We start from the raw sequence: 144,179 nt of genomic DNA, 5'->3' as shown, positions 1-144,179 counted from the left end.
TTTGCTAAAAAACATCTAAAAAAGCCAGCACAGTTCTGGAAGAATATTCTTTGGACAGATGAAACCAAGATCAATCTCAGCCAGAATGATGGAAAGAGAAAAGTATGGCGAAGGCGTGGTACAGCTCATGATCCAAAGCATACCACATCATCTGTAAAACACGGCGGAGGCAGTGTGATGGCTTGGGCATGTATGGCTGCCAATGGCACTGGGTCACTAGTGTTTATTGATGACGTGACACAGGACAGAAGCAGACGAATGAATTCTGATGTCTTCAGAGCCATACTGTGTGCTCAGATCCAGCCAAATGCAGCCAAACTGATTGGTCGTCGTTTCATACTACAGATGGACAATGACCCAAAACATAAAGCCAAAGCAACCCAGGAGTTTATTAAAGCAAAGAAGTGGAATATTCTTGAATGGCCAAGTCAGTCACCTGATCTCAACCCAATTGAGCATGCATTTCACTTGTTAAAGACTAAAGTTCAGACAGAAAGGCCCACAAACAAACAGCAACTGAAAACCACCGCAGTGAAGGCCGGGCAGAGCATCAAAAAGGAGGAATGTCCATGAGTTCAAGACTTCAGGCAGTCATTGCCAACAAAGGGTTTTCAACCAAGTACTAGAAATGAACATTTTATTTACAATTATTTAATCTGTCCAATTACTTTTTGTCCCTTTAAAAGCAGGGTGGCACATGTTAAGGCGCTGAAACTCCTAAACCCTTCATCCAATTTTAATGTGGATACCTTCAAATGAAAGCTGAAAGTCTGAACTTCAACTGCATCTGAATTGTTTTGTTTAAAATTCATTGTGGTAATGTCTAGAACCAAAATTAGAAAAATGTTGTCTCTGTCCAAATATATATGGACCTAACTGTATAAGAGGTGTGTGTGCCATCATACTATAAGGGGCTATGGGAGTCATCATGCTATATATAAGGGGCAGTGGGGCCATCATATTATATAAAATGGGGAGTGGGTGCCAGAATACAGTTTATAAGGGGCTGTGGGGCCATCATACAGTATAAAGGGAGCTGTAGGGGCCATAATATAGTGTACAAGTAGGTGTGGGGGCCATCATACAGTATATATTGGGCTGCGGGGGCCATCATACAGTACTGTATATATGGGGCTGTGAGGGCCATTATACAGGATATAGGGAGTTGTAAGGACCATCATGCCAGTTATAATGAGTTGTAGAGACCATCATACAGTGCATAGGGAGCTGTGGGGACCATCAGACAATGCATAGGGAGCTGTGGAGACCATCATACAGTGCATAGGGGGCTGTGGGGACCATTATGCAGTGCATAGGGAGCTGTGGGGACCATTATGCAGTGCATAGGGAGATGTGGGGTCCATCATACAGGGCATAGGGAGCTGTGGGGACCATTATGCAGTGCATAGGGAGCTGTGGGGACCATTATGCAGTGCATAGGGAGCTGTGGGGACATTATGCCGTGCATAGGGAGCTGTGGGGACCATTATGCAGTGCGTAGAGAGCTGTGGGGACCATTATGCAGTGCGTAGGGAGCTGTGGGGACATTATGCCGTGCATAGGGAGCTGTGGGGACCATTATGTAGTGCGTAGGGAGCTGTGGGGACAATCATACAGTGCATAGGGAGCTGTGGGGACCATTATGCAGTGCATAGGGAGTTGTGGGGACCATCATATAGAGCGTAGGGAGCTGTGGGGACTATCATACAGTACATAAGGAGCCATGGGGACCATCATACAGTGTATAAGGAGCCGTGGGGACCATCGTACAGTGCATAAGGAGCTGCGGGGACCATCATACAGTGCGTAGAGCGCTGTGGGGACCATCAGACAATGCATAGGGAGCTGTGGAGACCATCATACCGAGAATAGGGAGCTGCGGGGACCATCATACAGTACATAAGGAGCCATGGGGACCATCATACAGTGTATAAGGAGCCGTGGGGACCATCATTCAGTGCATAAGGAGCTGCGGGGACTATCATACAGTGCGTAGAGAGCTATGAGGACCATCATACAATGCATAGGGAGCTGTGGAGACTATCATACAATGCATAGGGAGCTGTGAAGACCATCATACAGTGCATAGGGCACTGTGGGGACCATCATACAGAGCGTAGGGAGCTGTGGGGACCATCATACAGTGTCTAGGGAGCTGTGGGGACCCTCATAAAGTATCTAAGGAGCTGTGGGGACCATCATACAGTGTGTAGGGAGCTGTGGGGACCATCATACAGTGTACAGAGAAGTATGAAGACCATCATACAGTATCTAAGGAGCTGTGGGGACCATCATACAGTGCATAGTGAGCTGTGGGGACCATCATACAGAGCGTAGATAGCTGTGGGGACCATCATACAGTGCATAGGGAGCTGTGGGTTCCATCATACAGAGCGTAGATAGCTGTGGGGACCATCATACAGTGCATAGGGAGCTGTGGGTTCCATCATACAGGGCATAGGGAGCTGTGGGGACCATCATACAGAGCATAGAGAGCTGTGGGGACAATCATACAGTGTGTAGGAAGCTGTGGGGACCATCATACAGTGTCTAGGAAGCTGTGGGGACCATCATACAGTGTCTAGGGAGCTGTGGAGACCATAGTACAGTATCTAAGGAGCTGTGGGGACCATCATACAGTGTGTAGGGAGCTATGGGGACCATCATACAGTGTATAGGGAGCTGTGGGGACCATCATACAGAGCGTAGGGAGCTGTGGGGACCATGATACCAGTGCATATGGAGCTGTGGGTACCATCATACAGTGCATAGGGAGCTGTGGGGACCATCATACAGTGCATAGGGAGCTGTGGGGACCATCATACAGAGCGTAGGGAGCTGTGGGGACCATGATACAGTGCATATGGAACTGTGGGTACCATCATACAGGGCATAGGGAGCTGTGGGGACCATCATACAGTGTGTAGTGAGCTGTGGGACTATCATACAGTGTCTAGGGAGCTGTGGGGACCATCATACAGAGCGTAGGGAGCTGTGGGGACCATGATACAGTGCATATGGAACTGTGGGTACCATCATACAGGGCATAGGGAGCTGTGGGGACCATCATACAGGGTGTAGTGAGCTGTGGGACTATCATACAATATACAGGGTGCTATGGGGGCACTCAGGACATTATTTCTTTTAAATGGGTGCATCATCAGAATTTTCTTCTTTCACCACCCCGAAATCATCGTCCATAGACTTGAAGAAGAACTTTGTAGTTGGGTGTAGTTTGATTGTGGCTTTAAGGGGGCATTATTACTTAAAGGGGATACTCAACGGTATTTGTTGCTTGGAGGGAACACTTCAGATATTGAAACTTTCATAAGAGCATATCTGGCATTATTACTTGCTAGGTAGCACAGTGGGGTCTTTACTACTTTCTATGGGACGCTATTATTTTTATAGGTCCCCTCTATCTGGCACACAGTCTTTGTAGCATTAATTGGTGGAAGGTAATCATAGTAATGACATAATTTTTGAAGTATTGAGGTTCCTATTCCACGTCGGAAGAGCAGGCAGCATGGGGAGGTTGTGCAGGGTGGGAATAGATGGGGACGGTGCTGGAAATGTGAGAAGTCAGATGGTCTTTGTACAGGGTGTTTTTTATGTAGAGGCAATGGTCATATCATAATACTATGTACTCACTGTGTAGTGTTGATGGTAGAGGGCATTGTGTAGCGGGATTATTATTGCCTTGTATAGAAGTAATTTTGGGAATATTGGTCTTTCAGTTGTGTATTTTAGGTTAGCAACAATGGTGTACTGTAATTATATATGTATAGGTCCTCTTTTAAGTGGCGGGGAGGTTGTATGGGGAAACACCTACTTTGGGGCTTTGGCCCCTGATCTTTTAGGACCCTAGCAACGTCCCGGCATACAAGGGATATCGGGGGGCACAAAGTGTTCTGGAGGTTTCCTTTACAGTATGAAGCATTTTCCACACAGTATCCTTCCTCTGTAATATACTCCAGGACTGGTGAGGCGCACTGTCGCTCCTATTTCGCCATAACTCGGCCTCGGCACTGCAGTGCTGATCAGCAGGTCTGCTTACTTGTTCTTCGGTTTCGCGCACTATGTCTTCCACTACTGGCGCCCTTGAACCCTTGCACTCGTGACTCCCACTAGTACAGGGGTCTCAAACTCGATAGAGTAAATAACTTTCAAATTTAATACAGTACAAAATTATAGTTAAACAATTATTTATTTGAACTACTATAACAATTCTACATTACTGTACTATAATACTGCTAGGTTTAAGCTTAATGGAAATTTGCCGGCTTACTCCACATGCTTATTTTAACAATCCAGTTTTCCACTTCAAGTGTCGCAGAATTCAGTCTGGCTGCTCAGTTGTCAGCGTTTGCGAGATACGAGAATGTCAAGATTGGGCTTGAAATCATGAGCGTCGGCCAATCGCAATGTTGCATGAAGATGTTCATCTGTAAGTCTTGACCGTGATGCTGATTTGTTCAGCTTCATTGAAGAGAAAAACTGTTCGCATACGTATGTACTTCCGAACATGACCATGATCCTGGCAGCGGCTTTAAGAAGATTTGGAAATTTTTCTCGTGCGACAAACCTATAGAGATCTGGAACAGCAATGTCCATATACTTCTGTTTAAGAACAGCGTCGCATTGCAAGTCCACAATCTCCATCTGCAGATCTTCTGAAACACAAGCAATGTCTACCGCAAACGGAGTGGCGAAAAGTGTAAATTCAGCTTCAAGATCCTGAAACTCATGAAAACGTCTATCAAACTCTTGTAGTAACTGAGAAATTATATTGGAAGAGTAGTTCAAGCGTTCTGGTTCAGCTCGTACCGGCGACTGCACAGCTGAGAAATGAGCCAAATTGCCTGACTGCAGCTGCTGGGCCACAAAGACAGCTACATCTGATTGCTTTTATACCAGCAATCATCATTGTAATCATGTGCTTTGGGCCCCGGAGCTTCAAGTTGAGTGCGTTGAGGTGTTCTGTGACATCTGTTAGAAACGCTAAGTCAGATAGAAAAGCTGGGAAGGAAAGTTGGAAAGCATCTTTATCTTTCAGTGCAATAAAAATCTATCTCCTGTCTCAAAGCAAAAAATCTTTTCAACCCTCTTCCCCGACTCAACCATCTGACCTCGGTATGATACAGCAAGTCTCCATATTCACTGTCCATATCAGACAGGAATGAAGTGAACGGCCTATGGTTAAGACCTCTTGCCCGTATAAAGTTACCAGTCTTAAGCACAAAGTCCATAACTTCTTTCATTTGTACACTTTTTCCGCACAGCGCCTCCTGGTGCAGAATGCAGTGTATAGCACTGAAAGGACCTGACAATGAACGCTGGCTTCGTTTTGCTTTCAATAATCCCACAACACCAATGTTTTCAGGACACATTGCTGGTGCCCCATCCGCTACCACAGACACCAGTTTATCCCATGGCGGTCCTGCTGGGTTAATACAACCTTCAAGCTCTTTAAAAATGTCCCGACCGGTCGTTGTGCCTTTCATTGGTAATAAATCCAATAATTCCTCGGTTATGTTTAGGTTTTCATCAACCCCACGAATGAACACAGCACAGTATGGAGTATCTGTTACCCTCAGTAAATGGTCGTGAATGATTTGCTATCATGTTACTGAGTAACTCGCTTTTCCAGAAGCTTCACTTGACCCGTTAATACTTGAGAAGAAGTTTCGCTGTTTTTGAAGAGGCGCTTTCAGCTGCTGAAGCTTTTCCTCTCTGTTTGCCAGACATTGCTCCATACTGTCCTCCATGCTGCGTCATGTAATGTCCACGCACATTGTAGTGCTTAAGCTGCGACAAATGAAGACAAATCAGACTCTGGGCTCTCTCTCCGACCTCTGTGACAAAATATAAGTTTTCCCACTTTTCCTGAAATATTCGTTTTTCATCAGCAATCTTGCGCTTTTTTGATGACGATGCCATTTATGATGTTAAACAGGTGCTCTGTGTATTGAAAAATATGTCTGTTAGCAACTCCGTCCTGCTCCCATAGAAATGCATCATAGTCTGCGGGCGTATGCAGAGTATGGACTATAATGGTGCTGGCCGAGTGAACATCCGCTCTGTCGTGCATCGCCTACTTGAAGCAGACACTCGGACATAGTAGACTGCGTCCAGTAGGTGTATACACCCGAAAATGATGCAGGACAGAGCACACGTTGACTCTGCCAGCACCATTATATATTCTATGGCCCTCGTCGGCACATACGTCCAAATCCCATTTTTTATTGGTTCGGACATAAGCCCCGACGGGACCAACGAACATGGGGAAGAATACAATGTGAAAGGGGCCTCAGCAATATATGAGGCTGCTGTGTTCTGCCCATACATTGCTTAGTTCACTGCCAGAGCAGTTTTCAACTGATAAAGGGATGTGCCGGGCGCCCGCACCCCACTGATCTCATATCACTGGTTTATTCAATGAAGTGGCCATTTAATCATTAAAGGGGTTGTCAGACAATTTTATTTTGATGGCCTATCATTAGGACAGGTGATGGATATCTGATCGGTGGGATGCAACATCCAGCTCCCCCCACTGATCAGCAGTTCCCGGTGCCCGTGGTATGTGCTCACTTGCGGAGCTGAACTTCACAGCTCTATCAACTGCATAGTGGGCACGGCTGGGCCCTTCATATCCACTCTTATTGAATAGGCGTAGTTTGCATTACCCAGTTGTAGCCATTATAAAGGATAGCCCATCAATATAAAAGCAATGGACAATCCCTTTAAGTCCTGCAGAATCTCTTTATGTAGTTTCTCACCATAGCAATGCCTTACATGTCAATATTAAAGAGAACCTGTAATGTCAGAAAACGCTATTTACCTGGTGATATAGAGTCAATCTGCAGGTAAATATCTTCACAATGCTACATGGCCGTCTTACTGTAAGTGCAGCTACCAGGATAGAATTAACTTATTTCCTCCCGGGAGCTATGGGCTTTCAGTCATAGAAGCTACATTCATCGCTCACAGCACTGCTCACTATACTGTAAGCACGCCCCAGAACTTCTGATTTTCTCCGCACAGATGCGCTGCTCACTGAGCTGGCAACCCAAGTGCTGGAGCGTGCTTACAGCAACTACTCATAGTGTAGTAAGCCGGCTTAAGCAACTCCTTGCATGACTGAAAGCAAATGGCTCTTGAAAGAAATATAGTTCAGTTTCCCAGTAGCTGAACTTTTAGTAAAGCTGCCAGGAAACGTTGTAACACTATTTACCTGCAGATTATTCCTTTATCTGACGTTTTCAGCTATACCATTTTTGGTATATGGCTTTTTGATAATTTTTTATTCTACTTTCTGTCAGTATGATGGAAAAGCTACATTTTTCACATGTCAGTATCTCCAGTGCTGGAGACATTGATACATGTAGACCCATTCAAATGAATTGGTCTGTGCACATCTCAGTGTGTTTCCACAGACCGTGTGTCCATGTGCTCCACATACTGATATGGTAGTTTTTTTGCAGATGCACGGTCCGCAAAATGTACCACACGGATGACATCCGTGTGACACGTACCGATGCCTGGGAATCAGCGCTACAGTTAGCGCTGTTCCCAAACGCTGGGTGCTGAATGCTGCCCTCATCATGGTTCCCTGCTGGCGCTGCGATCAGCACTAGCAGGGACAATGATGACGGTAGTAGTGTCTGATCTCGCAGTGTCCACCTATAAAAATAATAAAATCCATATACTCACCTCTCCTAGGTGTCCCCCGCTGTAATCCTCTGACCGATGCTGCCAAGGAGCAGGAGAGAATGAGCTGCGCTCAGTGAGTGACAGGACACGGCTTCGGAGCTCAGCTCTGGAGCCACACATTCTCCCTGGCTCCTCGGTATCAGAGGATTACAGCGGGGGACACCTAGGAGAGGTGAGTATATGGATTTTATTGTTTTATTCTTAGTTTTACACAGGGACACAGCGGGAGCAGACACTACCACTACCCTCATCCTTGTCCCTGCTGGTGCTGATTGCAGCGCAGGCAAGGAATCATGATGAGGGCAGCATTCAGCACCCGGCGCTTGGGAACAGCACTAGCTGTACGCTGATTCCCTGGTGCCGGTATGCGTGATCCTGATGCAGCACATGGGCCGCACACGGATGCAACATGTAAAACGGATATCTCCGGTAACGGAAATATATTCGAAACCGGCCTAAAAAACAGGTTTTGTGGCGTTTTTTGGTGGAGATTATAGGAATCTACAGTACGTTTACTAAAGTCAGTTTTATTCACCAAAAAAACTGCAAAATCAGTGTTTTCCCACTTTCATATTGCTATGGGTGAAAAACGCTGCAAAAACGCTTTTGTTCAATGTCCCCGTTGGGGCATACGTTCAAACCCTACAAGAAAACGGGATACGGATATTTGTGCCTACAGGGCCATAGACTGTAATGATGCCGGCAGAGCAAACGTGTGCTCTGCATAATTTTTTAGGGAGTGCACGCCTACAGGAGGCGGACACTCAGACATAATAGACACTTCCGAAAATGATGCCAGCAGAACGCACGTTCGCTCTGTCGGCACCATTACAGTATATGGCCCCATAGGCACATATGTCTGAATCCCGTTTTGTGGGGGGGTCCGGACGTATGCCCCGACGGGGACATTGAGTATAATGTGAAAGCACAGTAAGCCAGGGATATGGTACAGATTTATACCACAAATGTGTACTTTTTTTTTTCACTTTCAAGTTTAGTAGCAGAATATTTTTATTTCATATTTTATTTAGATTTTTTTTATGTAGCTTTTAACTTTTACTTTATAGTCACTGATCTAATATCCTGCAATACTTCTGTACTGCAGAACATTAGGTCTGTCTGTCTTATATTGACAGTTCGCATGTAGGACCCTGCATATTCCTGGCCCCAAAGATGGCTGACCTAAAGCCATTACTTGGCCTCAGGTTACCATAGGATTAAGAGTAAGCCCCTCCCCTGAAATAGCCATCTAAATTCCGCTGTCACAATTGGTAGCGGTATCTAAAGGGTTAAACGGCCGCGATCGGTGTTAATACCAATCGTGGCCGTTAAAGTAGGTTGTCAGCTGTGATGTACAGCTTACCTCAGCGGATGATAGTGTCGGCTCTGCATGTGAGCCGGCGCTATCATCTTGCTGTACACGCACAGCCACAGCGTATGTCACCTGCAACATCCAGCAATGGGGGGGAAAGTCACGCCTCCCCTCTCTGTCCACTGGCGTGATGTCATCACGCAGCGCCAGAGGAATTTCATAATGCAGGGCCGCAGCCACTACGGAGCGGCGCACTCCTCCTCTCTGCTAGGGTCAGACATGTCGTGCACCGCGGGCCGCAGATGCCTGCCTCAGGGGCCGCATGCGGTCCGCGGGCCGCGTGTTTGAGACCATTGAGTTAGCCAGATGTAACGCACAGACAAACACATACCCTCTAATCGTATGTTACTTTATCTACTGACAAGGGTAACGGACACATATAGGCCATTATGCTCTGCGGTGTGGAACACATAACTACGGGAATGCGCAGTCACGGGTACGAGTGGCGCGGCGGCAATCAGTTTATCTGGCGTTTCAGTGTAAAGCACGTCACTTCCAGACCTGCACACTAGGGGATGGACATTATCGGACCTCTAGCTCATGAGAAGTAGCACAGACGCTGTACATTATTGTAGACAGACTCAATTCTATATGTCCTATGACAATTCACCTTTAGGAATGGGAATGAGTCTCCTAGTCTGGGGAGGGGTTTTTTGCATGAAGTGGGATATTTAAACATGGACACCTGGCTATTAGACGCACTATGCTGAACATCATGAATTAACATCCCTGAATCAAGCCTCCTAAATGAACCTGTTGAGGAAACACGTTGAGGTGGATTATTGAAACATTCCTTGATGAGTACCATACCCTTTCCTTTATATATACCCTGAGATATATCTGGTTTTATTTAATGTATCAGTGTATTTTTTGATATACACTACTGTTCAAAAGTTTGGGATCATTTAGAAAGTTCATTATTTTTGAAAGAAAAGCACATTTTTTTTCAATGAAGCTAACATTAAATGAATCAGAAATACACTCTATACATTGTTAATGTGGTAAATGACTATTCTAGCTGCAAACGTCTTGTTTTTATTGCAATATCTACATAGGTGTATAGAGGCCCATTTCCAACAACCACCACTCCAGTGTTTTAATGGTACATTGTGTTTGCTGTGTAAGAAGGCTAATGGATGTTTAGAAAACCCTAGAAAACCCTTGCACAAGTATGTTAGCCCAGCTAAAAATGGTTTGGCTGATTTTAGAAGCTATAAAATTGACCTTCCTTTGAGCTAGTTGAGAATCTGGAGCATTACATTTGTTTTTTCTATGAAACTGTCAAAATGGCCAGAAAAAGAGAACTTTCGTGTGAAACTCGACAGTCTATTCTTGTTCTTACAAATAAAGGCTATGCGAGAAATTGCCAAGAAATTGAAGATTTCCTACAAAGGTGTGCACTACTCCCTTCAGAGGAGAACACAAACAGGCTCTAACCAGAGTAGAAAGAAGTGTGAGGCCCCACTGCACAACCGAGCAACAAGACAAGTACATTAGAGTCTCTAGTTTGAGAAATCGACGCCTCACAGCTCCTCAACTGGCGGCTTCATTAAATAGTACACGCAAAACGTCAGTGTCAATGACGCGCCCCTGGGCCTGTGTCGCGCTGCGTTGCGCACGCGGGAGCTTACCCGGAGCCGGATCTCTTGAGGGTTGTAGTCTCGTGGCGGCGACCCGGTCCGTGCCCAGGGAGTCAAACTGAGCGGCGATGTAACAGCGGTAGATGCAGGACGACTACGCCACCCGTTGAATGCAGCTATGGAGCTGCCGCTGCAGGACAGTCCGCTGAGGCCGGTGGATGGATGGTGCAGCGTAGATGGTATAACCCCCAACGGGAGGGGTATGGCCTCAGGGCAGCAGATGTGGATGATGGGGGTAGCAGGAACCACTCAGAGACGGTGCGGTGTAATTCAGGGTCTTTACTGGTAACAACGATAGACCCTCCCGGAGTACTTGCTAGTGAACGGGGCCTGGTCAGTCCTTGAGCAGATGGGATCTCCCCTGGCCAGGCGGAGTTGTAGGCCTCCCAAACTGACTGTACTCTTCTGGCTACCTTGCTAGTAGCGGATATAAGTAGCCCACGTCCCTGAGTGTACCGTGTGGTGCTCACCCGTATGGCCGGTGACTCGGGGCCTTCTAATGGCTTCCGCTCCACGATGGCGGTGCTGGTCCCACGCGTGTGACCGTGCCTTCGGGTTTCTGGGCCTGAGGACCTGAAATCCCCTGCCGGTCGGCTTCTGCTGCTGGGTAAGAGTTAGTCCCCACAGCCTCGGACGCCGGGTCCGGTAAGAAAGCTTCTCAGTCAGGGCGAGCTCTGCAGCTGCCAGCCCCTGACTCGTAGTAGTATTGCTTCTGCTGTTTCTTGTCTCTACTCTCCTTGACTCCAGGCTCAGGCACCAGGACAGGGCCTGCCTGTGGAGCAGAGCCCATAGAGCAGCTCTGCTCCCTGTCTTCTCCTCTCAGAACTCTCTACCCTGCCTCAGCCCCAGGTTTATATAGGGGAAGTTCTTCCCCTCCCAAGACTGGGCAGGAGGTGTGGCATGCACAGGATCCCTGACCAAAGGACCTCCCACCTGCTCTCAGACGTAATATCTCTATCACTGTGGCAACCAGACCCCTGGGGTGTCACATTCCCCCCTAGTGAAATTTAGTACTCCGGGACTAAACATATTTTTTAGAAAAACATAACAAGGTATAACAATAACAATACAATAAGAAAAACACATAAGATGGTTGCGGCGTGTCCGCAACCGGGTGCAGTCTTTGAAGAAAGCAAGGTGTCCATTTCACCAAAACAGGGAGACGTAACCAGGTAGGGGTCTGTCCTACCCCGAGTCCTTAACAGTCTTTTAGTCCATCCTGGGTTACGCTCCACTAACTGTACAAAGGATTCCCGGTAAATCCACCAAGGACTCCTATAAATAACTGGAAACACATAATATTTACAAGATATGGCCGCTCTCAGTCCTCGGCCAGTGGGGATAAGGATTGGCTGCTCACAGTCCTCAGCCTGTGGGGAGATGGGATGGCTGCTCACAGTCCTCAGCCTGGTTAAGGATAGGGGACACACGGGAACAGTTCATACTTGTCCCAACGGGGACCATATTTTAATTAGCAACACAAGTACCCCTACGGGTAACTATGTACAGTTCCACTTTACCGTACTTCAGTAACGGCATCCTCCTGCTCCTTCTTGTGTGTAGGCTTCAGACCCGTCCGGGTCCTCTTGGCCTTCCTCGTATTGGTAGTACTGCAGCTCCTCCTCAGTCAGACGGTGTACATGGAGGGCGTACAGTCCTTTGGCACCCTTATGCCGGGTGAAGGTAACCACATCACCCGGATAGAGATCACGTCCGCGGTGCCCGTCCGGGCTGGCATGTTGTGCGAAAAGATCTGCGCCCAGGGGTGGCACTGTGGAGGTTGAGGGCGCCGTAGGGGCGGCAGCGCCCGGGGGTACTCGGCCTTGCGACCAGGCAGGGGGTGCTTTGGAAGTAGAGGGCACTGTTGGAACAGCGGCGCCCTGGTTCACTAGGCCTTGCGACCGGGCCTGGAGAGGGTCGCCGTTGATGACGCCCGGGGTCAGAGAGTGCGACTTTGGGCCTGGGCGCGGGCTGGTGGTGGCGGTGCCCAGGGCTGGAGGGCTCGGCCGCAGGGCTTGTTGCGGGGGCTGGAGCAGGTCGGTGTTCGCAGCGCCCGGGGTCAGCGGCTCCACCAGGGGACCCGGGAGCAGGCTGACGCTGGCAGCGTCCGGGACAGGGAGACTCCTCTTACCTGCTCCCGCGACCGCTCCTGCGTCACGCGTCTTCTCCTGGTGCTGGTCGGGGCCCGCGACGGCTGGGGCGCTGCCGATGCTGGGCAGCTTAGTCTGCTGCCAGTTCGCCATCTTGCTGTCCGTTCCTGATGTCCTCCTCCCCCCTAGTGGACCGTGGCCTACCTTGCGATGATCCTCTTCCGTAGGCCGCGGCTCCGCAGTCAATCGTCGGGGTAGAGGACCTGGCGTCGCGCTCCTGTGACGTCGGCGTCTGCTGGGCTCCTTCCAGGACCTTACGCAACGTCCGGACGTGAGGCGGGGCTTCAGTTCTCGCGCGCTTTCGGAGTCCACGCCCCTCTTCTTCCCGCGCGGCGTCCTCAAGATGGCGTCCAACGGCGGGAAAACTCCACGGATGGCGGGAAGAAGGCTGAAGATGGCGCCGGATGGCGGGAATCTTCACCGATGGCGGGAAAACTTCACGGATGGTAAGTTTTAAAAGTCTCTTTTTCAGGCACGCAGTACCCGGTGGTTGCGGGCACGAAATCCTGCCGACTACGCCAAAGTTGACGCGCCCCTGGGCCTGTGTCGCGCTGCGTTGCGCACGTGGGAGCTTACCCGGAGCCGGATCTCTTGAGGGTTGTAGTCTCGTGGCGGCGACCCGGTCCGTGCCCAGGGAGTCAAACTGAGCGGCGATGTAACAGCGGTAGATGCAGGACGACTACGCCACCCGTTGAATGCAGCTATGGAGCTGCCGCTGCAGGACAGTCCGCTGAGGCCGGTGGATGGATGGTGCAGCGTAGATGGTATAACCCCCAACGGGAGGGGTATGGCCTCAGGGCAGCAGATGTGGATGATGGGGGTAGCAGGAACCACTCAGAGACGGTGCGGTGTAATTCAGGGTCTTTACTGGTAACAACGATAGACCCTCCCGGAGTACTTGCTAGTGAATGGGGCCTGGTCAGTCCTTGAGCAGATGGGATCTCCCCTGGCCAGGCGGAGTTGTAGGCCTCCCAAACTGACTGTACTCTTCTGGCTACCTTGCTAGTAGCGGATATAAGTAGCCCACGTCCCTGAGTGTACCGTGTGGTGCTCACCCGTATGGCCGGTGACTCGGGGCCTTCTAATGGCTTCCGCTCCACGATGGCGGTGCTGGTCCCACGCGTGTGACCGTGCCTTCGGGTTTCTGGGCCTGAGGACCTGAAATCCCCTGCCGGTCGGCTTCTGCTGCTGGGTAAGAGTTAGTCCCCACAGCCTCGGACGCCGGGTCCGGTAAGAAAGCTTCTCAGTCAGGGCGAGCTCTGCAGCTGCCAGCCCCTGACTCGTAGTAGTATTGCTTCTGCTGTTTCTTGTCTCTACTCTCCTTGACTCCAGGCTCAGGCCCCAGGACAGGGCCTGCCTGTGGAGCAGAGCCCATAGAGCAGCTCTGCTCCCTGTCTTCTCCTCTCAGAACTCTCTACCCTGCCTCAGCCCCAGGTTTATATAGGGGAAGTTCTTCCCCTCCCAAGACTGGGCAGGAGGTGTGGCATGCACAGGATCCCTGACCAAAGGACCTCCCACCTGCTCTCAGACGTAATATCTCTATCACTGTGGCAACCAGACCCCTGGGGTGTCACATCAACGTCTACAGTGAAGAGGCGACTCTGGGATGCTGGCCTTCAGGGCAAATTCGCAAGGAAAAAGCCATAGCTGAGAGTGGCTAATAAAAGGAAAAGATTAATATGGGCAAAAGAACACAGACATTGGACAGAGGAAGATTGGAAAAAAGTTTTATGGACAGACAAATCAACATTTAAGGTGTTTGGATCACACAGAAGCACATTTGTGAGACGCAGAACAACTGAAAAGATGCTGGAAGAGTGCCTGACGCCATCTGTCAAGCATGGTGGAGGTAATGTGATGGTTCTGGAGTTGCTTTGGTGCTGGTAAAGTGGGAGATTTGTTCAAGGTAAATTGGATTTTGAATAAGGAAGGCTATCACTCCATTTTGCAATGCCATGCTATACCTTGTGGACAGCGCTTGATTGGAGCCAATTTCATCCGACAACAGGACAATGACCCAAAGCATACCTCCAAATTATGCATGAACTATTTAGGGAAGAAGCAGGCAGCTGGTATTCTATCTGTAATGGAGTGGCCAGCGCAGTCACCAGATCTCATCCCCATTGAGCTGTTGTGGGAGCAGCTTGACCATATGGTACGCAAAAAGTGCCCATCAAGCCAATCCAACTTGTGAAAGGGGCTTCAGGAAGCATGGGGGGAAATTTCTCAAGATGACCTCAGCAAATTAACAGCTAGAACGCCAAAGGTCTGCAATGCTGTAATTGCTGCAAAGGGAGCATTCTGTGACGAAAGCAAAGTTTGAAGGAGAAAATTATTCTTTTTAATAAAAATCATTATTTCTAACCTTGTCAATGTCTGGACTATATTTTCTAATAATTTTGCAACTCATTTGATAAATAAAAGTATGAGATTTCATGGAAAACACAAAATTGTCTGGTTGACCCCAAACTTTTGAACGGTAGTGTATATCACAGTTAACTAGGGCTTCTGAGGTACAGCCACCAGTGAGCGGGGGCGCCATTATCGTCCCTTAGGGTGCCAACCTCCGCAGCTAGGCAGTATCTGCTTTGTTTAGGTATGGAGTAGGGTAAGGTAGTGACTGTATCAATTATTCAGCAGCATCATTGTTTACATCTATTTATATACATCCACAGAAAGCCATTGAGCTTGTAATTTTGCTTGTATATATATTTATATAATAATGTTGTTAGTCCAGTTTTCAATGCATATATGTAAAAAAGGTTTAAGATTTCATTTTAGAGGGGTTTTCCCACAGTATTGTCCCCTACACACACAATATGGTACCATCCACCCCACCGACTACCCCACAGCTAATGAATAAATACTCACTGAGCCCCATTCCTGGTGCAGATACTAATGAACCTGGGCTCTATTAGATATTTGCCACACAATAGGTAGCAGGGCCGTATCATCCATAGTGGCAGCCCATGCGGCCTGTATGGTGCCCATGAATTGAGAAGGCTCAGCACCGAGCATGCTCTCCCTACCCATCATCACAATTTCAGTGATATCCACTTTCCCATGATAGGGATACCAGTGAATAGAATAGTAAATCAGGGAGTTGAAAGCTCGCCGATCCACCATTCATCCTTCACCTGTGAGTCTGAGACTCCGTGCACTGCAGGCGCAATGGCGTCACTACATCACACCTGTAGTATGGAGCCTCAGTACTCACACTGCACACACCGGAGCAGCGCATCTCCGGAAAGGGGTTGGTTGAGTAATGTGTGTGCGGTTTTGTTTTGTTTTTTTAAATATCAGTAATTGGGGGGGGCAATCATACTTTGTAGTGTCTGTGGGGGCAATCATACTGTCTGGGAGCCCTCATTCTGGGCTAGATGGTGACACATGAGAACAATTTCCTGGTGATGAGTCAGATAGGGATAAGTAAGTGAGTTCAGTCAGTTCATTCAGTCCATCTGGTTGCAGACTTGAATTGATATGGTGTTGTGTGCCAGGAGGGAGACATCAGATAGTATGTTCTGAAGGAAAGCAAAGATATAATGGCAGTGTGAATCTGGATTCCAGGCAGGGAGCATAGCGGAGATAAAGAGCAGGATAAGGTCCTTAACTCAGGCCAGGAGGCCTACTTAGATGGTACAGAACTTTGCCCTGAGTGGACAGTAGGCCTATTTAAAGAAGATTAAGTTAAGGAAGGATTCCATATCTTAAGCAATCAATTGACTATACTAGAGAGGAAGCCACAGTATCTCCAAACTGGGACACAAGTTCTCCAATGGAGAACTGAAGATGCAGTGACATAGAAAGGAGTGTGTTGCCCTCATTGAATGGACTTTCACATTACTAGTGAGGAGTCGTACCGATGCACCTCAGCCAGTGAGGTCCTCACAAATCAACTGGGAGCTGAGAGTAGGTCTGAGGGCCCATAGCGACACATCTCAACCTGTATGGTCCCCACAAGGGATGATGGGCCTTCCCATAATAGTTTACTGGACTGTTGTGGCTTGTAACAAAATTATGTACCGCTCCATGTAACCGTAAAGTTCCTGACTCTGCATAATGCAGAAGAAGCATTCATAAAGTGTTGAAAAATTTAGTTTTGAACTTTGGTCTCCCTCATTCATCTCCATACTGTCTGGTCAGGGCCTGCCAAATACAAAAGCAGCGTGCGGCCTGCAGAGTTGGAGATATGACAAATATATATGTGTGTGTGTCTGTGTATATATATACTGCTCAAAAAAATAACACTCAACACTCAAATAACACATCCTAGATCTGAATGAATTAAATATTCTCATTGAATACTTTGTTCTGTATAAAGTTGAATGTGCTGACAACAAAATCACACAAAAATCATCAATGGAAATCAAATTTATTAACCAATGGAGGCCTGGATTTGGAGTCACCCCCAAAATTAATGTGGAAAAACACACTACAGGCTGATCCAACTTTGATGTAATATCCTTAAAACAAGTCAAAATGAGGCCCAGTATTGTTTGTGGCCTCCACGTGCCTGTATGACCTCCCTACAATGCCTGGGCATACGCCTGATGAGGTTGCGGATGGTCTCCTGTGGGATCTCCTCCCAGAGCTGGACTAAAGCATCCGCCAACTCCTGGACAGTCTGTGGTGCAATGTGACGTTGGTGGATGGAGCGAGACATGACGTCCCAGATGTGCTAAATCGGATTCAGGTCTGGGGAACAGGTGGGCCAGTCCATAGCTTCAATGCCTTCATCTTGCAGGAACTGCTGACACACTCCATCTACATGAGGTCTGGCATTGTCCTGCATTAGGAGGAACCAAAGGTTAACCGCACCAGCATATGGTCTCACAAGGGGTCTGAGGATCTCATCTCGGTACCTAATGGCAGTCAGGCTACCTCTGGCGAGCATATGGAGGGCTGTGCGGCCCTCCAAAGAAATGCCACCCCACATCATTACTGACCCACTGCCAAACCGGTCATGCTGAAGGATGCTGCAGGCAGCAGATCGCTCTCCATGGCGTCTCCAGACTCTGTCACGTCTGGCACATGTGCTCAGTGTGAACCTGCTTTCATCTGTGAAGAGCACAGGGCGCCAGTGGCGACTTTGCCAATCCTGATGTTCTGTGGCAAATGCCAAGTGTCCTGCACGGTTTTGGGCTGTGAGCACAATCCCCATCTGTGGACGTTGGGCCCTCATATCACCCTCATGGAGTCAGTTTCTAACCGTTTGTGCAGACACATGCACATTTGTGGCCTGCTGGAGGTCATTTTGCAGGGCTCTGGCAGTGCTCCTCCTGTTCCTCCTTGCACAAAGGTGGAGGTAGTGGTCCTGCTGCTGGGTTGTTGCCCTCCTACGGCCCCCTCCATGTCTCCTGGTGTACTGGCCGGTCTCCTTTATTGAGGGTGTCTTGATAGAACATTTTTCAAGATGATAATGCATCCTGCCATAGAGCAAAAACTGTGAAAACATTCCTTGAAAGAAGACACATAAGGTCAATGTCATATCCTGCAAATTGAAAATCTTTGGTGGAAGTTGAAGAAAATGGTCCATGACAAGGCTCCAACCTGCAAAGCTGATCTGGTAACAGCAATGTTAGATGAAGAGTACTGTTTGTCACTCATTAAGTCCATGCCTCAGAGACTGCAAGCTGTTATTAAAGCCAGAGGTGGTGCAAAAATACTAGTGATGTATTGGAGTGTTCTTTTGTGCGTTTGTTTTTCATGATTCCATAATTTTTTCCTCAGAATTGAGTGATTCCATAATTTTTTCCCTCTGCTTGGTCTGAACAAAATTACCCTTACTGAGTACCACAATCTTGATTTATTTTAGTGTTTCTTAACACCTTTAATGCCCATGACATATTAATACGCGTCAGTGCCCTGGGCTTTAAGAGCCTGACCCGTATTAGTACGTCATGGCGATCGCGCACGCACACAGGCTGTGCGGGTGCGATCGCCGCCGGTTGTCAGCTGATTGTCACAGCTGACACCCGGTACTATGTGCAGGGAGCGGTCCTGCACCGCTCCCGGCACATTAACCTCCGCAATGCTGCGATCGAAGTCGATCGCAGCATTGCGGTGGCTAAGGGGAAGTGATCGGTATACTCACCTCCTCTTCCGGCCTCCAGCGCTGTCTGCCGCGGCTTCCCGGATGTTGCCAAGACGACCCGATGTCGTCATGACAACATCCGGGTCACCAGACAGCAGGAAGATTTTTTGGTCATGCGCAGTACATGACCAAACTATCTTCTCACTGTGCAGCGCTGACAGCCTGCATAGCACAGGGATGGTGCTCCATCCCTATGCTATGCCGGCGATCAGAATAAAAAAAGTGAAAGTCCCATAGTGGGACAAAGTAAACAAATAAAAAAACTGTCAGAAAGTAAAAAATAAAAATAAAAAAAAATTGTAAAAATATTAAAAAATAAAAAAATAATCCACCAAAAATAAAAATATAATGTAACCATCAATAAATATTATTATGAAAATAAAAAAAAACAATAAAAGTACACATGTTTGGTATCGCCGTGTCTGGAACGACCTGACCTATAAAATGGTCCCACTAGTTAACCCCTTCAGTGAACTCGGTAAAAAAAAAAAAATAAAGCATTATTTTTTGCTTCATTTTTTATCATCATACCGCCAAACAAAAAATGGAATAACACGCGATCAAAAAGACAAATATAACTAAAAATGGTACTGCTACAAACGTCATCTTGTCCTGCAAAAAACAAGCCGCCATACAGCTCCATCATCCGAAAAATCAAAAAGTTATAGCTCTCAGAATAAAGCGATGCAAAATAATAATTTTTTTCTATAAAATAGCTTTTTATTGTGTAAAAGCGCCAAAACATAGAAAAACAATATAAATGTGGTACAGCTGTAAACGTACTGACCCAAAGAATAAAGCTACGTTATCAATTTTTACACACGCGGAGTAGAATAAAAAATTTTTTAAAAAAACAATTCCTGAATTGTTGGTTTTTGTTTATTCTGCCTCCCAAAAGCTGGAATAGAAAGCGATCAAAAAATGTCACGTGTCTTAAAATGGCACAAATAAAAACGTCAACTCATCCCGCAAAAAACAAGCCATCACATGACTCTGTCGGCCAAAATATGGAAAAATTATAGCTCTCAAAATATAACGATGCAAAAACTAGATTTTACAAAATATGTGTATTTTAGTGTGTGCCAGCTGTCAATCATAAAAACCCGATATGATTCTGGTATCTCTGTAATCGCGCCGACCCGAAGAATAAGGTCGTCTAATCACTTATACCGCACGAGGAACAGCGTAAAAAATAAACGCTAGGGCTGGGGTTGGGGTTAGGGTTGTGCTAATGTTGGGGTTAGGGCTGTTTTTTTTTTAAAAAAAAAAGATGACGATATGGTTACTAGTGTTGAACGCAAGTGCTCGCTACTTGAGTTTGCATCGGGTGCTCGGGTATGCACTGAGTATCGCGGGTGCTTGAGTCTCCACCCCATATGCTTCGCGGCCAAAAAAAACTTGCGGGGATTGCCTGCCATGCACGAGCGATCCCCGCATGTTTTTTTGGAGTGTCTAATAACTGTGAAACATGCAGGCGGGGACTCGAGCATTTCACTTTAGCATCCGTGATACATGGTGCATACCTGAGTACCCGATGCAAACTCAAGTAGTGAGCACTTGCGCTCAAGACTAATGACAACTTATTCAATATGATGACCTAATGTCATCAAATTCTGTGTCGTACCTCTGGGTTCAAAATGTTCACTACACCCCTTGATAAAATCCTTGAGGGGTGTAGTTTCCAAAATGGGGTCACTTGGGGGGGGGTTTTCCACTATATAGGCACATCAGGGGCTCTCCAAACGCGACATGGCGTCCGCTCTCTATTCCAGCCGATTTTGCGTTCAAAAAGTCACACAGTGCTCCTTCCCTTCTGAACTCTGCCATGCGCCCAAACACTGTATTTTCCCCGCATATGGGGTATTGGCATACTCAGGTGAAATTGCACAATAGTTTTTGGGGTCCATTTTCTCCTGTTACCCTTGTGAAAATAAAAAAATTGGGGCTAAAACATCATTTTTGCGGAAAAAGTTAGATTTTTTTATTTTCACGGCTCCATGTTATAAACTTCTGTAAAGGACTTGGGGGTTCAAGGTGCTCACCACACATCTAGATAAGTTCCCTGAGGGGTCTAGTTTCCAAAATGGTGTCACTTGTGGGGGGTTTCCACTGTTTAGGCACATCAGGGGCACATCCGCTAATTATTCAAGCAAATTTTACAATCAAAAAGTCAAATGGTGCTCCTTCCCTTCCGAACCCTGCCGCGCGCCCAAACAGTGGTTTTCCCCCACATATGGGGTATATGCTAACTCAGGAGAAATTGCACAACAAACTGAATAGTGCAATTTCTCCTGTTACCCTTATGAAAATGCAAAAGTGGGGGCTGAAAAACATTTTTGTGGGAAAAATGTGAAAATGTTATTTTTACGGCTCAATGTTATAAACTTCTGTGAAGCACCTGGGGGTTCAAGGTGCTCACCACACATCTAGATAAGTTCCCTGAGGGGTCTAGTTTCCAAAATGGTGTCACTTGTGGGGGGTTTCCACTGTAGAGGCGCATCAGGGGTTCCCCAAATGCAACATGGCGTCCGCTAATTATTCAAGCAAATTTTACTTTCAAAAAGTCAAATGGCGCTCCTTCACTTCCGAACCCTGTCGTGCGCCCAAATAGTGGTTCTTCCCCACATATGGGGTATCTGCATGCCCAGGGGAAATTGCACAACACATTTTGGGGTCCATTTATTCCTGTTACCCCTGCGAAAATAAAAAAATTTGGGTCTAAAGTAACATTTTTGTGAAAAAAGTTAAATATTAATTTTTTTCTTCCACATTCCAAAAATTCCTGTGAAGCACTTGAAGGGTTAATAAAGTTTTTGAATGTGGTTTTGAGCACCTTGAGGGGTGCAGTTTTTATAATGGTGTCACTTTTGGGTATTTTCTGTCATAAAGACCCCTCAAAGTGACTTTAAATATGATGTGGTCCCTAAAAAAATGGTTTTGTAAATTTTGTTGGAAAAATCAGAAATCGCTGGTCAACTTTTAACCCTTATAGCTCCCCAATAAAAAAAAAAATTTGGTTCCAAAATTGTGCTGATGTAAAGTAGACATGTGGGAAATGTTATTTATTAACTCTTTTGTGTGACATATCTCTCTGATTTAAGGGCATAAAAATTCAAATTTTGAAAATTGCAAAATTTTCAACATTTTCGCCAAATTTCCATTTTTTTTCACAAATAAACGCAAGTGATATCGAAGAAATTTTACCACAATCATGAAGTACAATATGTCACGAAAAAACAGTCTCAGAATCAGGGGGATCTGTTGAAGCGTTCCAGAGTAATTATTTCATAAAGTGACAGTGGTCAGTATTGTAAAAATTGGCCTGGTCATTAACGTTCAAACCACCTTGGGTTGTAAAGGGGTTAAAAATGATGGTAATCCTAATTGACCTAAAACGGGAAAGGTTTATTCTGATTTCATGTCAGATATTGAGTAAAACATGCAGATGTGTCTTTTTATATAGTGTATGTAAACTTTTGGTTTCAAATGTATATATCCAGGGGTGGGTTAAGGATAGCCAGGCCCCGGGCACTTCAGACTGTGTGGACCCCCGGGGGGTCACGTGATGGGTCATCATATACCTGAAACAGATTATTTCTGAAAAAATAGCTGCTGAGTGAAACTATAACAAAAAAAAAAACATCAATTAATATAAAATTTACCTACAGTTAAAGGATTGTTTAAGCCATAGTATTGAACAGAGCAATTGTAATATGTAACAAGTCTCTTTCCAATTGTCACAAGCTTTTCATATCAATAGTGCAACACAAACACAGAATACTGTAGAAAACATTTACAGCATCACATTTCCATTACAATAGAAACATCAGTCATTATATCAATAATAAAGTGTCAAATGTATAATGTAAAATAAATCTATATATATTTCATAAAGCTGCCAGGACCATAAACTGTACAAAGTGTCCTCTCACTAAGCCTAAGCTCAAGCACAGCAGATAGTTTGGGGTTTATTACTTGTTACATTTTATCGGTTAATTTGACCTTCAACCAAGGGGACTTAGTAGAGATTTGTCTCTGGAAGCGTTACCCTTTTCCCCTGTAGGATGCTGACCAATCATAAACTGGAGGCAACATGGAGGGAAAAAAAGAAAACACCCCCAGATTAGGTAAGACCTGACCTTTTCTGTGTAATAGAAGACTCGTGTTTGAAGCACTACTCCAGGAACTTCGTTTAGTTGCACCATTCCAGCACTGAAATAATAAAAAAACAAAACATTAGACCGTAGCTTTAACCAGGTCACAAAACTCTCACTAGCGGTGATTACTGTGCAGGGGAGGAGAGCGGAGGTGTGTGATTCCATGTACTGCTCTGCATCTATCCCAGGCTGTGTGGAGTAATGTCCTGGGACCTGGGGTAAACGCTGAGCGCTGTATGTGACACGTGCTGATCGGACACTGCAGCTCTCATCTCAGTCCTGTCCTGCTGCTGTGAGACTAGAGCTGTAGTGTGCGATCAGCATTTATCCCAGGTACCGGGAAGTTATTCCCCAAAGCCTGGGACGGATGCAGAGCAGTATATGGAATCTCACATCTCTGCATAGTAATCGCTGGAAGTGAGATTTTTTTTAACTAGTTAGACGTGTATTATATCAGATACAGAGAAATCCAGTTCTGATATTCTCTGGGGGTGTGCTCTTTATCCTCTGCCTGACACCTCCTGCATATTATTGGACAACGTCATACAGGGGAAAAGTAAATGCCCCCTTAGTTGAAGGGGAAATTGGAGTAAAGTTTACAAGTAAATATCTCTGCAATGGAGATGAGAAATAAAAGAAACCATGTTGTATTCATATCTTCAGTCACTTGAATGTAAAGTAACTAGTTCCTCTTTAAAGGGAATCGTTTAATAATATGAACCTGGCCCAAACCACATATATAGACATGCAGGTCCTTGAAACCTAAATTCAATGACACCTTTATATATTTTATCTATTGATGCATACTCAAGAAATCAGTTTTGTAATTGGACTAGAAATATGATAACTAATGGGTGACTGGTCTGGTGGGCGTTGTTTTTCTTAGACTAATTGTTGCACAGTCCCACTAATCATGTTACCATGCCCTGTGGGTTTGAGTGACATTATTTGCAAGAGCGGTGCCACTAACAGCTCTTTGTAAATGTCAGCATCCCTGATAATGCACAATAAGCCAGGTGTCTACCTTGGCTTCATCGGAACACTGAGCATGCCGGGTATGCAGCACGGACGCAGGACACAGCCAGCTGCGGAATTTGCAGAGAACCATCTGTGAAGGCTGGCTGTGTCCTGTCATCATTGCCTGCAGTTAATACACTGTGCCCCGATAAAGTTGGGGTGCATACGCCTGGCTGACTGCGCAATGTCAAAGAGCCAGTGGTAACAATGCTCTTGTAAATAATGTGACTCATGCTCACAGGGGCATAACACGATTAGTGGGACAATTAGTCTGAGAAAACAACACCCCCACAACTAGTCCCCCACTACTTATCAAATTGCAAGCCCTGTTATAAAACTGATTTTATGCATAGGCAGCAATTAATAAGCCCAAAAAAAGCCTTGTAAGAAGGGTATAAAGGGATCAATAAATACGTGGTTACAGATTGGAGATCCTGACCGGATCCCTTTAAAGTTAAAATTTCTTGGAAATTAATAGACATGAATATTAGTGATGAGCGAGCACTAAAATGCTCGGGTGCTCGTTGCTCGGGTCGAGCACATTGGAATGCTCGGGTGCTCGACCTGAGCAACGAGCCCAATGTAAGTCTATGGGAAACTTGAGCATTTTTTAGGCGGCTCCCCCCAGTGGTCTGCAGAGGGCCTAAAAATTGCCCAAATCGATGGGAACAGTGCTCAAATAACAAGGGAACAGCATGGAGAAGACCCCTGGAAGCATTTCTAACTCCCAGGTCACTGCTGTCAACAATGTTGTCAAAGGTATTACGCCACTTTTACAGACTCACAATAAAACATACAAAAACGAAACCAAAATGGATTTTCCTGGGAAATATGTTAAGGAACATCCTTTCCAGGGTAATGACTTGTATATAAGGATAAAAAATAAATAACCATAAACAAAAATACTACTCCACACCATAGGCTATGTTCACAAGTAGCGTTTTTGATGCGTTTTTGCACTTTTGTATTGCTTTCAACCTTGACATATGTATTCACCAGTAAATGTCATTTTAACATTTTACAACATTATCTGGCCATGTGGTGTGTGAGACATGATCAGACACATCCTGTTTCATTTATGAAGGAGGGACTCTGAAAGTCACAAAGCCTATTTTTATAGGGCCATCAGGTGGCGTTTACTATTCTTAAAGGGCCAGCAGTCGGCCCTCACTATTCTTAGAGAGCCATCAGCCGGCTATGCTTTGTTGTTCCCATTACTAAAGAGTGGGTCTCCTATAGTGTTATTGCATATGCAGTGAGTGGCAGGGCTGCCCAAAATTTGGACGCACCCCAATACCCCTTTGAAAATTTGGACGCACCCCAATACACCTTTGAAGCAACTTAGAGGAGGGCCTCCTGAAAACAATGTTCCCATTATTAGGAAGTGTGTCTCCCATACTGTTTACCTATGCAGTGAATGCAAGGGTTGTCAAAAATTTGGAGGCTCTCCAATGCCTCTTGGAAGAGACGCAGAGGTCAGAGGGCCTCCTCAAAACAATGTTCCCATTGTTAGGAAGTGGGTTTCCCATTGTGTTTGCCTATGCAGTGAATGCAAGGGCTGCTAAAAATTGGGAGGCACTCCAATGCCTCTTGGAAAAGACGCAGAGGAGGGCCTCATAAAAAAAAATGTTCCCATTAGAATGGAGTGGTCTCCTATACTTGTAATGCCCATGCACTAAGTGTATGAGTGTATGGGCTGACAAACATTTACCCCTTGGGAGTATACATGAATATACTGTATAAAAAAAAATTTTTTACAGGCATCATAAACACCCTTTAAAAAAATTGGGTGGGTGTGTATCATCACGGACCACAGTCACCCAGGTTATATGTGGTGGAGAAGGAAGAGAACAAGAGCAAATAGCCAAAATCAGGAAGTGGGTGTGAAAAAGTGCATGGGAATACACCTCCAAAAAAAGACACTGGATTTGAGTTTATGTTACGCTGCTATCATTCGGTGGTGTTGAGAAGTCTGGCCCAATCCAGCCCTTGTTCATTTTTATAAGTGTCAGCCTGTCAGCATTTTCAGTTGACAGGCGGATGCGCTTATCAGTTATAATTCCACCAGAGGCACTAAAAACCCGCTCTGATAAAGCGCTAGCTGCAGGCAGGCCAGGACCTCCAAGGCGTAGAGAGCCAGTTCATTCCACGTGTCCAGCTTGGATACCCAATAATTATAAGGCACAGAGGAATTATGGAGGACGTTGGTACGGTTGGCAAGGTACTTCCTCAGCATCTTCCCAAACTTTGCACTCCTTCTGAGAGTAACCAGCGCCTCAGGGCCTGTGCGATGGGAGGGGCTGAGAAAACTCTCCCAGAACTTTGACAGTGTTCCCCTCCCTCTGTTGGAGTTGTGTCTCTCTCGACTGTACTCCTTGGTTGTCCAACGAACTGTGACCTCTGCCGCCAGCGTTTTCAGATGGGAATTTTTTTTAATAGTTCCGCAACTAGGGCCTTCTGGTACTGTCCCATTTTTGTAGATCTGTCCGCCTCAGGAATAAGAGATATACAGTTATATGAAAAAGTTTGGGCACCCCTATTAATCTTAAGCTTAATGTTTTATAAAAATTGGTGTTTTTGCAACAGCTTTTTCAGTTTGATATATGTAATAACTGTTGGACACAGTAATGTTTCTGCCTTGAAATGAGGTTTATTGTACTAACAGAAAATGTGCAATCTGCATTCAAACAAAATTTGACAGGTGCATAAGTATGGGCACCCTTATCATTTTCTTGTTTTAAATACTCCTACCTACTTTTTACTGACTTACTAAAGCCCTTTTTTGGGTTTTGTAACCTCATTGAGCTTTGAACTTCATAGCCAGGTGTATGCAATCATGAGAAAAACTACTTAAAGTGGCCACTTGCAAGTTGTTCTCCTGTTTGAATCTCCTCTGAAGAGTGGCATCATGGGCTCCTCAAAACAACTGTCAAATGATCTGAAAACAAAGATTATTCAACATAGTTGTTCAGGGGAAGGATACAAAAAGTTGTCTCAGAGATTTAACCTGTCAGTTTCCACTGTGAGGAACATAGTAAGGAAATGGAAGAACACAGGGACAGTTCTTGTTAAGGCCAGAAGTGTCAGGCCAAGAAAAACATCAGAAAGGCAGAGAAGAAGAATGGTGAGATCAGTCAAGGACAATCCTCAGACCACCTCCAGAGAGCTGCAGTATCAACTTGCTGCAGATGGTGTCACTGTGCATCGGTCAACTATACAACACACTTTGCACAAGGAGAAGCTGTATGGGAGAGTGATGCGAAAGAAGCCGTTTCTGCAAGCACGCCACAAACAGAGTCGGCTGAGGTATGCAAAAGCACATTTGGAGAAGCCAATTTCTATTTGGAAGAAGGTCCTGTGGACTGATGAAACCAAGATTGAGTTGTTTGGTCATACAAAAAGGCATTATGCATGGCGGCAAAAAAAAACACAACATTCCAAGAAAAACACTTGCTACCCACAGTAAAATTTGGTGGAGGTTCTATCATGCTTTTGGGCTGTGTGGCCAATGCCGGCACCGGGAATCTTGTTAAAGTTGAGGGATGCATGGTTTCCACTCATTATCAGCAGATTCTTGACAATAATGTTCAAGAATCAGTGACAAAGTTGAAGTTACGCAGGGGATGGATCTTTCAGCAAGACAATGATCCAAAACACCGCTCCAAATCTACTAAGGCATTCATGCAGAGGAACAATTACAATGTTCTGGAATGGCCATCCCAGTCCCCAGACCTGAAAATCATTGAACATCTGTGGGATCATTTGAAGAGGGCTGTCCATGCTCAGCGACCAGCAAACTTAACTGAACTGGAATTGTTTTGTAAAGAGGAATGGTCAAAAATACCTTCATCTAGGAACTCATTAAAAGTTACAGGAAGCGACTAGAGGCTGTTATTTTTGCAAAAGGAGGATCTACTAAATATTAATGTCACTTTTCTGGTGAGGTGCCCATACTTATGCACCTGTCAAATTTTGTTTGAATGCAGATTGCACATTTTCTGTTAGTACAATAAACCTCATTTCAAGGCAGAAACATTACTGTGTCCAACAGTTATTACATATATCAAACTGAAATAGCTGCTGCAAAAACACCAATTTTTATAAAACATTAAGCTTAAGATTAATAGGGGTGCCCAAACTTTTTCATATGACTGTAAAGTTCTCCTTGTAGCGTGGGTCTAGAAGTGTCACCAACCAGTAATGACTGTCACCCAAAATTTTGAGAATGCGAGGGTCACGGGAAAGGCAGCATAACATAAACTCAGCCATGCGTGCCAGATTGCTAACAGGCAAGACTTCCATGTCCTCACCAAGAGGACGACTGACCATGCTCTCCTCCTCCTCCTCCCTGTCCTCAGGCCATCCACGCTGAACAGACGGTATGACAGTTGTACAGGTAGTACCGTCTATAGCGCATGAAACTAGCTCCTGCTCTTCCTCCTCCTCTTCCTCATTGTCACCCAATCGACATTGGGACGAGATGAGGCTGGGCTGTGTGTAATCACCCTGTATAGTTCCTTGCTCCATTTTATCATGTTTCGCCTGCAATGCATCCTCTTTGATTGTGAGCAGAGAGCGTTTCAGAAGACAGAGAAGTGGGATGGTGAAGCTAATTATGGCGTCATTGTGCTCACCATCTTGGTGGAATCCTCAAAGTTTTGGAGGATGGTACAGATGTCTGACATCCATGTCCACTCCTGAGGTCTTATGTGTGGAGTCTGAACTGAATACCGACGGCCTTGTTGATGCAGGTAGTCAACAACTGCCCTCTTTTCCTCACAAATCCTTCCCAACATCTGCAGTGTAGAGTTCCAACGCGTTGGGACATCACACACCAATCAGTGAACCGGAAGCTGCAAACGCTGCTGAAGCACGGCAAGGGCGGCGGAAGCTGTAGCCGACTTTCTAAAATGGGCACACAGGCGGCGTACTTTGACAAGCAGATCTGGCAGATCCGGGTAGCTTTTGAGAAACTGCTGAAACACGAGGTTAAGCACATGGGCCAGGGATGGTACATGTGTGAGCACGCCTCGCCTCAGAGCCGCCACCAGGTTCCGGCCATTGTCACACACGACCATGCCTGGCTGTAGGTTCAGCGGTGTCAGCCACAGATCTGCTTGCTCTTTCAGAGCTGTCCACAACTCTTCAGCATTGTGCGGTTTGTCACCTAAGCATATTATCTTCAGCACAGCCTGTTGCCGCTTGGCCGAGGCAGTGCTTCCAGCTTGTGACTGATGTGGTCATTTCGGAGATGGAGGCTGAAGAGTAGGAGGAGGCTGAGGTACAGGAGCTGTAGACTGTGGGGGCAACCCTGATTGACCTAGGGCCCACAATCCGCGGTGTCGGGAGGATGTGTTCCGTCCCAAGGTCTGGCTGGGTCCTGGCTTCCACTATGTTAACCCAGTGTGCCGTCAGCGACATGTACTGTCACTGCCCACAAGCATTTTTCCACGTGTCCGTGGTTAGGTGGATTTTCCCTGTATCTGCATTGTTGAGGGCTCTGCTAATGTTGTGGGACACGTGCTTGTGGTGACGGCACACCGGGAAAAATAGAGGCGGCTGGGGACCGAGTACCGAGGGACGGCCACTGCAATCAGGTTGCGGAAAGCTTCCGTCTCCATGAGCCTAAAATGCAACATTTCGAGCGCAAGCAATCGTGAAATGTGGGAATTTAGTAGTGTGGCCTGTGGGGCTTCGGCTGCGTATTTGCGCTTACATTCCAAGGACTGGGGTATGGACAACTGAACGCTGCTCTGGGACAAGGACATGCTTGCTGATGGTGCTAGTTGAGAGTGTGCAACGACAGGTGCAGGGCAGGAGGCATCTTCGCATGGCATGCGCCATGGGCAGGGGATTGGCTTGCACGCACAACAGCAGAAGAAGCAGTGGTGTCACCCGCAGACACTGTTCCTGGACCCTGGGATTCGGTCCACAATGTCGGGTGCTTTGCTGCCATGTGCCTGATCATGCTGGTGGTGCTCAGGCTGGTAGTTTTGCTACCCCTGCTGATGCTGGCCAGGCAGGTGGTGCAAATGGCCTTTTTGGGGAGTATTTAAAAAACAACCAGTCTCGGGAAGACTTAACAGTTGTACTGGCAACTTCAGTCGTGTTGGTGTTACGGGGAACGGTTGCTCGTCTTCTGTCTGTGGTCACCACACTGCTTCTTCCTGCCTGTTGGAGTGCTCTGCCTCCCTCCTCCTGTGTGCTGCTGTCCTTGCTCTGCATGTCCTCCTGCCAGGTTAGGTCAGTTACTATATCATTCACCACCTTGTCTTCCACTTCCGCACCCTGGTCTTCCTTCTGACTTTCTGGCAATTGTGCCTCATCATCGTCCACCTCTTGTGACACTTTCCCACCGTCACCTTCGTATGACCGTGGCTGCTCAAATATTTGGGCATTGCTACATGCGATCTCCTCTTGCCCTGCTTAAAGTGGACCAGGCGAGACGTCAAAATCTATAAATGGAAAAGTGAACAACTCTTCGGCGTGTCCAAGTGTGGGATCAGTTGTCTCTGGGCACTCGGCATGGTGGGAGGAAGGAGGTTCAGGGTGAGGACTATGCGGTCTAGACTCACAGCTACTGAGACTTGACCGTGTGGAAGACAGGGTGGTGGTGGTGGCTAAGTGATGGAAGCATTATCTGCTATCCAACCAATAGCCTTTTCACACTGCTCTGTGTTCAATAGTGGTGTATTGCGGTCCCCTATTAATTGGGACAGGAAGGTCGAGCGAGAAGATGTGGGTGTTTGTTGTGGCACAATTTCACATTGCCCACGGCCTCGGCATGCAACATCACGTCCAGTTCCCCATCCCTTCTCACGTGCCTTGCCCATTTTAAATGGAGGACAATATCTTCCACGCTCACTACAAATGGCTGAATTTGGAGCAAACTTATATGTGATCCGTGTGACGGACAAACCACAGTTTTAAATTGCTGGCCTGTAGGTAACTATTTTTAACAGCGTCGACCTCGTGTCAATAAGTTCACTGACACACTGCAACAAAATTTCAATGGAGGCCAGAAATGGCAGTATTTTCAGCGCAATTATATGTGATCCGTGTGATGGACAAACCACAGTTTTAAATAGCTGGATTTTTAGCGCTTTAATATGGAAAGGACCTGGCTGTATTCTGCAGTGCCAACAAGCAAATGGTGCAGATAAACGGTGTTCTCTGGATTGCTTTTTAAGCAAATAATCAAGATTAAGATAAAAAATAAATTATTCCTGGCCCCTGATACCTGGGCCTATTTCTACAAATATCTGTAAACGTACCAGCAGACAGAACTGGAATGGACCCTCTTGCTATGTGCACTGCAGTCTGCTATATACCCTGCCTGCCTGCTTAGCATGGCGGCGCCAGGTCTGATATAGACCTGATGACGCTGTGCGGCCAGCCAATCACTGTAATGCCACAACCAACATGGCTGCGGCATTACAATGTGTGGCAGAAAATCCCTGCATGTTGATTGGTGATCTAAAGACATCTTGGTGCACAACAGATTTCAAGAGGATTCTGTTAACTGGTTAGAAAGTGGTACTCCAAAGGGGAATTTTAAGTGTGGGCAATGCTCCTTTTGTAAATTTCATAGAATCGATAAGTCCTTTAGAATAGGACCTTTAACACACACAGTCAAGGACTTTATTTCTTGTAGAACTAATTATGTAGTTTACATAATTACATGTCCCTGCCAGTTTTATTATATTGGCAAAACTATCAGACCTTTATTTATTCGGTTCAGGGAACACTATAATTCTATAGTATCAAAGAACGGTTCCCCTAGATTAATTCAACATATCTCTGAATGTCATAATGCCGACCCGACCGTGTTACGTTTTACAGGGTTAGAACATGTTAGACTGCCAAGGGAAGGAGGAGACCGCAAAAAAATACTATTGCAACATGAAGCTAGATGGATATTAAATTCTGAAGCCCAGGGTCCATTAGGGTTGAATGAGAAGGTAGATCTGTCAGTTTTCTTATGATACCGCTATTTACTTGTTTGCTTCATCTTATAATGTTTTTTTCAGCTTAATGATGGAAAATGTTTTTATGCATATCATTATGTTTTAATTTATTCACACATGTGTTTGTACTGGTTTAAAAGGAAGTGAACAGGTGTGTCACTTACTTTGGACCCGTTCAAGCGCCGGAAGGCAGCGAAACGGCCGTTGTCCCTTTTTTCCTCTCCCCCACATACCCTTCGGGGTCTCAGTCCAATGCTGCACGCTGAAATGCTCCGCACACAAAAATAAAGGAACGTTTTAAAGAAGACTGGGTGAATGCTGCCTTTCCTTCTATTCTTGCTTGTGATTGAAATATTTCTTGGATGTGCACCACCGTTTAAGTCTTGAAGCACACAGTCTGAATTATGCCCTGGTGATTGATCCTTTGAAAAAACAGCATGGTGCCAGAATGTTTCTCTTGCATTTGAATTGTTTTACTATTAACTGTCTCTGTGATTCATATCTTTTTCCTGTATAAATTATAATTAATAAAATTTTGTAATTTTTTCACTGTTATATGGGACTCTGACTTGAAGTTTTTTCCTCTTGTTTCTTATGTATGGAGGACTATGTGGGGCCCATTATACTGTATGGAGGACTATGTGGGGCAATTATTCTGTATGGAGGACTATGTGGCGCCCATTATACTATATACTGGTCGGCCCACGACTTTGTCAAAGTTTTTCATTTTGGCCCTCTACATGTTTTGAGCTTTACATCCCTGATGTAAAATCAGTTTGGGTAATGTACATGGAAATGGCAATAATGGAAAGCTGCTAATTGGACTTTGCTAAAAGCTTCCTAATATAGTTGAACACGTAGAGGATGATATGCTGCAACATATTAAAAAGGCAACAAAAACAAGTCATGTTCAAAAGTGTTGGATCCCTTGAAATTGTTCCAGAAAATGAAGTCATTCTCCCAGAAAATTATTGAAATTACAAGTTTTGTTATACACGTTTGTTTCCTTTGTGTGTATTGGAAAAACACAAGAAAACATAGAAAAAAAGGCAAATTGAACATACAGTACAGACCAAAAGTTTGGACACACCTCATTTAAAGATTTTTCTGTATTTTCATGGCTATGAAAATTGTACATTCACACTGAAGGCATCAAAACTATGAATTAACACATGTGGAATTATATACTTAACAAAAAAGTGTGAAACAACTGAAAATGTCTTATATTCTAGGTTCTTCAAAATAGCCACCTTTTGCTTTGATGACTGCTTTGAACACTCTTGGCATTCTCTTGATGAGATTCAAGAGGTAGTCAGCGGAAATGGTCTTCCAACAATCTTGAAGGAGTTCCTTGAGATGCTTAGCACTTGTTGGCCCTTTTGCCTTCACTCTGCGGTCCAGCTCACCCCAAACCATCTCGATTGGGTTCAGGTCTGGTGACTGTGGAGGCCAGGTCATCTGGCGTAGCACCCCATCACTCTCCTTCTTGGTCAAATAGCCCTTACACAGCCTGGAGGTGTGTATGGGGTCATTGTCCTGTTGAAAAATAAATGATGGTCCAACTAAACGCAAACCGGATGGAATAGCATGCCGCTGCAAGATGCTGTGGTAGCCATGCTGGTTCAGTATGCCTTCAATTTTGAATAAATTCCCAACAGTGTCACCAGCAAAGCACCCCCACACCATCACACCTCCTCCTCCATGCTTCACGGTGGGAACCAGGCATGTAGAGTCCATCCGTTCACCTTTTCTGCGTCGCACAAAGACACGGTGGTTGGAACCAAAGATCTCAAATTTGGACTCATCAGACCAAAGCATAGATTTCCACTGGTCTAATGTCCATTCCTTGTGTTCCTTAGCCCAAACAAGTCTCTTCTGCTTGTTGCCTGTCCTTAGCAGTGGTTTCCTAGCAGCTATTTTACCATGAAGGCCTGCTGCACAAAGTCTCTTCTTAACAGTTGTTGAAGAGATGTGTCTGCTGCTAGAACTCTGTGTGGCATTGACCTGGTCTCTAATCTGAGCTGCTGTTAACCTGCGATTTCTGAGGCTGGTGACTCGGATAAACTTATCCTCAGAAGCAGAGGTGAGTCTTGGTCTTCCTTTCCTGGGGCGGTCCTCATGTGAGCCAGTTTCTTTGTAGCGCTTGATGGTTTTTGCAACTGCACTTGGGGACACTTTCAAAGTTTGCCCAATTTTTCGGACTGACTGACCTTCATTTCTTAAAGTAATGATGGCCACTCGTTTTTCTTTACTTAGCTGCTTTTTTCTTGCCATAATACAAATTCTAACAGTCTATTCAGTAGGACTATCAGCTGTGTATCCACCAGACTTCTGCACAACACAACTGATGGTCCTAACCCCATTTATAAGGCAAGAAATCCCACTTATTAAACCTGACAGGGCACATCTGTGAAGTGAAAACCATTTCCGGTGACTACCTCTTGAAGCTCATCAAGAGAATGCCAAGAGTGTGCAAAGCAGTCATCAAAGCAAAAGGTGGCTACTTTGAAGAACCTAGAATATAAGACATATTTTCAGTTGTTTCACACTTTTTTGCTAAGTATATAAGTCCACATGTGTTAATTCATAGTTTTGATGCCTTCAGTGTGAATGCACAATTTTCATAGTCATGAAAATACAGAAAAATCTTTAAATGAGAAGGTGTGTCCAAACTTTTGGTCTGTACTGTAATTTCACACAAAATAGGCCGAAAAAAATTGTTGACACCTTGCGAAAATTGTGTGTAAACAACTTTGTTTCAAGCATGTGAAGCTTGTTCAAATGCAATTGTGGCAAGTAACAGGTATGGGCAATATGAAAATCACAACTAAAACCAGATAAAAAAGGGAGAAGTTGATTCAATCTTTGCATTGTGTGCATATGTGTGCTACACTAAGCATGGAGAAAGCAGAAAAAGGAGAACTGTCTGAGGACTTGAGAACCAAAATTGTTGAAAAATATCAACAATTTCAAGGTTATAAGTCCATCTTTAGAGATCCGCATGTTCCTTTGTCCAAGGTGCACAGCATAATCAATAAATTTACAAGCCATACAGTCAAATATGGTGGAGGTTCAAAGGTGTTTTGGGGTTGCTTTGCTGCCTCTGACTGTGTGCAAGGCATCATGAAATCTGAATATTAGCAAAGGATTTTGGTTCACAATCTAGTGCCTAGTGTCAGAAAGCTGGGTTTGCGTCCTAGGTAGTGTTGAACAAGTATGTTCCATTAACCCTTTCGCCGAGTATGCTCGGGCCGAGCTCCGAGAATTTACAGCTGCTCAGTGATATGTTTGAATCACTCCCATGTGCATGATTTGCAACTGTTTGACAGCTTTATTACATGTGAGGAATGTCTATTTCTTACACATTCCTCACATGTAATAAAGCTGTCAAACAGTCGCAAATCATGCACACGGGAGTGATTCAAACATATCACTGAGCAGCTGTAAATACTCGGAGCTCGCCCGCGCATATTTGGAACAGAACATACTCGCTCAACACTAGTCCTAGGTCATGGGTCTTCCAGCATGACAGTGAGCCCAAACAGACTTCAAGAAGCACCTAGAAATTAGATAGAAACAAAGTGCTGGAGCGTTCTGACCAGCAATGAGTCTGGATCTAAATCCCATTGAACACCTGTGGAGAGATCTTAAAATTGCTTTATGGAGAAAAATATTAAAATTTGAGAGTCCTCAGTAGTTGATACCATCTTTTCAGTTAGCCATTAGTCAGTAAGCTTTCGAGACTACTCAGGTCTCTTCATGAGACATAGTATAACACAAAATCTGAAGAGTCACATATTTATACATAACGGCACAGGAATAATGCAATAGATAAGACAAGTGATGTGAAGCAGAACTATCAGTTTCGGAAAAGGATAAGCAGTTGTGGCCGTAAAAATGTGTGGCCACAAGTAGATCTATTCTTTTTTTCTTTTTTTTGGGTGGCGATGAGAATTCATCCTTGTTTTAAGTTTTTGCCTTGTCTCCCCTACATACAGACCCCCAGTTGGACAATTGGTACATATAATTAAGTTCATTGTGATGCAGCTGAAAGTCCCTGGGATCTTGTAATCCTGATGTGAGTTGGGAATCTTTATCTTGTCCGTGGTCATTATAAATGGACAGGTTTACATTTACAGTTGGTGAGGATGAATTGTATAAGTTTCACCACAAAGGTGAAACTATCCTCCCGGTCAGTTTGCTTACCCTCCCAGTACCTTCTAATTCTAACAATGTTAGGTTTCTGGGAGATTATACTTGTTCGTTTTATTTTTGGTTCTCCTTAGCTTGCCTTCTTTGCCCTCTATCAATGTGTTTTTGTTTCTCATTCAGGGTTTTCGTATTTTACTTCATACTTTCCATTCCCCTTGTTGACAGTGTGTTGTGGCCTCCCCTCTGGTTCCTCAGGAGGTATGAGAAACTCCTCAACGACTTATTAGGGAGTTAGGTCTGTGGTGGCGTTTTTAGTTGTACAGCTAGGGCCTTTCTTGTCTGTACAGAGACTAGTTGGGTGTAGTTGCGGCATTCTCCCCTGTGTGGGTTCTCTGGTGGTTATCAAGATGCGCTTTCTGTTTAAAACATTTCCCACATTTTCAACATGAAAAAGGCTTCTTCCCTGTGTGAATTCTCTGATGTTTATTAAGATGTGATTTCTGTCCAAAACATTTCCCACAATCTGCACATGAAAAAGGCTTTGCCCCTGTGTGGGTTCTCTGATGGATGATAAGAGTTGATTTCTCTGTAAAATATTTCCCACATTCTGAACATGAAAATGGCTTCTCTCCTGTGTGAGTTCTCTGATGGATGATAAGAGTTGATTTCTCTGTAAAACATTTCCCACATTCTGAACATGGGAAAGGCTTCTCCCCTGTGTGAGTTCTCTGATGTTTGAAAAGATTTGATTTCTTTGCAAAACATTTCCCACATTCTGAACATGAAAATGGCTTCTCCCCTGTGTGAGTTCTCTGATGTATATTAAGACATGCTTTTTGTACAAAACATTTCCCACAATCTGAACATGAAAATGGCTTCTCCACTGTGTGGGTTCTCTGGTGCTTAAGAAAACTAGATTTATGGTTATAACATTTTCCACATTCTGAACATGGAAAAGGCTTCTCCCCTGTGTGAGTTGTCTGATGTTTAATAAGAGTAGATTTCTCTGTAAAACATTTCCCACATTCTGAACATGAAAATGGCTTCTCCCCTGTGTGGGTTCTCTGATGGTTGATAAGATTTGATTTCTCTGTAAAAAAATTCCCACATTCTGAACAGGAAAATGGCTTCTCTCCTGTGTGAGTTATCTGGTGCCTAACAAGACTTGATTTCTGATTAAAACATCTCCCACACTTGGAGCAAGAAAATCTATTCTTCGCTGTGTGAATTTTTTGATGTTTAAGAAAAGACTTTTGGAGGGAAAAACTATTTCCATATTCTGAATGTGAAAATGGCTTCTTTGCTTCAGGAGCAGTTTGTTTTTTAATACTTATTTTGTGACTTTGATTTTCCTTATTAGTCAGTAATGAATCAGAAGACAGGACCTGTTTCAAAGGATCAGATGACGGATCTTTTCTGTGAAGGGATGATGGTAAGTCTGGAGAAATGGCATTCACTTCAATTGTATCCTGTGGAATCTGAAAATTATCTGATTTGAAAATTGAAGATGTCAGCTGTCCCTCTGATCTCCTGGTACAGACATCTGCCAAGAATAAAAACAATTATTATTTTTTAATAAAGAATCCTTGAATTTTATATTTTTGAACATTTCTACTTAAAATGTCTGTAAAAAAGGCAAGTTATATACAGTTATATGAAAAAGTTTGGGCACCCCTATTAATCTTAAGCTTAATGTTTTATAAAAATTGGTGTTTTAGCAACAGCTATTTCAGTTTGATCTATGTAATAACTGTTTGACACAGTAATGTTTCTGCCTTGAAATGAGGTTTATTGTACTAACAGAAAATGTGCATTCTGCATTCAAACAAAATTTGACAGGTGCATAAGTATGGGCACCTCACCAGAAAAGTGACATTAATATTTAGTAGATCCTCCTTTTGCAAAAATAACAGCCTCTAGTCGCTTCCTGTAGCTTTTAATGAGTTCCTGGATCCTGGATGAAGGTATTTTTGACCATTCCTCTTTACAAAACAATTCCAGTTCAGTTAAGTTTGATGGTCGCCGAGCATGGACAGCCCTCTTCAAATGATCCCACAGATGTTCAATGATATTCAGGTCTGGGGACTGGGATGGCCATTCCAGAACATTGTAATTGTTCCTCTGCATGAATGCCTGAGTAGATTTGGAGCGGTGTTTTGGATCATTGTCTTGCAGAAAGATCCATCCCCTGCGTAACTTCAACTTTATTGACAAGAATCTGCTGATACTGAGTGGAATCCATGCGTCCCTCAACTTTAACAAGATTCCCGGTGCCCGCATGGGCCACACAGCCCCAAAGCATGATGGAACCTCCACCAAATTTTACTGTGGGTAGCAAGTGTTTTTCTTGGAATGCTGTGTTTCTTTGCCGTCATGCATAACTCCTTTTTGTATGACCAAACAACTCAATCTTGGTTTCATCAGTCCACAGGAACTTCTTCCAAAAAAAAAATTGGCTTCTCCAAATGTACTTTTGCTTACCTCAGCCGACTCTGTTTGTGGCGTGCTTGCAGAAACGGCTTCTTTCGCATCACTCTCCCATACAGCTTCTCCTTGTGCAAAGAGCGTTGTATAGTTGACCGATGCACAGTGACACCATCTGCAGCAGGTTGATGCTGCAGCTCTCTGGAGGTGGTCTGAGGATTGTCCTTGACTGATCTCACCATTCTTCTTCTCTGCCTTTCTGATGTTTTTCTTGGCCTGACACTTCTGGCCTTAACAAGAACTGTCCCTGTTCTTCCATTTCTTTACTATGTTCGTCACAGTGGAAACGGACAGGTTAAATCTCCGAGACAGCTTTTTGTATCCTTCCCCTGAACAACTATGTTGAATAATCTTTGTTTTCAGATCATTTGACAGTTGTTTTGAGGAGCCCATGATGCCACTCTTCAGAGGAGATTCAAACAGGAGAACAACTTGCAAGTGGCCACTTTAAGTAGCTTTTCTCATGATTGCATACACCTGGCTATTAAGTTCAAAACTCAATGAGGTTACAAAACCAAAAAAAGTGCTTTAGTAAGTCAGTAAAAAGTAGGTAGGAGTATTTAAAACAAGAAAATGATAAGGGTGCCCATACTTATGCGCCTGTCAAATTTTGTTTGAATTCAGATTGCACATTTTCTGTTAGTACAATAAACCTCATTTCCAAGCAGAAACATTACTGTGTCCAACAGTTATTACATATATCAAACTGAAATAGCTCTTGCAAAAACACCAATTTTTATAAAACATTAAGCTTAAGATTCAAAGACAGATGGAGAAGTCACATCTATGATCAGCTCTAATCCTGCCATCTCCACCGTTCTCATTACACAAGTATAAAACATATAATACTGGGGGATAAAACAAGACTGAGCACAAGACCTTCACAGCCGTCTACACATCATAGGGGAGATCTCATGACACCTTCTCTCTATCTACCTGAGGAACATTTGGATTTTCTTGTTTACAGTCCTGTAGAAGAAGAGGACGGGGACATCTCTCTGGTGTTGTCCTCTTACTGGATAGATCTGGAGGAAACACATACAGGGACTGAATTCATTCTTTACATACAGATAATTATGGGCCGTGTGTATTTAGTCCTGTCTATTACCTGGTGATGTGAGAGGCTGGGGAACCTCCATCATGATGTCCTTGTACAGATCTTTGTGTCCTTCTAAATACTCCCACTCCTCCATGCAGAAATAGACAGCGACATCCTGACATCTTATAGGAACCTGACACATACTGTAGCGCCGGCGTCCCTGCCCTCTGCCAGGCAGGGACGCTGTTCCCCTCACCTCCCTGCTCCGTGCCCGGCGTCCTCCTCCCGCTCTGCTGGCAGCGCGCGCTCCTTCCCGGCCACTGTGCTTAGGGCGCGCGCGCTCTCCCTCCCTCTTAAAGGGGCCGCGCGCGCCGTCCTAAGGAGTCCCCGGCCAATGGCCGGAGGACTTCACCATATATAAGGCACCTCCTCCAAAATGGAGGTGCCCGAGCAATGTTGTTCCACTGTTCTACTCTGCTTCAGCCCTCAGGTCCCATTGCCAGTTACCTGCCAGTTACCTGCCAGATTCCTGCCTGATTATCTGCTACCTGCCTGCTAGTCTGAGGTCCGACGGTCTGCCTTACTACTCCTGTCAGTCTGTCTAAGGACCAGCCTGCCCGCTCACCTGGGAGCGCACATCAGCCACCTGCCTGCTTGCCTGAGGTCCGACGGTCTGCCTTCCAACTCCTGTCAGTCTGTCTATGGACCAGCTTGCCCGCTCAACTGGGAGCACACACCAGCTACCTGCCTGCTAGTCTACCTGGAGGCTCCGCCGTCACGTGCTGTGACCACCTGCCTGTCCAGTGACTCCTGCTCGCTCACCTGGGAGCGCTCATCTGCTGCCTGTCTGCTAGCCTACCTGGAGGCTCTGCCGTCATGTGCTGTGACCACCCGCCTGTCCAGAGACTTCTGCCCGCTCACCTGGGAGCGCTCCTCTGCCGCCTGTCTGTTGGTCTTCCTGGAGGCTCCGTCGTCACATGCTGTGACCACCCGTTCATCCAGAGACTCTCGCCTGCTCGCCTGGGAGCTCACGTCTATCATCAGCCGCCACAGGTCGTACCAACCCTTTACCTAGAGACTGCCCCGGTCACTTGCCGTGACCATCTGCCCATTCATCCAGAGACTGCCCCGGTCACTTGCCGTGACCATCTGCCCGTTCATCCAGAGACTGCCCCGGTCACTTGCCGCGACCATCTGCCCGTTCATCCAGAGACTGCCCCGGTCACTTGCCGTGACCATCTGCCCGTTCATCCAGAGACTGCCCCGGTCACTTGCCGTGACCATCAGCCCGTTCATCCAGAGACTGCCCCGGTCACTTGCCGTGACCATCAGCCCGTTCATCCAGAGACTGCCCCGGTCACTTGCCGTGACCATCAGCCCGTTCATCCAGAGACTGCCCCGGTCACTTGCCGTGACCATCAGCCCGTTCATCCAGAGACTGCCCCGGTCACTTGCCGTGACCTCCAGCCCGTTCATCCAGAGACTGTCCCGGTCACCTGCTGTGACCTCCTGCCCGTCTTCCCTGGTCGCCACCCGCTCCCTTACAAGGACTGCCCCCTTGTATAGTAGCTCAGAGGTTCCGCCTCCCAGACCCGTTACAGTTTGCTCGGGCCATGGAACCCGGTGGCACCCAAGCTCCCTCGCTCTCGGACCTGTGTCATGAACTGTCCCGTCAAAGGTCCCAACAGGAGTCCATCCTGGGTCACCTGCGGAATGTCAATACTCGCCTGGACACTCTGACTGCTCCACCAGCAACCTCCGCCAGTGCCATGTCTCGCAATCCGGCAGCTCCACTGCCCACTAATACCATGGTATCCTACCCCGGACCCCGGCTTTCTGCACCTCCTCGCTTCGGAGGTGACTCCGCCCAGGCTCGGGGCTTCATAAATCAGTGCACCCTGCACTTTGAACTATTGTCCCACCAGTTTAACTCCGACCGAGCCAAAATTGCATTCATCATGTCCCATCTCACCGGGGAGGCCCTGGCCTGGCTAAATCCTCTATGGGAGAGAGGAGACCCCCTGGTGTCCAACTTGCCTGCTTTTCTCACGGCTTTCCGGAAAGTCTTCGACGAACCCGGACGGAAGAACTCATCCGCATCATCACTGCTACGCCTCCGTCAGGGAAGTCTCACCGTGGGCCAATATGCCATACGGTTCCGTACCCTTGCCTCGGAGCTGGCCTGGGATAACGACGCTCTGGTATCCGTCTTCTGGGAGGGTCTGTCCGGCCGTATTAAAGATGAACTTGCCGGTCGGGACATTCCTACCACTCTCGATGACCTAATAACTCTTGCCACCCGGATTGACCTACGGTTCCAGGAGCGTGCCAAAGAGGTCACCCGTGAGAGGAGGTTACCATGTCTAGCTCCTACTTTTCAGAAACCCGTCACTCCCTCCGTCTCTACCCAGGTACACTCTCCTGAGTCTATGCAGGTCGACCAGACCAAGATGGTCAAAACCCGTCAGAACTTACGCCGTGCCGAGGGGAGCTGCTTCTACTGTGGCAGTAAGGAGCACCGGATCCGTGCCTGCCCGGAGAGGTCGGGAAACGCCTGTGTCTAGGTTCGCTCAGAGAGGTCAACCTAGACAAGAATAAATCCTCTCAGTCTCAATCGTCTGCGGGGAGAACTGTTATTTCGAACTAGCCCAACTTGACTCTGGAGCAGCCGGGAATCTTATTTCACAGTCCCTGGTAGAGAAATACCGCATCCCCACCAAACCTCTGGCTGTACCCTTGTCTGTTGCTGCCGTGGATGGGGGCCTCTTACCACGCCCCATCCAACTCATCACCGAATCCATTACTCTGCAGGTGGGAATGCTGCATTCTGAGAGTATCTCCTTTCATGTTCTGCCTGGACTCTCTCACGCATTCTTGCTAGGCCTACCTTGGCTCCAGAGACATGCACCCGTGCTTGACTGGCAGACCGGAGAAGTCCTTCGCTGGGGACAGGACTGCCATAAGACCTGTCTGGTTCCCGTCCATCCCGTCCGTCCTTCTCCTACCCCAGCTAATCTACCTGGACTTCCGATTCCTTATTGGTCTTATGCTGATGTCTTTAATAAAAAGGAAGCAGAGACACTACCTCCTCATAGACCATACGACTGCCCTATCGACCTGTTACCTGGTACTACTCCTCCCCGTGGGCGTATTTATCCTTTATCCGCTGCTGAGACCCGGTCGATGTCCGAATATATTGAGGAGAATCTGGCCAGGGGATTCATCCGGAAATCTACCTCCCCGGCGGGAGCAGGCTTCTTTTTCGTCAAAAAGAAGGACGGCTCTCTCCGTCCCTGTATAGACTATAGAGGCCTTAACCAGATCACGGTGAAGAATAAGTACCCCCTTCCGCTCATTCCGGAGTTATTTGATCGTCTGAGGGGGGCTAGAATCTTCACCAAACTGGACCTCCGTGGGGCGTACAACCTGGTTCGTATCCGTCAGGGGGGATGAATGGAAGACGGCATTCAACACCCGAGACGGCCACTATGAATATCTGGTAATGCCCTTTGGTCTCTGTAACGCTCCTGCCGTCTTTCAAGAGTTGGTCAATGACATCTTCCGGGACCTTCTCTACTCCTGCGTAGTGGTGTACCTGGACGACATCTTGGTCTTCTCTCCGGATCTCCAGACTCACCGGAGGGACGTTCGTCAGGTCCTGCTCAGGCTCAGGCAGAATCATCTCTTCGCTAAATACGAGAAGTGCCTCTTTGAGCAGACCTCGCTTCCGTTTTTGGGCTACATTATTTCTCAGACCGGCCTACGAATGGATCCAGAGAAACTGTCTGCCATCGAGAAATGGCCTCGACCGGAGGGGTTGAAGGCCATCCAGCGATTCCTGGGCTTCGCCAACTACTACCGCCTCTTCATACCACACTTCTCTTCCCGGACTGCCCCAATTTCCGCGCTCACCCGTAAGGGTACTAATCCCAAAGAGTGGCCGCCCGAAGCAGAGGAGGCCTTTCTTTCCCTAAAACAGGCCTTCTCTTCCGCCCCGGTGCTGCATCGCCCGGACGGCAACAAGCAGTTCTTCCTGGAAGTTGACGCCTCCTCCTCTGGAGCCGGAGCGGTACTTACTCAAAAATCATCTTCCGGGAGAATGGTAACTTGTGGCTTCTTCTCCAAACTCTTCTCCTCTTCTGAGCGCAACTATTCCATAGGAGACCGAGAGTTATTGGCCATCAAACTGGCATTGGAGGAGTGGCGTTACCTACTCGAGGGGGCTCTTCACCCGGTAATAATTTACACTGACCACAAGAACTTGGCTTACCTCCAGCATGCCCAGAGACTTAACCCGCGCCAAGCCCGGTGGTCCTTATTTTTTGCTCGCTTTGATTTTGTTCTTCATTTTCGCCCGGCTGACAAAAACGTCAAAGCAGATGCCTTGTCCCGATCCTTTCTGGTGTCCGATCTCGAGGAGGAACCTAAACATATCATCGATCCCGCCAGAGTAATGCAGGTGGCTCCCGTGAGCCTAAATCGTCTCCCTCCCGGTAAGACGTTCGTATCAGTACCTGATCGGGAGAAGATCCTACACTGGGGTCACTCGTCTAAACTAGCTGGCCACGCCGGTCAGAAAAAGACCCTCCAGCTTATTGCCCGGCACTACTGGTGGCCTACCCTGCACAAGGACGTAATAGACTTTGTTTCTGCCTGTGTGTCCTGCGCCCGCAACAAAATCCCGAGACACCTGCCAGCCGGTCGCCTTCTTCCGCTTCCTGTGCCTGCTGCCCCCTGGCAGCATATTGCTATGGACTTCATAACTGATCTCCCCGTCTCTGCCGGTTGTACGGTCATTTGGGTGGTCGCTGACCGCTTTTCCAAGATGGCTCACTTTATTCCCCTGCCTGGTCTCCCGTCTGCACCCGAGCTGGCTAAAGACTTTATCCGCCACATCTTCCGTCTTCATGGCCTGCCCCTCCACATCGTGTCGGATCGTGGGGTACAGTTCACCTCACGTTTCTGGAGAGCCACTTGTAAACTGCTAGACGTCACCCTGGACTTCTCTTCCGCTTACCACCCACAGTCCAATGGTCAAGTGGAGCGGATCAATCAGAACCTGACCAGTTACCTCCGGCAGTTCGTTAATGCCCATCATTCTGACTGGGTGGATCTCCTACCATGGGCCGAGTTCTCCTATAACAATCACGAGAGCGAATCCTCCTCCAAATCCCCGTTTTTTGTAGTCTTCGGTCAGCATCCTCGGATTCCTTTCCCTGTCTCCACCTCTGTGGACAACCCGGCTGCGGAATCTCTCGTTAGCAAATTTTCCTCCATTTGGGAGAGTACCCGATCCGCACTCCTTCAGTCGTCCGAACGGATGAAAAGACACGCTGACAAAAAAAGCCTGGATCCTCCACAATTTCGTCCTGGAGATAAAGTCTGGCTCTCATCTAAATATGTCCGACTCAAGATACCTTCTTACAAGTTAGGGCCTCTGTTCATCGGTCCTCTGGAGGTCATCAGTCAGATCAACCCGGTGGCCTATAAATTAAAACTCCTGGCCAACTTACGGATCCCTAACTCCTTCCATGTATCTCTCCTCAAACCTGTGGTACTTAACTCTTTTTCCAAGTCTACAGGTACGCCTCCTGCTCCGGTTTCTGCTGAGGACGAGTTTGAGGTAGAGAACATTCTTGCCACCAAAAGGGTAAGAGGAAAGATCTTTTTTCTAGTAGATTGGAGGGGGTTTGGTCCTGAGGAGAGAACGTGGGAGCCCCGGGAGAACATCCATGCCCCTCTTATCCTAGCTAAATTTCTGTCTGGCCTAAAAAAGGGGGGGTCTAAAGGGGGGGGTACTGTAGCGCCGGCGTCCCTGCCCTCTGCCAGGCAGGGACGCTGTTCCCCTCACCTCCCTGCTCCGTGCCCGGCGTCCTCCTCCCGCTCTGCTGGCAGCGCGCGCTCCTTCCCGGCCACTGTGCTTAGGGCGCGCGCGCGCGCTCTCCCTCCCTCTTAAAGGGGCCGCGCGCGCAGTCCTAAGGAGTACCCGGCCAATGGCCAGAGGACTTCACCATATATAAGGCACCTCCTCCAAAATGGAAGTGCCCGAGCAATGTTGTTGCACTGTTCTACTCTGCTTCAGCCCTCAGGTCCCGTTGCCAGTTACCTGCCAGTTACCTGCCAGATTCCTGCCTGATTATCTGCTACCTGCCTGCTTGCCTGAGGTCCGACGGTCTGCCTTCCAACTCCTGTCAGTCTGTCTATGGACCAGCTTGCCCGCTCACCTGGGAGCACACACCAGCTACCTGCCTGCTAGTCTACCTGGAGGCTCCGCCGTCACGTGCTGTGACCACCTGCCTGTCCAGTGACTCCTGCTCGCTCACCTGGGAGCGCTCATCTGCTGCCTGTCTGCTAGCCTACCTGGAGGCTCTGCCGTCACGTGCTGTGACCACCCGCCTGTCCAGAGACTTCTGCCCGCTCACCTGGGAGCGCTCCTCTGCCGCCTGTCTGTTGGTCTTCCTGGAGGCTCCGTCGTCACATGCTGTGACCACCCGTTCATCCAGAGACTCTCGCCTGCTCGCCTGGGAGCTCACGTCTATCATCAGCCGCCACAGGTCGTACCAATCCTTTACCTAGAGACTGCCCCGGTCACTTGCCGTGACCATCTGCCCGTTCATCCAGAGACTGCCCCGGTCACTTGCCGTGACCATCTGCCCGTTCATCCAGAGACTGCCCCGGTCACTTGCCGTGACCATCTGCCCGTTCATCCAGAGACTGCCCCGGTCACTTGCCGTGACCATCTGCCCGTTCATCCAGAGACTGCCCCGGTCACTTGCCGTGACCATCTGCCCGTTCATCCAGAGACTGCCCCGGTCACTTGCCGTGACCATCTGCCCGTTCATCCAGAGACTGCCCCGGTCACTTGCCGTGACCATCTGCCCGTTCATCCAGAGACTGCCCCGGTCACTTGCCGTGACCATCAGCCCGTTCATCCAGAGACTGCCCCGGTCACTTGCCGTGACCTCCAGCCCGTTCACTCAGAGACTGTCCCGGTCACCTGCTGTGACCTCCTGCTCGTCTTCCCTGGTCGCCACCCGCTCCCTTACAAGGACTGCCCCCTTGTATAGTAGCTCAGAGGTTCCGCCTCCCAGACCCGTTACACATACAATGATACCGTCATCCCCCAATCCCTTCACAGCGTTACTGTATAATGTCCCAGCATTCCCAGCAGTGTCACCTCTCCAGTCAGCAGCTCAATTATGTTGTAGGCGAGTTCTAGAATCTTCTGGTCATTGATATCCTCATGTATTACGGGGTGAGGTGGAGGCCCCGTGATTAATCTCTGGTTATGGAGAGAAAGATTAATAAATCTCACTACAGACATTTCCAGAGTCCTCACCTCTCTAGTTCTGTCCATCTGTTATTTCCAAGAATGATGTAATGTGACGTCATCAGAATCTCTCACCTCTCCAGTAAGCCGGAAGAGGATCTCTAGGGTGAGGTGTAATATCCCCTCCACCATCTTGTCCATCATTTTCCTGGATAAATCAGGAAAATTTTCTTATATAGACGATCTTTACTGAGAGGATCCGGTATTTTAGAGATCTGAATGAGGAAAAGATAAGCTGATGGATAAGACCATTTTTCTGCAAACGATGCGGAATCCAAAATGTACCACGAGTACCCTTCATTCCTTAATCTGGTGTTCAGATCTATTGCCTGTATATTAAAATCTGTGACATTTGAGCAGTATCTTCTCAACCATAAAAATTGGCCCTTGGATTTTCCTCTTTTTATGGGGATGGGGTGGTGGTTATCCCATTTCAATAGTTTATTAGTGCTTGAAGGTTTATGGTAGATGAGTGTCCCTAGGGTCCCATTACAATCCTTCTTGATCAGTACATACAGGAAAGGCAACTGGTAATAATTGGTGTTGGTCTGCTCCTTTAAACAAAATGTACTTTTCAGGTTATATCCTCAATACCCTCATTTTTCAACCCTTCTTTTGAGGCCCACACAGTCAGACTCTACCGGCCCTTCTCCCTGCGAGTGGCGGTTGTGTATCGCCCTCCGGGCCCCTCCCGTCAGTTTGTGGATCACTTTGCCACTTGGCTTCCAAACTTTCTATCTTATGACATCCCCACCCTCATCATGGGAGATTTTAACATCCCAATAGGCGATTCCCTCTTCCCATCTGGCGCTCATCTTTTATCGCTAACTTCCTCCTTCGGCCTTTCACAGCTTACTAATTCTCCTACACATGAAGATGGAAATACTCTTTGACCTGATCTTCGCCCGGCTCTGTTCAATACATGACTTTACTAACTCTCCTCTTCCACTCTCTGATCACAACCTTCTTTCATTCTCTGTCAAGAACTGTCACCCTGCTCAAGACACCCCCACTTTCCACACTTATAGAAATATACATGGCATTAACACCCAGAAATTTATGAAAACGTTGCAATCATCATTGGCCCCAATCTCCTCCCTCTCATGCCCTGCCTCTGCACTGAAGCATTATAACGAAACATTGCAATGCGCCCTGGATGAAGGCGCACCTCCTACACAGAGAACAACTCGGCACAGACGGCGACAACCCTGGAACACACTGCAAATACACTTTCTCCAGTGGTGCTCCAGGTGTGCCGAACGGCTGTGGACAAAATCTAATCTGGCCGAAGATTTCCTCCATTATAAATTTATGCTTAAAACCTATAACTCCGCCCTTCACCTCTCCAAACAAACCTACTTTGAGGCTATGTGCCCACGATGCAGAAATGAAGCAGAAAATTTCTGCAGCATTTATGCATCTCCCTGGCAGAAAAACGCATGCAGATTGTGCATGCGTTTTTCCTGCAGAATACATGCGGATTCACATGCGTTTCCACATGAGTTAACGCATGTGTTTCCGCATGCGGACTGACAAGCACTTTCCAGGCGATAGCATCACTTGGAAAGTGTTTGACAACTAGGTCACACTGTATAAATCCATGCAAACGGCATGGATTTATACAGTGTGTCTGTAAAAATAAAAAAATAAAGCTATACTTACCTCCGATGCCGCCGTGTGTGCTGTCGCGCTCGTCCTGGCTTCTTCCTGGCTTGCCGGCATCTCGCGAGACAGCCTGCGGTCACATGACCGCGACGTCATCTCAGGTCCTGGAAGGAGAAGCGCTGCGGGGGCCGCCGGACAGATGAATATAAACTTTATTTTTTATTTTATTCTTTTTTTTACAGGTACAATGGTACCCAGGTCTGGATGAGAGTCTTCTCTCCTCCAGACCTGGGTACCATCCGCACATTGAAACGCATATAATCCGCATGTACTAATGTACAGACACGGATTATATGCGTCTCAATGCAAGTCAATGGCGTGGCTTCCGCTGCGCTTCCGCAAAATTAATGTTCATGCTGCGGATTTAGGAGCGCTGCAGAAAAGCTGCGGAAAAATCCGCAGCATGTGCATTGACATTGCGGAATGCCATTGGGGACCATGGGGTGCGGATTACCATGCGTTTTTGATGCGTTTCCGCTGCGGAAATTCCGCAGCGGAAATGCAAGAAAAACGCATCGTGTGCACGCAGCCTAACAACCTCATCATCTCATGGCCCAATAATCCTAAACACCTGTTTGACAATTTTTATTCTCTCCTTAATCAAACAGCACAGGCCCCAACCACCAACCTCAGCAGTGACGATCTGGCCAATTATTTCAAAGAAAAAATTTACCATATCCGACAGGAAATTTTCTCTCAATCCCCAAATGTTATGCATGCTCCTCCCTCCCACATTGTATCTTGATCATTTTCTGACTTCGAACCAGTCACGGAAGAAGAAGTGACAAGGCTCCTTGCTTCCTCTCGCTCTACCACCTGCACCAGTGACCCTATTCCTTCACATCTCCTTCAGTCCCTTTCTCCAGCTGTCACCACTCACCTAACCAAAATATTCAACCTCTACCTCTCATCTTATATTTTTCCCTCCTTTTTTAAACACTCCAGCATACATCCATTACTTAAAAAAAGATCCCTCGACCAGAACTGTGCTGCTAACTACAGACCTGTTTCCAATCTTCCCTTTATATCTAAACTCCTGGAACGACTGGTCCACTCCTGTATAATACGCTATCTCTCAGATAACTCCCTTCTTGACCCTTTACAATCTGGTTTCCGCTCTTTACATTCTACTGAAACTGAACTCAGTAAAGTTTCTAATGATCTACTAACAGCCAAATCTAGTGGTCACTACTCCCTGCTGATTCTCCTGGATCTCTCCGCAGCATTCGACACTGTGGATCTACCTCTCTGACCGCTCCTTCACTGTGTCTTTTGCTGGCTCCTCTTCTTCTCCCCTCCCCCTTATTGTCGGGGTTCCTCAAGGATCAGTCCTAGGCCCCCTTCTTTTCTACTTATATATCGCTCCTATTGGACAAACAATCAGCAGATTCGGTTTTTAGTACCATCTCTATGCTGATGACACCCAATTATACACCTCTTCTCCGGACATCACCCCTGCATTATTACAAAATACCAGTGATTGTCTTTCCGCTGTCTCTAACACTATGTCTTCCCTCTATCTAAAATTGAATCTGTCAAAAACTAAACTACTCCTATTTCCTCCCTCCACTAACCTATCTGTGCCTGATATTGCCATTTCTGTTTGTGACTCCATCATTACTCGCCAGCAACATGCCGGCTGTCTTGGGGTCATGCTTGAGTCAGATCTTTCCTTCACTCCTCACATCAAATCACTCGCTCTCTCGTGTCATCTACACCTCAAAAACATCTCTAGAATCAGAACTTTTCTTACCTTTGACTCTGTAAAAACTCTTATGTAGCTCTTATTCATTCTCGTCTGGACTACTGCAACTCTTTACTTATCGATCTCCCTCTTTCTAAACTTTCCCCTCTCCAATCCGTCCTGAACGCAGCTGTCAGGGTCATATTCCTTGCCAACCGACACAACGATGCCTCTTCCCTGTGCCTGTCATTGCACTGATTGCTCATCCAATACAGAGTTCAATATAAACTTATCGCTCTTACCCACAAAGCTCTCGACGATTCAGCACCACTCTACATCTCCTCCCTCATCTCAGTCTACCACCCTACCCGTGCCCTCCGTTCTGCTAATGACTTAAAACTAAAATCCTCCGTAATCCGAACCTCCCACTCCAGTCTCCAAGATTTCTTGCATGCTGCTCCAATTCTTTGGAATGCACTACCCAGAACAATTTGATTAATTCCCAATCTCAACATACTTATCTAACTGTCCCAGTTTGGCCCATATTAAAATTTTCTTCAAAATCATGCTCATACCATCCATGGACTGCATAGCCTCTGTCTGTACTGTACACATACTGGCTGGAGACCAGTTCATGTAGTGTTATATACTTACCCTATTTAGTATATTAAGGCTGTATTATACAATATATGTACATTTTACCTTTTGTGTCTCCCCTATTTCCTTACAGACTGTAAGCTTGTGAGCAGGGCCCTCACTCCATTTAATATCTGAGTTATGCTTATTCTGTAAAGTCTGTATTGTCTGTATAAGTCCCCCCTAAAATTGTAAAGTGCTGTGGAATATGTTGGAACTATAAAAATATAAATTATTATTATAATTAAATTCAGATGTAAATCTCAGGCCCACTCTATTGATGTTGAGTTCCCTGACAAATTCAAAAGATTGTTCACTCGTCCCTGACCAGATGATAAAAATGTCATCAATATATTTGTACCACACCCCAATATATGGATGCCACCACTTATGATCATCCCTGAATATTGTGGATTCCTCCCACCAGTCCAGGGATAAGTTAGCATATGAGGGGGCACAGGGGCTCCCCATCGCAGTACCACTGAGCTGGTGGAAGTATTTCCTGTCAAAAAGAAAGAAGTTATGAGTAAGAGTGAGTTTTAGAAGATCCTCCATGAAGTCATTATGTCTGCTACACTCTATTGACCTCGATTTCAAGAAATGTCTTACTCCTCTGATACCATCCTCATGCGGTATATTACTGTACAAAGCCTCGATATCTAGTAAGGTTTGCTCCCCTACATGCATGTATACATGCTCGAGGGTCTACATGTAGGGGAGCAGCCAAAGGGAAAACCAATCCCAGAGGGATTATTCCAACTGCAGGACCTCAGGCGGTACTGGGGGAACATTATACTGTGTAGAGGCATCATACATCCTGCATAAGGGGCATAATGGGGGCATTACACTGTGGGGGCATCATACATACTGCAGAAGGGGCATAATGGGGGCATTACACTGTGTGGGGCATCATACATAATGCATAAGGGGCATAATGGGGGCATTACACTGTGGGGGCATCATACATACTGCAGAAGGGGCATAATGGGGGCATTACACTGTGTGGGGCATCATACATAATGCATAAGGGGCATAATGGGGGCATTACACTGTGGGGGGCATCATACATAATGCATAAGGGGCATAATGGGGGCATTACACTGTGTGGGGACATCATACATACTGTATAAGGGGCATAATGGGGGCATCACACTGTGTGGGGGCATCATACATACTGCATAAGGGGCATAATGGGGATATTACACTGTGTGGGGGCATCATACATCCTGCACAAGGGCATAATGAGGGCATTACACAGTGTGGGGGCATCATACATCCTGTATAAGGGGCATAATGGGGGCATTACACTGTGTGGGGGCATCATACATCCTGCATAAGGGGCATTACACTGTGTGGGGGCATCATGCATACTGTATAAGGAGCATAATGGGGACATTACACTGTGAGGGGGTCATCATACATCCTGCATAAGGGGCATCATACATCCTGCATAAGGGGCATAATGGGGGCATTACACTGTGTGGGGGCATCATACATCCTGCATAAGGGGCATAATGGGGGGCATTACACTGTGTGGGGGCATCATACATACTGCATAAGGGGCATAATGGGGGCATTACACTGAGTGGGGGCATCATACATACTGCATAAGGGGCATAATGGGGGCATTACACTGTGTGGGGACATCATACATCCTGCATAAGGGGCATAAAGAGGGCATCACACTGTGTGGGGCATCATACATACTGCATAAGGGGCATAATGGGGGCATTACACTGTGGGGGCATCATACATCCTGCATAAGGGGCATAATGAGGGCATTACACACTGTGGGGGCATCATACATCCTGTATAAGGGGCATAATGGGGGCATTACACTGTGTGGGGGCATCATACATACTGCATAAGGGGCATAATGGGGGCATTACACTGTGTGGGGACATCATACATACTGTATAAGGGGCATAATGGGGGCATCACACTGTGTGGGGCATCATACATACTGCATAAGGGGCATAATGGGGGCATTACACTGTGGGGGCATCATAACTACTGCATAAGGGGCATTACACTGTGTGGGGGCATCATACATACTGTATAAGGGGCATAATGGGGGCATCACACTGTGTGGGGCATCATACATACTGCATAAGGGGCATAATGGGGGCATTACACTGTGGGGGCATCATAACTACTGCATAAGGGGCATTACACTGTGTGGGGGCATCATACATCCTGCATAAGGGGCATAATGGGGGCATTACACTGTGTGGGGGCATCATACATCCTGCATAAGGGGCATTACACTGTGTGGGGGCATCATACATACTGTATAAGGAGCATAATGGGGGCATTACACTGTGAGGGGGTCATCATACATCCTGCATAAGGGGCATAATGGGGGCATTACACTGTGTGGGGGAATCATACATACTGCATAAGGGGCATAATGGGGGCATTACACTGTGTGGGGGAATCATACATCCTGCATAAAGGGCATAATGGGGGAATTACACTGTGTGGGTGGCATCATACATACTGCCTAAGGGGCATAATGGGGGCATTACACTGTGTGGGGGGCATCATACATACTGCCTAAGGGGCATAATGGGGGCATTACACTGTGTGGGGGGCATCATACATACTGTATAAGGGGCATAATGGGGGCATTACACTGTGTGGGGGGCATCATACATACTGCATAAGGGGCACAATGGGGGCATTACACTGTGTGGGGGGCATCATACATACTGTATAAGGGGCATAATGGGGGCATTACACTGTGTGGGGGCATCATACATACTGTATAAGGGGCATTACACTGTGTGGGGGCATCACACATCTTGCATAAGGGGCATTACACTGTGTGGGGCATCATACATACTGCATAAGGGGCATAATGGGGGCATTACACTGTGTGGGGGCATCATACATCCTGCATAAGGGGCATAATGGGGGCATTACACTGTGTGGGGGCATCATACATCCTGCATAAGGGGCATAATGGGGGCATTACACTGTGTGGGGGAATCATACATACTGCATAAGGGGCATAATGGGGGCATTACACTGTGTGGGGGCATCATACATCCTGCATAAGGGGCATAATGGGGGCATTACACTGTGTGGGGGAATCATACATCCTGCATAAAGGGTATAATGGGGGAATTACACTGTGTGGGGGGCATCATACATACTGCATAAGGGGCATAATGGGGGCATTACACTGTGTGGGGGGCATCATACATACTGTATAAGGGGCATAATGGGGGCATTACACTGTGTGGGGGCATCATACATACTGCATAAGGGGTATAATGGGGGCATTACACTGTGTGGGTGTATCATACATCCTGCATAAGGGGCATAATGGGGGCATTACACTGTGTGGGGGCATCATACATCCTGCATAAGGGGCATAATGGGGGCATTACACTGTGTGGGGGCATCATACATCCTGCATAAGGGGCATAATGAGGCATTACACTGTGTGGGGCATCATACATACTGCATAAGGGGCACAATGGGGGCATTTCACTGTGTGGGGGCATCATACATCCTGCATAAGGGGCATAATGGGGGCATTACGCTGTGGGGCCAGTAAAGGGGCCCTGTACTATGAGAACAATACGTTTCCTCCCTTCCTGCCTCCATAGTTGGGTCGTATGTATCTATTACAGGAAACAGAACAAAAACCTTATGATTCTTATAAAGGGGCAACACAAGACCCCAAAAGCGTCTCTGTGCTGAAGGGGTTAATGCCCCCTGCGCCCAGTAATGGGGGTCTCCACATACCTCCACCTGCAGAGCCGCCACCACATATATGGCTGCTCTGTGCGCACAGGAGCTGTGATGAGGTCACAGGAGGGGAGGAGTCAGGGGTCACATGATCAGGGGCCTCAGTGGATGCAAGACTCTGCTGTGCTGGTTGTCATGGTGCTGGATGAGCTGAAGTTTATGTGTGTACTAGGTGTACGGAGCGGAGCCGCGTGTGTACGAGGTGTACGGAGCAGAGCCGCGTGTACGAGGTGTACGGAGCAGAGCCGCGTGTTTATGAGATGTACAGAGCAGAGCCGTGTGTCTACGAGGCGTACGGAGCTGAGCCGTGTATGAGGTGTACGGAGTGGAGCCGCAGGTATACAAGGTATACGGAGCGGAGCCGTGTATGAGGTGTACGGAGTGGAGCCGCAGGTATACAAGGTATACGGAGCGGAGCCGTGTATGAGGTGTACGGAGCAGAGCTGTGTGTGTACGAGGTGTACAGAGTGGAGCCGCGTGTGTACGAGGTGTACGGAGCGGAGCCGCGTGTGTACGAGGTGTACGGAGCAGAGCCGTTTGTGTACGAGGTGTACGGAGCAGAGCCGTGTATGAGGTGTACGGAGCGGAGCCGTTTGTGTACGAGGTGTACGGAGCAGAGCCGTGTATGAGGTGTACGGAGCGGAGCCACGTGTGTACGAGGTGTACGGAGCAGAGCCGTGTATGAGGTGTACGGAGCGGAGCCGCGTGTGTACGAGGTTTATGGACCGGTGCTGTCTACGAGGTGTTTGGAGTGGAGTCGTGTATGAGGTGTACGGAGCAGAGCCGCGTGTGTACGAGGTACGGACCGGAGCTGTCTACGAGGTGTACGGAGCGGAGCCGTGTGTGTTTATATTCTGTCTGTCAAAAACATGGATAGAACATGAACGTGAAAAGCAGAGGTGTGAATGAGGCCTAGGACTGACACTGCGCCTCCTCTATTTCATCCATGCTGAGCTCTTCATTGAGGCTGTGGAGACGATGGGGCAGATTTATCGCAGGTTCATGCTGTTTGATCTATGTGCACGTGTTTAGGCTAAGTTTACACAAACTACTAGGTGGCGCTTCCTTTGTGCCAGGAATCTGTGCTTCCGTTTTGCAGCATTTTTCAGTGTGCGGTGCCTTGCTCTAGACCACGCCCCTTTCCAGTAAGACGACGCCCAGTTGTTGCAGAATGTCCTGAATAAGGTATAAATGATGAAACAAGTTGACCACATAGGCGGCTTCTGTTGAATAAAATGAGAGAGTCGTAGCTGTGGAATATTGTACAATGGATAATACAAAAAAAATAGGACTCGCACACCTTTAGTATTTAATTAATCCTCTATATGGCCAATATACTAACATACTAATACTCGATGTGTCAGCGCACTGCGACTACTGATTACATGAACTCCAATATTGCTGTAAACATTAGGTGCTTTGTTAGCGTTTTTTGATCAACAAGCACAAAGCCTCCAACCACGTCAAGGTGACCTTTTAATGTGAATGGTCCCTAACAACTATATGTCCTACCTCTCTATGTGCCAAACCTTGTGTTGGAAAGATGGGTGGATAAGGGTGTTGAGCCCTGGAGGGGGCCATAGTGTGCTGACTAGTGATGAGTATGTTCGGTTAACCCTTTCGGCGAGTATGCTCGGGCGAGTACCGAGTATTTTCAGCGTACTCGGTGATATGTTTGAATCACTCCCGTGTGCATGATTTGCGACTGTTTGACAGCTTTAATAAATGTAAGGAATGCTTGTTTCTTAAGCATTAGTGCGCTTCTGGTCGGGTCTTCTGTTTACTTGCCCCTGTATCATCAAATGATGCACAACACACTTACGGTAGTCTATAGTCGCCCCAATCATTTTGATGATGGCTCCTTCGCAATTTAGTGCAACCTCTTGAAGTGAGCTGGGTGTAAGTTAACTTTAGGAGCACGGTCTGGTCATTTTACACATTTTCATGGATTAAACACTTTTGACTGTGCCAGGAAAGTTCTGATGTTACTTATCAATTACTTTTGTAAAGCCGCCTCTTCAGAGAGGAAGAGGACTAGAGCTCTAGCTCCACAATTTCCCAGAGGAGCATGCATGGCTTATAAGTCTCCTCACTCTGACATGCCAGGCTTGGCTTGTCACTCTCCACAAGCAGAAATGTTACCCCGTAGACCTGTTTTGTAAATCTGAAAAGCCCAACCACATCTGACATTGTTGCATGAGCTTGTATCGTACCATCCATACTCCGTGAATATTATATGCCTTACAGCATACATGTCAAACTCTGGCTTGAGGGCCAAATCTGGCCTGCAGGGTTGTTATATTTGGCCCGCAACACCAGAACCGCCACCCCCATGTGTGGCCATTATTTGTATGGAGGACTAGGTGGGGCCCATCATACTGTATACTGGTTGACCCGTGACTTTGTCCAAGTTTTTCATTTTGACCCTCTGTGTGTTGGAGCTTGACATCCCTGCCTTATGTTCTCAGGATTATATACACTGCTCAAAAAAATAAAGAGAACACTCAAATAACACATCCTAGATCTGAATGAGTGAAATATTCTCATTGAATACTTTGTTCTGTACAAAGTTGAATGTTCAGACAACAAAATCACACAAAAATCATCAATGGAAATCACATTTATTAACCAATGGAGGCCTGGATTTGGAGTCACCCCTAAAATTAAAGTGGAAAAACACACTACAGGCTGATCCAAGTTTGATATAATGTCCTTAAAACAAGTCAAAATGAGGCTGAGTATTGTGTGTGGCCTCCACGTGCCTGTATGACCTCCCTACAATGCCTGGGCATGCTCCTGATGAGGCTCAGTATTGTATGTGGCCTCCACTTGTCTGTATGATCTCCCTACCACACCTGGGCATGCTCCTGATGAGGTTGCGGATGGTCTCCTGTGGGATCTCCTCCCAGACCTGGACTAAAGCATCCGCCAACTCCTGGACAGTCTGTGGTGCAACGCGACATTGGTGGAGGGAGTAAGACATGATGTCCCAGATGTCCTCAATCGGATTCAGGTCTGGGGAACAGGCGGGCCAGTCCATAGCTTCAATGACTTCATCTTGCAGGAACTGCTGACACACTCCAGCCACATGAGGTCTGGCATTGTCCTGCATTAAGAGGAACCCAGGGCCAATCGTACCAGCATATGGTCTCACAAGGGGTCTGAGGATCTCATCTCGGTACCTAATGGCAGTCAGGCTACCTCTGGCGAGCACATGGAGGGCTGTGCGGCCCTCCAAAGAAATGCCACCCCACACCATTTCTGACCCAATGCCAAATCGGTCATGCTGAAGGATGTTGCAGGGAGCAGATCGGTCTCCACGGCGTCTCCAGACTCTGTCACGTCTGTCACATGTGCTCAATGTGAACCTGCTTTCATCTGAGAAGAGCAAAGGGTGCCAGTGGCAACTTTGCCAATCCTGGTGTTCTGTGGCAAATGCCAATCATCCTGCACGGTGTTGGGCTGTGAGCACAACCCCCATCTGTGGACGTCGGGCCCTCATACCACCCTCATGGAGTCGGTTTTCAACTGTTTGTGCAGACACATGCACATTTGTGGCCTGCTGGAGGTCATTTTGCAGGGCTCTGGCAGTGCTCCTCCTGTTCCTCCTTGCACAAAGGAGGAGGTAACGGTCCTGCTGCTGGGTTGTTGCCCTCCTATGGCTCCCTCCACATCTCTTGGCATCTGCTCCATGCTCTGGACACTGTGCTGACAGACACAGCTACCCTTCTTGCCACAGCTCGCACTGATGTGCCATCCTGGATGAGCTGCACTATCTGAGCAACTTCTGTGGGTTGTGCTGTAGACACCGCCTCATGCTACTGTACCTCTAGGGGTGAGAGCAATGGCAAAATGAAAAAGTGACCAAAACAACAGCCAAAAATGATGAGAACAGAGAGATGGTCTGTGGTCACCACCTGCAGAAGCACTCCTTTATAGGGGGTATCTTGCTAATTGCCGATCATTTCTACCAGTTGTCTGTTCCATTTGCACAACTGCAGGAGAAATTGATTCAGTGTTGCTTCATAACTGGACAGGTTGATTTCAGTGTTATTGACTTGGAGTTACATTGTGTTGTTTAAGTGTTCCCTTTATTTTTTTGAACAGTGTACTTTGCCAAACTATCTTTATTTGGTAATACACATCACAAGAAGGGGTTAAAACAATAAGAGTCCCAGTTTGTTTTCTTGTACCATATACCTTCCATAATAAAACCTTCAGATAAGCTTTAGTGGTTCTCCTGAAATGACCCCGATAGAGGACTCAAACCTGCACTATGTCTACAAGACTGAAGAATGTTCAAGTTACCTCTGTGTCAAAAGAACTGGGGTCAATATGGAGAGTTGTATCCAGTGGCGGAAAACTGAGGCTTCAGATGATCGGCAAGCTCAGATGATGTTCATCACCATTATAAACAAGCTTGTGAATCAACTTGTGAAGACTCAGCATGCTGGGGAGTACAGATGATTAAAGTGGTTGTTTGGTCACGGAATACTGATTAATTGGATCGGTCATCCATAGGAGATCGGTAGGGTCCAACATCTAACAACCCCGCAATCAACTGTTATTTGTTCTGGTGTATGCAGGTTAGAAACACTAAGAACAAAGCTGCAAAGTATAGCTGCATTTAATCTGTAGTAGTCACTACAAATTACTTGTGAGGCCACATCTAGAATGCGGGATCCAGTTTTGGGCTTCACATTTTAAAACATATTCGGAAGTTAGAGTCAGTTCAAAGGCGGCAGCTAGATTATTACAAGGGACGGAGGCCTCATATGATGAGAGGTTGGAAAAGTTGGGCTTTTTTAGCTTAGAAAAACGAAGCCTCAGAGGAGATCTCGCGTATATGTATAAATACATGTGAGATCAATACAAAGGACTTGTGTAACGAGATGGGTGGTGGAACCACTGTGCCGTGGTGCAAGGAGAGACTCGGGAAAATAACTAGGAACCTCAAGAAATTCGACTTCAGATGTACAGGGGCTTTACTACTCCATGACCCAAGGAGGGGTGAGGAAGGTGGACCAGGTGCTAATCCGGGTCTGAATTCGGGAAGATAGCAACTGACCCCCAAGGGACAGGAGGCAGGAACAGGCGGGCACGGCGGGTAGACAGGTTGATGGACAGGCAGGTAAATGGAGATACATGCACTGGGACCTGAGAACTAACAAGAGTGTTTAGCAAACAAATTTACAACGTTGCACAGGCACCTCCATGTTGGAGGAGGTGCCTTAAGTAGTTTATTTTATTTATTTATTTTACTCACTTACATAGCGCCATTAATTCCACAGCGTTTTACAGACATTATGGGCACTGTCCCCATTGGGGCTCACAATCTACATTCCCTATAATTATGTCTTTTGGAGTATGGGAGGAAACCGGAGAACCAGGAGGAAACCCACACAAACCCCTTGCAGATGTTGTCCTTTTAGTGTAATCCAACCATTGGCCAGGGACATTCAGAATGGCATGCGGCCCCTTAAGAGGCAGGAAGTGCGCGTGCCCCCCCAAGCACAGTACTCGGGGATCTGTTAGTTGTGCGTGTACCCCGGGCAGTGTCAGTGTGTAAAGAGGACGGAGGAGTGGGACACTCTAGCCGGGGGCCGTGGCGGTAAGGGGGTCGGCGTCTCTGCCGCGGGAGAGGAGCAGGAGGAAGAGACGCAGGCGCTACAACTTGCACATGACTTATTCCTTTCAAGAACCAGGGGCGCTCATTACGTTTGGAGGAAAGGAGATTTTGGCAGCTAAATAGGAAAGGGTTCTTTACAGTTAGAGCACTCAGACTGTGGAATGCCGACCACAAGAGGTAGTAATGGCAGACACTAGAACAGTTTTTAAAAAATGGCTGGATATTTTTATCACAACAAATGGCATTGTGGGTTTTAAATAATCTAGCGATAGAGAATGTATAACTGGTGGAGGAAGGTTGAACTTGATGGACCGGAGTCTTTTTTCTAACAATCTATATAACACCAGCTACTTAAGTTCGGCTACTATTCTTTGCGGCCCCTGCAGCTCAGCTCCATTGCAGTGACTGACAGAGGGCAGAAATGTAGAGGGAGAAATTGTGCGAATGCCTGTACAGGTCGAATAAACTTGTTCATAAAATCTGTTATGGCAATCTGCCAACAGCAGGGGGTGCCATTGCGCCCAGGCGTCGCGATGGGAGGGAATAAAGGAGACCACAACCCGGTGATGCTCAGCAAGAGTCCCTCACTGTGGGAGGGTCAAGAGTATATTTTTATAGGTTTTCCAAGGGGGTTTACAGAATTGGGGCCCCTCTACAAAGACACTCAATTGTCTAATTAATCCAGTAGTCTTACTTAATTGGTTACACCCAGTTATGCAACATTACATCTATTACTTATCTACTTTAACATAATACTCTTGGCAGGCGGCCATCGTCATCTCAAGTTCACTTTAGGAAAAGTCATTCTTGTTCTTAAAGTTATATGAAACTCTTAATCACCATCTTGGATATCTGTATGTTGCAGCCGAAATTCTTCTTAGCACAAAGTCTTATAGAATTCAAACACATCACACAATTAATATAAGAATGGAATCTGTTCCTTCACAAAATCCTTGCGAAAAGCGCGATATCCATTGAAGATGTTGATTAGGGTTAAGTGAATCAGCTGCTCAGTGGAACTCTCTCTCATAGTAATGGTTATCTCATTCACTTGAGTAGGATGGTACGTCAAGAGGAGGCAAGAACATATACAAGAGAGCAGAAAGTAGTCATAGCTAAGATTGTAACTTTCATTTCTGATGCTTCGCAGAGGTGAAATCTAGTACTATGGGATGAGAGGAAACCTGAATCAAATTAATTTGGAATGGTAAATCTGTGAATCTGAGAAGGGAGTTGGCAAAATCCTGCTTTGACTCCCACAAAGACAGCTATTTATGAAGTAAAACCAAAAGAGTCATTCCACATACAGTTCCTCATGGTTTAATGGGAATGACTCCACAACAGTTACTAGGTGTCCATCATTTTTGAAGGTTGGTACTGTAAAATCTTTGGAAGTGCCCCCCAGCCACCACTATGCTTCACCGTAGGCAGGGTGTTCTTTTTAGCATTTGCTTCATTCATCCTCTTTCAATAATACTTTTATCCATAGGACTGAAAATGTTCAGTTTTGTTTCATCGCTCGACAGGAGAGAATCCCAAAATTCCTGTGACTTATTGACATGATTTTGACACTGTTAGAGCTGACAACTCTGGTCAGTGAAGGTGTACTTCTTGGAGATGGGTCATGTTTCCTTCAAGTCCAGGTAGTGTAGCCAGTGTTCCTGGGACTTTGAATGTTCTTAGAGTTACAGCTGGAAGTAGTCTTTACAAGTTCAATGTCTTTGCAATCCCTTTGTATTCTTTTCCTTGTTTCCAATCAGCAATGGTCTCTTCACAACTTTTTCAACCACTCTCGAGAACACAAGAATATTAATGAACCAAAGGGAGATAACCATAAAGACTGGGCTAAGATTCCTCAGGAATGAGGCAAAACCGATGTCTGGGTATGTAGCAATGTTTACAGCTGGTGATAGCGGCCATAATAATAATTTTTATTTTTATAGCTCCAACATGTTCCGCAGCACTTTACAATTTTAGGGGGGACCTATACAGACAATACAGAAGTTACAGAATAAGCATAACTCATATCAAAAGGAGTGAGGGCCCTGCTCACAAGCTTACAGTCTATGAGGAAATAGGGGGGACACAAAAGGTATCATGTACGTATGTTATATAATGTAGCCATAATATACTAAATAGGGTATGTACATAACACTACATGAACTGTTCACCAGTCAGTACGTGTACATTCCAGACTATTATGTGCATGGATGGTATGAACATGAATTTGAAGAAAATTTTAATATGGGCTAAACTAGGACAGTTAGATAAGTATATTGAGGCGATAGGCCAGTCTAAAGAAATGGGTTTTTAGTGCACGCTTAAAACTGTGGGTATTGGGAATTAATCGAATTGTCCTCGGTAGTGCATTCCAAAGAATTGGCGCAGCACATGAGAAATCTTGGAGACGAGAGTGGAAAGTTCGTATTATGGAGGATTTTAGTTTAAAGTCATTGGCAGAACGGAGGGCACGGGTAGGGTGGTAGACTGTGACGAGGGAGGAGATGTAGGGCGGTGCTGAAGCATGGAGCGCTTTGTGAGTAAGCGTGATAAGTTTATTTTGAACTCTGTATTAGATGGGCATAAGGAAGAGGCATCGGTGTAGCGGTTTGTAACATACCTGGCGGCGTCCTTGCATAGTGGTCCATCTCCCACTGTGCAGGGGCGCGCACTTGTTCTCCAGTCCAGAATGTCTCTCTGGCTTCCCTCCATGCTGTCTGTTTGTGTCTGTTTCTGCTGCTTAAGGGCGGCGCCCGATCACTTCCTGCTTTTTGTACCTGCTGTGGGTCACATCCCTTGTGCGTCCTCAGCCTATTGCTGTCTGTCACCTGGTATATAACTCAGCTGCTCCAATCAATCCCTGCCTGAGCATTGTGTTTCATTCAGTGTGTGCTTGCACTCTGAAGGTGCCAGGTCCCGTTCTGTGTTCTCTTGTCTGCCTATCCTGGAGGCTGTATTTCCAGGCCTGTCTGAACACGCTCCTAGCCTGTTCCTCCCGCCTTCTAGGGGCCGATTACCTAGACCAGCTCCTGTATCTTGTCTGTCCTGTCTGAACACGCTCCTAGCCTGTTCCTCCCGCCTTCTAGGGGCCGATTACCTAGACCCGCTCCTGTATCTTGTCTGTCCTGTCTGAACATGCTCCTAGCCTGTTCCTCCCGCCTTCTAGGGGCCGATTACCTAGACCCGCTCCTGTATCTTGTCTGTCCTGTCTGAACACGCTCCTAGCCTGTTCCTCCCGCCTTCTAGGGGCCGATTACCTAGACCCGCTCCTGTATCTTGTCTGTCCTGTCTGAACACGCTCCTTGCCTGTTCGTCCCGCCTCTCTGGGGGCCGTATTCCCAGACCCGCTCCTGTATTCCGCTGCAGTGTCGGTCTCCTCCATACACTCAGTTCCAGTCTGAACTCTCTCCTATCCTTTACCTGTTTTGCCTCTATGTCCGTTCCCTTCCTTTTTCTGCAGAGTCTGAACTCGTACCTAACTCCTGCTTGTTGTCTCTGTACTCCCGTTTGTGAGTTTGTGGTCCACTCGCTACTTCACTGCAAGTACCCTGTGGGTATCTGGCTCTGCCTTTCCCTTCCTGTCTGTTCTGTGTGAAAAGAGCCCTGTCCCCCCTGCTCAGCCTTGCCTGCTCTGACTCCTTTGCTCACTGCTCCGGCAGTTCTAGCCTGCTCTGACTCCTTTGCTCACCGCTCCGGCGGTTCTAGCCTGCTCTGACTCCTTTGCTCACCGCTCCGGCAGTTCTAGCCTGCTCTGACTCCTTTGCTCACTGCTCCGGCGGTTCTAGCCTGCTCTGACTCCTTCGCTCACCGCTCCGGCGGTTCTAGCCTGCTCTGACTCCTTCGCTCACCGCTCCGGCGGTTCTAGCCTGCTCTGACTCCTTTGCTCACCGCTCCGGCGGTTCTAGCCTGCTCTGACTCCTTTGCTCACCGCTCCGGCAGTTCTAGCCTGCTCTGACTCCTTTGCTCACTGCTCCGGCGGTTCTAGCCTGCTCTGACTCCTTCGCTCACCGCTCCGGCGGTTCTAGCCTGCTCTGACTCCTTCGCTCACTGCTCCGGCAGTTCTAGCCTGCTCTGACTCCTTTGCTCACCGCTCCGGCGGTTCTAGCCTGCTCTGACTCCTTTGCTCACCGCTCCGGCAGTTCTAGCCTGCTCTGACTCCTTTGCTCACCGCTCCGGCGGTTCTAGCCTGCTCTGACTCCTTTGCTCACCGCTCCGGCGGTTCTAGCCTGCTCTGACTCCTTTGCTCACCGCTCCGGCGGTTCTAGCCTGCTCTGACTCCTTTGCTCACCGCTCTGGCGGTTCTAGCCCGCTCTGACTCCTTTGCTCACTGCTCCAGGCGGCCTCGTCCTGCTCTTACTCCTTGCTCACTGCTCCGGCAGTCTCGCTCAGCTCTGACCCTTTGCTCACCCCTCCAGGCGGCCTTGTCCTGCCCTGCTCTCGCTCACCTCTCTGGGCGGCCTCACTCTGCTGTGTTTGTCCGCCACATCTGTGGTTCTGTTCCTGAGTCCCAGTGTGTACTGGGTCCTATTCCCCCTGTGTTCCTACCTGCTAGTGCCTCCCTGTCTGCACTCTAGCCGTGCTTGCCTGTACCCCCCTGCCTGCATACCCGCCTGCCTGCATACCAGTCGTGCCTGCCTATTCCTACCAGTCTGTTCCTGTATTCCCCTGTGTGGGTCAACAGCCGTGTCCGCGGTCTGTCCTGGAGTAGCACCTGGTCCCTCTGCTCGGTTCCTCCTTGGTGCACTGGCGTCGTATGCCGTCGTGCGACCCTGGTCGGATCGGGTGAATACCTAGTTACGCCCCTCCAGGCATTCACTCTCCGGCACGGTCCAGTGGAATCACACGCACACGCCGCTCAGCCCGGGCGTGTGCATTACACGGTTGGAGAGGAATATGATCCTTGCTGCTACGTTAAGGACGGATTGGAGACGGGAAAGTTTAGAAAGAGGGAGACCGGTTAGTAAAGAGTTGCAGTAGTCCAGGCGAGAATGAAAAAGAGCTACAGTAACAGTTTTTGCCGAGTCAAAGGTAAGAAAAGTTCTGAGTCTAGAGATGTTTTTGAGGTGTAGATTACATGAATGAACGAGTGATTTGATGTGAGGAGCGAAGGAAAAATCTGAATCAAATATGACCCCAAGACCGCGGGCATGTTGCTGGGGAGTAATGGTCGAGCCACAAACGGAAATAGCAATATCGGGCATAGGTAGGTTAGTGGAGGGAGGAAATATAAGTAGTTCAGTTTTTGACAGATTCAGTTTTAGATAGAGGGAGGGCATACTGTTAGAGACAGAGGAAAGACAATCACTGGTATTTTGTAATAATGCAGGGGTGATGTCTTGAGCAGAGGTTTATAAATGTGTGTTATCAGCATAGAGATGGTACTGAAAACCGAATCTGCTGATTGTTTGTCCAATAGGAGCAGTGTATAAGGAGAAAAGAAGGGGGCCTAGCACTGATCCTTGAGGACCACCAATAGTAAGGGGAGGGAGAGAGGAGGAGGAGCCAGCAAAAGATACAGTGAAGGAGCAGTCAGAGAGGTAGGAGAACCAGGAGACAACAGTGTCGTTGAGGCCAATAGAGCATAGTGAGCAGGAGCTGGTGATCCACAGTGTTGAATGCTGCAAAGAGATCCAGGAGAATCAGCAGGGAGTAGTGACCATTAGATTTAGCTGTTAGTAGATCATTAGAGACTTTAGGGAGTGCAGTTTCAATAGAGTCTAAAGAGTGGAAACCAGATTGGTAAGGGTCAAGAAGAGAGTTATCTGAGAGATAGTGGATTAGACGGGAGTGGACCAGGCATTCCAGGAGTTTAGAGATAAAGGGAAGATTGGAAACAGGTCTGTAGTTAGCAGCGCAGTTCTGGTCAAGGGATAGTTTTTTTAAGTAATGGATGTATGCTGGCGTGTTTAAAAGAGGAGGGGAAAAATAACAGATGAGAGGGAGAGGTTGAATATTTTAGGTAGGTGAGTGGCGACAGCTGGAGAAAGGGACTGAAGGAGATGTGAGGGAATAGGGTCACTGGTGCAGGTGGTAGGGCGAGAAGATGCAAGGAGCCTGGTCACTTCTTTTTCCGTGACTGCATCTTGCTCATTTTCTGACTTCAAACCAATGTTGGAGGGAGGAGCATGCATAACATTTGGGGATTGGGAGAAAATTTCCTTTCGGATATGGTCAAATTTTTCTTTGAAATAGTTGGCCAGATTGTCAGCGCTGAGGTCGGTGGTCGGGGCCTGTGCTGTTTGATTAAGGAGAGAATGAAAAGTGTCATAGAGGTGTTCAGGATTATTGGACAGTAAGATGATGAAATTATTAAAGTAGGTTTGTTTGGAGAGGTGAAGGGCAGAGTTATATGTTTTAAGCATAAATTTAGACTGTATGAAATCTTTGGCCAGATTAGATATTCTCCACAGCTGTTCGGCACACCTGGAGCACCGCTGGAGAAAACGTGTTTGCGGTGTGTGCCAGGGTTGTCATCGTCTGTGCCGAGTTGTTCTATGTGTAGGAAGTGCGGCTTCATTCAGGACGCATTGCAATATTTCGTTATAGTGCATCAGTGCAGGGTCAGGACATGAGAGGGAGGAGATTGGGGCCAATGATGATTGCAACGTTTTCATAAATCTCTGGGTGTTAATGGCGCATATATTTCTATAAGTGTGGAAAGTGGGGGTGTCATGAGTAGGGTTACAGTTCTTGACAGAGAATGAAAGAAGGTTGTGGTCAGAGAGCGCAAGAGGAGAGTTAGTAAAGTCATGTACTGAGCATAGCCGGGAGAAGATCAGGTCCAGTGTGTTCCCGTCTTCATGTGTTGGAGAATTAGTAAGTTGTGAAAGGCCGAAGGAGAAGGTTAGCGATAAAAGATGAGCGACAGATGGGGAAAGGGGATCGCCAATTGGGATGCTAAAGTCACTCACGATGAGAGTGGGGATGTCGCAAGATAGAAAATTTGGAAGCCAAGTGGAAAAGTGATCCAGAAACTGACAGGAGGTGCCCGGAGGGTGATACAGAACCGCCACTCACAGGGAGAAAGGCCGGTAGAGTCTGACAGTCTGGACCTCAAAAGAAGGGAAGATAAGGGAGGGTACTGGGGGGAAAAAGTACATTTTGTTGAAAGGAGCAGACCAACACCTCCACCTGATCTGTTGTCGGTTCTCGGGGTATGAGAGAAGTGTAGGCCACCATATGAGAGAGAGCAACAGCGGCCGTGGTATCCGACTGCTGGATCTATGTTTCAGTGAGAACCAGAAGGTTGAGGGAATTGAGAGGAAAAAGTCATGGATGTAGGAGAGTTTATTACATGCTGACTGCACGTTTCAAAGGGCACAATTGAAAGAGACAGAAGGCATGCAAGGAATATTAATGAGGTTAGCAGGGTTTCTGAATGTAGCAGTGAAAGGGTTCTACTAAGTACTCAAGATGCAGCTCATGAAGGGATGGAATCATTCTTGGATGGCAGGAGTCATTAAACGTGCAATTTTGTGGTGAATTTAGAGAAACCACATGTTATATTAGTTGTGTTGAGCTTTTTATATTGTTCTTGTTTCATTAGTTTATTGCAAACAGCAAAACGTTTGTAAATTTTGGAAATAAACGGAATTTGGAAAGGAAGTTGAATAATTTTTATTGCAACTGTATGTATAATAATTACTTTTATATTTGGTAGCACTTTACAATTCACAGGGTACTTGTACAAATAAGACTTTTCCATAGAATACGCTTGGTTATTATTCAAGGCAGCTCATAAAATGGTAGAGACAGAATCTAAAAATAAAAAACAGAAAATCCCATTGTATGATTTTTGCATAATTAATTTGCATTTTATTGAATGATATAAGTATTTGATCAACTACCAACCAGAAAGAATTCTTTTTTTTTTTTTGTTTAAGAAGCCCTCCTACTCTGCATTCATTACCTGTATTAATTACACCTGTTTGAACTCGTTACCTGTATAAAAGACACCTGTCCACTCAATCATACTCCAACCTCTCCTCCATGGCCAAGACCAAAGAGTTGTGTAAGGACACCAGGGACAAAATTGTAGAACTGCACAAGGCTGGGTTGGACTACAGGACAATAGGCAAGCAGCTTGGTGAGAAGGCAACAATTTTTGGCACAATTATTAGAAAATGGAAGAAACACAAGATGACCTCAATCTTCCTCGGTCTGGGACTCACCTCGTGGAGTAAGTATTATTCTGAGAGATGTCAGTAATCAGCGCAGAAATACACGGGAGGATCTGGTCAATGACCTGAAGAGAGCTGGGACCACTGTCTCAAACATTACCGTTAGTAACACACTACGTGGTCGTGGATTAAAATTAAAATACTGCAGGGCACGCAAGATCCCCCTGGTCACGTCAGCACATGTTCAGACCTGTGTGAAGTTCACCAATGACCGTATAGATGATCCAGAGGAGGCATGGGAGAAGGTCATGTGGTCAGATGAAACCAAAATAGAACTTTTTGGTATCAACTCCACTCGCCATGTTTGAGGGAAGAAGGACGAGTACAACCCCAAGAACACCGTCCCAACCGGGAAGTATGGTGGGGGAAACACCATACTTTGGGGGTACTCCTCTGCAAAGGGGACAGCACGACTGCACTGTATTGAAGGGAGGATGGATGAGGTCATGTATTGCAAGATTTTGGCCAAAAACCTCCTTCCCTCCTCTTTCTGCATGACAATGACCCGAAACACATAGCCAGGGCAACTAAGGAGTGGCTCCGCAAGAAGCATTTCAAGGTCCTGGAGTGACTTAGCCAGTCTCCAGACCTGAACCCAATAGAAAATCTTTGGAGGGAGCTGAAATTCAATGTTGCTCAGCGACAGCCCCGAAACCTGAAAGATCTGGAGAAGATCTGTATGGAGGAGGGGGCCAAAATCCCTGCTGCAGTGTGTGCAAACTTGGTCAAGAACTACAGGAAACATCTGAGCTCTGTAATTGTAACAAAGGTTTCTGGATCAAATATTAAGTTCTGTTTTTCTATTGTATCAAATACTCATTTCATACAATAAAATGCTAATTAATTATGTAAAAAATCATACAATGTGATTTTCTGGTTTTTATTTTTAGATTCTGTCTCTCACAGATGAAGTGTACCTACGATAAAAATTACAGACCTCTCCATTCTTTGGAGGTTGGAAAACTTGCAAAATCGGAAATGTATCAAATACTTATTTTCCCCATGGTACACACATACAGCACAATCCAGCCCATCTCCTCTTCAGTTCCTATAGACTCCTGCTGTTAAAGGACCTTTGGTGACATTATGGTAACATGACCGTGATGTCACCAAAGGTCTTTAAGCAGTCTTAACCTCAGAATAGAAATACTAAGGGGTCCTAAAAGAGTGAGAGCCTTGATAAATTGCCCAGTTTGCCCTCCCCCTTCCCTCCAATACCAGCCCTGCATACCAGCCTGTCTCCTCTTCAGTTCCTCTAGACTTCTGCAGTTAAAGAACCTTTTTGGCATATGCCGGTAACTATTGTATTTTTTGTATGATGTCAAATAAGTACGTTTAAAAAAATAAAAATGATTATTTCCCCTTGAGAGCAGTTTGAATACTATGAAGTTGTGTGGGTAAAAATTTCCAACATACTAAAAATAATTATGATTTATGATTTTAATGTGAGTTTTTAAGATGGTCTATAAGACTTGATCTCTTACTAAAACATTTCTCACAATCTGGGCATTAAAATAGCTTTTCCCTTGTGTGGCTTCTTTAATGTCTAACGAGATCTACTTTACCCCTGTAACATTCTCCACATTCTGATCATCAATATGGCTTCTCCCCTGTGTGAGTTTTCACATGCTCAATAAGATTTGATCTCTGATAAAAACATTTCCCACATTCTGAACATGAAAAAGGCTTCTCCTCTGTGTGGGTTCTCTGGTGTCGATCAAGATCCGCTTTCCGAATAAAACATTTTCCACATTCTGAACATGAAAAAGGCTTCTCCCCTGTGTGGGTTTTCTGGTGGTTATCAAGATGCTGTTTCTGAATAAAACATTTCCCACATTCTGAACATGAAAAAGGCTTCACCCCTGTGTGGGTTTTCTGGTGATAATCAAGGTGCTCTTTCCGAATAAAACATTTCCCACATTCTGAACATGAAAAAGGCTTCATCCCTGTGTGGGTTCTCTGGTGGATATCAAGATGCGCTTTCCAATTAAAACATTTCCCACATTCTGAACATGAAAAAGGCTTCTTCCCTGTGTGGGCTTTCTGGTGGCTATCAAGATACTCTTTCCGAATAAAACATTTCCCACATTCTGAACATGAAAAAGGCTTCTCCCCGGTGTGGGTTCTCTGATGTTTGAGAAGATTTGATTTGTCTGTAAAACATTTCCCACATTCTGAACATGAAAAAGGCTTCTCCCCTGTGTGGGTTTTCTGGTGGTTATAAAGATGCGCTTTCCGCATAAAACATTTCCCACATTCTGAACATGAATATGGCTTCTCCCCTGTGTGAATTCTCTGATGCATAACAAGATCTGATTTATAATTAAAACGTTTACAGCATTCTGAACATGATAATGGCTTCACCCCTGTGTGGGTTCTCTGGTGTCGATCAAAATCCGCTTTCCGAATAAAACATTTCCCACATTCTGAACATGAAAAAGGCTTCTCCCCTGTGTGGGTTTTCTGGTGGTTATCAAGATGCTCTTTCTGAATAAAACATTTTCCACATTCTGAGCATGAAAAAGGCTTCTCCCCTGAGTGGGTTTTCTGGTGGTTATCAAGGTGCTCTTTCCTAATAAAACATTTCCCACATTCTGAACATGAAAAAGGCTTCATCCCTGTGTGGGTTCTCTGGTGGATATAAAGATGCGCTTTCCAATTAAAACATTTCCCACATTCTGAACATGAAAAAGGCTCCTTCCCTGTGTGGGTTTTCTGGTGGCTATCAAGATACTCTTTCCGAATAAAACATTTCCCACATTCTGAACATGAAAAAGGCTTCTCCCCGGTGTGGGTTCTCTGATGTTTGAGAAGATTTGATTTGTCTGTAAAACATTTCCCACATTCTGAACATGAATATGGCTTCTCCCCTGTGTGAATTCTCTGATGTATAACAAGATCTGATTTATGATTAAAACGTTTACAACATTCTGAACATGAATATGGCTTCTCCCCTGTGTGAATTCTCTGATGTATAACAAGATCTGATTTATAATTAAAACGTTTACAACATTCTGAACATGAAAATGGCTTCACCCCTGAGTGAGCGCTCCGCTTCTTAGCTCCCTTTCTGTGCTCAACATTCTGTAATGAATCAGAAGATAGGACCACTTGATCATAAAATAGATCTTTGCTGTGAAGGGCTGATGTTATATCTGAAGGAAAGGCATGCTCTTCATATGTATCTGGTGCGATACCATGATCATCTGCTTTCAAACCTGAGGATATCATATGTCTTTCTGAGTTCCTGGTAAAGACGTCTGCCAACAATAAAACAAATATATTTGTAATAATGTAACTGTATCTTTATATTGTTAATGTTATATTTATTAGGAGTTCTATATGAAATAGCAAAATTCAGTTATTAACCAACTAAAAGTGTGATGCCAAAATAGATCTCAATCTATCGATAGAGAAAGATACTGATATTAGGGCACTACACAGTTTTTCAGCAGTTTTCTGATTTCAGTGTTGATCCTTAAATGCACTTTAGCACAGAGCAGGGCAGCGCGATGGAGCAGGGCAGCGCGATGGAGCAGGGCAGCGCGATGGGGCAGGACAGCGCGATGGGGCAGGACAGCACAGTGGAGCAGGGCAGCGTGGTGGAGCAGGGCAGAGCAGTGCAGCAGGGCAGCGCGGTGGAGCAGGGCAGCGCGGTGGAGCAGGGCAGCTCGATGGGGCAGGGCAGCTCGATGGGGCAGGGCAGCGCGATGGGGCAGGGCAGCACGGTGGGGCACGGCAGTGCGGAGGGGCGGGCAGCGCGATGGGGCAGGGCAGCGCAATGGGGCAGGGCAGTGCGATGGTGCACGGCAGCACGGTGGAGCAGAGCAGCGCGGAGGGGCAGGGCAGCGCGGTGGAGCAGGGCAGCACGGAGGGGCAGGGCAGCGCGGTGGAGCAGAGCAGCGCGGTGGAGCTGTATGGTAATGAACGTTGAAGCCCTGCCATTAAACCAGATGCAAGCCTGAATTTATTAATCTATGTGCAATGACATAATCTAAAATTATGTCATTCAGTTGAAGCGGTGTAGGAATTTTGTTACACAGGCTGCATCTGCCTTTAGCAGCAGTGGCTGAGTGGCATTTAAATAGTTAGGTACACATCGCTTTCCCCCCATGAGTTATTATTGCAGCTGTGGATCTGGTAAAGTCCCCCGTGGCCGCCATGTTGGTCCCCAGTGGCTCCCAATGCGCGGACTGCGTACAGAAGACACTGACTGTATGATGTCAGCCAGGTAAGTTTCATTCTGAAACTCTGCGGCGTTTTAGAGAAATACATACTTTAACAGACTAGTCGGACTGGCGGGTTCCCGGCGGTTTCTCTCCGCCCACTGTCTTAGATTGACAGGCCTCTGACAACGTGATCTATTACTTGTATATGGGGAATTATTTTTGCATAACGAGCTGTGGTTTTTAACCCCTTTAAAGCCCAAGACGTACTAATACGCGTCAGTGCCCTGGGCTTTAAGAGCCTGACCCGTATTAGTACGTCATCGCGATTGCGCGCGCACACAGGCTGTGCGTTCGCGATCGCCGCCGGGTGTCAGCTGATTGTCACAGCTGACACCCGGTACTATGTGCAGGGAGCGGTCCCGCACCGCTCCCAGCACATTAACCCCCGCAATGCTGAAATCGAAGTCGATTGCAGCATTGCAGTGGCTAAGAGGAGGTGATCGGTATACTCACCTCCTCTTCCGGCCTCCAGCGCTGTCTGCCGTGGCTTCCAGGATGTTGCCATGGGGACCCGATGTTGTCATGACAACATCCGGGTCACCAAACAGCAGGAAGATTTTTTGGACATGCGCAGTGCATCTCCAAACTATCTTCTCCCTGTCCAGCGCTGACTGCCTGCATGGCACAGGGATGGTGCTCCATCCCTATGCTATGCAGGCAATCAGAAAAAAAAATAAATAATAAACAAAGCAAAAAACAATGCTTTATCATCATACCGCCAAACAAAAAATGGAATAAAACGCGATCAAAAAGACGAATATAAAAAAAATAAAAATGGTACCGCTGAAAACGTCATCTCGTCCCGCAAAAAACAAGCTGCCATACGGCTCCATCAGCCGAAAAATAAAAAAGTTATAGCTCTCAGAATAAAGCAATGCAAAAAAATATTTTTTTCTATAAAATAGCTTTTATTGTGTAAAAGCGCCAAAACATAAAAAACAATATAAATGTGGTACCGCTGTAAACGTACTGACCCGAAGAATAAAGCTGCCTTATCAATTTTACCACACGCGGAACAGCATAAAAAAATGTAAAAGATCAATTCCTGAATTGTTGTTTTTTGTTTATTCTGCCTCCCAAAAGCTGGAATAGAAAGCGATCAAAAAATGTCACATGCCCGAAAATGGCACCTATAAAAACGTCAACTCATCCCGCAAAAAACAAGCCGTCACATGACTCTGTAGGCCAAAATATGGCGATGCAAAAACTAGATTTTACAAATCTTTTAGTGTGTGACAGCTGTCAATTATAAAAACCCGATATGATTCTGGTATCGCTGTAATTGCACCGACCCGAAGAATAAAGTAATCTCATCACTTATACCGCACGAGGAACGGCGTAAAAAATAAACGCTAGGGCTGGGGTTAGGGTTGTGCTAATGTTATGGTTGGTGTTGTTTTTTTTTCAAAAGTAAAAAAAAAAAAAAAAAGATAATGATATGGCAACTAGTGTTGAACGCAAGTGCTCGCTACTTGAATTTGAATCGGGTGCTCGAGTATGCACTGAGTATCGCGGGTGCTCGAGTCTCCGCCCCATATGCTTCGTGGCCAAAAAAACCTTGCGGGGATTGCTTGCCATGCACGAGCGATCCCCAAATGTTTTTATTGGGGTGTCTAATAACCGTGAATCATGCGGGCGGGGACACGAGCATTTCACTTGAGCACCCGTGATACATGGTGCATACCTGAGTACCCGATGCAAACTCAAGTAGCGAGCACTTGCGCTCAAAGAGTAATGACAACTTATTCAATATGATGACCTAATGTTATCAAATTCTGTGTCGTACCTCTGGGTTCAAAATGTTCACTATACACCTTAATAAAATCCTTGAGGGGTATAGTTTCCAAAATGGGGTCACTTGTGGGGGAGCTTCACTGTTTAGGCACATCAGGGGCTCTCCAAATGCGACATGGTGTCCGCTAACAAATTGAATGGAAAATCGGCTCAAATTGTTAGCGGACACCATGTTGCGTTTGGAGAGCCCCTGTGTGCCTAAACATTGGATTTCCCTGACAAGTGACCCCATTTTGGAAACTAGACCACCCAAGGCACCTATCTAGATGCATAGTGAGCACTTGGAACCCCCAGGTGCTTCACAAATTGATTCGTAAAAATGAAAAAATGTGTTTTTTTTTCCACTTTCTCATTTTTACGAATCAATTTGTGAAGCACCTGGGGGTTCCAAGTGCTCACTATGCATCTAGATAGGTGCCTTGGGGGGTCTAGTTTCCAAAATGGGGTCACTTGTGGGGGAGCTCCAATGTTTAGGCACACAGGGGCTCTCCAAATGCAACATGGTGTCCGCTAATTATTCAAGCAAATTTTACAATCAAAAAGTCAAATGGCGCTCCTTCCCTTCCGAGCCCTGCCGTGCGCCCAAACAGTGTTTTTTCCCCACATATGGTGTATCTGCGTGCCCAGGGGAAATTGCACAACAAATTTTGGGGTCCATTTTTTCTTGTTACCCCTGCGAAAATAAAAAAATTGGGTCTAAAGTAACATTTTTGTGAAAAAAGTTAAATGTTCATTTTTTTCTTCCACATTCCAAAAATTCCTGTGAAGCACCTGAAGGGTTAATAAAGTTCTTGAATGTGGTTTTGAGCACCTTGAGGGGTGCAGTTTTTAGAATGGTGTCACTTTTGGGTATTTTCTGTCATAAAGACCTCTCAAAGTGACTTCAAATGTGATGTGGTCCCTAGAAAAATGGTTTTGTAAATTTTGTTGAAAATGAGAAATCGCTGGTCAACTTTTAACCCTTATAGCGCCATAACAAAAAAAAATTGGGGCTCCAAAATTGTGCTGATGTAAAGTAAACATGTGGGAAATGTTATTTATTAAGTATTTTGTGTGACATATCTCTCTGATTTAAGGGCATAAAAATTCAAATTTTGAAAATTGCAAAATTTTCAAAATTTTCGCCAAATTTCTGTTTTTTTCACAAATAAACGCAAGTGATATCGAAGAAATTTTACCACAATCATGAAGTACAATATGTCACGAAAAAACAATCTCAGAATCAGGGAGATCCGTTGAAGCGTTCCAGAGTAATTACCTCATAAAGTGACAGTGGTCAGAATTGTAAAAATTGGCCTGGTCATTAACGTGCAAACCACCCTCGGGGCTAAAGGGGTTAATGGTGTTTTTTTGTGTTTTGGTCACTTTTTGATTTTTTTTTTATTATGCAGAATAAGCAAAAGCTGCAATTCAGACATAGTCTTTTTTTAAGTCTGTTCATCATGCTACATAAATATTGAAATAGTTTTATACATACAAGTTGTTATGGAAATGGTGATACCAAATATGCCAGGTTTCTTTTTCTTCTTTCAAATTAAGCTATTTTTTATGGGCAGAATTGGGCATTTGGGGATTTTTTTCTTGCATTGTTTAACACTTTTTTTAGACTTTATTTTCAGAATAATATAATTAATTATTGAGATAATACAGTGCAGAACCAGAAAATTTCACCCAGCATTTCGATTTTTGTTCTCAGATTTTTCATTATAAAGTCTTACCGATAACAGGATTATGACCGCACCATGAGCGAGGGGATCCGCACTTCAAGGACAGGAAACCTACAGGCTTAAAAGGTTGGCACCTCTCCTCCGCATCAGTTGGATTACAGAGCACGATAGGACCTCCATTGGTTGTTGCCAAAACACAAATCTTACCCGCACCACAAATCACAACTAAAACTGTGAACTTATAACACTAGTGAAAGAAGTGCTCACACACACATGACGGGAGGGATTATAAGGGTGCTGTCATGGGTTCCGAAAAAAAACACATTACTGGTAAGTAACTAAGACTCACCCATGACAGCACCATGACAGAATTATAGAGAAAATTAAGAATTTAGGGATTGACCACAGCCTGGAGCACCCTTCTTTCAAAGGTGAGGCCACGCCATCAAATGAAGATTGGCTACTTGTGGATGGTGAATTGGCCCCAGAGAGGAGATTTGGAATCTGCGGGAGGACCCACGAGTCAGTGACAGACATTGTCCTCAACCATGAAAAGCCCCTGACATGATGACTCTGTAGGAACACAAGGAGTCTTCTTACTGCCAACTCAACTGCAAGTAATTCCTTCAAGTTTGAGGAAAAAACTCTCTCGTCCCCTTGTCCAAAAGCCCTGGTTTACTACGTCTTCTGGATGAGCCCCCCAATCCCTGTGACTCACATCCGTGGTGAACAACTGTGTGACTTTATTTACCCAGGGAGCCCACCTGGACAGATTAGTGACATCCAGCCACCAAAGGAGGGACTGCATTGACATTGGGGATAGCGTCATCCTTCATTCCAGGTGTCCTCTAAAGGAAATGTCATTTCTTAACACATCCTACTGCAAGGCTCTAGTATGGAACTGGGCTCACAAGACTGCCGGAATGCATGAAGTTAGAAACCTAGAAGGGACACAGCGCTTCTAAGGGACAGGATGGGGAATTTCAGGGCCCTTAACATCCGGCCTCGGATCTTTTCTATCGCCTGGGAAATGATACTCCTGCACCAGCAGAAACCCAAAATAGTCCTGTATTTTTAGGGGCTCTATCTTTGACTTTTTAAGGTTCAATAGGAAACCTAAACATTCTTAGGTGGATATCACCTCCTGTAACTGACTAGTGCAATGCCGGGTCGAATTGAATACAACCAGAAAATTATACAAATACAGGATAATCAATACATTCTTCTCCCGGAGATGGGCCATCACCTCTTCTGGGAATTGCAGATTTTACACATTCCATTTTGAATGAAAGGATTATCAGGAATTGAATAAAGCCCTTCAAATTTATTATCATCCTGAAAGAGCAGTCTGGTTTCTTGATTAGAAAGAGAGGGGATTAAAACCCCTTCCCTCTTTCTGACACTGAAACTTCTAATAGGACAGCCTTCTGTACCAGCTGAGACTTCGGCCTCTGGGGCCCGTTGCTCTGCTGACAAAGACCTAGAGGGTATTACCACGAATCTTCCATGCGGGATTGAGTGGAACTCCATTTCTAGACCGGATTTTATCAGGCCGAGAATCCAACTGTTTCCCAATATTTTTTCCCAGGCCGGGAAGAAGGACGAAAGTCTCCCCCCACCTGGGCTGGAAATCACTGACTTTTTGTAATCCTGGGAAGAGGTTCCGAACATGAAGCTGTTACCTTTTCTTCTTTGATCTTTCCATTTGTCTTGATCTGTGGAGGTCTTCCTGCGAGTGAACCTTCTTTTCCGGAAGGATCGCTTGTAGGCTGGAATGGACAAGTTAGGATATCCCTTTTTAGCATTGCCAGCCTTTTCTAAAGCTGGGCCAAATAGGTGTTCCCCCTCACACGGAATGGCACACAGTCTCATTCTAGCCTGGAGTTTCCCTGGCCAACATTTTAACCATAAGGCTATGTGCCCACGTTGCAGAAATGAAGCAGAAAATTTCTGCTTCATTTCTGCAAGTCCTCTCCCGGAAAAACGCATGCGGAATTCCGCATGCGTTTATTGCGCGTTTATCGTGCGTTTTCCACATGCGGAATTGCCTTGCGTTTTTAATGCATTGCACAAGGCAATTCCGCATGCGGAATTAATGAACATGCTGCGGATTTTTGAACGCAGCATAAACGCTGCGGAAAAATCCGCAGCATGGGCATAGGACTTGCGGATTCTCATTGGGGACCATGGGGTGCGGATTAACAAGCGTTTTACAAGCGTTTACGCTGCGTAAATTCCGCATCAAAAATGCTTGTAATCCGCAACGTGGGCACGCAGCCTCAGTGTTTGAAATGGCTGCTGACCTTGCAGCTAAACAAACTTGAATCCGCCGAAGCGAAGATAGAAAAGCTGCAGCCCCTCGCATAAGTGGGACAGTGGCCAAGATATTGTGTCTTGACATTGTGTCTTTTAACTGGGTTTCCAGATGATCCAACCAGATGATTAAGGATCTGGCTGTACATGTAACAGCCATTGTTGGCTCTAGAGCACCAGTCAACATCTCCCATGTACATCTAAGCCGCCTTTACTATGGCCGCATCCAGTTTTGGGACTTTGTCCTTGTTTGACAAGGAAGGCTCATCCAAGGGATATCTCCTCTTAATTGATGGGGGAAGGGAGCCTCTCTTTTCAGATCTTTTCCATTCCCTCTAAATTATGGGGCAGATTTTTTCATTCATAAGAAATGACCTATGCTTTTTTTGGTCCAAGCCTTCAAACATAATGTTCTGAACTGATTTCTCGAGTTTTGACTCGACTATCCCCATTGTGGTCCAAACTGCCTTTACGAGTTTGTCCATCTCATCTATAGGAAAACAAAGAATGCCAGCGATACCGTCTGAGGAGGATTCGTCATCATTATTTGAAACGCTAGACACATGTAACCCCGGGACCACTGGCTAGCCCTTTTGGCTCTTCTTACCTCTATGAACCTCTTCCTGGGAAAGAGATTTAAGGGACTTCCGCCATGATAATTGATCTTAAATCGGTGGCAGAGTTAGTGGTCTCCTCCGCTACTGTCTGCTCTATACAAGACTGGCAACGTTTTTTTTTGGTTGGAGTCAGGCAATAGATTTCTGCAAAGCGCACACTCTTTGCGGTTAGACTTTGCTGTACACTTCTTTCCCTGGCAATAACTGACAAAAAAGGGAAAGGCTACATCACTGAGTGAACTTTCACAAAGATCACTTACCAGTGTGAGGCAATCAAATAGTACGAGATTTAGAGGGGAACCCACCTCAGCCAAAAGACCATCTCTAGAGGCCGAAAACTCGTTTACTTTCCTGGAGCTCCTCTGACTGGATCTGCCACTGCCCGCAGACCTCCGTCTCTCACAGACACTGCCACCAAAACTACTGCTACGGGGTCGACGCTGTTCCGCCTGCTTCTGGGGCTTCTTATCAGGCGGCTGCTGCGGCTCAGTGATATCTATTATTCTGGAGGGAACAATGAGCAAGGAAGCACCGATCCATGCTCCTGCCGTCATTTAGAAGCTGGAGAAACGCTATTCCCCACCTCTACAGGCCCACACACTTCCGGTCAAGTGGCTGCGCTATCTGGGCACGCCTCGGCCGCTGCTAACATGCTGTTCTGGCACATCCTGGCATCAAACACGCCTTCTTCGCATCAGAGAGGCGCGCCTTCAGACCGGAAAACGCCAGCTGGCATGAATTCCAAGTAAGCACTGCACATGCTGCTGCCCTGTATCTCGCTTCTAGGTGCGTGCCAACACCCGATGAGCCAAGCCATCCTCGCCTGGGATGCTGCTCACCTGCACCCGCACACAACCGTGAAAGTCCTCCTGGACCCACTGTGGAGCTTCTAGGGACCCTGCACTGGCCGAGGCAGGGAAAATACCGCTGCCTGAACCGTCCGTCTGGGCCTGGGAGAATGATCTTCCGGTACAAAGGTTCACTCATCAAGGACAGGAAAACAACTGATCTGTGGGAGAGGTGCTGCCCTTTTAAGCCTGTGGGTATCCTGTTCTGGAAGGATGAATCGCCTCTCTCGTGGTGCTGTCATGGGTGATCGATAAAATTCATTTTATATAATTCATATTTTATTTTACATAATGCATCTAGTAGTGCGGGTCCTAGGTAAAATAGGAGGCAGGTCAGTGACGGCACAGTGAGCTGTCATAAGAGCATACAGATGAATATGTAAGCAGCGCACCAGATAAGCGCCCCCCACAGGCCGCCCCGAAGCATATTATTATCTCCAAATTGAAAGTAAAGATTACACAAGAACCACAAAACGGATTTCATCAAACAAGGTATCGTATTAACCAGTGTAATGTCACCCACCAGACAGTGTATGTAGTTTACTGAGCACAATCCTGCTGACAGGTGCGCTTTAAGTTTACGAACTCATTCCAGATATTTTTGACCTGCAGCACTTGCCACAAGAACAGTATCCATGTCGGTGTAACATAAAAATCATTTAAGTGGCAGTATTCTTTAACCCCTTTACTCCCGAAGGCTGTTTGCACGTTAATGACGGGCAAATTTTTACAGTTCTGACCAGTGCCACTTTATGAGGTAATAACTCTGGAACTCTTCAACGGATCAGACTGATTCCAATATTGTTTTTTCATGACATATTGTACTTCATGATAGTGGCAACATTTATTCGATATGACCTGCGTTTATTTGTGAAAAAAAATCTGAAAATAAGTCAGAAAATTTTGATAATTTCGCAATTTTCTAAATTTGAATTTTCATGCCCTTAAATCAGAGAAATATGTTACACAAAATAGTTAATAAATAAAAGTTGGCACATGTCAACTTTACATCAGCACAATTTTGGAACCCAATTTTTTTTTTGTTAGGAAGTTATAAGGGTTAATAGTTGACCAGCAATTTCTCATTTTTCCAACAAAATTTACAAAACTACTTTTTTTTTAGGGCCCACATCACATTTAAAGTGATTTTGAGGGGCCTTTATGACAGAAAATACCCAAAAGTGACACCATTCTAAAAACTGCACCCCTCAAGGTGCTCAAAACCATATTCAAAAAGTTTATTAACCCTTCAGGTGCTTCACAGGAATTTTAGGAATGTGGAAGAAAACAATGAACATTTAACTTTTTTTCACAAAAATGTTAATTTAGACCCAAATTTATTTATTTTCGCAAGGGTGACTGGAAAAAATTGACCGCAAAATTTGTTGTGCAATTTTTCCTGAGCACGCCGATACCACATAGGTGGGGGAAAACCACTGTTTGAGCGCACGAAGGGAAGATGCGCCATTTGACTTCTTGAACGTAAAATTTGCTTAAATAATTAGCAGATGACATGTCGCGTTTGGAGAGTCCCTGAAGTGTCGAAACAGTGGAAACTGCCCACAACGGACACCATTTTGGAAACTAGACCCCCTCAAGGAACTTCTCTAGATGTGTGGTGAGCACCCTAAACCCCCAGGTGCTTCACAGAAGTTTATAACGTAGAGCCGTGAAAATAAAAAAAAATTAACTTTTTCCACAAAAATTATATTTTAGCCCCAATTTTTTTATTTTCACAGGGGTAAGAGGAGAAAATTGACCCCAAAACCTGTTGTGCAATTTCTTCTGAGTACGCAGATACCCCATATATGGGGAAAATACACTGGGCGCACGGCAGAGTTCAGAAGGAGAGGATCACTGTGTGACTTTTTGAACTCAAAATTGTCTGGAATCAAGAGGGGACGCCATGTAGCGTTTGGGGAGCCCCTGATGCGCCTATATAGTGGAAACCCCCCAAGTGACCCCATTTTGAAAACTAGAACCCTTAAGGATTTTATCAAGGGGTATAGTGAACATTTTGAACCCAGAGGTACGACACAGAATTTGATAACATTAGGTCATCATATTGAATAAGTTGTCATTAGTCTTGAGTGCAAGTGCTCGCTACTTGAGTTTGCATCGGGTACTAGAGTATGCACCATGTATCGCGGGTGCTCGAGTGACATGTGCGAGTCTCCGCCCCGCATGTTTCACGGTTGTTAAGATACCCAAAAAAAACATGTGGGGATCGCTCGTGCATGGCAGGCAATCCCCGCAAGGTTTTTTTGGCCGCGAAGCATATGGGGCAGAAACTCGAGCATGTTACTAGAGCACCCGCGATACTCGGTGTATACTCGAGCACCTGATGCAAACTCAAGTAGCGAGCACTTGTGCTCAACACTAGTCATCATTTTTTTCTTTACTTTTAAAAAAATCATAACCCCAACACAACCCTAACCCCAACCCTAACACAACCCTAAACCTAGCACAACCCTAACCCTAACACAAACCTAACCCTAACACAACCCTAACTCTAGCACAACCCTAACTCTAGAGTTTATTTTTTTCACCGTTCCTCGTGCGGTATAAGTGATTAGACAACTTTATTCTTCAGGTCGGTGCGATTACAGCGATACCAGATTCATATCGGATTTCTATATTTGGCAGCTGTCACACCCTAAAAGGCAGAAAAATAATTTTTCCATATTTCGGCTGAAGAGTCATGTAAGGGCTTGTTTTTTGCGGCACAAGTTGACGCTTTTCTTGGTTCCGTTTTCGAGCATGTGACATTTTCTGATCGCTTTCTATTCTGATTTTTGGGAGGCAGAATAAACAAAAACCAACAATTCAGGAAGTGCTTTTTTTTTTTTTTTTTTTTTTTTTTTTTTTAAGCCATTCCGCGTGTGGTAAAATTTATTCTTCGGGTCAGTACGTTTACAGCGGTACCACTTTTTTTTTTTTTTTTTTTATGGTTTGGGGCTTTTATACAATAAAAACTATTTTATATAAAAAAAAATTGTTTTGTATCACTTTATTCAGAGGGTTATAACTTTTTTATTTTTCGGCTGATGGAGCTGTATCGTGGCTTGTTTTTTGCAGGACAAACATTCGTCTTTATGATCGCGTTTTATTTCATTTTTTGTTTGGCAGTTTTTCTTTGCTTTTTATTTTTTTACCGTGTTCACTAAAGGGGTTAACTAGTGGGACAGTTTTATAGGTCAGGTCGTTCTGGATGTGGCGATACCAAATGTGTGTACTTTTAATGTTTTTTTTTTTTATAATAATATTTATTTATGGGTACAGTATTTTTATATTTTCATTATTTTTAATTTTTTTTAATATTTTTACAATTTTTACCCACTTTCTGGCACTTTTTTAATTACTTTTACAATTTGTCCCGCTATGGGACTTTCACTTCTTGAAGCCTGATCACTTGCATAGCATAGAGATGCAGGAGCATCTCTGCGCTATGCAGGCTGTCAGTCCTGCACTGGCACAAGTTAGTTAGAACGTGCACTGAGAACGATCTAACTAACTTGCTGATGCCTGGTGACCCGGATGTCGTCATGACCATGGCAACTACCGGACCCAGCAGACACAGCACGGGATCCTGGATACAAGGTAAGAGGGGTTACCTCCCCTTGCTCCCGGAATGCAGCAATCGACTTAGATCGCAGCATTTTGGGGGTTAATGTACCGCTGTGGGATCGCTCCTGGCACATATTATCGGGGGTTAGCCATAAGGCCCAGGGCACAGAGATGTACTATTACTGACATTGTCAGTAAGGGGTTAATAAACAATTAATATAAAGATTACAAATCCGGACAGGACACAGATTCTTACATGTAATACAATTTTTTTAAATCTGAGACTTCTCTGCATTTAGTGGTTACTACTCACCTGGGTGGTCATATGTGGGAATCTCCTCTTTACACCACTCATCACCCCTCACATATGTCTCTGTAGTATTAATATAGGTCAGATCTTCACCCTGAAACAAATATTGTAGAAGTCACAGACAGATGGAGAAGTCCCATCTATGATCAGCTCTAATCCTGCCATCTCCACCGTTCTCATTACACAAATAGAAAACATATAATACTGGTGGATAAAACAAGACTGAGCACAAGACCCTCACAGCCGTCTACACATCATAGGGGAGATCTCATGACACCTTCTCTCCATCTACCTGATGATCCTGAGGAACATTGGGGTCTTCTTGTTTACAGTCCTGTGGAAGAAGAGGACGGGGACATCTCTCTGGTGTTGTCCTCTTACTGGATAGATCTGGAGGAAACACATACAGGGACTGAATTCATTCTTTACTTACAGATAATTATAGGCCGTGTGTATTTAGTCCTGTCTATTACCTGGTGATGTGAGGGGCTGGGGAACCTCCATCATGACGTCCTTGTACAGATCTTTGTGTCCTTCTAAATACTCCCACTCCTCCATGGAGAAATAGACAGCGACATCCTGACACCTTATAGGAACCTGACACATACAATGATACCATCATCCCCCCGATCCCTTCATAGCGTTACTGTATAATGTCCCAGCATTCCCAGCAGTGTCACCTCTCCAGTCAGCAGCTCAATCATCTTGTAGGTGAGTTCTAGGATCTTCTGGTCATTGATGTCATCATGTATCAGGGGGTGAGGTGGAGGCCTCGTGATTAATCTCTGGTTATGGAGATACACATTCATAAATCTCATTACAGACATTTCCAGAGTCCTCACCTCTCCAGTTCTGTCCATCTGTTATTTCCATAGATAAGAATGATGTAATGTGACGTCATCAGAATCTCTCACCTCTCCAGTAAGCCGGAAGAGGATCTCTAGGGTGAGGTGTAATATCCTCTCCGCCATCTTGTCTCTGTCCATATCCATCTTTGACAGGAAAATTCTCTTCTATAGAAGCTCTTCACTGAGGGGATCTGATATTGTAGAGACCTGAATGAGAAGATGAGAAGATGTAACGTCATCAATAATTCTATGTAATAATACAATTACTGATTCTGGTATAAAGCAGTAATCTGTGGATCTGATCCTGGATGATGCTGGAAGAAGAAGTGGATTTTTATGGCGGCCATTAATGACCTTTGCTCTGAGGACCGGAGGAGGTTCGGCCTGAGCGCTGCACTCGTGGTGTGAACACGGACATAGTCGATTATTTAGGGATATTCTCTTGTTCTTCCCTCCGGTGATTTGTGGACTAAACTCGTTCATTCAAGAGAACAGGTCCAAGAAAAAGAACGGACTGTCCACGGACCATATCTGAGCCGGTGTCTGAGCAGAGCGGTGACGGACTGCTCCTGCCAGTGACTCTGCGGCTCCTGATGAGTCACGTAGACGGAGCAGCGGTTTCTCTTTGGCTCTGCTTTCTTGATGGGAAGTGACTGACGCCATCACACTGATTGTCAGCTGCCTCCCTGCAAGCAGCCAGCGGTCAATCAGAGGGATGATTTATTTCACCATGCAAGAAAAACAGACACAAAATAGACACACGAGTGTGAATAATGGCTAATCCTGATAGGGAGTAATGGAGACGGCACATACCTCCACCTGCAGAGCCGCCACCACATATATGGCTGCTCTGTGCGCACAGGACCTGTGATGAGGTCACAGGAGGGGAGGAGTCAGGGGTCACATGATCAGGGGCCTCAGTGGATGCAGGACTCTGCTGTGCTGGTTGTCATGATGCTGGATGAGCTGAAGTTTATGTGTGGGGTCAGGAGGGGTTTACAGTGTGGATGTAGCAGAGCCGCGTGTGTACGAGGTGTACGAAGCAGAGCCGCGTGTGTACGAGGTGTACGGAGCAGAGCCGCGTGTGTACGAGGTGTACGGAGCAGAGCCGCGTGTGTACGAGGTGTACGAAGCAGAGCCGTGTGTGTACGAGGTGTACGGAGCAGAGCCGCGTGTGTACGAGGTGTACGGAGCGGAGCCGCGCGCGTACGAGGCGTACGGAGCGGAGCCGCGCGCGTACGAGGCGTACGGAGCGGAGCCGCGCGCGTACGAGGCGTACGGAGCGGAGCCGCGCGCGTACGAGGCGTACGGAGCGGAGCCGCGCGCGTACGAGGCGTACGGAGCGCAGCCGCGCGCGTAGGAGGCGTACAGAGCGCAGCCGCGCGCGTAGGAGGCGTACAGAGCGCAGCCGCGTGCGTAGGAGGCGTACAGAGCGCAGCCGCGTGCGTAGGAGGCGTACAGAGCGCAGCCGCGTGCGTAGGAGGCGTACAGAGCGCAGCCGCATGTGTTTGAGGGGTACAGTGCGGAGCCGCGCCTGTACGAGGTGTACGGAGTGGAGCTGCGTGTGTAAAATTAGAATATCATCAAAAAGTTAATTTATTTCAGTTCTTCAATACAAAAAGTGAAACTCATATTATATAGAGTCATTACACACAGAGTGATCTATTTCAAGTGTTTATTTCTAGACCCTGCTGGCGCTCCTGTGGATATTATGGGAATCCTTGTGAGTTTGAAAAGAACCACCTTATGACCTACTTTTTCTTTAAAAAATGGGGTGGTTTTATTTTCTTAAAAAAAAAATGTATATATTTAAAAACAAGATATCGTGAAGAAATTATCACATATACCGGATATCTTAATGCACAAATCACCATGCGTTTCTGCTTAAAAAAAAACCTTCATCAGGTGCATAAAGAGGAGTGTATCTCTCAAACTTTTTAGACTCAAATGTTCTTGAACACCGTTTACACCCATCAGTACCAGCACATGCCTGGCCCTTCCTCTGTTCGTCCAACACCACCATCCATCCAGCAACATTCACATATGACTACCCTCATGCCTGTGGAGGCTACTGGTGGGCCAACATTTTGTGAGCCTCAGCCCTACACTCTGCCTGCAAGGCATCAGACACCTGTGCCCCAACAATTTGGACTTCACAAGCCTCTGCCAAGATCCCAACAAGCTAATCCATCTCAAACATGTCAGCCACATTACAACCACACAAAATTATACACAGCCTGGTGTGGCAGCTCACCAATACGCAGCCCCTCATAATTACTCACATCACACACAAACCACAGACCAAACAAGGTATTCAGCCTCTTTGACACAAGAACATTATCCTACAGACACATCTGTGACACATGCAGCCATACACACACGGGCAAACACCCTCACTCCACCCCCAAACATCTACCGGCCAAACTGACACACTCCTCCAGCCCTGAATGGGGAAGCACACAAAACCCCACAGAGGAATCATTGTCGAATCAGGGTGATTATGTGGATTTATAACTAATGATCCTAAATCTGCTGTATATATTATATATTTATTAATGTTCTTGCAACAATAACAGAATCACATGTGTTGGCTGCATAATAAAAGAACTTGTTCATTTGTTCAGATGGTTAGTTTTTATTTTCATACATACATTATAAAAGAAACGCCAAAAACAAACAAACATAAAATAGCATTGGTGACAGTGTGTTTGTTAGTGTTGTGTGGATGTAGAACATAATGACACCCTGAAAAATATCAAAAACAAATATAAGGTTTCATTAACGTACAACGGGTGTCAAAATAACTCACATGCTCAACAACTTACATGACATTACACCTAATGTGAGAAAATGTGCTACATTCATGGGCCCAGAATGTGTTGCCACTCGGGCCTTATTTAAGCAAGTATAATTACACTAACCTCACAACACAATGTGTGTGATGTTGTATACAGAGTGTGAACTTAAAGTTTCTGTGCTCATTGACGACATATGCAGCAATAAGAAGAATTGTGTGCTAACAGTGGTCCAGTAAGCAGACATGGAATAATTTATGGCAAGATATTGACTAAAAACAACAATAAAAGTACAACATCAGAATGTGTTTTTGTTTTTATATGTAAAACAGGATGAAATCACATAAATCTTGCAAAATTAAAAATAGAGGAGGCTTCTTTTTAAACAAAATGAGTTTGAATCAAACAACGGTAAACTTATGGAAAATTGAAAAATGAGGTATTTGTTATTTTGTCAGGGAAAGAGGAAGCCTTTGCGAAGGGTGTGTAACATTTTCCGCAAACAAAAATAAGGTCGCAACCCACGTGACAGATCCTCATTGTCAATTCAAAAAATCAAACCCTACAATTCTATCTAATGATGGCATGCTTTGAATCACTCCATTTGCCATGGGACACTACCATCTGGTGACCTAAAATAATCACAAAAAATATTCCTGACTCGAAGGCCAGAAGTACCTGCTTGTGGACTACGCGGAATGTCCTGTGGTCTTGGCACGCCTAACATTGTCACATCCTCAACATCTTCCAAGAATGCTTCATGTGTTCTTGCAAAATTATGCAAGAGGATGCTTGGCTTTATGGCTGCCTTAACATTGGCTGGATGGATTTGTATAGGACTCTGAAATATACGCCACTTAGAGGTTAACAATCCAAAAGCACACTCAACAAAACAACGGGATTTTGTCAGTTGCATGTTAAAAATGCGCCTCTGTGTATCCAAACCTCTCTGCGCAAATGGCCTCAAAATATGGCTTGAGAGTGCAAAACCCTCATCAGCAACCATAATAAATGGTGCAGGTGAACCAGAGGCTCCTGGAAGTGCACATGGCTGGGGAAGGTTTACATTCGTTTCAGCAAGCCGCCTAGCAAATCTGGAGGAGCGAAGGATACGAGCATCCGACACACTCCCATAGGCACCAATGTCAGCAATTACAGAACAGTAGTTACTGTCAGCTAAAGCCAGCAGCTCTACTGAGAAAAAAATGTAATTTATTAAAGAATCATGAGCATGAGTTTGGCGGCTTCTTGACACGAATGTGCTTCCCATCTAGTGCACCGATACAATTGGGAAACTGTGCTGCTTCCATGAACCCTGGGCAATCCTCACCCAGTCATGTGTGCTTGGCTGAGGCATCAACCGGCTCTTCAGCTTGTCCCAAATAATATCACAGGTTGAGCGTACAATCTGGGATATCATCGACGTGCCAAGGAGGAACTGGAAATGGTGTGAACTAAATGAATTGCCAGTAGCCAGGAATCTGAAATTAGAAATGCCAAAAATGTTAACACAAAAAGACAGCCATGATGTTAAAAATGCAAAAAAAAAACAATGTCTATATATTGATGTTTAAAATGGGGAATAGAGTGCAAACACTTTATAGGCCGAAATTTCAACCACAACATTTATAATATAACCAGAGATGCGCATCTCTGTCTGAAGCCTTAATAGACTGCGCAAGAAGGACACGCCTGCGCAGTCTGGCTCCAGACAGAAGCACACATGGAGCCGTTACAGGTTAGAGGAATGTGTATGGCGCCGGACATCACGGTATGCGTAGGAACTGAACGCATACGGCCATACTTAACTCACCTAGAGGAGCGTTGCCGCTGCTCCTCTCTTCGCCGCAGACCGGAGCAGGAATCGGCGCATGCACATAGCGCTATCTGGCGCCATTTTACTGAAGACACATTTTCAGTGTGTCTTCAGCAAAATGGCGCCGGACAGCGCGGTATGCGCATGCACGCACTCCGGCGCCGCACTCCTCCCTCCGGCAGAACAGGAGACAGCAGCACTGGAGCACAAGGAAGAAAGGTATAAGTGTTTATTTTTTTGTATGTGTGCAGCGTGAAAGGGATGAAGGGTGCCATACATACAAGGATTGGGGGATGAGAGGGCCACACATACCAGGATTGGGGGTTGAAGGGTACCATGCATACCAGGATTTGGGGTTGAGGGGTACCATGCATACCAGGATTGGGGGATGAGGAGTACCAAGCATACCAGGATTGGGAGGTGAGGGGGCCACACATACCAGGATTGGGAGGTGAGGGGGCCACACATACCAGAATTGGGGGATGAGGAGTACCAAGCATACCAGGATTGGGAGGTGAGGGGGCCACACATACCAGGATTGGGGGATGAGGGGTACCATACATACCAGGATTGGGAAATGAGGAGGGTCATACATACCAGGATTGGGGGGGGTGAGGGGTACCAAGCATACCAGGATTGTGGGGTGAGGAGACCATGCATACAAGGGGTCATGTATACCAGGATGAGGGGTACTACACATACCAGGATTGGGGGGGTGAGGAGACCATACATACCAGGATTGGGAGGCGAGGGGACCATCCATACCAGGATTGGGGGGGTGAGGGGACTATGCATACCAGGATTGGGGGGTGAAGGGTGCCATGCATACCAGAATAGGGATGAGGGGTACCATACATACCAGGATAGGAATGCGGGGTACCATGCATACCAGGATAAGGGAAGTGGTGCCATGCATGCCAGAATAGGTATGAGGGGTACCATGCATACCAGAATAGGATGAGGGGTGCCATGCATACCAGGATAAGGGATGGGGTGCCATGAATACCAGGATTGAGGGCGAGGGGTGCCATGCATACCAGGATTGGGGGAGAGGGGTGCCATGCTTACCAGAACTGGGGGCGAGGGGTGCCATGCATACCAGGATTGGGGGAGAGGGGTGCCATGCATACCAGAATTGGGGGTGAGGGGTGCCATGCATACCAGTATTGGGGGTGAAGGGTGCCATGCATACCAGGATAGGGATAAGGGGGCCATGCATACCAGGATTGGGGATGAGGGGTGATATGCATAACAGGATTGGAATGAGGGGTGCCATGCATACCAGGATTGAGGATGAGGGGCGCCATGCATACCAGGATTGGATGTGAGGGGTGCCATGCATACCAGGATAGGAATGAGGGGTACCATGCATACCAGGATGAGGGGTAACATACATACCAGGATATGGATGAGGGATGGTGTACCATGCATACCAGGATAGGGATGAGGAGTGCCATGCATACCAGGATGGGGGTGAGGGGCCCATGCATACCAGGATAAGGCTGAGGGGGCCATGCATACAAGGATGACGGGTGCCATGCATACCAGGATTGGGGGTGAGGGGTGCCATGTATACCAGGATTGGGGGTGAGAGGTGCCATGCATACCAGGATTGGGGGTGAGGGTGACATGAATACTAGGATTGGGGGTGAGGGGTACGATGCAGACCAGGATTGGGGCTGAAGGGTGCCATGCATACCAGGATTGGGGATGAAGGGTGCCATGCATACCAGGATTGGGGATGAGGGGGCCATGCATACCAGGATGGGGATGAGGGGTGCCATGCATTCCAGGATTGGGGATGAGGGGGCCATGCATACCAAGATGGGGATGAGGGGGCCATGAATACCAGGATATGGATAAAAGGTGCCATGCATACTAGGATTGGGGGTGAGGGGTGCCATGCATACCAGGATAGGGATGAGGGGTTCCATGCATACCAGGATCGGGGTTGAGGGTTGCCATGCATACCAGGATTGCAGATGAGGCGTGCCATGTATACCAGGATAGGGATGAGACGTGCCATGCATACCAGGAAAGGAATTAGGAGTGCCATGCATACCAGGATAAGGCTGAGGGGGCCATGCATACAAGGATGAGGGGTGCCAAGCATAACAGGATTGGGGGTGAGGGGTGCCATGCATACCAGGATTGAGGGTGAGGGGTACCATGCATACCAGAATTGGGGGTGAAGGGTGCCATGCATACCAGTATTGGGGGTGAAGGGTGCCATGCATACCAGGATTGGGATAAGGGGGTCATGCATACCAGGATTGGGGATGAGGGGTGACATGCATAACAGGATTGGAATGAGGGGTGCCATGCATACCAGGATTGAGGATGAGGGGCGCCATGCATACCAGGATTGGATGTGAGGGGTGCCATGCATACCAGGATAGGAATGAGGGGTACCATGCATACCAGGATGAGGGGTACCATACATACCAGGATATGGATGAGGGATGGTGTACCATGCATACCAGGATAGGGATGAGGAGTGCCATGCATACCAGGATGGGGGTGAGGGGCCCATGCATACCAGGATAAGGCTGAGGGGGCCTTGCATACAAGGATGAGGGGTGCCATGCATACCAGGATTGGGGGTGAGGGGTGCCATGTATACCAGGATTGGGGGTGAGAGGTGCCATGCATACCAGGATTGGGGGTGAGAGGTGCCATGCATACCAGGATTGGGGGTGAGGGTGACATGAATACTAGGATTGGGGGTGAGGGGTATGATGCAGACCAGGATTGGGGCTGAAGGGTGTCATGCATACCAGGATTGGGGATGAAGGGTGCCATGCATACCAGGATTGGGGATGAGGGGGGCATGCATACCAGGATGGGGATGAGGGGTGTCATGCATTCCAGGATTGGGGATGAGGGGGCCATGCATACCAAGATGGGGATGAGGGGGCCATGAATACCAGGATATGGATGAAAGGTGCCATGCATACCAGGATTGGGGGTGAGGGGTGCCATGCATACCAGGATAGGGATGAGGGGTTCCATGCATACCAGGATCGGGGGTGAGGGTTGCCATGCATACCAGGATTGCAGATGAGGCGTGCCATGTATACCAGGATAGGGATGAGACGTGCCATGCATACCAGGAAAGGAATTAGGAGTGCCATGCATACCAGGATAAGGCTGAGGGGGCCATGCATACAAGGATGAGGGGTGCCAAGCATAACAGGATTGGGGGTGAGGGGTGCCATGCATACCAGTATTGGGGGTGAAGGGTGCCATGCATACCAGGATAGGGATAAGGGGGCCATGCATACCAGGATTGGGGATGAGGGGTGATATGCATAACAGGATTGGAATGAGGGGTGCCATGCATACCAGGATTGAGGATGAGGGGCGCCATGCATACCAGGATTGGATGTGAGGGGTGCCATGCATACCAGGATAGGAATGAGGGGTACCATGCATACCAGGATGAGGGGTAACATACATACCAGGATATGGATGAGGGATGGTGTACCATGCATACCAGGATAGGGATGAGGAGTGCCATGCATACCAGGATGGGGGTGAGGGGCCCATGCATACCAGGATAAGGCTGAGGGGGCCATGCATACAAGGATGACGGGTGCCATGCATACCAGGATTGGGGGTGAGGGGTGCCATGTATACCAGGATTGGGGGTGAGAGGTGCCATGCATACCAGGATTGGGGGTGAGGGTGACATGAATACTAGGATTGGGGGTGAGGGGTACGATGCAGACCAGGATTGGGGCTGAAGGGTGCCATGCATACCAGGATTGGGGATGAAGGGTGCCATGCATACCAGGATTGGGGATGAGGGGGCCATGCATACCAGGATGGGGATGAGGGGTGCCATGCATTCCAGGATTGGGGATGAGGGGGCCATGCATACCAAGATGGGGATGAGGGGGCCATGAATACCAGGATATGGATAAAAGGTGCCATGCATACTAGGATTGGGGGTGAGGGGTGCCATGCATACCAGGATAGGGATGAGGGGTTCCATGCATACCAGGATCGGGGTTGAGGGTTGCCATGCATACCAGGATTGCAGATGAGGCGTGCCATGTATACCAGGATAGGGATGAGACGTGCCATGCATACCAGGAAAGGAATTAGGAGTGCCATGCATACCAGGATAAGGCTGAGGGGGCCATGCATACAAGGATGAGGGGTGCCAAGCATAACAGGATTGGGGGTGAGGGGTGCCATGCATACCAGGATTGAGGGTGAGGGGTACCATGCATACCAGAATTGGGGGTGAAGGGTGCCATGCATACCAGTATTGGGGGTGAAGGGTGCCATGCATACCAGGATTGGGATAAGGGGGTCATGCATACCAGGATTGGGGATGAGGGGTGACATGCATAACAGGATTGGAATGAGGGGTGCCATGCATACCAGGATTGAGGATGAGGGGCGCCATGCATACCAGGATTGGATGTGAGGGGTGCCATGCATACCAGGATAGGAATGAGGGGTACCATGCATACCAGGATGAGGGGTACCATACATACCAGGATATGGATGAGGGATGGTGTACCATGCATACCAGGATAGGGATGAGGAGTGCCATGCATACCAGGATGGGGGTGAGGGGCCCATGCATACCAGGATAAGGCTGAGGGGGCCTTGCATACAAGGATGAGGGGTGCCATGCATACCAGGATTGGGGGTGAGGGGTGCCATGTATACCAGGATTGGGGGTGAGAGGTGCCATGCATACCAGGATTGGGGGTGAGAGGTGCCATGCATACCAGGATTGGGGGTGAGGGTGACATGAATACTAGGATTGGGGGTGAGGGGTATGATGCAGACCAGGATTGGGGCTGAAGGGTGTCATGCATACCAGGATTGGGGATGAAGGGTGCCATGCATACCAGGATTGGGGATGAGGGGGGCATGCATACCAGGATGGGGATGAGGGGTGTCATGCATTCCAGGATTGGGGATGAGGGGGCCATGCATACCAAGATGGGGATGAGGGGGCCATGAATACCAGGATATGGATGAAAGGTGCCATGCATACCAGGATTGGGGGTGAGGGGTGCCATGCATACCAGGATAGGGATGAGGGGTTCCATGCATACCAGGATCGGGGGTGAGGGTTGCCATGCATACCAGGATTGCAGATGAGGCGTGCCATGTATACCAGGATAGGGATGAGACGTGCCATGCATACCAGGAAAGGAATTAGGAGTGCCATGCATACCAGGATAAGGCTGAGGGGGCCATGCATACAAGGATGAGGGGTGCCAAGCATAACAGGATTGGGGGTGAGGGGTGCCATGCATACCAGGATTGAGGGTGAGGGGTGCCATGCATACCAGGATTGGGGGTGAGGGTGACATGCATTCTAGGATTGGGGGTGAGGGGTGCCATGCATACCAGGATTGGGGGTGAAGGGTGCCATGCATACCAGGATTGGGGGTGAAGGGTGCCATGCATACCAGGATTGGGTATGAAGGGGGCCATGCATACCAGGATGGGGATGAGGGGTGCCATGAATACCAGGATTGGGGATGAGGGGGGCATGCATAACAGGATGGAAATGAGGGGTCCATGCATACCAGGATTGGAGATGAGGCAAGCCATGTATACCAGGATAGAGATGAGGCTTGCCATGCATACCAGGATGGGGGTGAAAGGGCCATGCATACCAGGTTGAGGGGTGCCATGAATACCAGGATTGGGGGTGAGGGATGCCATGCATACCAGGATTGGGGGAGATGCGTGCCATGCATACTAGGATTGGGGATGAAGGGTGCCATGCATACCAGGATTGGGGATGAGGGGTCCATGCATACCAGGAAGGGGATGATTATGGTGGAGCGCATTTGACCTGGATGAACATTATTGTCAAAATCTCTTTCCTATGATAACCCGAGCAGAGCTATCGAATAGCCACCAGGTGTATGCAGCAAACCAACTGAAAGGAGAAAATCCCTTTGTGATCCTTAGAAATCCGTAAGCTGAACTGAAAGACCAAACAAAGGTGAGTGCAAATGAAAATATTCATATTACCGCCATATACTACACTTAGATTGGTGCGCTCTCTGTCTACCTTTCTCTTTGTTGTGAGGATAGGGATGAGGGAGCCATACATACCAGGATTGGGGATGAGGGGTGCCATGCATACCAGGATTGGGGATGAGGGGACCATGCATACCAGGATGGGGATGAGGGGTGCCATGAATACCAGGATATGGATGAAAGGTGCCATGCATACCAGGATTGGGGGTGAGGGGTGCCATGCATACCAGAATAGGCATGAGGGGTGCCATGCATACCAGGATAGAGATGAGTGGTGCCATGCATACCAGGATTGGGTATGAGGGGTGCCATGCATACCAGGATTGGGGGTGAGGCGTACCATGTATACAACGATTGGGGGTAAGGGGTGCCATGCATACCAGGATTGGGGATGAGGGGTGCCATGCATACCAGAATAGGGATGAGGGTTACCATGCATACCAGGATGAGGGAAGGGGTGCCATGCACACCAGGATGAGGGGTACCATGCATACCAGAATAGGGATGAGAGATACCATGCATACCAGAATAGGGATGAGGGGTACCATGCATACCAGAATAAGGGATGGGTGCCATGCATACCAGGATAGGGATGAGGGAGCCATACATACCAGGATTGGGGATGAGGGGTGCCATGCATACCAGGATGAGGGATTGGGTGCAATGCATACCAGGTTTCTGGGATGAGGAGACCATACATACCAGAATTGGGATGAGGGGTGCCATGTATACCAGGATGAGGGGTACCATACATACAGAATAGGGATGCGGGGTACCATGCATACCAGGATAGGGATGAGGAGTGCCATGCATACCAGGATGGGGGTGAGGGGCCCATGCATGCCAGGATAAGGCTGATGGGGCCATGCATACAAGGATGAGGGGTGCCATGCATACCAGGATTGGGGATGAGGGGTGCCATGAATACCAGGATAGGGATGAGGGGTGCCATGCATACTAGGATAGGGATGAGGGGTGCCATGCATACCAGGATTGAGGGTGAGGGGTGCCATGCATACCAGGATAGGGATGAGGCATGCCATGCATACCAGGATGAGGGTGAGGGGGTCATGCATACGAGGATGAGGGGTGCCATGCATACCAGGATTGGGGGTAAGGGGTGCCATGCACACCCGGATGAGGGGTACCAAGCATACCAGGATAGGGATGAGGGGTACCATGCATACCAGAATAGGGATGAGGGGTACCATGCATACCAGGATAAGGGATGGGGTGCCATACATACCAGGATTGTGGATGCGGGGTGCCATGCATACCAGGATGATGGATTGGGTGCCATGCATACCAGGTTTCTGGGATGAGGAGGCCATACATACCAGAATTGGGATGAGGGGTGCCATGTATACCAGGATGAGGGGTACCATACATACCAGAATAGGGATGTGGGGTACCATGCATACCAGGATAGGGATGAGGAGTGCCATGCATACCAGGATGGGGGTGAGGGACCCATGCATACCAGAATAAGGCTGAGGGGGCCATGCATACAAGGATGAGGGCCATGCATACCAGGAATGGGGATGAGGGGTGCCATGCATACCAGGATTGGGGGTGAGGGGTGCCATGCATACCAGGATTGGAGGTGAGGGGTGTCATGCATAGAAGGATAGGGATGAGGCATGACATGCATACCAGGATTGGGTATGAGGGGTGCCATGCATACCAGGATTGGGGGTGAGGTGTTCCATGTATACCAGGATTGGGGGTAAGGGGTGGCATGCATACCAGGATTGGGAGTGAAGGGTTCCATGCATACCAGGATTGGGGATGAGGGGTGCCATGAATACCAGAATAGGGATGAGGGGTACCATGGATACCAGGATGAAAGAAGGGGTGCCCTGCACACCAGGATGAGGGGTACCATGCACACCAGGATAAGGGGTGCCATACATACCAGGATCGGGGGTAAGGGGTGCCATGCATATCAGGATTGGGGTGAGGGGTGCCATGCATACCAGGATTGGAAGTGAAGGGTGCCATGCATACCAGGATTGGGGATGAGGGGTGCCATGAATACCAGAATAGGGATGATGGGTACCATGGATACCAGGATGAGGGAAGGGGTGCCCTGCACACCAGGATGAGGGGTACCATGCATACCAGAATAGGGATGAGAGATACCATGCATATCAGAATAGGGATGAGGGGTACCATGCATACCAGAATAAGGGATGGGTGCCATGCATACCAGGATAGGGATGAGGGAGCCATACATACCAGGATTGGGGATGAGGGGTGCCATGCATACCAGGATGAGGGATTGGTTGCCATGCATACCAGGTTTCTAGGATGAGGAGGCCATACATACCAGAATTGGGATGAGGGGTGCCATGTATACCAGGATGAGGGGTACCATACATACAGAATAGGGATACGGGGTACCATGCATACCAGGATAGGGATGAGGAGTGCCATGCATTCCATGAAGGGGGTGAGGGGCCCATGTATACCAGGATAAGGCTGAGGGGGCCATGCATACAAGGATGAGGGGTGCCATGCATACCAGGATTGGGGGTAAGGGGTGCCATGCATACCAGGATAGGGATGAGGCGTGCCATGCATACCAGGATGAGGGGTGCCATGCATACCAGGATTGGGGGTAAGGGGTACCATGCACACCAGGATGAGGGGTACCATGCATACCAGAATAGGGATGAGGGGTACCATGCATACCAGAATAGGGATGCGGGGTACCATGCATACCAGGATAGGGATGAAGAGTGCCATGCATACCAGGATGGGGGTGAGGGGCCCATGCATACCAGGATAAGGCTGAGGGGGCCATGCATACAAGGATGAGGTGTGCCATGCGTACCAGGATTGGGGATGAGGGGTGCCATGAATACCAGGATAAGGATGAGGGGTGCCATGCATACCAGGATAGGGATGAGGGGTGCTATGCATACCAGGATTGGCGGTGAGGGGTGCCAAGCATACCAGGATTGGGGGTGAGGGGTGCCATGCATACCAGGATAGGAATGAGGTGTGCCATGCATACCAGGATTGGGGGTAAGGGGTGCCATGCATACCAGGATTGGGGGTGAGGGGTGCCATGCATACTAGGATTGGGGGTAAAGGGTGCCATGCATACCAGGATTGGGAATGAGGGGGCCATGCATACCAGCATGGGGATGAGGGGTGCCATGCATACCAGGATTACGGATGAGAGGGCCATGCATACCAGGATGGGGATGAGGGGTGCCATGCATACCAGGATATGGATGAAAGGTGCCATGCATACCAGGATTGGGGGTCAGGGGTGCCATGCATACCAGGATAGGGATGAGGGGTGCCATGCATACCAGGATAGGGATGAGGGGTGCCATGCATACCAGGATAGAGATAAGGGGTACCATGCATACCAGGATGAGGTTAGGGGAGCCATGCACACCAGGATGAGGAGTACCATGCATACCAGAATAGGGATGAGGGATACCATGCATACCAGAATAGGGATGAGGGAGCCATACATACCAAGATTGGGGATGAGGGGTGCCATGCATACCAGGATTGGGGATGAGGGGTGCCATGCATACCAGGATGAGGGATTGGGTGCCATGCATACCAGAATAGGGATGCGGGGTACCATACATACCAGGATGAGGGATGGGGTGCTATGCATATCAGGATTGGGGGATGAGGGGTACCATACATACCAGAATAGGGATGAGAGGTACCATGCGTACCAGGATGAGGGGTACCATATATAACAGGATTTGGATGTGGGGTACCATACATACCAGGATTTGGAATGATGGGTGCCATACATACCAGGATTGGGAATGAGGGGTGCCATGCATACCAGAATTGGGAATGAGGGGTGCCATGCATACCAGGATTGGGAATGAGGGGTGCCATGCATACCAGGATTGGGTGTGAGGGGCGCCATGCATACCAGAATTGGGTGTGAAGGGTGCCATGCATACCAGGATTGGTGATATGGGGTGCCATGCATAAAAGGATTGGGAATTAGGGGCGCCATGCATACCAAGATTGGGGGTGAGGGGTGCCATGCATACCAGGATTGTGGGTGAGGGGTGCCATGCATACCAGGATTGGGGGTAAGGGTTGTCATGCATACCAGGATTGGGAGTGAAGGGTGCCATGCATACCAGGATAGGGGATGAGGGGGCCATGCATACCAGAATAGGGATGAGGGGTACCATGCATACCAGGATGAGGGAAGGGGTGCCATGCATACCATTATAGGGATGAGGGAGCCATACATACCTGGATTGGGGATGAGGGATGCCATGCATACCAGCATTGGGGATGAGGGATGCCATGCATACCAGGATGAGGGATTGGGTGCCAAGCATGCCAAGTTTCTGGTATGAGGACGCCATACATACCAGAATTGGGATGAGGGGTGCCATGTATACCAGGATGAAGGATACCCTACATACCAGGATGAGGGATGGGGTGCTATGGTTATCAGGATTGGGGGATGAGGAGGCCATACATACCAGGATTGGGGGATGAGAGTACCATACATACTAAAATAGTGATGAGAGGTACAATGCATAGCAGGATGAGGGATGGGGTGCCATGCATACCAGGATGAGGGGTACCATACATACCAGAATGGGGATGGGGTGCCATGCATACCAAGATTGGGGGATGAGTGGTGCCATGCATACCAGGATGAGGGATTGTGTACCATACATACCAGGATTGGGGGATGAGGGTTATCATGCATACCAGGATAGGAATGCAGGGTACCATGCACACCAGGATGAGGGATGGGGTGCCATGCATATCAGGATGAGGGGTACCATGCATACCAGAATAGGGATGAGGGGTACCATGCATACCAGGATTGGGGGATGAGGAGTGCCATGCAAACCAGGATAGGGATGAGGGGGCAATACATACCAGGATTGGGGATGAGGGAGCCATGCATACCAGGATGAGGGATTGGGTATCATGCATACCAGGTTTCTGGGATGCATACCAGGATTGGGGGATGAGGAGTGCCATAGTTGCCAGAATTGAGATGAGGGGTGCCATGTGTACCAGATTTGGAATGAGGGGTGCCATGCATACCAGGATTGGGGATGAGGGGTGCCATGCCATGACAGGATGCGGGTAGCACAAATACCAGGAGGAGGGCAGCACAAATACCAGCATGGGAGACCATAAACCAATAAAAATGCTCGCCACCCGGGCGTAGAACGGGTTCAATAACTCGTTTCATATATATCCATAGCTAATACATGGCAAATGTGTTGGGTGAAGTATAAACCACAACTATGACTGAAGCACACAGGTGTTACATATACTGGAGAGCTGGCAAATGCTGGACAACACATGTTGGGGAGGGGAATGGTCTTCGTTTCGCTATAATTTCACATATGCCAAAATGATTGTTTGCACTTGAGAAATGTATACTTGGACATTAATAAAACAGTGCAGTGCTTATAAATATTGATCAGTGGCAAACATAGTTAAGGGGTTATCAAAAAATGACCAAGAAACAAACTTACCTCGGTTACTAGCAAACGCTCCTCTGGAGAAATGCTTAGTCACATGTGACTCGCCCCCTGGGCCGTGAGGTACCCAGAACCGGGCCTTCTGGTGTACGGGGCTGATGGGGGTAGTAGTGGCAACCCGATCCCGTGGCTCAGGGTGGTCAGACCAAATTGTGGCAGTCTATCAATCAGTGTTTTGAATGTCCGACTACGCCACCCGTGGATTGCAGTCAGAGATAACCACCGCTGAGAGGCAGACCACTGAGGCTGGTGTTGGTGTGCAGCACAGGGGTAGGATAACTCCCCACAGGAAGAGTGTAGCCTCAGGGCAGTGTAAGTGGATGCTGGGGGTGATGGTGACGGCGCAGCAGAAATCACACAGAGTCCAATGATGCAGTCCAGGGTCTTTTACTCACAGTGTTATCCAAGTCACTTCTGTCAGCAAGGACTGCCCGAGCCGTGCTGCGTCCACCAGGTGAGGAGCTCGGTCAACCCCCAGGCAATTCAGGAGTATGGCACAGGACCCCCTTTTGTCCTTTGTCTGGCCTCTCGTGCCCCACCAGTGTCCTGACTTCTGTCCGGCTACCGCGGACCGTGTCGGGTAAGCGTTGGCCTTCACTTCCCGCTATCCTATATGGTGCCTTCCTAGCAGGTTTAGCGGGGGGTCGCACCAATAAATGGTCACAATCTCCGGTTCTTGGCTGAGGGTAGATTCGCCTCCACCAACTTAGGGATCCGGTACCTTTCCATAGCTTGACCCTTCCACCCGATATAATGGGGTATGCAATGGTTGCTGGCCGTTCTGCACTCTTAGGGTCCCTTCTGCCTTCTTGTTTCTGGAGCCCTTCCACTCCTCTTTCTCTTCTCCTTCCTTCCTTCTCCTTCTTCTCTTCTCCTCTCTGGCCCCGGCCTTCTCTCTAGGCCTGCCTCGTGGAGCTGAGCTCAGGCTGAGCCATGGCTCCCTGTCAGCTCTGACTGAACTACTTCTCTCTTTCTCACTGACTTAAGATGGCTCCCACCTTTTATCTACTTCTCAGTGTCTGAGCTCAGGTGACCTGCACCCAATGAGCTCCTTCCTGTGCTCCAGAAACCGTCCCCTTTCTGCTCCTACACCACTGGGTTCTCTCCCCCCTCCCCACTCCAGCCAGGGACATGGTCAGTTGTGCCCGCAGCTGGGAGCACCGTCGAGCTGTCCCCCAGAAATGAGGAGTGTATGTGCGTGCAGCTAACTGAGCCCTAGTCCACACTCCATCCTTACCTGGGAGTGGAATATCACACCTCTGGTTGAGGTGCAATACCCCTGTAGCAACCGAACCCTCGGGGCGCTACACATGCAGATGTCTTTTTTAATTAGGAAAGGACCCAAATCCTCCAGACGTTTGTCTAAACAACACATGGACAGGCGACAGAAAGCAATAAACTGTGCAGGATACTTGCGAAGTTCATTTTACAATGTATGAAAATGTCCATATGCCCCACGTTGCAAGAGGAGCGGGTCAACCCATAGTGTTTGGGACGCCGTGGTTCTTCACCAAGCATATGGCGCCAAACTCCAAAGTGACGGGACACAAGCCAGGCCAACACAACAATGCCTCATTGGAAACACACATATTTGGCAAACCACAGAACTAACACACGAGACAAATCATAAATGTGTGAGCTAATTGTGTTTTTAAGGATTTTAATAGCTAATTACTAAATTGGCGCACCTTTTCCATATCAAACCATTTAATTATAGATAAAACCCTTTCATTTCTGAAACAAATAGTAACTTCCACGGAAAGCACACAGATGGTAAACACGGACAGCAAACGGATGCAACATGTAACACAGATAGCTCCGGAACCGGAAAAAAATGGACGTGTGAAACCGGCCTAAAGATTTTGTACCTGCTTGTGAAGATTGTGCACACGCTAAAGTCTGTCACAACCGGCCGGCCGGTGTATTGGCTACATTGGCATTTCCAGAAAGACAGTGGACGCATCGGTCCATGGATTTCATCACAGATTTGCCTTTGTCAGGTGAGAAGACTGTTGTTTGGGTGGTTGGCTGATTAAGTAAACTGGCTTATTTTGTTCCTTTGTCAGGGTTACCTGATGGGAGACCCTCTCCAGGTTGTTTATTTGTCATGTGGTGAGATTACATGGAATTCCTCATAACACTGTGTCTGATAGGGGAGCGTAATTTGTCTCCAAATTCTGGAGAGCGTTTTGTAGTAAACTGGGGATTGACTTGTCATGTTCCTGTGTCTACCACCCTGAGACCAACGGTCAGGCAGAAAGGATAAATCAATCTTTGGAACAAATTTTCAGGTGTTTTGTTGCAGCTCAGCAGGAGGATTGGTCTTCATTCTTACCTCTTGCTGATTTCACCTTTAATAGACAGATCAATCAGTCCACTGGAGCCTGGCTGTTTTTTGTAATTATGGTTTTCATCTCCAATTTGGTGAATTTTCTAAGATAAGTTCTGAATGTCCTGGGATGGAGATCACCATACAGAAACATGGGGATGTTAAATATTTACATAGGTTGAAAAAAGATCATATAATGGTCCCCATATAATGTTCCATACAGAATAATGGACCCCATATAATGCTCCATACAGAATAATGGACTCCATACAGTATATTGCTCCATACAGTATAATGGACTTCATATATTGCTCCATACAGAATAATGGACCCCATATATTTCTCCATACAGAATAGTGGGCCCCATATAATGCTCCATATAGATTAATGGACCCCATATAATGCTCCATACAGAATAATGGACCCCAAATATTGCTCCATACAGAATAATGGACCCCATATAATGCTCCATACAGAATAACTGACCCCATATAATGCTCCATACAGATTAATGGACCCCATATAATGCTCCATACAGAATAATGGACCCCATATAATGCTCCATACAGAATAATGGACCCCATATAATGCTCCATACAGAATATTGGACCCCATATATTGCTCCATACAGAATAATGGGCCTCATATACTGCTCCATACAGAATAACGGACCCCATATATTGCTCCATACAGAATAATGGACACCATATAATGCTCTATACAGAATAATGGGCCTCATATATTGCTCCATACAGAATAATGGACCCCATATATTGCTCCATACAGAATAATGGACCCCATATATTTCTCCACACAGAATAATAGACCCCATATATTGCTCCATACAAAAAAAGTGGGCCCCATATATTCCTCCATACAGAATAGTGAACCCCATATATTGCTCCATATAGAGTGATGGACCCCATATAATGCTCCATACAGAATAATGTGCCCAATATAATTTTACATACAGAATAATAGACCCCATATAGTGCTCCATACAAAATAGTGGGCCCCACATAATGCTTCATACAGAATAATGGACCCCAAATATTGCTCCATACTGAATAATGGACCCCATGTAATGCTCCATACTGAATAATGGACCCCATATATTGCTCCATACAGAATAATGGACCCCATGTAATCCTCCATACAGAAAAATGGACCCCATATATTGCTCCATACAGAATAATGGGCCTCATATATTGCTCAATACAGAATAATGGACCCCATATATTTTCCATCCAGAATAATTGACCTCATATAATGCTCCATACAGAATAATGGACCCCATATAATGCTCCGTACAGAATAATGGGCCTCATATATTGCTCCATACAGAATAATGGACCCCATATATTGCTCCATACAGAATAATGGACCCCATATATTTCTCCATACAGAATAGTGGGCCCCATATAATGCTCCATATAGATTAATGGACCCCATATAATGCTCCATACAGAATAATGGACCCCAAATATTGCTCCATACAGAATAACGGACCCCATATAATGCTCCATACAGAATAACTGACCCCATATAATGCTCCATACAGAATAACTGACCCCATATAATGCTCCATACAGATTAACGGACCCCATATAATGCTCCATACAGAATAATGGACCCCATATAATGCTCTACACAGAATAACGGACCCCATATAATGCTCTATACAGAATAATGGCTCCCATATAATGCTCCATTCAGAATAATGGACTCCATATAATGCTCCATACAGAATAATGGCCCCCATATATGCTCCATACAAAATAATGGACGCCATATATTGCTCCATACAAAATAATGGACCCCATATATTGCTCCATACAAAATAATGGACCCCATATATTTCTCCATACATAATAATGGGCCCCATATAATGCTCCATACAGAATAATGGGCCTCATATAATGCTCCATACAGAATAATGGACCCCATATAATGCTACATAAATAATGGACCCCATATATTGCTCCATACAGAATAATGGGCCTCATATAATGCCCATACAGAAAAATGGACCCCATATACAGTATTGCTCCATACAGAATAATGGACCCCAAATATTGCTCCATACAGAATAACGGACCCCATATAATGCTCCATACAGAATAACTGACCCCATATAATGCTCCATACAGAATAACTGACCCCATATAATGCTCCATACAGATTAACGGACCCCATATAATGCTCCATACAGAATAATGGACCCCATATAATGCTCTACACAGAATAACGGACCCCATATAATGCTCTATACAGAATAATGGCTCCCATATAATGCTCCATTCAGAATAATGGACTCCATATAATGCTCCATACAGAATAATGGCCCCCATATATGCTCCATACAAAATAATGGACGCCATATATTGCTCCATACAAAATAATGGACCCCATATATTGCTCCATACAAAATAATGGACCCCATATATTTCTCCATACATAATAATGGGCCCCATATAATGCTCCATACAGAATAATGGGCCTCATATAATGCTCCATACAGAATAATGGACCCCATATAATGCTACATAAATAATGGACCCCATATATTGCTCCATACAGAATAATGGGCCTCATATAATGCCCATACAGAAAAATGGACCCCATATACAGTATTGCTCCATACAGAATAATGGACCCCAAATATTGCTCCATACAGAATAACGGACCCCATATAATGCTCCATACAGAATAACTGACCCCATATAATGCTCCATACAGAATAACTGACCCCATATAATGCTCCATACAGATTAACGGACCCCATATAATGCTCCATACAGAATAATGGACCCCATATAATGCTCTACACAGAATAACGGACCCCATATAATGCTCTATACAGAATAATGGCTCCCATATAATGCTCCATTCAGAATAATGGACTCCATATAATGCTCCATAAATAATGGCCCCCATATATGCTCCATACAAAATAATGGACGCCATATATTGCTCCATACAAAATAATGGACCCCATATATTGCTCCATACAAAATAATGGACCCCATATATTTCTCCATACATAATAATGGGCCCCATATAATGCTCCATACAGAATAATGGGCCTCATATAATGCTCCATACAGAATAATGGACCCCATATAATGCTACATAAATAATGGACCCCATATATTGCTCCATACAGAATAATGGGCCTCATATAATGCCCATACAGAAAAATGGACCCCATATACAGTATTGCTCCATACAGAATAATGGGCCTCATATATTGCTCCATACAGAATAATGGGCCTCATATATTGCTCCATACAGAATAATGGACCCCATATATTGCTCCATACAGAATAATGGACGGACCCCATGTATTTCTCCATACAGAATGGACCCAATATATTGCTCCATACAAGAGTGGGCCCCATATAATGCTCCATACAGAATAGTGGACCCCATATATTGCTCCATACAGAGTGATGGACCCCATATATTGCTCCATACAGAGTGATGGACCCCATATAATGGTCTATACAGAATAATGGACCTCATATATTTCTGCATACAGAATAATGGACCCCATATATTGCTCCATACAGAATAATGGACCCCATATATTGCTCCATACAGAATAATGGACCCCATATATTTCTCCATACAGAATAATATATCCCATATATTGCTCCATACAAAAAAGTGGGCCCGATATATTGCTCCATACAGAATAGTGAACCCCATATATTGCTCCATATAGAGTGATGGACCCCACATAATGCTCCATACAGAATAATGGGCCCCATATAATGCTCCATACAGAATAATAGACCCCATATAGTGCTCCATACAAAATAGTGGGCCCCATATAATGCTCCATACAGAATAATGGACCCCAAATATTGCTCCATACTGAATAATGGACCCCATATATTGCTCCATAAAGAATAATGGACCCCATGTAATCCTCCATACAGAAAAATGGACCCCATATATTGCTCCATACAGAATAATGGGCCTCATATATTGCTCAGTACAGAATAATGGACCCCATATAATTTCCATCCAGAATAATGGACCTCATATATTGCTCCATACAGAATAATGGACCCCATATAATGCTCCATACAGTATAATGGACTCCATATAATGCTCCATACAGAGTAGGCCCCAAATAATGCTCCCTACATGATGGGCCCCATATAATACTCCATACAAGATGGGAACAATATAATGCTCCATACATGATGGGCCCCATATAATGCTCCAAACAAGATGGGCCCCATATAATTTTTAATTAATTATTTATATAGTGCCATTGATTCCATGGTGCTGTACATAAGAAGGGGTTACATACAAAATACAGATATCACTTACAGTAATTGAACAAACAGTGATAGACTGGTACAGAGGAAAGAGGACCCTGCCCTTGCGCGCTTACATTCTACAGCATATAATGCTGTGTACATAAAAAAAAGCAGAGGGCGCACTGTAGTGATGTCATCGCTCCCTCTGACCTGAGATGTCACAAGTCAGCAGACACAGAAGAAGAAGCTGGAGCTGCGGGGAACGGGGAGAGGTAAGTATTCCAAGTGCCCTCGACTCACTGGCCCCTAAAGGCGAGTGGGCCCCCCCACTGGCTCAAGGCCACGACACTTGCCCATATGTGCCGGGTGCTGATGCTGGCCCTGGCTAGCACTTTTGGAAGAATTTGCAATAATATGGAGAGGGGGCGCCAATAGAGCTGTTACCCAGACAACTAGTGGTTAAAAGAAAGAAGACGCTCACCTTGGTGAGTTGTGAGAATGCACAACTCATATGATGGTAAAATGGAGTGCTGCAGGAGACACCAAACCTCAAGGGTCCGAGTACCATAAGTTGTGGATGCAAGAAAGTGCCAGAAAATCCACGCTCCTCCGGGTCCAAAAAAGGATGCAATATCCAGTACTTAGTTATGAGTCCATTTATTGAAGCTAAAATCAGACGCGTTTCGTGGATGTCCTGTCCACTTCATCAAGTGCATAGCTTATACTGGGTATAACAAGGAGTGGACATAAATATATACAAGTCAAAAAGAAAAAAATGTGAAAAAAACTGCCGCCAAACTAGAGTGGCCGTTAGGGAAGAACAGTTTCTTCAATATGAGAAAAGCATAAATTTGAGTCTCCATCAATGTATATATGTGTCAAGAATAAAATATTAGCATAATTAAAAAATAAATAATTAGAAACCGGTATATTTCAGTGCATATTGCTTAAATAAAAAATAATTCCGAAATGGGAATAAAACCTGTTGTATTGCGATCAGCTGGATCATGTTTAGATCCTAATCGTGGTGCAGCCCTCTATGCTATGGGTACATATATATGTATCGAGACTGATTTGTTCCGATAGGAAATTATAAAAGAATATTTAAAAATGCATTTAAACTTATATATACACATATGAAAATAAAAATAAAAAGGGAAAATGTATATCAAGATCCAAGAGACGGTGCCTTGTTCAAGAGTGTTTTATTTATTTTTATTTTCATATGTATATATAAGTTAAATACATTTTTAATTTTTTTTTTTTATAATTTCTCGATACATACATATGCACCCATAGCATAGAGGGCTGTTTAGGATCTAAACATGATCCAGTTGATCGCAATACAACAGGTTCGATTCCCATTTCGGAATTATTTTTTATTTAAGCAATATGCACTGAAATACTATATACCGGTTCTTAATTATTTATTTTTTAATCATGCTAACATTATTTTATTCTTGACCCATATATACATTGATGGAGACTCAAATTTATGCTTTTCTCATATTGAACGAACTTTTCTTCCCCAACGGCCACTCTGGTTTGGCAGAAGTTTTTTTCACATTTTTTTCTTTTTGACTTGTATATATTTATGTCCACACCTTGTTATACCTGGTATAAGCTATGCACTTGATGTTGATGAAGTGGACAGGACATCCACGAAACGTGTCTGATTTTAGCTTCAGTAGATGGACTTATATTTAAGCACTGGGTATTGCATCCTTTTTTGGACCCAGAGGAACGTGGATTTTCTGGCACTTTCTTGCATCCACCACATTTGGGAAGAAGTTGACATTTACCGATAAAAGATAGATGGGTCTATAGGATGCCCGCAAGCTGTGGTCCTTGCCTTGTTTAGGCAACACCGTAAATACAGCTTCCTTCAAGGATGTGGGCAATGATCCCCCTCCAAAACATGTATTATATACCTCCAATAACACTGATAGTAATACTTCCTCATTAGTGAGGAGTGAGCACTAAAATGCACGGGTACTTGTTGTTCAAGTCGAGTATATTGGAATGCTCGAGTGCTCGGTCTGAGTAACGAGCCCAATGTAAGTCTATGGGAAACTCAAGCATTTTTCAGGCGGCTCCCCCCAGAGGTCTGCAGAGGGCCTAAAAATTGTCAAAATCGAAGAGAACAGTGCTCAAATGACATGGGAACAGCATGAGGAAGACCCCTGGAAGCATTTCTGACTCCCAGGTCACTGCTGTGAAAAATGTTGTCAGAGTATTACGCTTCCTTTACGGACTCACAATAAAACTTACAAAAACGGAACCAAACTGGATTTTCCTTTGAAAGATGTTAAGGAACACCCTTTCCAGGGTAATGACTTGTATATAAGGAAAAATAAATAACCAAAAACAACAATGCTCCTCCACACTTTGGGCTATGTTCACACATATATACATTTACTGGTATACAAAAAATACATTTACCGGTAAATGTCATTTTAACATTTAACTACCTTATCTTCTCATGTGGTGTGTGAGACATGATCAGACACATCCTGCTTCATTTATGAAGGAGGGACTCAAAGTCACAAACACTATTTTTATAGTGCCATCAGGCAGCCCTTACTATTCTTAAAGGGTCAGCAGTCGGCCCTCACTATAGTTAGACAGCCATCAGCCGGCTATGCTTTGTTGTTCCCATTATTAAAGAGTGAGTCTCCTACACTGTTAATGTGTATGCAATGACTGCAAGAGCTGCCAAAAATTTAGACGTACCCCAATACCCCTTTGAATAGACAGAGGATGTGTGTATCGTACCCAGTCTCATTCGTTCTCTTTACACCACAACTAACCCTCCTCTTCCTGTATTCCCCCACAGGAATCTCCATTCTACCTCCATATCTCCCTAACCGTAACAGTCATCCTAAACGGGACAGATAAAGGACCTCTATGACCTAATTCACTTCAGCACGATATATTTTATCAGTATTTTTTAACCAGCCAAATCCACCTTTTTAGCATTTTATCGAAATAAATTTTGTATTTTAATCTTCATTTATTTTCATAGTCTTTACAAACAAGCACTCTCACCAGTGCAGATACAGTTGTGCTCAAAAGTTTACATACCCCGGCAGAATTTTTGCTTTTTTGGCCCACCCAGCAGAATTTTTGCTTTTTTGGCCTTGGGTCAGAGAATATGAATGATAACAAAAAACTTTTTCTCCACTCATGGTTATTGGTTGGGTGAAGCCATTTATTGTCAAACTACTGTGTTTTCTCTTTTTAAATCTTAATGACAACCATAAACATCCAAATGACCCTGATCAAAAGTTCACATACCCCAGTTCTTAATACAGTGTATTGCCCCCTCTAACATCAATGACAGCTTTAAGTCTTTTGTGGTAGTTGTGGATGAGGTTCTTTATTTTCTCAGATGGTAAATCTGCCTATTCTTCTGGGCAAAAAGCCTCCAGTTCCTGTAAATTCCTGGGCTGTCTAGCATGAACTGCACACTTGAGATCTCCCCAGAGTGTCTCAATGATATTGAGGTCAGGAGACTGAGATGGCCACTCAGAACCTTCACTTTGTTCTGCTGTAGCCAATGGCAGGTCAACTTGGCCTTGTGTTTTGGATCGTTGTCATGTTGGAATGTCCAAGTACGTCCCATGCGCAGCTTTTGGGCTGATGAGTGCAAATTTGCTCCCAGTATTTGCTGATAACTAGTGAGGAGCGAACATACTCGCCACTGTTTGGTACTTGCCCGAGCATCACTGTGCTCGACGAGTATTTCCGGGTTGCTCAGGCGGGAACTCGGGTCCCCTCCGTGCATGTTTGGCACTCTTTAGAGAGCCAGTAAACATGCAGGGATTGCCTGCCACGCACTGTAATGCCGTAGCCATGTTGGTCGTGGGCATTACAGTGATTGGCTGGTCGCACAGCATCATCAGGTCTATATAAGACCTGGCGCCGCTATGCCCGTCAACGTCTACCTTGGAACCAGGCAGAGTAGGATGAGTTGCTTTTGTGTGAGGGAGAGATTTGCTTGTGTATATTTAGTAAAAGTATTCCACAAGAAATATATATATACAGTGGTGGCCAAAAGTATTGGCACCCCTGCAATTCTGTCAGATAATACTCAGTTTCTTCCTGAAAATGATTGCAATCACAAATTCTTTGGTATTATTATCTTCATTTAATTTGTCTTCAATGAAAAAACACAAAAAGAATTGTCCTAAAGCCAAATTGGATACAATTCCACACCAAACCTAAAAAAGGGGGTGGACAAAAGTATTGGCACTGTTTAAAAAATCATGTGATGCTTCTCTAATTCGTGTAATTAACAGCACCTGTAACTTACCTGTGGCACCTAACAGGTGTTGGCAATAACTAAATCACACTTGCAGCCAGTTAACATGGATTAAAGTTGACACAACCTCTGTCCTGTGTCCTTGTGTGTATCACATTGAGCATGGAGAAAAAAAAGAAGACCAAAGAACTGTCTGAGGACTTGAGAAACCAAATTGTGAGGAAGCATGAGCAATCTCAAGGCTACAAGTCCATCTCCAAAGACCTGAATGTTCCTGTGTCTTCCGTGCGCAGTGTCATCAAGAAGTTTAAAGCCCATGGCACTGTGGCTATCCTCCCTAGATATGGACGGAAAAGAAAAATTGACGAGAGATTTCAACGCAAGATTATGCGGATGGTGGATAAAGAACCTCGACTAACATCCAAACAAGTTCAAGCTGCCCTGCAGTCCGAGGGTACAACAGTGTCAACCCGTACTATCTGTCGGCGTCTGAATGAAAAGGGACTGTATGGTAGGATATCCAGGAAGACCCCACTTCTTACCCCGAGACATAAAAAAGCCAGGCTGAAGTTTGCCAAAACTTACCTGAGAAAGCCTAAAACGTTTTGGAAGAATGTTCTCTGGTCAGATGAGACAAAAGTAGAGCTTTTTGGGAAAAAGCATCAACATAGAGTGTACAGGAAAAAAAAGAGGCATTCAAAGAAAAGAACACGGTCCCTACAGTCAAACATGGCGGAGGTTCCCTGATGTTTTGGGGTTGCTTTGCTGCCTCTGGCACTGGACTGCTTGACCGTGTGCATGGCATTATGAAGTCTGAAGACTACCAACAAATTTTGCACCATAATGTAGGGCCCACTGTGAGAAAGCTGGGTCTCCCTCAGAGGTCATGGGTCTTCCAGCAGGACAATGACCCAAAACACACTTCCAAAAGCACTATAAAATGGTTTGAGAGAAAGCACTGGAGACTTCTAAGGTGGCCAGCAATGAGTCCAGACCTGAATCCCATAGAACACCTGTGGAGAGATCTCAAAATGGCAGTTTGGAGAAGGCACCCTTCAAATATCAGGGACCTGGAGCAGTTTGCCAAAGAAGAATGGTCTACAATTCCAGCAGAGCATTGCAAGAAACTCATTGATGGTTACCGGAAGCGGTTGTTCGCAGTTATTTTGGCTAAAGGTTGTGCAACCAAGTATTAGGCTGAGGATGCCAATACTTTTGTCCGGCCCATTTTTGGAGTTTTGTGTGAAATGATCAATGATTTGATTTTTGCTTCATTCTCTTTTGTGTTTTTTCCTTGCAAGCAAATTAAATGAAGATAATAATACCAAAGAATTTGTGATTGCAATCATTTTCAGGAAGAAACTGAGTATTATCTGACAGAATTGCAGGGGTGCCAATACTTTTGGCCACCACTATATATATATATATATATATATATATATATATATATATATATATATATATATATCTGAACTAACAGTCCTTCTGAGGACTAATCCAGCTCCATATAATCAGTGCTAGGCAGGAGTTAGGCAGGCAGGCAGTGTATGTGGCAGACTGCAGTGCATATAGCACAAAAGGGTCCATTGAACGTCCTGTCTGCTGCTGCTGTAATAATTTCAGATATTTGTAGACATAACCCCAGATATCAGGGGCCAGGGCAATTTTTTTTTTATTTTAGTCCTCATTATTTGCTTAAAAAGCAATCCAGGGTACACCATTTTTGTGGTCTATTAGCTTGTTTGCACTACAGAATACAGCCAGATCTGTTCAATATTCGAGCAATAAAATTTCAGAAATTTGAACTGAATGTGGAATATACTGGCCTCCTTTTAGATTCTGTTGCAGTGTGTCAGTCAAGCTATTCACACTAGGTATTTGTGAAGAATAGTATCAGTGAATTACAGGCCTGCTATTTAAAACCATGGTTCTCTGTCACACGTATCACATATAACTGCTTTCCAAAATCAGCCATTTCTCGTGAACGTGGAAAAAATTGTTCTCCATTTAAAATGGGCAAGGTGCGTATCAAGGAACGGGGAAGTGGACATGATGGTGCATGCAGAGGCCGAGGATGTGGCCGTGGGCAAGCTGAAATTGTGCCACAACAAAGACCCACATATTGTCGCTCAACCTTCCTGTCTTAATTACTAGGGGACTGCAGCACAACACTATTGAACCCAGAGCAGTGTCAAAAGGTTCTTGGCTGGATAGCAGATAATGCTTCCAGTCACTTTGACACCCCCACCACCCTGGCTTCCACACGGTCAAGTGTCAGTAGCCGTGAATCTGGACCTCATATTTCTCACCCTGAATCTCCTTCCTCCCACCATGTCGAGTGCCTGGAAATAACTGATGCCACACTTGGACACTCAGAAGAGCTGTTCACTTTTCCATTTGTAGATTCGGGCCTCTTGCCCGACCAGTCAAGAGGAGAACACGTGTAGCGATGCCCAAATATTGGAGCAACCACGGTCACATGAAGGCAATGATGGGAAAGTGCAATTACTGTCGCAGGAGGTGGACGATGTTGATGAGACACAATTGCCAGAAAGTCAGGAGGAGGACTAGGGTGCGTAAGTGTAAGAGGAGGTGGTGGATGATATAATAACTGACCCAACCTGGCAGGGGGACATAGAGAGCGAGGACAGCAGCACACAGGGGGAGGGAGGCGTAGCACCACAACAGGCAGGAAGAAGCAGTGTGGTGGCCGCAGACACAAGGCGGGAAAGCACTCCTCGTAACACCAACACGACGGAAGTTGCCAGTACAACTGTTAGGTCTTCCCGAGTCTGGTTATCATTAAAGACTCCGCAGATAACCCCAAAAAGGCCATTTGCACCACCTGCCAGGCCACCATCAGTAGGGGTAGCAAAAGTAGCAGCCTGACCACCACCAGCATGATCAGGCACATGGCAGCAAAGCACCTAAGTGGCCGAACCCCAGGGTCCAGCAACAGCGTCTGACACCACTGCTCCTTCCGCTGTTGTGCATGCACACCAATCCCCTGTCCATGGCTCATGCCAAGATGCCTCCCGCCCTGCACCTGTCATTGCACACTCTCAACTAGTACCATCAGCAAGCACGTCCACGTCCTTGTCCCAGCGCAGCATTCAGTTTTCCCAACCCCAGTCCTTGGAACGCAAGACAAATACGCAGCCAACGCCCCACAGGACACACTACTAAATTCTCACATTTCGCGAATGCTTGCGCTCGAAATGTTGCCTTTTAGGCTCGTGGAGACGGAAGCTTTTCACAACCTGATGGCGGCGGTACTTGGTCCCCAGCCAACACTATTTCTCCTGGTGTGCCGTTCCCGCATTACACGAGCAGGTGTCCCACAACATTAGCCGTGCCCTCAACAATGCAGTTACTGGGAATCCCACCTAACCACGGACACATGGACAAATGCTTGTGGTCAGGGACGGTACATCTCTCTGACGGCACACTGGGCTAATATAGTGGAAGCCGGGACCCAGTCAGATTTTGGGACGGAACACGTCCTCCTGACGCCGAGTACTGCGGGCCCTGGATCAATCAGGGTTGCCCCCACATTCTACAGCTCCTGCACCTCCTCCTCCTCTTCAGTCTCCATCTCCGAAATGACCACATTAGTCGCAAACTGGAAGCACTGCAACACTGCCTCGGCCAAGCGGCAACAGGCTGTGCTGAAGCTAATATGCTTAGGTGACAAATCGCACAATGCTGAAAAGTTGTGGGCAGCTCTGAAAGAGCAGGCAGATCTATGGCTGACACCACTGAACCTACAGCCAGGCATGGTCGTGTGTGACAATGGCCGGCCGGAATCTGGTGGCGGCTCTGAGGTGAGGCGAGCTCACACACGTACCATGCCTGGCCCATATGCATAACCTCGTGGTTCAGCGGTTTCTCAAAACTGACCCGGATCTGCTTGTCAAAGTACGCCGCGTGTATGCCCATTTTAGAAAGTCACCTCCAGCTTCCGCTGCCTTTGCCGTGCTTCAGCAGCGTTTGCAACTTCCAGCTCACCGACAGATCTGCAATGTCCCCACACGTTGGAACTCTACATTATAGACGTTGGGAAGGATTTGTGAGCAGAAGAGGGCAGTTGTTGACTACCAGCATCAACAAGGCGGTCAGTATTCAGTTCAGACTCCACACATAACACCTGAGGAGTGGGCGTGGATATCAGACATCTGTACCTTCCTCCAAAAGTTTGAGGACTCCACAAACATGGTGAGCGTAGATGTTGTCATAATTAGCATCACCATCCCGCTTCTCTGTCTTCTGAAATGCTCTGTGCTCACAATTAAAGAGGATGCATTGCAGGTGGAGCACGATGAGATGGAGCAAGGAACCATACAGGGTGATTTCACACAGCCCAGCCTCATCTCATCCCAAAGTGCATTGGGTGACAATGAGGAGGAGGAGGAAGAACAGGAGCTAATTTCCTGCGCTATAGACGGTACTACTGTCATATCATCTGTACAGCGTGGATGGCCTGAGGACAGGGATGAGGAGAACATGGTTAGTCGTCCTCTTGGTGAGGACTCGGAAGTCTTACCTCTTTGCAGTCTGGCACACATGGCTGAGTTTATGTTACGCTGCCTTTCCCATCACCCTTGCATTGTCCAAATTTTGGGTGACAGTCATTACTGGTTGGTGACACTTCTAGACCCACGATACAAGGAGAACTTTCTGTCTCTTATTCCTACGCTGGACAGGGCTCATAAAATGGGGCAGTACCAGAATGCCCTTGTTGCAGAATGATTAAAAAAAATTCCCGTCTTAAAACGCTGGCAGCAGAGGTCACAGTTCGTTGGACAACCAAGGCGTACAGGCGAGGGAGACACAAATGCAATACAGCAGAGGCAGGGGAATACTGTCTAAGTTCTGGGACAGTTTTCTCAGACCCTCCCATTGCACAGGCCCTGAGGTGTAAGGTACTCTCACAAGGAGGGAAAAGTTTTGGAAGATGTTGAGGGAGTACCTTGCAGACCATACCAACATCCTCCGTGATTCCTTTGTGCCTTATAATTATTGAGTATCCAAGCTGGACTCAGTGGGATGAACTGGCTCTCTACGCTTTGGAGGTCCTGGTCTGCTCTGCCACTAGCATTTTATTAGAACGGGTTTTTAGTGCCGCTGGTGGAATTATAACCGATAGATGCATCCGCCTGTCCACTGAAAATGCTGACAGGCTGACTCTTATAAAAATGAACAAGGGCTGGATTGGGCCAGATTTCTCAACATCCCCGAATGATAGCAGTATGACAAACTCAAAAACAGTGGTTTTTTTGGGATGTCTAATTCTATTCCCATGCACCTCTGTCTTCACACCCAGACATTGGGTATACACTTCCTGATTTTGTCTATTTGATCTTGTCCTCCTTCTCCACCACCATATCACCACCATATCACCAAATCTACAACTCTTGCAAGGGGTATTGAAGTTCCTCCAAATTTTTGGGAGCCGTTGCATTCACTGCATACCCTGTATCTGTATAGCAGACCCTCTTCTTTCTACTGGGAACATGCCGTTACTGTGACCCAGCTCTATGTGTCTTTAAATTGTTAGTGGGATTTTTGCCAAATTTTGGCAGCTGTTGGACTCACTGCATACCCTGTAACTGGATACCAGACCCGCTCCTTTCTAATGGGAACATGCCATTACTGTGGCCCTGCTCTATGTGTTTTTAAACTGTTAGTGGGGTTTTTCTCAACTTTTGGCAGCCTTTGCAGTCACAACATGGGCATTTTCACTATAGGAGACCCACTCCTTTATAATGGAAACATTTTTTGTTACTGAGACCCTCCTATATGTCTCTTCAAAGGGGTATGGTGTTGCGTCCAAATTTTTGTCAGCCCTTGCAGTCACTGCATAGGCAATAACAGTATAGGAGACCCACTTGTTAATAATGGGAACAACAAAGCATAGCCAGCTGATGGCTCTCTAACAATAGCGAGGAATGACTGCTGGCCCTTTAAGAATAGTAAGGCGCTTCCTGATGGCCCTATAAAAATAGGCTTTGTGACTTTCAGAGTCCCTCCTTCATAAATGAAACAGGATGTGCCTGATGATGTGTCACACACCACATGGCCAGATAAGGTTGTAAAATTTAAATTACATTTCACGGTGAATGCATTTGTCACTGTTGACAGCAATGCAAAACTGCAAAAAAAGCTATGTGTGAACATAGCCCAAGGTGTGGAGGAGCATTTTTATTTTTGGTTATTTATTTTGCCATATATACAAGTCATTACCCTGGAAAGGATGTTCCTTAACATATTTGCCAGGAAATTCCATTTTGGTTTTATTTTTGTATGTTTTATTGTGAGTCCGTAAAAGTAGCGTAATACTCTGACAACACTGTTTACAGCAGTGACCTGGGAGTCAGAAATGCTTCCAGGGGTCTTCCCCATACTGTTCGCATGACATTTGAGCACTGTTCCCATTGATTTGGGAAATTTTTAGGACCTCTGCAGACTGCCAAGGGGGGGGGGGGGCAGTCTGCAGAGGTCCTAAAATTACTGCTTTATAGTAGGAATGGTGTTCCTTGCATCATAGGCCTGGTTGACCTCTCTCCAAATGTAATGTTTATGGTTGTGGCAAAAAAGTTCAATTTTGGTCTCATCACTCCAAATTACCTTGTTCCAGAAGTTTTGAGGCTTGTGTCTGTGCTGTTTGGCGTATTGTACGCGAGATACTTTGTGGCATTTGCGCAGTAATGGCTTTCTTCTGGCGACTCGACCATGAAGACCATTTTTCTTTAAGTGCCTGCTTATCTTGAAACAGCCACACCGCTAGTTTTCAGAGAGTCCTGAATTTTAGCTGGATGTTATTTGTGGGTTTTTCTTTGCATCCCGAACAATTTTCCTGGCAGTTGTGGCCGAGATTGTTGGTCTACCTGACTGTGGTTTGGTTTTTACAGAGACCCTGATTTTCCAGTTGTTAATCACAGATTTAACGCTGCTGACTGGCATTATCAATTCCTTGACTCACAATCCAGAAACATCAGTGGCTGGATGAAAGATGCAAGTCTGTATGGATCCCACAAACTCATTCAATATTATGCACAGACACTGATTACAAGCAAACAGGTCACAGGTGAGGATGTTACCTTTAGTAGCCATTCAAACCCATTTGTGTCAAATTCTGTACATGTTATCAGGCCAAAATCACCAGGGTATGTGAACTTTTGATCAGGGTCATTTGGATGTTTTTGGAAGTCATTATGATTTAAAAAGAGAAAACAAAGTAGTTTGACAATAAATGGCTTCACCCAACCAATAACCATGAGTGGAGAAAAAGGTTTTTGTTATCATTCATATTCTCTGAAACAAGGCCAAGAAAGCAAAAATTCTGCCTGGGTATGTAATCTTTTGAGCACAACTCTATCAGAAAATAGGCATAACAAAATATTCTGCATCTGTATATTTACAAAAATAATGTTTCAAAGTACTGAAACTTTTATCATTAATTATATGTAGCAGTAAAAGGAAAACTCATTGTCCAATTTGAATTCAAGAGGTCAAACTCATTAAGAAATGGCTCAGTTAATAACAGAACCTGACAATTTTTAAAACTATGCAAAACAGTGTTACATGATCTGAAAGGTCCTTGAGATAGTCACGTGAAAGGTTCTTCAGCTGCTCAGTCAGGATGTGCTGCCTCTGTACAGGTCCCGGTACCTTCCCTCTCCTGCTCTGCACCAATCATTTAGATAAGTGTGGTGCTGGAGGAGAGAGCAGTTCTCTCACTGATCAGGAAGGACACTGTCTCATTGTCCTCAGTCACAGGAAGCTACCTCCAGTCTATAGAACACACTCACTTATTAGCAACATTTTTTCTTGCTAAAAGTGTGTCTTTTCAAGTAAAACATTTTCCACATTAAGGATATAAAAAGGCTTCTCCCCTGTGTGACTTCTCTGATGTATAACAAGATCTGATTCATTGTTAAAACATTTCCCACATTCTGAACAGGAAAAAGGCTTCTCCCCTGTGTGAGTTCTCTGGTGTATAACAAGATTCCATTTCCGGTTAAAACATTTCCCACATTCTGAACAGGAAAAAGGCTTCTCCCCTGTGTGAATTCTCTGATGTTTAACAAGATCTGATTTCTGGTTAAAACATTTCCCACATTCTGAACAGGAAAAAGGCTTCTCTCCTGTGTGAGTTCTCTGGTGACTAAGAAAATATGATTTTGTGTTAAAACATTTCCCACATTGTGAACAGGAAAAAGGCTTCTCCCCTGTGTGAGTTCTCTGGTGTATAACAAGATTCCATTTTCGGATAAAACATTTCCCACATTCTGAACAGGAAAAAGGCTTCTCACCTGGGTGAATTCTCTGATGTGTAACAAGATCTGATTTCTGGTTAAAACATTTCCCACATTCTGAACAGGAAAAAGGCTTCTCCCCTGTGTGAGTTCTCTGGTGACTAAGAAGAATTGATTTCTGGTTAAAACATTTCCCACATTCTGAACAGGAAAAAACCTTCTCCCCTGTGTGAGTTCTTTGATGTATAACAAGAGTTGATTTCTGATTAAAACATTTTCCACATTCTGAACAGGAAAAAGTCTTCTTCCCTGTGTGAGTTCTTTGATGTGTAGCAAAAGCTGATTTCTGGTTAAAACATTTCCCACATTCTGAACATGAAAAAGGCTTCTCCCCTGTATGAGTTCTCTGGTGACGAAGAAGATTTGATCTATTGTTAAAACATTTCCCACATTCTGAACAGGAAAAAGGCTTCTCCCCTGTGTGAGTTCTCTGATGTGTAACAAGATCTGATTTCTGGTTAAAACATTTCCCACATTCTGAACAGGAAAAAGGAATCTTCCCTTTGTGAATTCTTTGGTGTATAACAAGATTCCATTTCCGGTTAAAACATTTCCCACATTCTGAACAGTAAAAAGTCTTCTCCCCTGTGTGAGTTCTTTGATGTATAACAGCAACTGATTTCTGGTTAAAACATTTCCCACATTCTGAACAGGAAAAAGCCTTCTCCCCTGTGTGAGTTCTCTGGTGACTAAGAAGACTTGATTTCTTGTTAAAACATCTCATACACTTGGAACAAGAAAATCTATTCTTTGCTGTGTCAATTTTTTGATGTTTAAGAAAAAACATTTTGACGGGAAAACTATTTCCATATTCTGACTGTGAAAATGATTTTTTAGCTTTAGGAGCAGTTAGATTTTTAATGCTTATTTTGTGACTTTGATTTTCCTTAGTAGTAGGTAATGAATCAGAAGAAAGGACCTGTTTCAAAGGATCAGATGACACATCTTTGCTGTGAAGGGATGATGGTATATCTGGAGTAATGGCATTTCCTTCAATTGTATCCTGTGGGATCTCAAGATCATCTGATTTGAAAATTGAAGATGTCAGCTGTCCCTCTGATCTCCTGGTACAGTCATCTGCTAAGTAAAAAAAATATTATATTTGAATGAAATATTCTTGAAATTTATATTTTTGAACATTTCTACTTAAACTAATGGTACAAATGGCAAGCTATGGAAAAAGATTGAATTATTCACCAAGACAATGACAGTTCACAGTATAATATAAAACCTCATAGCATGAAACAGTAGAGTGTGGTGTTCAACTGTTTGTTCATTCTGCCTCCCAAATATGAAATATGTGAAAATGATACCAATAAAACTTTCTACTCATTTCACAAAAAAATAAGCTCCCACTCAGGTCCATCATCTGTCAACAGAGGTTTCCACATCATTAGTGGCTCAAAGGCTCTTGAAAAGCAACATGACGTCCATAAACCAATCCAGCAAAATCCACTCTTCCAAAGTCACATATGCTCCCTACTTAACTCAAATGGAAAGCATCACACCCTACTAAAGCTCACGCATAATTCCGGAAGCTGCCAGATACAGTCTTGTTCTCCTCTGGTTAAGTCCTCTGTGATCAGCTCTCGTGTTGTGTATTTTCTTCTTAGTTTCTTCTTGTGATCCCAGCCCATTTACTGACTACTATTGTGTCTTCTGATTTTGTATTTTCTCTGCCCTCCTGGTTCTAATCCGGCTACCTGACTATTCTTCTTGTCATCTCACACCACAGAACAGCAGGCAACACCGTGGCCCAAGTCTAGGGGTCTTTTTGTGCAAGAACAGATCCATGTAGAGGGGATAAAGGGTGATGGGCAAAACTTTGACTATAGATAATAACACATCTAATGAAAAGATCCAAAAAAAAATAATAAAATGTAACTAGTGGTGAAACCTCTCTGGGGTAATTAGAGTATGTTTCTTGGCTCAAGTCATGCCAACATATCTCCTGCAGGCATGAATAAATGTATATTACAGCCATCAGCCACGCACAGCTTAGAGATATATCATGGCACAGGTGTTATGTTTTTTGTACACTTTATCACGATTATTTTTGAAGTTATTTGGTTTAAAAAGAAATTGAAAAGTCAGGATAAAAGGAAACTCTTTTGTTATTGTACAGAAATTCACACTTGGCCCTCACTGCACGTTTAATATTGTCAATCATAAAAGCGAGGTTTGGTCATAAAGACTGGACCTGGTCTTGTAGGGACCATATGAGCACATTCAGCAGCACAGAAGGGAGAGAAGGTAGATTCATCCAATAAGATATCAGGGATCTAGGAAGCCAACAGCATCATTACCTCCGCTTTCTCTCACAGGCCAATCATAATATGTTTCTTCAAGTGATTTTCTAACTTGTCAGCACTTTCTACATATGCTGTCATTTGGATTAGTTTAGAGACCTGGGCAGGTAAGAGTCAGGATCTTCTAATTTCAGTTGGTAGGTGGATCTTCCAGGTTGTAAGTTCTATAGAAAAGGGCTTTCAATGTCCAAAGTCATTTGAACAGTTTTTGGTGGAGGAGAATGTTTTGGTAAAGATGCAAAATGGTGATCACACGATTGTGATACAGCTGGACTACATGACCGGTTCAGCCACAGCCTGTAACTGAGAAGAATCTGTGACTTCTCTGCATTTAGTGGTTACTACTCACCTCCACAATTATCTGTAGGAATCTCCTCTTTACATCGCTCATCACCCCTTACATATGTCTCCGTAGTATTAATATGGGTCAGATCTTCACCCTGAAACAAATATAGTACAAGTCACAGACAGATGGAGAAGTCCCATCTATGAACAGCTCCAATCCAGCCATCTCCACCGTTCTCATTACACAAGTATAAAACATATAATATTGGTGGATGAAGCAAGACTGAGCACAAGACCTTCACAGCCGTCTACACATCATAGGGGAGATCTCATGACACCTTCTATCCATCTACCTGATGATCCTGAGGAACATTGGGATCTTCTTCTATACAGTCCTGTGGAAGAAGAGGACGGGGACATCTTTCTGGTGTTATCCTCTTACTGGATAGATCTGGAAAAAACACATACAGGGACTGAATTCATTCTTTACATAGAGATAATTATAGGCTGTGTGTATTTAGTCCTGTCTATTACCTGGTGATGTGAGGGGCTGGGGAAGCTCCATCATGATGTCCTTGTACAGATCTTTGTGTCCTTCTAAATACTCCCACTCCTCCATGGAGAAATAGACAGTTACGTCCTGACACCTTATAGGAACCTGACACATACAATGATAGAGTTATACCCCCAATCCCTTCATAGCTTTACTAGAAAATGTCCCAGCATTCCCAGCAGTGTCACCTCCCCAGTCAGCAGCTCAATCATCTTGTAGGTGAGATCTAGGATCTTTTGGTCATTGATGTCCTCATGTATCAGGGGGTGAGGTGGAAGCTCCGTGATTGGGCTCAGGGGTCTTTCCCATCCCTCAGATACAGGGTCCTGACAGCGCTCACTAGAGGTCTTCTTCACTACTGTGTAATCCTGGTTATGAAGAGACACATTAATACATCTCACTACAGACATTTCCAGAGTCCTCACCTCTCCAGTTCTGTCCATCTGTTATTCCCATAGATAAGAATGATGTAATGTGACGTCATCAGAATCTCTCACCTCTCCAGTAAGCCGGAAGAGGATCTCTAGGGTGAGGTGTAATATCCTCTCCGCCATCTTGTCTCTGTCCATATCCATCTTTGATGGGTAAATCAGGAAAATTCTCTTATATAGAAGATCTTCACTGAGAGGATCCAAAATTGTAGAGACCTGAATGAGAAGATGAATCGATGGAACATAATAAAAATCCTGTGTAATAATACAATTACTGGAGATAATAAGGTGAAACATATGAGGACATATATTATTTTACAGTGTTTAGTTTTCTTCTTTACACCTACTAATAAAACCTATATATCTTAGGCCACAGACAACAAGCAGTTTCTTCCTCGGAGTCTGCAGCTGAAGACGTTTCTCATAGACTCATCTTCCTTATTGCTAATTCTCATCTCATTTACTTGAATTGGCATTAGCAAGACTGCAGGAGATATTCATTACACGTAACATGAGAAATAACTACTTCATGATGAGGACGAAATCTTCATCTTCTACTACGGCTCTATAAAAGTATTTGGCCAGAGTCCGTCACTGACTACATCACCACCGGCCGTCTATATGTTTCCGGTCTTCACCGGACTGTCATCCATCACGTTAGATCTCAGGTCTGATTCACACCCAGAAGTTTGAGACTTTTATAAAAGCTTGTTTGTAAGAACACCAAGACAGGAGTTATTTGATACCAAAGTCTCCATGTACAGTGTTTTATGGGGGTACAGTGTTTGATGGGGTTTATTTCTGACCTTAGGCTTTCCTATATTACAAGAAAAACTCCATAAAAAAGCAGATATTAAAATGTTTCCAAAGAAAATTGGCATTAACAATTCTTGTAATAAGAAAAAAACCTGCAAAAAGCATAAGACACATTTTGTTACTTTTTAACATGTTAAACATTTGTTTTAAAAGAAAATAACTCTTTTGGGCGCCAGAACAGATGTACCCCGCAGGGATGGCACAGGTACGGCTGCTACACCAACCCTGGCAGTCTAACCACTTGTTGCTGTCAAAAGCAAACATGGCATCTAAGAAGGTTTGACAGAGTTCGGCTCAGTGCCCCTCCTCCCCCAAGTACTCAATAGTATGGGGCTGACTAGTTACTATGATACTTAAATGACCAATAATGGTGTTTGGGCCTGCAATGTACAAAAGTCTATTAGTCTATTATGCTGGACCAGAGGCAGCATACAATAAGTTACTTTTTAATGCCCCCATACACATTAGACTAAAGTTGCATGAAAGCACTGATTTTGGGGCATTTGGTCAACTATATAATGTATTTGGGGACCTCCTGACAGATGATGTCAGGGCAGAGAAGGATCTGGGATCCTGAATTTCAGGCTAATCCATTTATTTTTCCTGTAGATAATCCTCCGCTAGAGGAGTCTGGAGGCGACTCTCTCATACAGATCACAAGAAAGCTGGAATATTTGTGTGTATGGGGGAGTCGGGAGAGATAGCCGTCTGCCAAATGACCGTTCAGCCAACACTTATCTCATGTGTATGGGTCAGTTAGTATTACACTGACAAGCAGTAATAATACACTACAGTAGTACAGTGCATCATCTGAGCAATCAGAGGCTTGTATGTTTTATGATCGCACTAAGGAGAGTTGTTTAACCCCTTAGTGATGGAGCAAAGAAACAGAAATTTGGAAAATTTTGCAATTTTCAAACTTTGAATTCTTATGCCCTTAAATCAGAGTTATGTCACATGCTTCACAGGAACTGAAGCAAAGAGAAGGAAAAAAATAAACATTTAACTTTTTTCTCAAACATTTTACTTCAGACCCAATTTTTTTTCATTTTCACAAGGGTAACAATAGAAAATGGACAACAAACTGTGTTGTGCAATTTCTCCTGAGCATGCCGATATCCCATATGTGGGGGAAAACCACTGTTTAGGCGCACTGCAGGGCTCGGAAGGGAAGGAGCATTGTTTGACTTTTTAAACTTGATTTGTTTTATTAAACAGTTTTAGAAATAATTATACATTGCATTTGGTAGTAGAAAACATCCAGAGACATCACATCAACATAAATTTACATCGATGAGGACATATTAAAAAAAACTGGTCAGATGGGTTATCGCATGCATACAAATAATTTCTTTGCCCTGCAAATGTCACATCTTCTGAAATTACCGTATTTTTCGGACTACAACATGCACCGGACCATAAGACGCACCCCAAATTTTGGGGTGGAAAATAGGGAAAAATAATGTTTTTTATAAGATGGGGTCCATCTTATAGTCTGAATAGGTACGGTATCTTATCTGGGGGGTGGTGGAGCAGGGGGTCACAGGAGGCAGGGTCCTTCAGGAAACCGGCCCGGCAGAAGCCAGTGCTCCAGCAGCTGTGAGATGAGGTGGTGGTGCAGCAGGATTGCAGGTCCCTCTGTTCCCTGCCTCAGGAACCCGGCGGCGGCAGCAGAAGAGGTTAAATGCTGCGGGGCCGGTGTCTGACTGGGGTCTGTCACCTGCTGGGGCCCTGTCACCTGCTGGGGCCGGTCTGAAGTCTGGGGCCCTGTCTCCTGCTGGGGCCCTGTTTCCTGCTGGGGCCCTGTCTCCTGCTGGGGACCTGTCTCCTGCTGGGGCCCTGTCTGAGGTCAGGGGCCTGTCAACTGCTGGGGGCTGTCTGAAGTCAGGAACCCTGTCATCTGCTGGGGCCCTGTCACCTGCCGGGGACAGTCTGAAGTCAGGGGCCCTGTCGCCTGCTGGGGCTAGTCTGAAGTCAGGGGCCCTGGCGCCTGCTGGGGCCAGTCTGAAGTCAGGGGCCCTGTTGCCTGCTGGGGCCAGTCTGAAGTTAGGGGCCCTGTCGCCTGCAGAGGCCAGTCTGAAGTTAGGGGCCCTGTCACCTGCTTGGGCCCTGTCGCCTGCAGGGGCCAGTCTGAAGTCAGGGGCCCTGTCGCCTGCTGGGGCCAGTCTGAAGTCAGGGGCCCTGTTGCCTGCTGGGGCCAGTCTGAAATTAGGGGCCCTGTCGCCTGCAGGGGCCAGTCTGAAGTCAGGGGCCCTGTCACCTGCTGGGGCTAGTCTGAAGTTAGGGACCCTGTCACCTGCTGGGGCCAGTCTGAAGTCAGGGGCCCTGTCGCCTGCTGGGGCCAGTCTGAAGTCAGGGGCCCTGTCGCCTGCTGGGGTCAGTCTGAAGTCAGGGGCCCTGTCGCCTGCTGGGGCCAGTCTGAAGTCAGGGGCCCTGTCGCCTGCTGGGGCCAGTCTGAAGTCAGGGGTCCTGTCGCCTGCTGGGGCCAGTCTGAAATTAGGGGCCCTGTCGCCTGAAGGGGCCAGTCTAAAGTCAGGGGCCCTGTCACCTGCTGGGGCCAGTCTGAAGTCAGGGCCCTGTCACCTGCTGGGGCCAGTCTGAAGTCAGGGGCCCTGTCGCCTGCTGGGGCCAGTCTGAAGTCAGGGGCCCTGGCGCCTGCTGGGGCCAGTCTGAAATTAGGGGCCCTGTCGCCTGCAGGGGCCTGTCTGAAGTCAGGGGCCCTGTCACCTGCTGGGGCCAGTCTGAAGTTAGGGGTCCTGTCGCCTGCTGGGGCCAGTCTGAAATTAGGGGCCCTGTCGCCTGAAGGGGCCAGTCTAAAGTCAGGGGCCCTGTCACCTGCTGGGGCCAGTCTGAAGTCAGGGCCCTGTCACCTGCTGGGGCCAGTCTGAAGTCAGGGGCCCTGTCACCTGCTGGGGCCAGTCTGAAGTCAGGGGCCCTGTCGCCTGCTGGGGCCAGTCTGAAGTCAGGGGCCCTGTTGCCTGCTGGGGCCAGTCTGAAATTAGGGGCCCTGTCGCCTGCAGGGGCCTGTCTGAAGTCAGGGGCCCTGTCACCTGCTGGGGCCAGTCTGAAGTTAGGGGTCCTGTCGCCTGCTGGGGCCAGTCTGAAGTTAGGGGCTCTGTCGCCTGCTGGGGCCCTGTCTCCTGCTGGGGCCCTGTTTCCTGCTGGGGCCCTGTCTCCTGCTGGGGCCCTGTCTCCTGCTGGGGCCCAGTCTGAAGTCAGGGGCCCTGTTGCCTGCTGGGGCCAGTCTGAAATTAGGGGCCCTGTCGCCTGCAGGGGCCTGTCTGAAGTCAGGGGCCCTGTCACCTGCTGGGGCCAGTCTGAAGTTAGGGGTCCTGTCGCCTGCTGGGGCCAGTCTGAAGTTAGGGGCCCTGTCGCCTGCTGGGGCCCTGTCTCCTGCTGGGGCCCTGTTTCCTGCTGGGGCCCTGTCTCCTGCTGGGGCCCTGTCTCCTGCTGGGGCCCAGTCTGAAGTCAGGGGCCCTGTTGCCTGCAGGGGCCAGTCTGAAATTAGGGGCCCTGTCGCCTGCAGGGGCCTGTCTGAAGTCAGGGGCTCTGTCACCTGCTGAGGCCAGTCTGAAGTCAGGGGCCCTGTCACTTGCTGGGGACAGTCTGAAGTTAGGGTCCCTGTCGCCTGCTGGGGCCAGTCTGAAGTTAGGGGCCCTGTCGCCTGCTGGGGCCAGTCTGAAGTTAGGGGCCCTGTCGCCTGCTGGGGCCAGTCTGAAGTTAGGGGCCCTGTTGCCTGCTGGGGCCAGTCTTAAATCAGGGGCCCTGTCACCTTCTGGGGCCAGTCTGAAGTCAGGGGGCCCTGTCGCCTGCTGGGGCCAGTCTGAAGTCAGGGGCCCTGTCACCTGCTGGGGCCAGTCTGAAGTTAGGGGCCCTGTCACCTGCTGCGGCCAGTCTGAAGTTAGGGGCCCTGTCACCTGTTGGGGCTAGTCTGAAGTCAGGGGCCCTGTCACCTGCTGGGGCCAGTCTGAAGTCAGGGGCCCTGTCGCCTGCTGGGGCCCTGTCTCCTGCTGGGGCCCTGTTTCCTGCTGGGGCCCTGTCTCCTGCTGGGGCCAGTCTGAAGTCAGGGGCCCTGTTGCCTGCTGGGGCCAGTCTGAAGTTAGGGGCCCTGTCGCCTGCAGGGGCCAGTCTGAAGTTAGGGGCCCTATCACCTGCTTGGGCCCTGTCGCCTGCAGGGGCCAGTCTGAAGTCAGGGGCCCTGTCGCCTGCTGGGGCCAGTCTGAAGTCAGGGGCCCTGTTGCCTGCTGGGGCCAGTCTGAAATTAGGGGCCCTGTTGCCTGCAGGGGCCAGTCTGAAGTCAGGGGCCCTGTCACCTGCTGGGGCCAGTCTGAAGTTAGGGACCCTGTCACCTGCTGGGGCCAGTCTGAAGTCAGGGGCCCTGTCACCTGCTGGGGCCAGTCTGAAGTCAGGGGCCCTGTCGCCTGCTGGGGTCAGTCTGAAGTCAGGGGCCCTGTCGCCTGCTGGGGCCAGTCTGAAGTCCGGGGCCCTGTCGCCTGCAGGGGCCAGTCTGAAGTCAGGGGTCCTGTCGCCTGCTGGGGCCAGTCTGAAATTAGGGGCCCTGTCGCCTGAAGGGGCCAGTCTGAAGTCAGGGGCCCTGTCACCTGCTGGGGCCAGTCTGAAGTCAGGGGCCCTGTCACCTGCTGGGGCCAGTCTGAAGTCAGGGCCCTGTCACCTGCTAGGGCCAGTCTGAAGTCAGGGGCCCTGTCACCTGCTGGGGCCAGTCTGAAGTCAGGGGCCCTGTCGCCTGCTGGGGCCAGTCTGAAGTCAGGGGCCCTGTTGCCTGCTGGGGCCAGTCTGAAATTAGGGGCCCTGTCACCTGCAGGGGCCTGTCTGAAGTCAGGGGCTCTGTCACCTGCTGGGGCCAGTCTGAAGTTAGGGGTCCTGTCGCCTGCTGGGGCCAGTCTGAAGTTAGGGGCCCTGTCGCCTGCTGGGGCCCTGTCTCCTGCTGGGGCCCTGTTTCCTGCTGGGGCCCTGTCTCCTGCTGGGGCCCTGTCTCCTGCTGGGGCCCAGTCTGAAGTCAGGGGCCCTGTTGCCTGCAGGGGCCAGTCTGAAATTAGGGGCCCTGTCGCCTGCAGGGGCCTGTCTGAAGTCAGGGGCTCTGTCACCTGCTGGGGCCAGTCTGAAGTCAGGGGCCCTGTCACCTGCTGGGGACAGTCTGAAGTTAGGGTCCCTGTCGCCTGCTGGGGCCAGTCTGAAGTTAGGGGCCCTGTTGCCTGCTGGGGCCAGTCTGAAGTCAGGGGCCCTGTTGCCTTCTGGGGCCAGTCTGAAGTTAGGGGCCCTGTTGCCTGCTGGGGCCAGTCTGAAGTCAGGGGCCCTGTCGCCTTCTGGGGCCAGTCTGAAGTCAGGGGGCCCTGTCGCCTGCTGGGGCCAGTCTGAAGTCAGGGGCCCTGTCACCTGCTGGGGCCAGTCTGAAGTTAGGGGCCCTGTCACCTTCTGGGGCCAGTCTGAAGTTAGGGGCCCTGTCACCTGTTGGGGCTAGTCTGAAGTCAGGGGCCCTGTCACCTGCTGGGGCCAGTCTGAAGTCAGGGGCCCTGTCGCCTGCTGGGGCCCTGTCTCCTGCTGGGGCCCTGTTTCCTGCTGGGGCCCTGTCTCCTGCTGGGGACCTGTCTCCTGCTGGGGCCCAGTCTGAAGTCAGGGGCCCTGTTGCCTGCTGGGGCCAGTCTGAAATTAGGGGCCCTGTCGCCTGCAGGGGCCTGTCTGAAGTCAGGGGCCCTGTCACCTGCTGGGGCCTGTCTGAAGTCAGGGGCCCTGTCACCTGCTGGGGCCCAGTCACCTGCTGGGGCCTGTCACCTGGCAAAAAGCGGGTCTGGCGGTGAGGCAGAGGAGCCGAGGCCTATTTCGGAATGTGAGCAGCGTCCGGCGGTGAGGCAGAGGAGCCGGGGCCTGTGCCAGGCTGTGAGCAGTGTCCTCACGCCCAGCCTGAAGCAGAAGAGCGAGTGCGGCTACCGGTGGTCATCTTCCTGAAGCCATGATCTACAGGAAAATGGTCGCTGTAGCTCCCGGAAGCCGCACACGTTCTTCTGTCTCACCGCCGGACGCTGCTCACAGCCCGGCACATGCCCCGGCTCCTCTGCTTCATCAGCCACTCCAGCACAGGTACAGACCCTGGCTCCAGCCACATGGCACCACTGCCGCCGCCGGACCCTGCGATCCCCGCTCCACAACAACTGGTAAAGTTCGGACCATAAGACGCACCCCATTTTCCTTCCAAATCTGGGGGAAAAAAGTGTGTCTTATGGTCCGAAAAAAACGGTATATATATAAAAAAAGAGAAAAAAAAAAGAGTATTTACCCAATTAGGATACAATCCAAACCTTGAACTCTCAACCACAACTTATCAAACTTGTGCTGTCTTTATCCTTTCCATGCTCAGATTGACTCACATCATAGCGTATATGGATCTAAATGCTTGCCCCCATAAGCAATAGTTGTCATTTATAACACGTGATTTACTATTTATTCTCACATCCCTTACATATTTACTTTCCAGCTCAAACCCTTTGCATGAGTAGAGATTGTAACACACGAAAAATTCCAATAGTTCCATATTTTGGAAAATTTTAATGGACAACCTCTATTTTGGTATACTATCTTTTCAAATGAAATGATTGAATTAACCAGTGCGATCCAGGAACGCTATGTTGGTTGTGTATTGCCCATCCATCTTAGAGCCAACAATTTCCTGGCCAAGAATAAGGTTTCTCTCAAAAAAATCTTAGTATAGTGATCGCAGACATCATCCTCCATTACCCCAAAAAGGCAAATCAGTGGATCACATGGAATGGGGATGGATATTAAAGAGGATAGTAAGGAGGTAACATCTGCCAGAAAGACCTAATAATGGAGCAGTCCCAGATTAAATGAACAAAGTCGGCATCCATGGTATGACTTCGTAAACATTCTGAATTAGAGGAGCACTCCATTTGATATAGTCTGAGGGGTGTGAGATATGACTGATGAACAATATAAAGCTGAATCAGCTTATTTTTAACGGAGGGAGAGACAAAGGACGGGGACTCTAAAATTTCATCCCACTATTCGGGATTAGAAGTCTCCATGTTTTTTGCTGGCAAAGCGTTGCAATCTAAGCCTGCTGATAGCAAATATGTATATAAGCTAGATAAAAGACCTTGTGGACCTTGAGATTTAAATATTCCTATTAAGGGAAATGAGGAAATAGTTTGATTTAATTCACAGTTTTGTAAGTGAGATCTGAGCCCATTTCTAAGTTGGAGGTACCTGAAGAATTGAGATCTTGGAACCTTGAATTTATTTTTCACCTGTTCAAATGACATCAGTATAGATCTTTCATAAATATCTCTTAACAAATAGACCCCACTAGCTATCCAAAAGGGGGCAGATGGATGTTCCATTAATGTCGCAAAATACAGATTCCCCCATATAGGCATTTCAGCTATAACATGTGTAAAGTCAATTCTTTTCTTTGCTTGCTTCCATACCGTTCTCACCAATCTATGTAGGGGTAACAACTTAATGGGAGAAGCTTTATTCAATTATAGAAAACCCAATAAACAAACTGTGCCTAAAACGTGTGCCAAATGGTTCTCATAATTCGGTAACTGGGAGTCAGACATCCAACCACGGATCGCTTTTAGCTGACCTGCTAAATAGTATAGATGGAAGTCAGGCAGAGCTGCTCCTCCCATATCTTTAGGCCTTTGAAGGGTAGATAACCTGAGTTTAGGTCTGGAGTTCCCCCAAATAAATGTGGACATCAAAGAGTTAAGAGATGTAAAGAATTTTTTAGGGACCAGTACTGCACCATGTTGTAATATATAATTAAATTTAGGGAGTAAGATCATCTAAATTAAGTTAATCCTTCCTGACACGGATAGCGGTAATCTCCCCCACAAGGAAAATTTGCATTTAGCATATTCTAATAAAGGGAGAATATTACTCGAGAGGTCCTCTCTATCATTTCTAACAATCATAATTCCCAAGTATTTGAAACATGACACTACAGGTAAAGGAGATAACACTTCCAAATCAGTATTTGGAGTGGGCGACAAAAACATAAGAGAAGATTTATCCCAATTTATAAAGAGGCCCGAATATTCACTAAATTTATCAATAGTAGATATAACATATGGAAGAGTATCTTTAACCTTGTCCATAAAAATTATCATGTCATCTGCATCTAAACCAATTTTATCACTTCTGTCTGCAATTGTAATTCCACTAATATCCTCAGATGATCGTATTCTTATAGCTAATGCTTCAATTGCCAGAGCGAACAAAGCTGGAGACAAAGGGCATCCCTGGCGGGTTCCCCTTTAAAATGAAAGAGATGTGGATGATATATTATTTATCACTATCTTAGCTTTTGGGGCCGCGTACAATATTTGAATCCAGGCCCGAAATTTAGGGCCAAAACCAAATTTCTCTAGACAAGCAAATAAAAACGGCCACTCCAACGAGTCAAAAGCCTTGGCCGCATCCAGTGAAGCCAAGGCCCAATCATTTCCCGGTATCAGAGAGCTATATTGAGTTATTGATTGTACCCTTCTAATGTTAATAGAAGTATTTTTTCCTGGCATAAAGCCTGTTTGGTTCGGGTGGACAACTGATAGTATCACCTTATTATGTTTCATGGCTAGAATTTTTGTAAGAATTTTGTAATCCACATTTAATAGTGAAATAGGGCGATATGATCCACATTCCAGAGGATCCTTCCCCTCCTTTTTAAGAACAATAATATTGGCATCATAAAAGGAATCAGACAAGCAACCACTTTGCATCGCCTCTGAGAAAGTCTCTAAAAGGTGCTGCATCAAGCCCTTTTGATATCTAAGGTTGAGTTCTAGTGGTAGGTGATCAGGGCCCGAAGCTTTACCCAATGCCATATCTGCCAGGGCTGCATTTATTTCCTCTAAAGTGATATCTGCATCCAAAAGGGATTGTTGTGTGTTATTTAATTTGGGAAAATCAAGATCTGCCAAATAAGAGAGACATTCTAATTTATTATGGGCACTTTGGGATTTATATAACGATTTATAAAAGTTATGAAAGCCATTTAGAATTTCTTCTGCCGCAGTGACTATCTGGCCCCCTAATGTTCGAATCCTGTGAATAGCACTAGAGTCATTATGTTTGCGGACCATAAAGGCCAACAACTTACTTGATTGGTTCTCCAATTCAAAATATGATTGTCTAGTGAAGAATAGTTTACGTTTAGATTTAGTGTCAACGTTTTGTGTGTACATTCTATAAGAGTGTAGCCAGTTTATTCTATTCACATCAGACGGGTCTGAAACATAAGACTTCAGCTTCTTTTAACTTATGTTCAAACTCGGTATCAACATGTGCAGTCGTTCTCTTCATGTAAGAGATAGCGGAGGAGAGGCATCCTCTAAGGTATGCCTTCAGTGTATCCCCAAAAAATCTTAGTGTTCCTTGGCAACGGATGTACTTCCATGAAACAGTCAATTTGATCCGGTATTCTATCATTAGGACAAATTAATTTTAACCAAAAGTGATTAAGTTTCCATGCGGATCTGTCCCGTAACTGGTCAAATTTAAGCGTTAGTATCACCGGGCTATGGTCTGAAATCCCTCTTACCCCTTGTTCAATACTATGTACCCACATCGCAGTATTACTAGAACTGAAAATATAATCTAACCGTGATAACGTAGATTTAGTTGAGGAGTGACAAGTGTATTCTTTAGTTCCGGGGTGATGTAATCTCCACAAATCTATCCAACCATATAAGTTGAAAACAAATTAGACGATGGTATTGTTGTCCTTCTGGTGTTGTCACCAATTCTCAATCTATCTAAATTTTCGTCCATAATCAAGTTGAATTCCCCCATACACAAGATCTGAGCATCCGGGTAGTTTAGTGCGAAGCTTACTGCCTTTTGGATAATAATTAGATTAGCAGGAGGTGGGTTATATATACATAGTATTACATACTCTCTGGAATCAATTATAGCATTTATAAAACAAATCTTCCCTCTGAATCTCTGCGAGCCTCCCTAACCTCCCAGCTAATGGCCTTATGGATTAAAAACAAAACTCCTCTTGAATAGCTTGTATGGTAAGAGTGTAACGACCATTGCACCCAGGGTTTATTTAGCCAACTAGCTGAATCTCTAGTGAAGTGTTTTTCGACTAAAGCCAGGATACGTGGCTGGCAAGTTTTGATTTGCGAGAATACTTTAACCCTCTTCTTAGGGGATTTCAGACCTCTTAAATTCCATGTCATACATTTCAGTTGTGACGCCATGTATCTAATATAAGAAAGATGAAAATAGATATGAGGGGTAGAAGCAAGAGACCCTTGCACTATTACTGCTCATAATCATTATTTCCCTTATGATGTATCCAATCATTTCCACCCAATTTACATATTTATGGGGCTCACCAGGTTGATCTATCGCCTCTGTAAGACCCAATAGATCATATTGCATGGAGACAAAGTAGAAAGAACTGATCACTTTGACAGCGTTCAACTTGTAAACAACAATCCTAAACACAACCAAAACAAGAAGTAGACTTGAACATTTCTTATGCCGCTTCCTTTCGGGGAATACCATCACTGATCCCAGTGTGAAGTATTATGTTGTCTTTGACGATGCAAAGTCTGAACTCCCACATATGAAAAAGGTGCATCAAATGAAATCAAACCCAATGTTCAATATAGGAATGGCGACATAAAGGGTGTCGGTCACCCTTTTCCAGGCTTTGGGTGCAACTGGAGCCACTCCAACGCTTCCTCCGGGGTAGCAAAGAAAATAGTAGAGTTTCCAGAAACAATTCGGAGACGAGCAGGATAAGCCATTGCATAGATAATCCCTTTGTCTTTAAGTTTCTTCTTGACATCCATAAATTGGGCTCTCTGTTTCTGTAGTTCCACGGAAAAATCAGTGAAGATAGAAATTGTAGAATTGTTGTATTTAATAGAGCCTTTTTGTCTTGCCAATCTCAGGGTGGTATCTCTAGCCTTAGAATTCAACAGTCTAGCAAGAAGGGGTCTAGGAGGGGCCCCAGGAGGGGGGGGATTTTCTGGAACTCTGTGGGCCCTTTCCACAGCAAAGACCAGGGAGTATTCATCTCCTAAGGTAGATTTAAGCCAATTTTCCAAATAGATTTCAGGATGCTGACCCTCTGTTCGTTCTGGTAGGCCAATAATTTGTATATTATTTCTTTGCATTCGATTTTCTAGTTCATCAGCTTTTTGGCGCCAGACGTTTATGGAGCCAGCCACTTTGGTCAACTTGTTAACAATAGGCAGCAGTTTATCTTCCAGTTCTGATACCCTTGTCTCAGCCTCAGTGACACGTTTCTTCATGGTTTGCATGTCTTGGCGGAGTAGGCCCACATCTGAATGAACCTCCTCTATCTTCCTGGTCAGAGAGTTCTTGCAAGTGGATATATACTACCATTCAAAAGTTTGGGGCCACCCAGACAATTTTGTGCTTTCCATGAAAATTCATACTTTTATTTATCAAATGACTTGTGAAATGATTAGAAAATATGGTCCAGACATTGACAAGGTTAGAAATAATGATTTTTATTAGAAAGAATAATTTTCTCCTTCAAACTTTGCTTTCATCAAAGAATGCTCCCTTTACAGCAATTACAACATTGCAGACCTTTGGCATTCTAGCTGTTAATTTGCTGAGGTAATCTTGAGACATTTCACCCCCATGCTTCCTGAAGCCCCTCCCACAAGTTGGATTGGCTTGATGGGCACTTTTTGCGTACCATACGGTCAAGCTGCTCCAACAACTCAGTGGGGTTGAAATCTGGTGACTGCTCTCGCCACTCCATTACAGATAGAATACCAGCTGCCTGCTTCTTCCCTAAATAGTTCATGCAAAATTTGGAGGTGTGCTTTGGGTCATTGTCCGGTTGTAGGATGAAATTGGCTTCAATCAAGCGCTGTCCACAGGGTATGGCATGGCGTTGCAAAATGGAGTGATAGCCTTCCTTATTCAAAATCCCATTTACCTTGTACAAATCTCCCACTTTACCAGCACCAAAGCAACCCCAGACCATCACATTACCTCCACCATGCTTGACAGATGGCGTCAGGCACTCTTCCAGCATCTTCCACCTAAAACTTGATTCGTCTGTCCATAAAACTTTTTTCCAATCTTCCTCTGTGCAATGTCTGTGTTCTTTTGCCCATATTAATCTTTTCCTTTTATCAGCCAGTCTCAGATATGGCCACTTTGCCCTGAAGGCCAGCATCCCGGAGTTGCCTCTTCACTGTAGATATTGACACTGGCGTTTTGCGAGTACTATTTAATGAAGCTGCCAGTTGATGAGCTGTGAGGCATCGATTTCTAAAACTAGAGACTCTAATGTACTTGTCTTGTTGCTCAGTTGTACAGGGAAGCCTCTCACTTCTCTTTCTACTCTGGTTAGAGCCTGTTTGTGCTCTCCTCTGAAGGGAGTAGTACACACCGTTGTAGGAAATCTTCAGTTTCTTGGCAACTTCTCGCATGGAATAGCCTTCATTTCTAAGAACAAGTATAGACTATCGAGTTTCACATGAAAGTTCTCTTTTTTTTGCCATTTTGAGAGTTTCATTAAACAAACAAATGTAATGCTCCAGATTCTCAACTAGCTCAAAGGAAGGTAAATTTTATAGCTTCTCAAATCAGCCAAACCGTTTTCAGCTGGGCTAACATACTTGTGCAAGGGTTTTCTAGGGTTTTCTAAACATCCATTAGCCTTCTTACACAGTTAGCAAACACAATGTACCATTAAAACACTGGAGTGGTGGTTGTTTGAAATGAGCTTCTATACACCTATTTAGATATTGCAATAAAAACAAAACGTTTGCAGCTAGAATAGTCATTTACCACATTAACAAAGTATAGAGTGTATTTCTGATTCATTTAATGTTAGCTTCTGTAGCGTCGGCGTCCCTGCCTCCTGCTAGGCAGGGACGCCGTTCCCCTCACCTCTCCGCTCTGTGCCCGGTGTCTTCCTCCCGCTCTGCTGGCAGCGCGCGCTCCTTCCCGGCCACTGTGCTTAGGGCGCGCGTGCGCGCGCTCGCCCTCTCTTAAAGGGGCCGCGCGCGCCGTCCTAAGGAGTCCCCGGCAAATGGCCGGAGGACCTCTCCATATATAAGGCACCTCCTCCAAAATGGAGGTGCCCGAGCAATATTGTTGCAAAGCCTTTCAACTCTGCTTCAGCCCTCAGGTCCCGTTACCAGTTACCTGCCAGTTACCTGCCAGTCACCTGACAGATTCCTGCTTGATACCTGCCTGATACTTATCTATCTGCGGTCCGACAGTCTGCCTACCAGCCCTGCCAGTCTGTCTATGGATCAGTCTGCCCGCTCACCTGGGAGCGCTCACCTGTTACCTGCCTGCTAGCCTACCTGGAGGCTCTGCCATCACGTGCTGTGACCACCTGCCTGTCCAGAGACTCTTGCCCGTTCACCTGGGAGTGCACATCTGCTACCTGCCTGCTAGCCTACCTGGAGGCTAAGCTGTCACGTGCTGTGACCACCTGCCTGTCCAGAGACTCTTGCCCGCTCACCTGGGAGCGCACATCTGCTACCTGCCTGCTAGCCTACCTGGAGGCTCTGCCGTCACTTGCCGTGACCACCCGTCTGTCTAGAGACTGTCCCTGTCACTTGCCGTATCCCCCTGCCCTTCTACCCAGAGACTGTCCCTGTCATTTGCCGTATCCTCCTGCCCTTCTACCCAGAGACTGTCCCTGTCACTTGCCGTGACTACCTGCCCACCTTCCCTGGGAGCCACCCGCTTCCTTACAAGGACTGCCCTTTTGTATTGTAGCTCAGAGGTTCCACCTCCCAGACCCGTTACAGCTTCATTGAAAAAATATGTGCTTTTCATTCAAAAGTAATGAAATTTCTAAATGACCCCAAACTTTTGAACGGTAGTGTAGCTTCTAAGAGTTGATCAGCAACTTGCTTCAAGGTCATTTCTTCATGCCCCCCCCCCCTCCTTCTCATCAGATACATGACTCTTAAGTTGATCCATTGTTTTATTTGACAAGGATGTTGGCCCCTTCCTCAACCGAGAATTTTCCTGGAGGTCCCCTCTGGTAAAGTCTTTCAATTTATCTGCTTTACTCGAGTTTTTCCCTCGGCTCATTTTGTAATGTTATAAGCAGAGTATATTATATTATGCTTACTCCAGAAGTACAGTACAGACCAAAAGTTTGGACACACCTTCTCATTTAAAGATTTTTCTGTATTTTCATGACTATGAAAATTGTACATTCACACTAAAGGCATCAAAACTATGAATCAACACATGTGGAATTATATACTTAACAAAAAAGTGTGAAACAACTGAAAATATGTCTTATATTCTAGGTTCTTCAAAGTAGCCACCTTTTGCTTTGATGACTGCTTTGCACACTCTTAGCATTCTCTTGATGAGCTTCAAGAGGTAGTCACCGGAAATGGTCTTCCAACAATCTTGAAGGAGTTCCCAGAGATGCTTAGCACTTGTTGGCCCTTTTGCCTTCACTCTGCGGTCCAGCTCACCCCAAACCATCTCGATTGGGTTCAGGTCTGGTGACTGTGGAGGCCAGGTCTTCTCGCGTAGCAACCCATCACTCTCCTTCTTGGTCAAATAGCCCTTACACAGCCTGGAGGTGTGTTTGGGGTCAATGTCCTGTTGAAAAATAAATGATGGTCCAACTAAACACAAACTGGATGGAATAGCATGCCGCTGCAAGATGCTGTGGTAGCCATGCTGGTTCAGTATGCCTTCAATTTTGAATAAATTCCCAACAGTGTCACCAGCAAAGCACCCACACACCATCACACCTCCTCCTCCATGCTTCACGGTGGGAACCAGGCATGTAGAGTCCATCCGTTCACCTTTTCTGCGTCGCACAAAGACACGGTGGTTGGAACCAAAGATCTCAAATTTGGACTCATCAGACCAAAGCACAGGTTTCCACTGGTCTAATGTCCATTCCTTGTGTTCTTTAGCCCAAACAAGTCTCTTCTGCTTGTTGCCTGTCCTTAGCAGTGGTTTCCTAGCAACTATTTTACCATGAAGGCCTGCTGCACAAAGTCTCCTCTTAACAGTTGTTGTAGAGATGTGTCTGCTGCTAGAACTCTGTGGGGCATTGACCTGGTCTCTAAGCTGAGCTGCTGTTAACCTGCGATTTCTGAGGCTGGTGACTCGAATAAACTTATCCTCAGAAGCAGAGGTGACTCTTGGTCTTCCTTTCCTGGGGCGGTCCTCATGTGAGTCAGTTTCTTTGTAGCGCTTGATGGTTTTTGCAACTGCACTTGGGGACACATTCAAAGTTTGCCCAATTTTTCGCACTGACTGACCTTAATTTCTTAAAGTAATGATGGCCACTCGTTTTTCTTTACTTAGCTGCTTTTTTCTTGCCATAATACAAATTCTAACAGTCTATTCAGTAGGACTATCAGCTGTGTATCCTCCTGACTTCTGCACAACACAACTGATGGTCCCAACTCCATTTATAAGGCAAGAAATCCCACTTATTAAACCTGACAGCGCACACCTGTGAAGTGAAAACCATTTCCGGTGACTACCTCTTGAAGCTCATCAAGAAAATGCCAAGAGTGTGCAAAGCAGTCATCAAAGCAAAAGGTGGCTACTTTGAAGAACCTAGAATATAAGACATATTTTCAGTTGTTTCACACTTTTTTGTTAAGTATATAATTCCACATGTGTTAATTCATAGTTTTGACGCCTTCAGTGTGAATGTACAATTTTCAAAGTCATGAAAATACAGAAAAATCTTTAAATGAGGTGTGTCCAAACCTTTGGTCTGTACTGTATGTGGCCCTCATCCCCATCCATGGCACCCCAATCCTCCATCCTGGTATGCATGTCACCCCTTGATCCCCCATCCTGGCATACATGGGGACCCTTGATCCCTCATCCTTGTATGCATGGCACCCCTTGATCCTGGTATGCATGGCACCCCTTGATTCCCCTATCCTGGTATGCTTGGCACCCCTTGATATCCCCATCCTGGTATGCATGGAACCCCTTAATTCCCCCATCCTGGTATGCATGGCATGGCACCCCTTGATTCCCCCATCCTAGTATGCATGGCACTCCTTGATCCTGGTATGCTTGGCATCCCTCCATCCTGGTATGCATGGCACCCTCTGAGCCCCATCACGCTGCCCACAAAAAAAATAAACAATTATACTCACCTACTCTCTCCTTTAGCGCTGTGTCCCACACTACTGCAGACATTCTCACTGTGTGAGCAGCGCATGGCAGGGAAGTGCTGTGCCGGAATAGTCACTGCTCCCCGCGTTGGGACTGTGTGTGTGGGGAGCAGTGACCATTCACTCTCTTCAATAGCCGGCACACTGCAGCCGCAGCAAGGCTCCTGCTGCCCCTCTGCGGTCAGTGTGCCCGCTATTAAAGTCTATTAAAGACCATGAATATTCACTATAACCAATGGGAGTGGGTTGTAGCCAATATTCATGGACTTTAATAATGGGCACATAGACCGCAGTGGGGCAGCAGAAGCCGCGCTGCGGCTACAATGAACTGGCTTATAAGGAGAATATTCATTTTCTTTAGCAGCAGGGACAGTGTAGGCTGCAGCAGGCGGCTGCTGCTTCCTGTGCCCAGCTCATCCCCCGCTGCTGCTCATCCCCCGCTGCTGCTCCTCCCCCATCACCCACAGCCATACATGTTTGGACTATAAGACGCACCCCCCACTTTCCTCCAAAATTTTGGAGGAAAAAGTGCGTCTTATAGTCTGAAAAATAAGGTAGTTTGTGAGTGACATTTGCAGAGCCCCAAAGGTGTCAGAACAGCAGAAAGAAAACAAAAGTAACCCCACTGTAGAAATTGCACCTCTCAATTAATTCATCTACGGCTGCAGTGACTATTTTGTAACATCCACGCCAGGCTTTTTCTGGAGAATTGCAAAACAGCCATTTTAGTGCCCACACACTGTGCCCCTATACAGTGTAGTGCCCCCATACATTGTGCCCAGCTTGTGCTTCTGGCGACACGCACTCCATAAACTGTTAAGTGCTCTCCCCTCACTATGACAATGCCAAACATGTGGCCGCTCATTGTGGTTTAGGCATTTTGGGACTCAGAAGGAGGAGAGCATTTGGATTTGGGAGAGCAGAATCCAAACAATTTAATTTGAGGGGGAAGATAGCCATGTCTCTTTTCAGAGTTTGTTCTACCAGTAACGTGGGAACCCCCTAAGTTCCAATGACACATGACGGACCTGAGTGGGGTCTGGTTTTGTGGGGAAAAAATTAGGGGTTTTTATTGGTAACATTTTGGGACACATTTTTTGATCACTTCCAGAATAAGGCTAGGATCTCATTCTTGTGTTCAACGCTGAGCACTTACCGCGGGGTTTCCATGTAAAGTCCACAAAAATGTGATTCAAACGAAACCCCCAATAGAACCACCCACCATAACGAGGCAGATGGAGACACTTTGGGCTCCGTTTGGCGCATCTGCTACGGTGGTATCCATCTTTTTAGGCATGCACAGATCTGTGGTTGCCCACACTTGTGCGCTAAAAAGATGCCTAAAATAATGGGAGACCGCTGGAACAGAGACCAGTCCAAAGTGACTCCATCGGCCTCATAAGTGAGTGGATCCGTCCGGGGTTTTGTCTGAATCTCGGTTTTGGGGAATTTACACGGAAACCCCGACATAAGGTCTCAGTGGAGAGCGCAGGATAAATCTGAGTTGAGCCTTATTCCGATTTTTGTAAGGTAGAATGAACAAAGACAGTAGTACAAGAATAGATCTTATTTTTATTTTTGCACCGTTTTCTGTGTGGTATAAGTGATAAGGTGGATTTATTCTTCTGGTCAGTGCGATTACAGCAATACCATATTTATATGGGGTCTTTTAGGTTTTGCTGCCATCACACAATAAAATGCTTTTTTTTTTTATAAAAAGTTATTTTCGTTGCCATATTCTGGGAGCTGTAACTTTTTTATTTTTTGGTGAACAGAGCTGTATGACAGCTTATTATTTGCGGGACGAGCTGCAGATTTTTTTTTGCACCATTTTCACATATTTTTTGTTTGCATTTTATGTAGATTTTTCAGTCATAGAATGAACAAAAACCAGCAATACTGTATTTTTTTCTTTTTTTTTTTGCGCCATGTGGTAACAGTGATCAGACCAATCTGTTCGTTGGGCCTGTACAATTAAAGCAATACCAGATTTATATTTTTTGTGCTTTGCTATTTTTACAGACTAAAAATAATATTTTACAAAAATGAATTTGTTTTTGCATCGCCATATTCTGAGAGCTGTAACTATTTTTTTTTTTGCCAAATGAGCTATATTAGGGCTTGTTTTTTGCGGTTTGGCATTTTCACTTTTACCATTTTAGATAGCTTTTATTCACTTTTTTGTGAGTCAGTATGATGAAAAAGCAATGTTTTATTTTTATTTTTTATGGTGTTCACCAAACGCAATAAATAACATGACAGTTTTATAGAGCAGGCAGTTCCGGATGCGGCGATACCAATTATGTGTACTTTTTTTTCAGTTTTGTTATCACAAATGCTGTGTTTTGAATGGCGAAACGGCTTTTCGTGATTACTGTGCAGGTTTTTTTTTTCACTTTTTTACATATTTAATTTTACTTTTTTCACTGTGGGACATGTATAATTTTTAATTTTATCACTGGTCTCATACACTGCAGTACTCGTGTACTGCAGTGAATGATAGTCAGCTTATAGCTAGAGCTCACAGGCCACGTAACCCTGGGGTCATCACATGACCCCAATGTACCATGGTAACCATCGGGACCCGCAATTCTCATCACTGGGGTCCGATGGTTACAGAGGGAGTCTTGTGACCCCCTTGTAACAACTTAAATACTGCTGTTGCAATTGACAGCGGCATTTAAGGGTTTAATCGGCCCTAAACTGTCTGGGGCCGATACTACAGGGTGTGAGCTGTCACATACAGTTGATATCTGCGGGAATTGCCACCTCCAGGCGGCAATATTCCCTTATTCCCGATTGCAGTTTTAAAACGGCAATGAGGGAATACGGCCCCTTAACGACAGCCGTTTTAATGCGGATCAACGGTCGTTAAGGGGATAAAAATTTTTTTAAAAAAAAAGGATTAACGTGAAAAAAATATCATTTTTAGCAACAAGAAATATCCATCACTATAGGGAAAACAGACTCACTGCACGATGATAAGTCACGTCCATAACAACAACTTTATTATACTATTATATTATCCTATACACATGTGACAGACATGACAGAGTCTGGAGATGCCGTGGAGAGCGATCTGCTGCCTGCAACATCCTTCAGCATGACCGGTTTGGCAGTGGGTCAGTAATGGTGTGGGGTGGCATTTCTTTGGAGGGCCGCACAACCCTCCATGTGCTCGCCAGAGGTAGCCTGACTGCCATTAGGTACCGAGATGACATCCTCAGACCCCTTGTGAGACCATATGCAGGTGCGGTTGGCCCTGGGTTTCTCCTAATGCAGGACAATGCCAGACCTCATGTGGCTGGAATGTGTCAGCAGTTCCTGCAAGATGAAGGCATTGAAGCTATGGACTGGCCCACCCGTTTCCCAGACCTGAATCCGATTGAGCACATCTGGGACATCTT

The 144,179-nt window shown here is 46.3% G+C and overlaps 2 protein-coding genes across 2 annotated transcripts; both read right to left on the bottom strand.

The window, feature by feature from the left end:
• Positions 1 to 35,571: 35,571 nt before the first annotated feature.
• Positions 35,572 to 56,709, bottom strand: LOC141182698 (uncharacterized). Its single transcript, XM_073660844.1, has 3 exons — positions 56,685 to 56,709; positions 54,860 to 54,988; positions 35,572 to 37,808 (listed from the first exon to the last, which is right to left on the bottom strand). The coding sequence occupies exons 1-3, from the start codon at positions 56,707 to 56,709 to the stop codon at positions 36,706 to 36,708; spliced, it is 1,257 nt and encodes a 418-aa protein (XP_073516945.1). The 3' UTR covers positions 35,572 to 36,705.
• An 11,400-nt stretch (positions 56,710 to 68,109) lies between these two features.
• LOC141182697 (uncharacterized) lies at positions 68,110 to 135,148 on the bottom strand. The gene is made up of 10 exons (XM_073660843.1): positions 134,977 to 135,148; positions 133,446 to 133,544; positions 132,510 to 132,851; positions 124,582 to 124,592; positions 123,533 to 123,712; positions 123,326 to 123,449; positions 123,145 to 123,242; positions 122,856 to 122,946; positions 119,749 to 121,277; positions 68,110 to 71,701 (listed from the first exon to the last, which is right to left on the bottom strand). The coding sequence occupies exons 1-10, from the start codon at positions 135,146 to 135,148 to the stop codon at positions 70,265 to 70,267; spliced, it is 4,083 nt and encodes a 1,360-aa protein (XP_073516944.1). The 3' UTR covers positions 68,110 to 70,264.
• Positions 135,149 to 144,179: the final 9,031 nt, after the last annotated feature.

Source organism: Phyllobates terribilis, unplaced genomic scaffold, assembly GCF_046119375.1.
Source record: "Phyllobates terribilis strain yellow unplaced genomic scaffold, ASM4611937v1 Scaffold_35__1_contigs__length_13245226, whole genome shotgun sequence".
Taxonomy (NCBI): domain Eukaryota; kingdom Metazoa; phylum Chordata; class Amphibia; order Anura; family Dendrobatidae; genus Phyllobates; species Phyllobates terribilis.
This window is presented reverse-complemented; position numbering and strand designations above follow the sequence as displayed.

Bases quoted from the DNA above. Each gene is read 5' to 3' on its own strand.
- LOC141182698 (XM_073660844.1), bottom strand. From the start codon at position 56,709: ATGATTGGGGCGACTATAGACTACC. The intron at 54,989-56,684 runs GTAAGTGTGTTG...CATGACAACCAG, and splicing joins TGGGGCGACTATAGACTACC to CACAGCAGAGTCTTGCATCC. The intron at 37,809-54,859 runs GTATGTGGAGAC...TATTCTTGGCAG, and splicing joins TGGCGGCTCTGCAGGTGGAG to ATGTCTGTACCAGGAGATCA.
- LOC141182697 (XM_073660843.1), bottom strand. From the start codon at position 135,148: ATGGTATTCCCCGAAAGGAAGCGGCATAAGAAATGTTCAAGTCTACTT. The intron at 123,243-123,325 runs GTAATAGACAGG...TGTTTTTTCCAG, and splicing joins CCAGCCCCTCACATCACCAG to ATCTATCCAGTAAGAGGATA. The intron at 71,702-119,748 runs GTGGAAAATGTT...TCAGGGGTGAAG, and splicing joins AGCCTTTTTATATCCTTAAT to CCATTTTCATGTTCAGAATG.